This window comes from Lasiosphaeria miniovina, assembly GCF_030549165.1.
Source record: "Lasiosphaeria miniovina strain SMH2392-1A chromosome Unknown B0T26scaffold_3, whole genome shotgun sequence".
Taxonomy (NCBI): Eukaryota; Fungi; Ascomycota; class Sordariomycetes; order Sordariales; family Lasiosphaeriaceae; genus Lasiosphaeria; species Lasiosphaeria miniovina.
The window spans coordinates 6,046,466-6,155,764 of NW_026848222.1; the positions used below are offsets into that span (position 1 = coordinate 6,046,466).

The 109,299-nt window shown below is 53.8% G+C and overlaps 32 protein-coding genes across 32 annotated transcripts; 17 read left to right on the forward strand and 15 right to left on the reverse strand.

The window, feature by feature from the left end:
• Positions 1–1,514: 1,514 nt before the first annotated feature.
• B0T26DRAFT_643556 (uncharacterized protein) lies at positions 1,515–3,693 on the reverse strand (the record flags this gene model as incomplete). Its single annotated transcript, XM_060437545.1, has 3 exons — positions 1,515–2,783; positions 2,832–3,355; positions 3,444–3,693. 3 exons carry the CDS (start codon positions 3,691–3,693, stop codon positions 1,515–1,517), a joined length of 2,043 nt encoding a protein of 680 aa, XP_060299334.1.
• Positions 3,694–6,193: 2,500 nt separating this feature from the next.
• B0T26DRAFT_750685 (glycosyltransferase family 4 protein) lies at positions 6,194–7,792 on the forward strand (the record flags this gene model as incomplete). Its single annotated transcript, XM_060445260.1, has 1 exon — positions 6,194–7,792. One exon carries the CDS (start codon positions 6,194–6,196, stop codon positions 7,790–7,792), a length of 1,599 nt encoding a protein of 532 aa, XP_060299335.1.
• A 1,051-nt stretch (positions 7,793–8,843) lies between these two features.
• B0T26DRAFT_644225 (P-loop containing nucleoside triphosphate hydrolase protein) lies at positions 8,844–11,072 on the forward strand (the record flags this gene model as incomplete). The annotated part of the gene is made up of 2 exons (XM_060437612.1): positions 8,844–10,685; positions 10,821–11,072. 2 exons carry the CDS (start codon positions 8,844–8,846, stop codon positions 11,070–11,072), a joined length of 2,094 nt encoding a protein of 697 aa, XP_060299336.1.
• Positions 11,073–13,231: 2,159 nt separating this feature from the next.
• Positions 13,232–13,831, forward strand: B0T26DRAFT_599950 (uncharacterized protein; the record flags this gene model as incomplete). The annotated part of the gene is made up of 2 exons (XM_060435703.1): positions 13,232–13,462; positions 13,565–13,831. Coding segments are annotated over 2 exons (498 nt in total), but the record flags the coding sequence as incomplete, so codon positions are not given.
• A 2,474-nt stretch (positions 13,832–16,305) lies between these two features.
• On the reverse strand, positions 16,306–16,947 carry B0T26DRAFT_608209 (WSC domain-containing protein; the record flags this gene model as incomplete). The annotated part of the gene is made up of 1 exon (XM_060435854.1): positions 16,306–16,947. A coding segment is annotated over one exon (642 nt), but the record flags the coding sequence as incomplete, so codon positions are not given.
• A 3,007-nt stretch (positions 16,948–19,954) lies between these two features.
• B0T26DRAFT_623646 (uncharacterized protein) lies at positions 19,955–20,779 on the forward strand (the record flags this gene model as incomplete). The annotated part of the gene is made up of 1 exon (XM_060436123.1): positions 19,955–20,779. A coding segment is annotated over one exon (825 nt), but the record flags the coding sequence as incomplete, so codon positions are not given.
• Positions 20,780–23,665: 2,886 nt separating this feature from the next.
• On the reverse strand, positions 23,666–24,811 carry B0T26DRAFT_853047 (uncharacterized protein). The gene is made up of 2 exons (XM_060447661.1): positions 24,304–24,811; positions 23,666–24,241 (listed from the first exon to the last, which is right to left on the reverse strand). Exons 1-2 carry the CDS (start codon positions 24,441–24,443, stop codon positions 23,932–23,934), a joined length of 450 nt encoding a protein of 149 aa, XP_060299340.1. The 5' UTR covers positions 24,444–24,811; the 3' UTR covers positions 23,666–23,931.
• A 1,652-nt stretch (positions 24,812–26,463) lies between these two features.
• B0T26DRAFT_674990 (uncharacterized protein) lies at positions 26,464–28,109 on the forward strand (the record flags this gene model as incomplete). The annotated part of the gene is made up of 5 exons (XM_060439771.1): positions 26,464–26,514; positions 26,568–26,718; positions 26,835–27,331; positions 27,491–27,597; positions 27,665–28,109. 5 exons carry the CDS (start codon positions 26,464–26,466, stop codon positions 28,107–28,109), a joined length of 1,251 nt encoding a protein of 416 aa, XP_060299341.1.
• Positions 28,110–30,143: 2,034 nt separating this feature from the next.
• Positions 30,144–32,477, forward strand: B0T26DRAFT_674991 (uncharacterized protein; the record flags this gene model as incomplete). Its single annotated transcript, XM_060439772.1, has 4 exons — positions 30,144–30,202; positions 30,287–30,932; positions 31,005–31,118; positions 31,206–32,477. The coding sequence occupies 4 exons, from the start codon at positions 30,144–30,146 to the stop codon at positions 32,475–32,477; spliced, it is 2,091 nt and encodes a 696-aa protein (XP_060299342.1).
• A 1,602-nt stretch (positions 32,478–34,079) lies between these two features.
• On the reverse strand, positions 34,080–34,670 carry B0T26DRAFT_604997 (uncharacterized protein; the record flags this gene model as incomplete). The annotated part of the gene is made up of 1 exon (XM_060435805.1): positions 34,080–34,670. A coding segment is annotated over one exon (591 nt), but the record flags the coding sequence as incomplete, so codon positions are not given.
• A 1,606-nt stretch (positions 34,671–36,276) lies between these two features.
• Positions 36,277–36,970, reverse strand: B0T26DRAFT_706384 (uncharacterized protein). The gene has a single exon (XM_060441806.1). The coding sequence runs from the start codon at positions 36,631–36,633 to the stop codon at positions 36,370–36,372; it is 264 nt and encodes an 87-aa protein (XP_060299344.1). The 5' UTR covers positions 36,634–36,970; the 3' UTR covers positions 36,277–36,369.
• Positions 36,971–47,956: 10,986 nt separating this feature from the next.
• B0T26DRAFT_674994 (uncharacterized protein) lies at positions 47,957–49,140 on the forward strand (the record flags this gene model as incomplete). Its single annotated transcript, XM_060439773.1, has 4 exons — positions 47,957–48,341; positions 48,405–48,494; positions 48,900–48,959; positions 49,007–49,140. 4 exons carry the CDS (start codon positions 47,957–47,959, stop codon positions 49,138–49,140), a joined length of 669 nt encoding a protein of 222 aa, XP_060299345.1.
• Positions 49,141–50,223: 1,083 nt separating this feature from the next.
• On the reverse strand, positions 50,224–53,771 carry B0T26DRAFT_801956 (uncharacterized protein; the record flags this gene model as incomplete). The annotated part of the gene is made up of 4 exons (XM_060447039.1): positions 50,224–50,279; positions 50,484–51,243; positions 51,384–51,461; positions 51,630–53,771. 4 exons carry the CDS (start codon positions 53,769–53,771, stop codon positions 50,224–50,226), a joined length of 3,036 nt encoding a protein of 1,011 aa, XP_060299346.1.
• Positions 53,772–59,482: 5,711 nt separating this feature from the next.
• On the reverse strand, positions 59,483–60,337 carry B0T26DRAFT_750697 (nucleoside-diphosphate-sugar epimerase; the record flags this gene model as incomplete). The annotated part of the gene is made up of 2 exons (XM_060445261.1): positions 59,483–59,996; positions 60,078–60,337. The coding sequence occupies 2 exons, from the start codon at positions 60,335–60,337 to the stop codon at positions 59,483–59,485; spliced, it is 774 nt and encodes a 257-aa protein (XP_060299347.1).
• A 1,149-nt stretch (positions 60,338–61,486) lies between these two features.
• B0T26DRAFT_621015 (ankyrin repeat protein) lies at positions 61,487–61,831 on the reverse strand (the record flags this gene model as incomplete). Its single annotated transcript, XM_060436075.1, has 1 exon — positions 61,487–61,831. A coding segment is annotated over one exon (345 nt), but the record flags the coding sequence as incomplete, so codon positions are not given.
• Positions 61,832–63,268: 1,437 nt separating this feature from the next.
• B0T26DRAFT_260557 (uncharacterized protein) lies at positions 63,269–66,569 on the reverse strand. The gene is made up of 6 exons (XM_060434038.1): positions 66,012–66,569; positions 65,688–65,916; positions 65,243–65,590; positions 65,012–65,186; positions 63,641–64,942; positions 63,269–63,560 (listed from the first exon to the last, which is right to left on the reverse strand). Coding segments are annotated over exons 1-6 (2,301 nt in total). The 5' UTR covers positions 66,257–66,569; the 3' UTR covers positions 63,269–63,558.
• A 276-nt stretch (positions 66,570–66,845) lies between these two features.
• On the forward strand, positions 66,846–68,008 carry B0T26DRAFT_750699 (uncharacterized protein; the record flags this gene model as incomplete). Its single annotated transcript, XM_060445262.1, has 4 exons — positions 66,846–67,226; positions 67,363–67,490; positions 67,567–67,666; positions 67,904–68,008. 4 exons carry the CDS (start codon positions 66,846–66,848, stop codon positions 68,006–68,008), a joined length of 714 nt encoding a protein of 237 aa, XP_060299350.1.
• A 435-nt stretch (positions 68,009–68,443) lies between these two features.
• On the reverse strand, positions 68,444–70,234 carry B0T26DRAFT_750700 (uncharacterized protein; the record flags this gene model as incomplete). Its single annotated transcript, XM_060445263.1, has 2 exons — positions 68,444–69,015; positions 69,130–70,234. The coding sequence occupies 2 exons, from the start codon at positions 70,232–70,234 to the stop codon at positions 68,444–68,446; spliced, it is 1,677 nt and encodes a 558-aa protein (XP_060299351.1).
• Positions 70,235–70,606: 372 nt separating this feature from the next.
• Positions 70,607–71,784, forward strand: B0T26DRAFT_260757 (uncharacterized protein). Its single transcript, XM_060434040.1, has 2 exons — positions 70,607–71,431; positions 71,565–71,784. The coding sequence occupies exons 1-2, from the start codon at positions 70,978–70,980 to the stop codon at positions 71,684–71,686; spliced, it is 576 nt and encodes a 191-aa protein (XP_060299352.1). The 5' UTR covers positions 70,607–70,977; the 3' UTR covers positions 71,687–71,784.
• A 311-nt stretch (positions 71,785–72,095) lies between these two features.
• On the reverse strand, positions 72,096–72,430 carry B0T26DRAFT_750702 (uncharacterized protein; the record flags this gene model as incomplete). The annotated part of the gene is made up of 2 exons (XM_060445264.1): positions 72,096–72,274; positions 72,349–72,430. 2 exons carry the CDS (start codon positions 72,428–72,430, stop codon positions 72,096–72,098), a joined length of 261 nt encoding a protein of 86 aa, XP_060299353.1.
• A 2,497-nt stretch (positions 72,431–74,927) lies between these two features.
• On the forward strand, positions 74,928–76,377 carry B0T26DRAFT_260663 (uncharacterized protein). The gene is made up of 4 exons (XM_060434039.1): positions 74,928–75,146; positions 75,205–75,478; positions 75,557–75,587; positions 75,659–76,377. The coding sequence occupies exons 2-4, from the start codon at positions 75,321–75,323 to the stop codon at positions 76,088–76,090; spliced, it is 621 nt and encodes a 206-aa protein (XP_060299354.1). The 5' UTR covers positions 74,928–75,146; positions 75,205–75,320; the 3' UTR covers positions 76,091–76,377.
• Positions 76,378–76,845: 468 nt separating this feature from the next.
• Positions 76,846–77,465, forward strand: B0T26DRAFT_706410 (uncharacterized protein; the record flags this gene model as incomplete). The annotated part of the gene is made up of 2 exons (XM_060441807.1): positions 76,846–77,062; positions 77,122–77,465. Exons 1-2 carry the CDS (start codon positions 77,024–77,026, stop codon positions 77,461–77,463), a joined length of 381 nt encoding a protein of 126 aa, XP_060299355.1. The 5' UTR covers positions 76,846–77,023.
• Positions 77,466–78,502: 1,037 nt separating this feature from the next.
• Positions 78,503–80,536, forward strand: B0T26DRAFT_871278 (uncharacterized protein; the record flags this gene model as incomplete). The annotated part of the gene is made up of 5 exons (XM_060447920.1): positions 78,503–79,142; positions 79,206–79,336; positions 79,407–79,582; positions 79,763–79,871; positions 79,963–80,536. 5 exons carry the CDS (start codon positions 78,503–78,505, stop codon positions 80,410–80,412), a joined length of 1,506 nt encoding a protein of 501 aa, XP_060299356.1. The 3' UTR covers positions 80,413–80,536.
• On the reverse strand, positions 80,537–82,475 carry B0T26DRAFT_801964 (uncharacterized protein). Its single transcript, XM_060447040.1, has 2 exons — positions 81,526–82,475; positions 80,537–81,458 (listed from the first exon to the last, which is right to left on the reverse strand). The coding sequence occupies exons 1-2, from the start codon at positions 82,134–82,136 to the stop codon at positions 80,879–80,881; spliced, it is 1,191 nt and encodes a 396-aa protein (XP_060299357.1). The 5' UTR covers positions 82,137–82,475; the 3' UTR covers positions 80,537–80,878.
• A 1,421-nt stretch (positions 82,476–83,896) lies between these two features.
• Positions 83,897–84,299, reverse strand: B0T26DRAFT_675004 (uncharacterized protein; the record flags this gene model as incomplete). Its single annotated transcript, XM_060439774.1, has 2 exons — positions 83,897–84,074; positions 84,112–84,299. The coding sequence occupies 2 exons, from the start codon at positions 84,297–84,299 to the stop codon at positions 83,897–83,899; spliced, it is 366 nt and encodes a 121-aa protein (XP_060299358.1).
• A 387-nt stretch (positions 84,300–84,686) lies between these two features.
• B0T26DRAFT_811850 (uncharacterized protein) lies at positions 84,687–85,748 on the forward strand (the record flags this gene model as incomplete). The annotated part of the gene is made up of 7 exons (XM_060447291.1): positions 84,687–84,717; positions 84,762–84,853; positions 84,905–84,985; positions 85,031–85,168; positions 85,222–85,275; positions 85,336–85,584; positions 85,621–85,748. The coding sequence occupies 7 exons, from the start codon at positions 84,687–84,689 to the stop codon at positions 85,690–85,692; spliced, it is 717 nt and encodes a 238-aa protein (XP_060299359.1). The 3' UTR covers positions 85,693–85,748.
• Positions 85,749–86,453: 705 nt separating this feature from the next.
• Positions 86,454–87,744, forward strand: B0T26DRAFT_675006 (uncharacterized protein; the record flags this gene model as incomplete). The annotated part of the gene is made up of 5 exons (XM_060439775.1): positions 86,454–86,642; positions 86,673–86,941; positions 87,002–87,283; positions 87,384–87,407; positions 87,555–87,744. 5 exons carry the CDS (start codon positions 86,454–86,456, stop codon positions 87,742–87,744), a joined length of 954 nt encoding a protein of 317 aa, XP_060299360.1.
• Positions 87,745–88,369: 625 nt separating this feature from the next.
• On the forward strand, positions 88,370–88,949 carry B0T26DRAFT_675007 (retinal pigment epithelial membrane protein-domain-containing protein; the record flags this gene model as incomplete). The annotated part of the gene is made up of 2 exons (XM_060439776.1): positions 88,370–88,510; positions 88,632–88,949. The coding sequence occupies 2 exons, from the start codon at positions 88,370–88,372 to the stop codon at positions 88,947–88,949; spliced, it is 459 nt and encodes a 152-aa protein (XP_060299361.1).
• An 80-nt stretch (positions 88,950–89,029) lies between these two features.
• On the reverse strand, positions 89,030–90,550 carry B0T26DRAFT_750709 (uncharacterized protein; the record flags this gene model as incomplete). The annotated part of the gene is made up of 6 exons (XM_060445265.1): positions 89,030–89,183; positions 89,308–89,526; positions 89,616–89,715; positions 89,774–89,816; positions 89,851–90,260; positions 90,370–90,550. 6 exons carry the CDS (start codon positions 90,548–90,550, stop codon positions 89,030–89,032), a joined length of 1,107 nt encoding a protein of 368 aa, XP_060299362.1.
• A 5,209-nt stretch (positions 90,551–95,759) lies between these two features.
• On the forward strand, positions 95,760–96,898 carry B0T26DRAFT_675010 (uncharacterized protein; the record flags this gene model as incomplete). The annotated part of the gene is made up of 4 exons (XM_060439777.1): positions 95,760–95,824; positions 95,989–96,280; positions 96,374–96,482; positions 96,597–96,898. 4 exons carry the CDS (start codon positions 95,760–95,762, stop codon positions 96,896–96,898), a joined length of 768 nt encoding a protein of 255 aa, XP_060299363.1.
• Positions 96,899–102,227: 5,329 nt separating this feature from the next.
• On the reverse strand, positions 102,228–103,961 carry B0T26DRAFT_643530 (uncharacterized protein; the record flags this gene model as incomplete). Its single annotated transcript, XM_060437542.1, has 3 exons — positions 102,228–103,286; positions 103,371–103,733; positions 103,851–103,961. The coding sequence occupies 3 exons, from the start codon at positions 103,959–103,961 to the stop codon at positions 102,228–102,230; spliced, it is 1,533 nt and encodes a 510-aa protein (XP_060299364.1).
• A 2,713-nt stretch (positions 103,962–106,674) lies between these two features.
• B0T26DRAFT_750713 (uncharacterized protein) lies at positions 106,675–107,452 on the forward strand (the record flags this gene model as incomplete). The annotated part of the gene is made up of 2 exons (XM_060445266.1): positions 106,675–107,285; positions 107,329–107,452. The coding sequence occupies 2 exons, from the start codon at positions 106,675–106,677 to the stop codon at positions 107,450–107,452; spliced, it is 735 nt and encodes a 244-aa protein (XP_060299365.1).
• Positions 107,453–109,299: the final 1,847 nt, after the last annotated feature.

Genomic DNA, 109,299 nt, shown 5'->3' on the forward strand with positions numbered 1-109,299 from the left:
AAGTGGCTGAAACTGTGGAACAGCAGAGCGGAAAGTCCATCAGCGGGAAGAAGCAAGCTTTATATCCTGCTGAGTTGTCAGACTGTGCTTCAAGTGGTGACCAGGTCTACCCGGTCCCCCTACAGAATATCCCGAAACCAGAGACAGCAGATGCAGTTCGGATGACTGAAGGCTGGCGGCATTGGCTCCCATACCTCTTGTGATACAGCGGCCCTCCACCCTCGCTAGTGTCTGAAGTCATACGTTGCACAAGTCAATTTCGGCCCTATCCATTCACAGTCTTCTGCTATCCTGGGGGTTACCGGCTCAAGGTAGATGAGGTGCTCGGAAAATGGCTGAACATTATAGAACAAGGCTGTATTCCAATTTCCTGATCTGACTGTCTCCCATTCCATCAGCTCCATGGCTCAAGTCGGCCTACCCCATCCTCCTTACCAGGCGGTAATGCGTCCAGCAATAACTGCTTGCGAATATCGGCTCAACTAAATATCCAGACCACCTTCTGTTGTTGTGGCACCGCAAAGTGACTTCGACCCGGGGGGAATATGTCAAACAGCGGCTCTGGTGTCAAGTGCCAGATGACACCACGGCCAATTACACCACCAAAAGTATTTTGATCCTGTTCGTTGACAATTCTTTCCAACATCATAGGGGACCTCGACTCAGGCGTCTCCTTGCCTGCGACTTGGTCAGGGCGTTTTTGTAGCCCTGTCGAGTACTCCGTACTCCGCATAGGTTGCCCAAAACATAGCACGTGCGTCGAGTCAGGCTTGCAATGGCCAGCTATCGACACGCGCACTAATTAGTCCGCATCGGGAGGAGCTGAACAGCTAGGCTCTAGCCGAGCAGCCGAGCACAGGCACCGGAGAGGGCCCAGAACGGAAAATTCAGCGCAGTGGCAACCAAAGACAGTCAAATCTCTTTTTCAGCCGCATTTCTAGGGGCGGTCGAGTGGGCTCGGGCCACTGGGGGGGGGTTCTGCGTGCGATGACCCCGAGCTTTTTAGGGGCTTCCGCAGAGCTAATGCAGGGGAGAGGTGGGGCCCGGGTCTGGGTCCACGCGGGGACCAGAACGCGCGTCCGTCAGCCACGCCGCCCGAAAGATGAGACTCTCACACGGCCAGGGAAACGCCCTCTTTTCGGCCGTCGGAACATGGAACCAACGGCTGCCTCGCCCGAAGCCTCTCGATTAATCCGCTGAGCAAGTTGATGTCACGTGGATGGGCCATCCAACATGCGAAGAGACACAGGCTCGGCGGGGACGCCCTCGCGATCATCATGGCCTGAAGCCAATGTTGTGGAGAGAGGAAATATATGTCACCATCAAGTTTCGGAATGTCAAACGTCGATTAAACCCCCCCCAAAATAAATGATGAGAATGCCTCTTCTACCGCCCATCCTGTGAAACCGCCCCCAACGCCTTGTTGTGATGTGATGCTCGTCTCGAGCACTACTGCAATGCTTGCAAATCAGGTGTTCCAAGCCTATTAAGAAAGGTGCCCCGGTTCGCGGCGTTTAGAACCGGCTCTGGCGGCCGACGCTCTCGACGCGGAACCCCAGCCTCTCCATCTCCGTGATGTCGAGCACGCCGCGGCCGTCAAACACCCAGTGCGGCCTCCGCATGTGGCCGTAGATCTTCCTCCAGTCGAGCCGCGCCTTAGGCACATATGCCTCGTTTGCGCCGTAGCCCGTGGTGCCCGTGGCCTTCTCGAGGTGACAGTCGGGGCAGTCTCCGTCGCAGTCTGGCACGAGGTTGAAGCGGTTCAGGGGATCCGACAGGAAAGACTTTGGCGCACTCGCAGTGGCTGACCGCTGGAGGAACGTCTGGAGAGCGAGCAAATCGTTCTCCGAAGGCTCATCCTGCTCAAATGGCCGCGGGTCAACGGGCAAAGCCTTTGGTCGTGCGGGCGCTGATGCAGCTCCCGAGGCCGGCGAGGTCACCGTGTTCTTGAACTCGTCAAACTCGGTTGTGATCATCACGGCGTCAGAGCCCTCGCAGGCCGCATAGGCGTCTCCGTAGACAGAGACGGGCCCTCCGTTGACCTTCAGGAAGCCCGGGCCCACGAATCGGCTGATCTCGTCGGTCATTTGTGCGGGAATGCAGCACGGGTCGTAGATGGCAATCTCTCGGGGCCCTTCCTCAGACAGAGTCCTGATGATGTCGAGTGCGGGAGACTCGCGCGTATCGTTGGTGTCCTTCTTGAACGCATATCCGAACACAGTGACCTTCTTCCCGACGAGCGTGTTGTTGAGACACCTCACGACCCGCGAAACGAACCGGTTTCTGGCGTACTCGTTCATCATGATGACGGCCCGCCAGTACTCGGCAACTTCGGGCAGGATCAGAGTCTCGGCCAGATACACCAAGCTCAAGACATCCTTCTTGAAGCAGCTTCCGCCAAAGCCGATGCCGGCCTTAAGGAACTTGCTGCCGATACGCGGATCGGAGCCGATTGCCGATGCTACCTCGTCCACGTCGGCGCCCGTCGCATCGCACACTGCCGCAATGGAGTTGATGCTGCTGATGCGCTGCGCGAGCATCGAGTTTGCGACTAGCTTGGCTAGTTCGGAGCTGAAGACGTTGGTCGTGATGATGCGCGACTGGGGGATCCAGCTGGCATAGACGGACGCCAGGGCCGCGGCCGCCCGGTGGCCAGCCGGAGTTGAACTCGATCCAATCAGGATACGGTCGGGGCTGAGGAGGTCCTTGATGGCAGTGCCGGCGGCGAGGAACTCTGGGTTGCTGAGGACTTCAAAGTGGACATTCGGCCGGTGAAGCGCGAGCTAGAATATGTCAGATCTCCTCACAATGACAAATACCGTTCAACTCACAGTGTCCTGCACAAGTTGAGCAGTGCGGCAGGGCACAGTTGACTTCTCGACAATGATCGCGCCTGGACGGGCGTACTGGGCAACGACTGCTGTCACAGCCTCGAATGCCGTCATGTCTGTAGCGGAGCCGGCGCCGGCACCCCGAGTCTTGGTCGGAGTATTGACGGCAACAAGGACAACATCGGCTTCACCAATACACCTCGCAACATCCGTCGAGAAGAACAGGTTCGGTTGTCTGGTACCGACGGTGGTGGTCCCCCTAACATGGCCGTTTCTTTCGCTGTCGCCGTCCGATGACGAGTTCGGGGCGTCGTCGGAGTCGAGAGTATTCGTCTCCTCCGACTTGTTTAGGACGACGCATTCCTTTGCACCGTCTCGCGCCACGCGAAGGATGTCGTTGAGACCGGGCTCGTATATGGGCGGGTGCTGTGAGTTCCACCGCCTGATCCGCGTTTCGTCCCTGTCGACCACGGTGACTCGGATGTGCGGGTTTTGGAACGCGACGACGGCTGCCGTAGGCCCCCCTGTAACAAGCTAGTTAGAGGCGGAATGGAGACACGGGGGCAGTTTGAAGGCACAAGAAAGTTCAAGATCAGCAAAGAGAGCTCTTACCGACATAGCCAGCGCCGACACAGCAGATGTTGCGAACCGGCGGGGTACGGGTCGTGGTGTTGAACAGCGCCGATGTCAGCGATCTGCCATTGGACCGTACCTTGGCGGTCAGATTCGCCGAGCCGTCTTCGGCTGAGATGGGACTGAAGCACATGCTGCCGTCCGGAGTCGTGGGAGCGGAATAGCCGGAATATCCGTCGACAATGACGCCCTCCTCCGAGTCGACGACCGACGGCGTCAAAGGAACCATGATGGACATGTCCTTGGGGTGGCTGGGAGGGCGAGACGAGTGCCCGAGGCAGACGAAGTCAAGCAGCGGCGAGGATGGTATTAGAGGGAGAACCCGTATCCCCCGGAAAGAAGGGGCCAAGTTTGGGACCACGAGCGGGGGGGCGATGGAGAGCAGACAGAGACGGCGGCCCACGGAAGGGGACACGAAGAAATTTAAGAAGCCAGGGATTGGGAGGATCGCATGGCGCTTGGTGGAGCCTTCTGTCGCCAAATCCAGGATTGGGCTGCACAGGCGCGTCATGTCCAGCTCTGGACCCTGGTTCGCGAGGTGTGGGAACCGCTTGTGCCGTCTTCCGGCGGCGTAGGGACGACTCAGGGGTTCAATGCAGAGCCTCAGGAGGAACTGCTAAGCGCATGGCGGGCCTGCCGCTACCGACCGAACAGCGGAAGAATGCTGATTGTCGGCCACCCGAAGAAGCTGCTCGATCTTGGAAGCCTCATCGTGCAACCGCCTAGCCCCTAAGGCCCACAACAGGAACCATTGGAAATTTGAAGGCTACAAAGGTGGGTTCACAAATTACGCGCCAAAGGTCGTGGCCAAGGCCGCTCGCAGCTGCTGGCAGCAGCCCGCTGCACAGCGCAGTGGAGGCTGCAGACGCTGCAGGCAGGCGCTGCAGGCTGATCGTCCTCAGGGCCAATCGTTCTTGGACCAAGAAATCGCCAGGACGCGTCGACCGGCCACCCCTGTCGGTGCATCGCAAGAGCAAAGCAAGTCACTCTCCTGTTGGGGTACGCACGCTGCACCAAGGTTTTGCCGTGCGGCAGGTGACTTTGTGCCGCTCCCAAGCTGCACCCCTGATTTCCACCAAGTCAGCCCTCCACGTGGGGTAGATCTGCTGCAGTCTCACCATGACTTGATAAAAGGCCTGCAGGTTTCCCACCCAGGAGCCGGGCTGTTTTCCTGGTGCGCGCTTGATTGAACAGTCGAGGCAGAATTGCAGACATGTGAGCGATAACGACACCCCAGAATGAACCACCAGCCAAAGAGCGCCGACGATGCGACAGTGACCGCCTTCCGGGCAATAGGTGCAGCGACGACAGCGGCAGCAGACCACCCAAAGCGCCCAAGTTCACCGGCGACAGGGCAGGCGACTCGAAATGGGGCCCGAGGCGGACGGGTCGCTCGAAGTGCCGCCGACCACGAGGCCGATTGAAGCGCAACGATAAGAGATCGGGAGGATGAGGCACGGGCGGGTGGTGGGTGGTGGGTGCACATGACGGGAGCTAGACCCGACGCCGCTTGTCGCTGCGCGCGTTGAAGAAGGCTCGCGAGAAACGGCACCCAACCGGCCTAGGCACGTTGGGCCGATGGCGGGAGCCTATTCGCACATTCGTGAGGCGGGTTTGGCACGCCGCGTCGGGTGGGGCCCAGCTTAGGTGGAAGCTCGACCTGGAGCTTCACCCCGCCAAACCCCACCAAGGCCACCAAACTCCCGTTCGCTACCGTCCGTGGCAAGCACGACCAGCACTGCACCAGGTCTTAGCCGACAGCTGTTCTCGAGCCAAGCGAACCTTGGACACGGGTATCGATTTCGGTGGTCGTTTACCAGGGACTATGGATGGCTATTGGCCGACACGAGGGTGTGCGGGAGCAGACGATGCTGATTGGGCCCAGCTCAACCTGCCTCGTGCTGTGCGCTGTTCGTCTGGTGCATGCTCGTCTTGGATAAGATGCTGTCGAGATCTCGAGTCGACAGGTGTTGGTCTCTTGTTCCAAATCTGCAGCTGCATTGTTGTCTCCGCTGCGGTAGGGCATTCACTCAACACCAAAGACTCCAGGTTCTCGGCGCAGTCTGGTCCAGACCTACCACGACTTGTGGCTCTTTTTCCGTGTCTAGCTTTCGCCTTTCCTTCTCGGATTCTCGACTAAAGCGAGTCTGTCGCCTTTGCCGAACCCGCTGTAACGCTGTAACGGATAGCTGGACCCCCACTCCAGTCCACCCACGAGCCTGTCTCTGAGACATTCCCACCACTGGGTCTGGTCACGGCTTCTGCCGACCCACCGCACTGTCAGCCAGCCAGGCTTTGTGAACTCCGATGCTGATCACCGTGGCTCGACCGAAGCCCCTTTGTCGACACTGACAACAAGGTTTCTACGCCGTCGAGGAAGCCCATGCCTCCGCTACTGCCAAGTACCAAATCTGGCGCTATTTATAGCTTTCAGCTCGTCACACCTTCCTACCTATAACGCTTGCTCAAGGACACTAATACGAGACGATACATTCATATCCGCTTAGTTCAGCGGTTACTTGACGTCTGTGTCCCAATAGCAGCAGGCTTATTTCCCCCGTCAAAGAGCCAGACAGCGAGGAACAGCCACATGCAAACGGAGTTTGGCCGCCCTGGCTGTTACCTAACCTACCAACGACGTTCGCGGGTAATCTGCATTAGGGGGAGATCGTGCAGAGCTGCGCTCCACACTGGCAGCGACACTACACGGCTTACGCGGTTCTGATAAGATGGGGACGCTCTCCGCTCCCGCGGGGGTGCACGGTTCCGAGGAAGATCTCTCGGTATTTCCGGAGTCCCTGAGGGGCAAGCGGATCCTGCTGTGCTCCGAGTCGTTCGGGCCCGTCAACGGCGTGTCGCGCACGACGCTGATGCTGGTCAACCACCTGCGCGCCAACGGGGCCGTGGTCGCCGTGGTCGCGCCGCACAACCACACGCAGCACAACACGTTTGTGCCGAAACCCGACGACCCGCAAGAAGAAGCCGCGGCCAGCAGCAGCAGCAGCAGCGGGGTGCAGAACCTCGAAGTCCGCATCCACGGCTACCCGCTGCCCTACAACCCTGAGCTGTCCATCGTCTACCCCGTCAGGCTCTCCTCGCTCTACAGGCAGACGTTTGGTTCGCCCCCGGACCTCATCTACCTGGCCTCGCCGGCCTCGCTGGGGTTCCAGGTCATGCTGCAGCTGCGGCAGCAGCCGCGCGAGAGCCAGGTTCCCATCATCTGCAACTTCCAGACCGACCTAGCAGGGTACTGCGCGATCCTGTTTCCGCCGCCGTTTGGCGACCTGGCGGTCGCGGCCTTCTCGCGCGTGCAGTCGTTCCTGTTCCAGCACCCCAGCGTGCGCACGCTGTTCTACCCGAGCCGCTTCGTGCGGCGCTACCTGGAGAAGAGCGGCGTGGGGGCCGGCAAGCTGGAGCTCCTGCAGCGCGGCGTCGACACGGCGCTGTTCCATCCGGCGCGCCGCAGCGAGGCGCTGCGCAGGGCGCTCGCCCCGAGCGGCGAGATCATCCTCATCTGCGTGGCGCGGCTCGCGGGCGAGAAGGGCTTCGACTTCCTCGCTGCGGCGGCGCGCAGCCTCGACGCGCGCGGCCTGGCGTTCCGGCTGTACATTGTCGGCGGCAACCGCAACGCGGCCGTCGAGGCCGAGATCAAAGACTCGTTCGCGCCACTGGCCGCGCGGGGCAAGGTCGTGTTCGCGGGGTTCCAGGTCGGCGAGCTGCTGGCGGCGGCGTACGCGTCGGCCGACGTGTTCCTGCACGCGAGCACGACCGAGACGTTCGGGCTCGTCGTCCTCGAGTCCATGGCCAGCGGCGTGCCCGTCGTCGCCAGGGACGAGGGCGGGCCGAGCGATACCGTGCGCCACGGCGAGACTGGGTTTCTGACGCCGCCTGACGATCTGGCGGCCTTTGTGGATAAGGTCGTGCTCTTGGCGGCGGATCCCGCCCTGCGCGAGCGCCTCGGCCAGAATGCTCGCCGCCAGGCTGAGGGGGCGACGTGGGAGAGGATCAACAACAAGGTTGCGCGGCGCATGGCAGACGTTATCGAGGAGCGCGAGCGGGAGCGGGTTCTGACTGAGAGTGCACAAAGGCTCAGCAAGGTACAAGGACATGGGGCCAGCCCGAGCAGCGCGGATTTTGCAAATGTAACGTCGGTGTTCGGGTGGTTGTTACAGAATGATGCCACTCGTGCGAGAATTGTCGATGCGCGCCTTGCGGGCGGGATTGCCGTCATTTCCGTGTCCTGGGTTGTCGTGGGCGTGTACCTCGTCTTCATCAAGGCCGGCATATGGGTCAAGGCGCAAGTGTTGAGGTCGGGGATTAAGTTTTAGGCTCGTGTTCTGCATCACTCGACAGGTGTGTGGACGGAGGTGTGGGACGACGCATGCATTTCCCGGCGTTTGTGTGAGATACCATATTGCAGCTTAGCTTCATAGAATGCTATAGATTTGATCAACTACTTCACGCTCAAGCGAGATTTGCGGTCCTGGGTACGTACCTTCTTTGTGAATTTAAGCAGAAGACAGAATGCAAACGAAATGGCCGGGGAGAACGGGCCAGTTAAATGTCCAGAATCTGACTGTTGGTGAAGTGGCTGGCGCCGTGTCGTCTGCGCCTTCCCGCTCCAAACAGTCGAAACCATCTTGGCTCGCTGAAGCGGGTATTCGTCACTGCCTCGCGACTTCCTCACAGAAGTGAATCGTCCTCAACAGATTCTAATCGCCTTGCATTTGGGCTGCAAGATCACCGCCTTTTCCAGTCGTTTTGGGCATGCAAACGCCGTGATTCCTTGGTTGAACCTAGTAAAAGTCGGGCTATATGCAATGAGGCCGACAATGACGCTGTCCCTGCTCTTTGATTTGTTCATGAGAAGTTGATTTCTAGCTACTTTCAAAAATTTGCGCCAGTGCCCCTCCGCCGATTCTCTGTTCGGGTGCCTGTGTCTCGTATCGGTGTCTTCCACGCCAACTCAGTTCACATGGCTGCCTTCAGCGTTTGCATGCGGAGGCCCGTCCAAGCGGCCCGAAAGTCGCAAAGCGAAACAAACGTGCAAGAATCTGCCTCGAGTCTGCCTCTGGAGGCCCGACATGTGGCAATCACCCCAACTATTCGTGCATGGAGCCAATTGAACCCTCTTGTCTGCCCGCATATGTCGGTCGGCAGGTATGATTAGTCATCGGAAGAGGCTGCACCCATCCCTTGTCCAGGCCAAAGTTCTTGAAGAACTATTCCTACCAAGAATCTAGGGTGCATAAGTCCCCCCAGGTCATCTTCTCCAGAAAAAATCTTCGCCCCCCCACATCTTCCTTCCTTCAATCCTACAACCTTGTTCCATCCGCTCTATCATTTACAATCTCAATCAGGTCAGCTGCTCTCGTCACCATGGTGACCTTCGACAGCGATGCCGTGAACAAACTGTGTTCGGCAGATCAACTGGAGCTCTTGGACTCCATCGATCGCCTTCGGCTGCAGGGGATCAACAATTATGTCTCCCTGCCCCAGATCATCGTGTGCGGAGACCAGTCTTCCGGCAAGAGCTCGGTTCTAGAAGCCATCTCGGGCGTCTCATTCCCCGTCCAGAGCAACCTGTGCACGCGTTTCCCTACCGAACTGGTTCTCCGCAGGGCCCCTCACATCGGCGCTAGCGTTTCTATCGTGCCCCATGAATCTCGCAGCGACTCGGAACAAGTCGCACTCCGCAGCTTCTCTGAGCGGCTCCCTGGATTCGACAGCCTCCCAGCCGTGATCGAGGCAGCCAAGCTTGCGATGGGCATCTCGACCCACGGCAAGGCATTCTCAAAAGATATCCTCCGCGTCGAGATCACGGGTCCGGATCGGCCTCACCTTACAATTGTCGACCTTCCAGGGTTGATTCACGCGGAGACGAAGAACCAGACACTCTCTGATGTTGAACTCATCAAGGAGGTTGTCCAGGGTTATATGAAAGAGCAGAGATGCATCATCCTTGCTGTTGTCTCTGCGAAGAACGATTTCAGCAACCAGGTCGTCCTCCAACTTGCTCGGGCTGCAGACCCCACAGGCGATCGGACTTTAGGCGTCATAACGAAGCCGGACACCCTGACTGCGGGAGCTGCAAGCGAGGCTCTTTATGTATCACTCGCCAAGAACCAGGAAGTTGAATTTCGGTTGGGTTGGCACGTTCTGAGAAACACCGACTCCGAGAAAGGGACCTGGAGTCTTGCAGAGCGCGACAATGAGGAGGTTGTGTTCTTTCAAAGCGGCGTTTGGACCCAGTTGCCGCAGTTGTCTTTAGGAATCGACAAGCTACGCGGCCGACTCAGCAAAGTTCTCCTCAGGCAGATTGCCTCTGAACTCCCGGGCCTGGTTGAGGAGATTGATGGGAAATTCAGTGCTTGTGAGAGCAAGTTGATGAGGTTAGGCGCCCCTAGAGCTACCGGTCATGAACAACGCCTCTACCTCTTCCATCTCAGCCAGTCTTTCCTCACACTGCTCAAGGCTGCAACCGACGCAAGCTACACCGACCCCTTCTTCGGAATCTCGAAGGCGGAGCATGAATACCAGGGCCATTTCAGGGCCGTCGTCCAAAACCTGAACCAAGGTTTTGCGTCGACAATTTCCGTTCGCGGCCACTACTGGGCAATCGAGGAAGCTGGAGGCGGGCACGAGAGAATGTCCCGATCCAACTTCATCAGCCACATTGAAGAGCTGATGAAAAAGACCCGAGGACGAGAACTTCCTGGCACCTTCAACCCAATGATTGTTGCTGAACTATTCGTCGAACAATCTCGTCCATGGGAGTTCATCGTATCCCGTCACGTCAAAAGTGTGTGGGATGCAGCTTGCCGATTCTTGCACATGGTGGTCGATCATGTAGCGGATGGTTCTGCCTACAGGGCTCTCCAGGAAGAAATCTTCGACCCAAGCATGAAGGACATTTTAAAGTCCATGACAGAGAAGACCAAAGAGCTCCTAAACCAGCATCAAAACTTCCATCCGATCACCTACAACGACCACTACTTTCTTGACCTTGTCCAAAAGACTCGGCGTGAGCGGGAGTCGACAAAGGAGCCCAAAGATATCTTGAAGGAATTCTTCAATGTTGCGTCGCTTTCATCAACCAACAGGCTGAAAGAGTACTATGACCTAGCCGAACTTGCCGAGGAATTGACAAAGAATCGCAAGTTAGATATGAGCCATCACGCTGCGAACGAGGCCCTCGATTGCCTAGATGCGTACTATAAGGTATGTCTGAACGTTTCTCTCGTTGATATAACTAACACGCAACATCACCCTGATAGGGCTGGCGTTGGGTCGATTCTGCCGTTTTCTCCTCACTACATTTACAGTTTACGCTACTTTCTTGCTAACAAAGTGAAGGTTGCTTTGAAACGCTTCATCGACGACGTTGCTGTTCAGGTCGTCGAAGGAAAGCTTGTTTCGGCGTTGGAAAACATCCTATCGCCCGTCAACGTGTGGCGAATGTCTGATGATCTGGTGTCTCGCATTGCCGGGGAATCTGAGGAGAGTCGACTCACTCGAGAGCAGCTGGCTAAACAACTCGGAGTGCTGAAAAGCGGACTTGAGACGTGTAAGAAGTTTGCGAACTTGCGCATCCGTGGTGGTGAGTAACTACATTTCGACCAACAATTTGAAAGAAAGTGGCCTGATATTTCTATAGAATCTGTGTTCGCTCCCGCGACTAGCAAAATTGCTTCGAATGACCATCTTGGCTTTCACATCGACTCTGGCGTCGAGGATCCCGTTGAGTTTGGCTTGAAGTCTCGAACTCCTGCTACCCCGACAGCTGGCAAAGACAAATCCTTATTACCTGCAGCGTCGGAGCCTGAGCCGATGTTAGAGGAGTCTACCTTAGCGGTAGTGGACGAATTCGCATTCGGTGTGATATCTAAGAAGAAGGGGACGAAGAAAAGGGACAAAGCAGGACGGTCTATATTCGAAGTTGAACAGGCAGGGCCGATCGACCTACTAGAGCCGTATTAGACCATATCAGAAAGAAGGCCATTTCGGTGACCATCTACGGCCACCTCGGCGACCATTACGGCCACCTCGGTGACACTAAACAAGTATAAGAATAAGGTGTCTGGCATGCCACAAAAGACAGATAAATCAATCTACATCGTTTTCTCCCCATATCACATGCAGTGCAGTACTTCTGACAGACCACATCATTAATTACCACTTTGCGCTTAGCCTATGCGTAAAACTTCCTTTCCTCTCTCTTCCGTGTACGATAAAACCCCGTTCATTTGTTTTTTTAGTTGGAGCCGCGACAGGTAAACTCTGGTTTATGAAACTCTGGGCCAACCGACGTGATGGAAGAAATACTTGAAAATCTGTTTAGAGACGGTGCGATATCGTCCAAAGCTGACAGTGGTATTCACAGTCAGGGTCGCTTATTAATGGGAAACAAACCGATCGGCCATTCTTCTGTGACGCCGAAGAATGTCCGCCGGATGTGGCTATTTCCGGCTCTCACTCAGCATTTAAATAGCAAACACGGAGAGCCAACCCCAAGATGGCGATCACGTCGAAGAGTACGTGACGCGTCGTTATTTCAGATTGACGGCCCAGCAAGCACAAAGCGACGTCGGCAGGAGCGGCGATGATCCGAGCCCAGACAGAAGTGCCCCGCAGTAGCCTTTCTGCTAGACGGGCACTTTCGGGGTGTGGTTGTGCGCCAGGCTCAGACGTGATTGGCTCCATGCACTGCACAAAAGTTCTGGGCATCCAGCACTGCCTCACTCGCCCGCAAAGCAGCACTTCGGCTTTGGGCGCGCTGACCAATTGACTGTCCCGCTGGTTGCAACTCCTCACCAAAATGCAACTTATTCAGGGTCTTTCCAAGGAAATGGAATTGCACATTTCACTGTATCTCTAGCAGGTGTTGGATAACTGTGACTTCTTTGAGCCCCAAATAAACCTTTTCTGCCCTCAGGTACCAAAAGGGGTGGATGCAGAAAAGCGAATGCTCGGATCCAGCCGAGCCTGAACGCCGCGGTGCGCATCAATTGGACACGGAGTGGCTTAAAGTTGGGCATCGGTGGGTGACGCCGAGACGGAAAGTTCCCGTGCTGCAGCTGGAGGCGCCAAAAGTGTGCATACTGCGCTTGAACGGCGAGCGTTGAGAGGTCAGCCCAAAGCCTCGGGGATTTGTCAAGTATGACAAGTGGTGGCACAGGGCCCCACACGACCCAACAAAGGGAACTTTCAACTTTGTTGCTCGGGATATCACCCAACTCAGGCCAGGAGCCGCTGACTTTGGTCGGGGGGGCCTGTGGCTGCAGCGGAAATGGGACCCAGACTTTCGATCCGTGCCGTTCTCAGTCTGGCTCACGTAAACAACGCCTTCACTTGCCGCCCAATCCCCTCGCAGCCAGCTTCGACCTGGGCCCATCCCACTCCCGATGAACTGGGCTCCCGCCCAGCAGTGACGCGAGCCGAGCCTACAAGGCTGGCTGCGCGTGTCTCATACCCACGGTATATAAGAGCGTGCCGTGGTCTGCCAAGCAAGTGCGGCGCCTGAGGTTAGCCGTGACGGTTTGTGAAGACGACCTCGCTCTCTCCATTCAACTGCCGGGACCTGTGAAAAGATCAGCTTCACCCCCTTTCTTCCTAATCAGCCACCGACCACCAAAAACAGAAAAACAAAACACCCACGCACACACACACACACCCACACATACACACACACACCCACACACACACACACCCACACACACACACACACACCCACAAACAACATGCACGCCAGGATACTCACCCTTACGGCGGCGCTCGCGGCGTCGGCCAGCGCGGCCACGGTCCGCATCGACGTGGGCCAGAACGGCTTCACCTTCTCGCCCAGCTCGGTGACGGCCAGCAAGGGCGACACGCTCGAGTACCACTTCCACCAGCCGGCGCACAGCGTGGCGTCGAGCGACTTTGGCGGGCCGTGCACGCCGTCCAAGAGCGGCGGCTTCTACTCGGGCGTCATGACGACGTCGGGCGCGGCCGAGAACGTGAGTTTTTGTCTCTATCTGTCCGTCCCTTCCTTTGCCAGAGTCTGCCGGCAGTCGATAAAAGCAAGGGTGAATGACCTGCTGACACCTCCTTGGGTACAGGCCAACGTGTTCCGCGTCGTCGTCAACTCGACCGACCCCATCTTCTTCTACTGCACGGTGCCGGGACACTGCAACGGCGGCATGTCGGGCGTGGTCAACCCCAGCGGCAGCCAGACGCTGGCCGCGTACCAGAGCAGCGCCCAGACAGCGTCACTGGTCGTGCCGCCCAACGTGTTTGGCGGCCAGGTCGCGTCCGGCAGCAGCAGCAGCAGCAACGGTGGCAGCACCTCGTCGTCGTCGTCGACTACCGGCTCGGCTACCACCTCGCCCACCAACACGCCGACGGGCAGCAGCAGCGGGGGTGGAGGTGGGCTGTACGGCTCGACCCCTGGCAGTGGCGCTGCGTCGCTTACTGCGTCGGCTGCGGTCGTCCTCGGCGCGCTTGGCGCGGTTGTCTTCATGTATTAAGTAGATGGTGAAGAGCGGCTGGTGGCGGGCAAGAGACAGCTAGGGATAATGCGAAGGTTAGGGGTTGGTTAGGCATCGTTGCCGCCATTGGGTTGACGGGATGCCCGACCTGAAAAATGGAGGGGACAAGGCTAGGAATTTGGAGGCGGGAAGCTGGGAGCGCCCATGGGAGGCAATGATTCCACGGTAGAGTCGCTTGACAGGACCTGGGCTGCGAAACTGTCTTGGGTCGGCTGGGTTGGTGTTTGGCCAATGGAGGTAAAGTCGTTGCTGCCCTAGGGGGTAGTTTTGTGAATATACAGTTATACGCTTCTCTCGATGGTTGAATAATAAATTGTGTTTTTTGGTGTGTGTCTGATACAAGGGATCAGGCTCAGCAAATCCTTCCTTCGCTGTGCCGTGGCCCGTAGGTTCCCGGTAAAGTTCCACTCACGATGAGTTAGGATGAGTTCCTCTGATCCTTCTCGCCGGGTTTAGTGTATACGCATAGGAAAAAAAAATAAAAGCTGAGCATGGGACTGGAGCTTGATCGCTGAGGTTGAACGCGAGTTCCTAGGCTTGATTTAAACGCATCAAACGCTCTACAAGTCTCTGACCTGTTACTTCGCTATATGATGACTGGCTCTTTTGTCACAGGCCACGCCAGGCCTTCGATACGCAGATCCTAAACAGAAGCAACAGCAAAGATTCGTAGAGCTTGTAAGACCCCCACACCTAGTGTTTCGAGCCAGTCGAGCTCGACCGCCTCGGATGCGAACGCTTTTGCCGGCTGGAAGTACTAGTACAGAACCTCCGAGTACGAAGGCAACCAAGCTCTTGTCGCCTACATCGGCCAGCATATCCTGAATCCCGTCATGGGTGACTACGGAGACTTGCTTGTCCACGAGGTTGAGAAGAACATGAAGCACGAGAAGCCTGTTTCTCCGCCCGACAACCTCCAAGGCGAGGTGGCGGCGGATTACACTGTCAAGTCCTACTACACCAAGAACCCAACCTACGTCGAGTACGTCAACAAGATCGAGATCGAGACCGCCCACAGCGATGCTTGCAAGAGAACCGACAGTGCCAAGGGGAGGGGCACGCAGCTAGGAAACCTCGACGCTGCCCATTATCAAGGGATGGTGAAGTGCGAAACGTAGATCGGCTCGCGAAAGGGCAACAAGTAAGAATTCCTGTTCAACCAAAATCCTCGACCTGTCTTCTGGCAAGGTGGGCAACAGGGATCGGGGTCGTGGTGCTGGCCGCCACAACGCAGGCCGCTGCATATGGCGGGATCTAGAAATCATGAGGCTACACTACCCTAGGCGAGAGGAAACCATGTGTACCAAAAGCGGCTTTCTATAACTAGGTGTCATGTAGGTAGAAACAGATAACGATCTAGCCATAATTAACTAAAGGGGGCAGGACCCAAACTTCAATCAAGACACAATCACGCATGAACTCGCCTGCCAAGACTCTCTGTAATCAATTACGACACAAAAGATTCAGTCCTAATACCCTGATGAGGCAGTGGATTGCCCGTGAAACATTGAAAACTAGCGTGCAACTAGCGTGCACTGGTCCAGGGACCTCAATTCACACTAAAAAAATATGATTTGAAAGAAAACGCTTGAAAAAGGAATGCAAGGAGCGATGCCGACCTTTGATCAGAGGGGGGGCGGCCCAAGACAGAAAGGAAGAAATCGTACTAGATTACATTGGGTAAGGGTGTAACAAGCCCCCTTTTCCCGGCCCCTGAACCCCTGATCAACGCAAACCGCCTTTTTCTTCTTTTCTAGAAAACATCGATCTTCATGCCCTCATTTTGAGCCTACGGCTCGCCCTGATCCTACTGTTATTTTTGTTTTGTTGTGGTGCCTTTTCACCGCTTCAACACGTGGAAACCCGAAAAGCGGGAATTCTATTCGGCAGCGTGCCGCCTTCCAAGACGTACGTGGCGTTCATTCTTCTAGTCGATGACGTGTTAGACATCAGAACGAAAGACGTGGGGAGAAGCCATACCCATGATCGAGCCCACCAGGCGCACTGGGGCGGCGGAGAGGGTGGACAGATCCACGTGTTTCGACACATGCGTGCGAGAGCAATATGCGAACAAAGCTCAAGCGGCTAAAGGATCACAGAAACACGCAAGTCTCTAGAAACCCCGGTGGGAGCGCGCTGTGTGCCCGGTGGATTAATTAGATATTATGGGTTAGGAAATCACTATTACAGGCAAATACCGCATCTTCTCGACTATTTAATTCCGTGCACGCTCGGATCCTTTACAACATCCCCAGGCCTGCGCGCGCTCAATACCCACTGCCGCGATGCGCAGGGTGCCGCGCCTCGCCACACTCATACAAACTCAACCGGTCCGGGCCGCCGCACCACTGGCGCTTGTCGCCGTAGCACAGCTCGGCGCACTCGGCGCGGGGCACGGCGTGGCCGGCAGACAGGTGATTTCCACAGAAGCACTGGCTGCCGAACTCGAGGCCCATGTAGCGGTAGCCGCGGCAAAACTCGGCGCACAGCTCCGCCGTCATCGCATCATCGCGCAGCACGGGCCCGTAGTTGCCGCCCAGCGATCGCACTGTTGTGCTGTCGGTCCAGCACCCCTTGAACCGGTACCCGGCGACGCGGTCGCGGTTGCCGTTGACGTAGGCTTCCGGGTGCGACGGCGGCGATGGCGATGGCGATGGCGATGGCGATGGCGATGACGACGAGCCGGACGACAGGTGGTACACGCTCAGGCGGTCAGCGTCGCCGCACACGGCGCCGTAGTCGCCGCCGCACCGCTGTGCGCACTCGTGCTCCGGCCGCCGCTGCGCGCCCTGCACCAGCCCCGTCCCGCAGTAGCACTGCGTCCCGTACTCGAGCCCGAACAGCGCGTAGCCCGCGCACTCGGCCGCGCACCGCGCCACCGTCAGCGAGTCGTCGTACGTCACCTTGCCTGTCAGAGAGCGCATGTCGCGCGTGTCGCTGAAGCAGCCCGCGTAGCGCGCCGTGTAATACTGGTGGCGCTGCTGCGGCTGCTCGCCACCGCCGCCGCCACCCCCTGGGCGATACCGGTCGTGGTCGGGCGGGCACGCGTGGGAGTTTTCTGGGGGGTAGTCGTACTCGGCTGGGGAGTATTCGCCGCTAGTGAGGGCAACCACGGTGCTAGCAGATGCGAGGAGAGTGGCCATCCAGACGGCCGAGCGGACGAGGGGAGCCATTGCTGGGGTGGATTGATGTTTATTTTGACGCTGCGGCAATAATGGAGGCGGACAGAGATAGCGACATGAAGTATCAAAGAAACGGCGTCAAGCAGGGGGGAGAAAGAAATTTTGTAAATGAACGTGCCGGGGCTGCTATATGTGCAAGCACGTGGTAGTTGGCCTGCACATGTCGTCTTTGGCTTGCATGCATGTGTCCCACGCTACGCCAAAGTTTCTGACATCCCGAAGTGCCTTCAAGCCGGCAGTCTCGGCTCGGGTACGCGGCTGTCTTGTGGGACGGCGGCAAAAAGGGGGGGATGTCAACGTCAACATGCGAGGCTGTGGAGGCCGCCAATGGCCGCGGGCGTTGCTAGACCTGCATTAGATTACCGACTAACAACAGCACTATGCGCCTCCCGAATGTTGCCCTCAGTAATTACCATAGGCAGGCATGGCCCTGAGCCGCCGCTGCTTTACCCTGAGTTGTGGTGAGCGAGGTGTGTGTACTGCACAGCCCCTGTGCCGCGTTTATGGCCACCCCGGCTAAAGTTGCCATTTACCAAAATAAAAAAAAAGACTTCTTGTTTTCCTGTAGACCTAGATCTGGGTACACACGATCGGACCACCATTGCAGAGACTGTTCGCTGAAAACCTTTCAAAGGCTCTAGTATCGGTATAGTGGATGTTTATAAAGAGGCATTACCATTGTTTATAGGACTATATTCGTGTTTTAAGGATGTTGAAATAACTAGTTTAAATAAGCTAATAGAGCTCCGATGAAGATCTATGCCGTCGTACAATAGTTGAATCTAGAATACAGCCTCTTTACTCGACACTTCCAGAGCAAATGACAATTTCCTGCGTTGCCATTATAGTGTGAGCGCAGGGAATAGGTCATCGGTCTATAGCTTAGGAGTTTAAGGGAAGAAGATAGTCCGCACTAGCGGAGTCGTAGTCGTTTTTACCTGGATGTGTATGAGGCCGAAGGAACAGATAGGGTGGTCTCACACTTTGACACCGATCATAGAACCAGCTAGAAGATTCCACTAATATACGTTGCCTTGCCTAGGCAGGTGATCACCTTATTCATCCTTCATGGCACCGGCAGGTAAGGGTGACGATGAATAACCTAGTAAGCATGCAACGTGCATGAAGGCTGCCTCCTTTACGTTTTTGCACACTGTCCCTTGCTGAAGTTGCCTCTCAGTGGAGCCTCTCTCCTCCTCCGAATTACCCTAGCCATTCTTCCTTCCGCCACTTTCGCCTTCACCGAGGTCTGATGCCTAGTCTGCATTCCTGTGAGGGCCTGGTCCTCCAGGCCTCCCAGACGCTCTGACTAATCAGACGCCAGTTGGGTGGATCCACCCGACCAGCCAGAGCCCCACCTTGAGACGCCCTGGAAGAATCTCGCGAGGGGAGGCTTTTGAGCTTCTTTTCCCTTTTCCCTTTAGTTTAGAATCTTCGTCTATAGCGCCCAATAGAGGAGTTCCGCCCTCATTCCAAGCCGGCCGTGACAACTCCGACGGTTTCAGATCCCGGGGCGCCGGAGTATTCAGGCAGGGGTAAACCCTATCGAGCCAATCGACTTGCAGAACCTGGCAGCCTGGAGAGGTGAAGCTTTATTTGCGAAAAAAGGCGATCCTGATAGGGTTCAGCTCCCGTTCGTAGACCTTATAAGCGAAGATCTTCCTACTGGCTTCACCTTCGATCAATTCGGGCTTATGGTCCAGTCCCCGTCTCAATCTTTAGCGGGAATGGATCTTCTAAATTCGGATACTATTATTGGAAGAATTCTCAATACGACCTCGGCAGAGGAGGAAGCTAGCAGGCTATCCACCAATGAGGATGGTGGAGGTTCTAGCACTACGGAACCACTCAACCATCTCACCCTCAGCTCTCCTAGCCAACCCCGATTATCAATACCCTTAAGCTCCCCACTAGACTCTACTCTTGCAGAAATTCCGTCCAGGGGTTCTACACCCGAATTGACTGATATAACCGACACAAACACCATAGTAGCTACACGGCTCCGCCCGCGAAAGGAAAAACCAGACTACCACGAAGCACCGCAAAGAAACTCCAGGCCAACGATTCGCCAAACGTTACCCCAGGAGCGATGCTATCCGCCCCAGATACCACCACTACTCCTCGATACGCTAGACAAGTCAGATTTCTATACGACTAAGCGGCTACTCATATTCGCCTCACCTAACGTTCGCTTTCAGGACATGTGTCATAGCCATCTTAAAAAGTTCACGGAAGCAGCAACCCACCTAGACTCCTTTAAATGGCTACTGGATGTGAGTAAGGGATTCCAAATGGTCGGTTATAATAAAGGGTCCCCTCTCCGGCGGCGCCGCACTTCGCTTCCGGAGATTAGTAACCACAACCCCCTAAAAAAGCCTCGGCTTGACGACCTGGCGCCGACCTGTAGTGTCACGGCGCGCAATGGCCGTAGCAGTACTATATAGCTTACTACAGGCTGCAAGTTGTCAACTTGCAATTCTGGCATCCTTTTGGGGGTTCTAGCGCAGTGGTAGTGAGTGCTGCAGGCTGGCGCCGTCACATGTAGCTCTCGACCTACCGACTCGAAGCAAGAATGCCGCCTGAAACACGACACAATTCGCGACGAAGCCTACCGCCAACGGGTGCTGAAGGAATCCCAATCCGCAGAAAACAGACTCGACTCTTGGGGTAGGAGAACAAACGGTTTAGTCAAATTGTGCAAAAGTGCAAGCCACCAATGCGTGGGGAAGCATACTTTCTTAGCGGGGAGGAGGCATCTCAATAGGTAGAGCTTAGGCAAGTGGACGTACCTCTCTTCACACAAAGTCAACAGCTGTTTCAGTGGAGGGGGGTAGACCGCCTAATCTCACAGTTCTTTAGCCGCATAAGAGATCTCGGGCTTAATCGAACCGTATCTGTTCAGATACCCTCTCGGGCTCTACAAGAGGAATCTTGTGAAAGAAAAACCCTTCTAGATGTCCAAGACCGGTTTCTCATACAGCAGTCGACAAACAATCCCTGGAATCTACTCGACCTTCAAAGCCCGATACCTTCAGCCCTACCATCTTTCCTAGAAGGGGAGAATTGCCAACTCCTCCTCCGGATACGCGATGTAGCTCTGATAGGCAACAGTGTTGAACGGATAGCAGCGCCTGCGCAAGATTGGAACATGTGGCGTAATATTATTGACTGGGCGCTCCTGTCTGAAGGGGGGTATAATACGGCGCCACATATGGACAGCCACGGTTTCTCGACCTGGATTACGACTCAAGAGGGACGTATTGGTTTCGGGTGGATGTCCCAACCAAGTCAGCAGGAAGAAGAGACATGGATGTCTGATCCACACAACTTTACTGGAGGAAATTGGAGATACGTTGTCCTTTCACCAGGACAAACAGTATTTTTCCCGTCTGGCACTATCCACTTTGTCTTTCGGGTACAAGGGGAACAGACGTTCGCGCTAGGTGGCCATATCCTTCAGTGGTCTGGCGTCGATCGATGGCTTAAAGTGGTCATCGCTCAGATGGAAAACCCAGAAATTACGAACGAAGATATGGAACAAAGTGCTTTAAAGTACGTCTACATCGCCAAGGAGCTTCTGGAAAATCGGATCCGAGCAGGCAGGGAGAATGAAGGCGGTCGAGGCGCGATTATCAGGTTTTTCTCCTTATTGAAGGTAAGTTGACTATTATATATATGTTGGGCAGACTAACAACAGTCAGGAATTTGACGCTATCGTCAAGGAACGGCCATATAGACAGGGTGACCCACCTTTGCAATCGCCCCACTTTGCAATTTTTCCCCCACACCGCCAACTTCCTACTCTCTACCTTCCACCACCAACAACTTCCTCAATACTGGTCGGAATAGGCTCAAAATACGATGGTTCGACGCGTACGAGAGCGGCTAATAGCCGAGGCTATTGAGGCTGTTGATCAGGGCGCTCAGCAGAAGGAAGTAGCGCGCCTATATAGGATCCCTGAATCCACCCTCAGCAGACGACGCCGTGGACAACAGGATCCACGACAAGCCCAAAAAACACCCAGAAGTTAACTGACGACCAGGAAGCCTTCGTCGCCGAGTGGGCTCTTGAGGAGGAAGCTGCAGGGCGTGCCCCAAGTCGTGCACGGCTAAGACGATTCGCACAAGCGATCCTGAACGAAGCCGGGCTCCCTGGGCGAGTTGGTGAGCGCTGGGTAGATCGGTTTTTTACCCGCAACCCCAGGGTAAAGGCCAAGTTAGGTACCTTATTAGAACGGTCTCGAGTCAAAGGATCTACCCGTGAGAGATTCCAGCATTTTTTTGATCGTTTGGAAGCTGTAATTAAGGACAAGAAGCTGGTACCTGCGAATATCGCCAATATAGACGAACATGGCATGCAAGAGACGGAAACTACGGTTGGGAAGGTGATTGGCGATGCCCTCACATCTCGGGCAGTCCTGACTGGCCCTGATCCAACGACCTGGGTCAGTGTTATCGAGTGTGGTACCGCTGAGGGCAAGCGATTGACGCCCGTAGTGATCTTTACGGGTGAAAATCTACAAGGCCAACACTTCCCGGATAACTTCAAGGAACTACCAGTCCTCAAGACCTGGAAGTACGACTGTACGCCTATAGGCTGGAGCAATAGCAAAATAGCTCTTATGTGGCTCAAGGAAGTATATCTTCCTCAAACAAAGCCCCAAAGGAAGGACGATTGGCGCCTATTAATCCTCGACGAACACGCTACTCATATCGACGAAGACTTCATGCTTCTAGCTAAAAGAAACCGCGTACACCTACTATACTTGCCTTCACACACTTCTCACAAGACCCAGCCACTCGACCGGTCTGTCTTTTCGGCTTTGAAGTCCTATTTTCGCCAAAGAACCCTCGAATTGGCTTCCTTCACAGCCTCAGCACCTATCAACAAGCAACGCTTCCTTTTTTGCTACCGGGACGCCTCAGCGCAGGGTATGTCAGCCCGGAATATCATATCCGGCTTCCGGAAGACTGGAATCTGGCCTTTCCAACCCGCTCGTATACTTGACGACCCCGAGGCGGTCCGGGACGAAGCTGCAAAACCAGTCCCCCCATCCACACCACCCCGGAAGACCCGGGCAACCCGGAACGACCTCTTCAATACACCTCAAGGTAGTCACGACGTCCGCAGGCAACAGGGCTTAGCCAAGACGGCCACTAGTCCCCGAGGTAGGGTCGTCAGGACTATGTTGACGAAGGTAGGGAGGGCACTTGATCAGAAGAATACAGAAATCGCTGCTTTGAAGGCAAAAAACGACTTCTTAGCCAACGAGTTGGAATCCAAAAAACCCTATTCACGTAAAAGGGTCAAAATAGACGCCAACGACAGATTTGCTACTATTGACGAAATTGACGAGGCTCAAAAAGCTAGTCAAAAGCCTCCCAAGAAGAGATCCAAGAAGACCAAGTCCAGGCCTGCACACTTGGTCCAGGAAGCTGAAGAAATTATCGCCCGTGGGCTTGAGCAATATAGAGCGATTGACGAGGACTAGAATGTACTTTTTTCTATAGAATTTGGCCTACAATTGAGTATTTTGACGATTCTTGTGGTGGGCGGTGATGGTGGTGGGCGATTGCAAAGGGGGGCGATTGCATAAGTGGGTCGCCCTGTCTATGACGAAATGAGCAGATATGTATAGCTCGCGACCTGGCCACATAATTGTAGTGATATATAGGATCTGAAGCTTAGGCGTAGGTGATGAGGAAGCCTGAATGTTGGGAGGCTATGGCGGATTACACGATGGCCGTAAGCCTACAGGTCAACACTAAGGGCTAGGGAGTTAAATATGGAAAACGCAGGCCCTTCTATATTCAAGCTCGGCACCTGGTATCTATCAATGCGTTTTGTTTGCCCAGCCACTATTACGGTATAGAATGTGCACGTAGGGAGGTTGATTTCAGCGATGGGGCAGAACCGTACGAGCCACCCTGGGCTGTAATTCTGGAAGCTTTGGAGGGAGCCTCAACCCCTTACTGTCTCTGATTGCCTCGTGTTGTTGGTTGCTTAAGTTTACTTTCAAGTATTGTAGGATTACTGTATATATGTAGAAACGCTGGAGTGGAAGTTTGCTGACTGGAAACAGATGCGGTAGAAATGGGCGGTGAGGGAAAGGCTTGGATTGCTGACTAACTGCTATGCCTTGGTGATGGCGCCCACCAGGTTGGAGCGCCGTAACGCCATGCAGGCGCCTCGATTCTTCTCAGCCAATCGTACCTAAAATCATTCAGCCCTACGGATACAGTACTAGGGGCCGCACGGTAGCGACGAACAGTTGCTTTCCATTTAAACGTAATTCGACCTAGGTGCTTATGTAGAGATGGTGGTTTGCCAGGGCTAAAATTAGCAAAGAGGGGCACCTAGCGTCATGAGGACCGTGGTAAGCCGCTTGAGTCGGAGCGGCAGAATACGGGGCTGGTCATCTCGTGCATGGAAGGGTGCAGGGTGCGTATGAGCAGGTGTGCTGAGGGCTGATAGATGAGGAGAGTGAGTTGAAAAAGTGAAGGCCTCTAGGCTATTCCCGCCTTCTTGTTTGTTAAATTGCACATTAAGTTCACTTTTTTTGTTAAAGGCGTGTAATAGTCTAGATCATCACGAACAAACTCAAACGAAAGCAAACAAAATATCGCATTCCTTGTTTGGCTAGGTACCCTATTCTTTATGTTTCTTATCACTCGTAGCCCATCTCTTCTCGTTAAACCGCCGTCAGCTCAATAACCTAACAGCCGGGCTCAATGGACCTGCAAGCATCCAGCCAACTAAGCAATAACAAAACTACCAGCACCCGTATAGGTCTGGTGGAACGACGAGCCGTCATTAACGATCGGGAAGTCGGACGCGGGGAAGAACTTGGCAGCCGCAAGGCTCTGCTCGGCAGTGGCGAGGGCGAGCTCGTAGAAGGGGGCGGCGCCAGACCCGACGGGCACGGCGCGGAATGACCAAGCGACGGACGGGTCCGCGCACGCGGTGAAGCCGACGTCGGGCAGCGAGCCGACGCCCAGCGGCGCGCCCGTGAAGGTGCACGTCGTCGGGAACGGCGTCTCGTTGCTCGCGACCTGGAAGCTGATTCTGTAGGGGGTAGCCTGGTTAGTCTTCTGAGTGGGAGTGGAAGGGGGTTGGGTTAGACGTACGAGCACTGGGTGCCGTGCGGGACGCAGCCAGCGCTAAAACCGGTCACGTCGAATTCCTGCGCGACAACACGCGGCTCGACGGGGGCGGCAGACACGGTAGAGCCTAGAAGGGCGGCGGCGAGGATGGTAAATGACTTCATGTTGAAGGTGTTGGAAGAGTCTGAGGCAGGTGAGCGTGTGTAAGCGAGAATGTGGAAGGATTTGATGAGCTGTGATGATGATCAAATGATGCCGTGGTGAGGAAGTTCGGATACTTTCGACAACCAGAGACAATTGCCGCTTTATATATCAAAGTCTCAAGATTCTGCGCCACGTTGTCGATGCATCCAATTTGCAGCCAATACGGCCCGTCTCGTGCCCTTCGTATCCAGCCGTCGCTCTTCGCGTCTAGAGCGAGCTCGTAAGATCCCAATTGTGCCCATGGTCACGCAGCGCGCTGACAAGACAACTGAGATTCTTGGCAACTTGACGTCAGATGGCTTTTTAATATGAAGAATTTTCAAGGAACTCTCGGCTGCCGGAACCCGGAGCCGCGACGACAAGCAGCCGCTAGACCAGTGCATCTCTTGGCGCTGAGACGAGGGTGAATACGATGTTGCACTTGGAGAGGGTCTCGCCACGACGTATCTGCTTGTAGTAATCTTGCCGCATGCGTATAGACCACGGTCAACGATCTCGTTAAGTAATCGAAAAAAGCATATAGGTTTAGTGCAGTCAGCAAAACACGTGAGGTGACGAGGTATGGCTATACGAAGTTGCTTCCAGGCAACGTTAATTATCCGGAGCTGACTTAGGCCAGAGCTGGTTCGAGTGAGCCTGGGTCAGCAAAGTGGATGGTACCGTAAGCGCGAGAAGGGACGACAGCTCTGTAGGCTTTGTGGTTGTGTAATCGTGTGCACGACCGCGAAGAATATGTGCAGTGGCAGTATGAGGCACCTAGTTACAGTTCCCTGGCATCTCCCCCGATCAGTAGGTAGTTAAGATACCTAATTATAATCGTGGGTTGGATGGTAAGGAGTCCGAGCTCAGTCTCTTGCGTCGCGGGGTTACGAGACTCGCACCTCTAGTAGATGCGAGCGATTATTACTTTATATGCTTTAAATGGAGTTTTTGTTTCTGCTGCCTCAATCCGGATCCGATAGTTATCGCGCTATCCCGAAGTAATTATTCATATATGAAGGTGGAAACCGTTGCGACTAGGGACTAGACTAGTGCAAAACTTTGTGGAAATTGGCTACCTAGCTGACCCTCCGGTAGTTCTATTCCGACAAATTAAGTCTCATAACTCTGATTAATAACATGAATGCCTCTATCTTTTTAGTGTGCTCGATTCGAGGCTATTGGTAGGTTGCTGTACTTGACTAAATAGTGACTTTTGTAACTCGGCGTAGTTGACTACTGGAGCTCATAACTTTGGAAGGTGAAGATACGACGTTGTTGAAGGGCTCCATAGAGCGGGCAGAGAATACCTATTCAAGTAGAAGTAGCAGCGGGGAGTTCTGTCAGACCCAGTCACTCTGTCTTACCTGCCTGCCTGCAGGGCACACCGGCCAGGCCAGCCACAAGAATCAGGTGCCATTTCCTCTCACAGAAGCCATTTGCTGAACGCGTGAAACAACTTCGATATCAGAATAATACCACCCTAGCTATCTTCATTCCAAATCCCAATAAATTGTCTTTATATGGTAATGACCTGATTACGGTAAATAATGCCATTGCCCACCTACATTTAAGCACAACGCGACCTTACTACGAATAGAACCCTTAGGGCTATTATTGACTTTGGTGAGTTGGCGAAATGGTGAACTGCCTACGGGTACTCAACCCTGGATCTTTCGCTGGGATGGTAGGGACTATGCTCGTCTAACTCAATATGCAGGGGGTTTTGTCGTGATATATATATTTAGAGTCCGTCTTCCAAACGATCCAGCCATCGGGCCCCAGCTTGCATGGACATCGTTGCGGCGCATCTCTTACATGTATGATGGCGGATCAGGTTACTGCGGGCGGTTAACCAAACTCGACTGCCACACACTTCCTAAAGAAAAAAACCCCGCACGATCCTTGACGTGGCTCGTCCCAACCTGGGGAGTAGGCATTCGGATCTCCAGATGAAATGAGGATAGAGCGTCTGATAGTAGCGCAGCGGCAGCAATAACCATGGACGCCATAACAGCCATCAGTCTCGCGAGCAACATCTTCTCATTTATTGTATTTTCCCGCGAGCTCGTCTCATCGGCACACGGCCTGTACAAATCATCTAGTGGGACAAGTGGCGAAAATTCGAGTCTGAGCTGCTGGCCCAAAATGTCAAGCGACGAGCTGCCAAGTTCGCGATCCCGCCAGCCCCAGACAAGTCCACCCCACCTCAAAATGACCAAAATCCTCCGAGCTTCGAGCCGGCCATGTCAAGAGGTAGTTGATGAACTAGTTGCAGAGCTGCAGGGCATCAAGACCCATGGTCGGCACAAAGCATGGCAGAGCTTCCGTCAGGCCCTCAAGGGCAATAAAAGGAAGGATGCCATCGACAGACTGCAGCAGCGACTCGACTGGATGCCAAAGATCCGACGAAATTCGGGACCTTAGGATCCACCTCGGCGATCTCTTGCGGCAGCTATCGCAGCAAGGCACCAAGGTTGACATTGACGCCATCATGGCACAGCTGGCCATTGGCTCTGAAAAGGGTGCCAGATTCTCAGCCGAACAGGCCATCTTGAGCTGCCTGTGCTTTGATACAATGGACTACAGATACATCACAGTCACCAAGGCACACGAGGGAATATTCACCTGGATTCACGAGCCAGCTTCATTTAGTGCCTCGCCTGGATCTGGCTCGTTTTTCGAATGTCTCGAGTCCCCCGGCGCTGTGTACTGGGTTTCGGGGAAGCTTGGCTCCGGGAAGTCAACCCTGATGAAATGCCTCTGCGAGCTTCCTGCAGTCTGGGAACGGCTTATGCACTGGGTGCCGGCGACATGTCAGAAAGGCGAACAGCTTCAGTTGGTCTTTGCGAGTTTCTTCTTCTGGAATGTAGGGCGAAGCAATCTGCAAAAGTCATAGGCTGGCCTGCTACGGCAGCTCCTGTACGAGATCCTTCGACAGTGTCCCAATCTCATCTCGGTCGCATATCCCGACTAGTGGCAAGGGTACACCGCTAGCGGAGCTGTACTGACGGACGAGTCGACAAAGGTTGGCTTAGAAGTCGCGGAACTCGTCCAGGCCATCCAGAACATCTTCGACCACACAAAGACGCAACCGACAATCAAGCTTTGCTTCTTTATTGACGGTCTCGACGGGTATGAAGGAAAGCCAGACGACATCATTCAACTCGTGAGTCTGCTTGGTTCCTCACAACATGCCAAGATCTGCGTCCAGCCGGCCGTGGAACGAGTTTGAGAAGGCATTCGGCGGGAATGTCCTCCAGCAGCTGTGGGTGCAGGATTTAACCCGGGACGATATAAAGCTGTTTGTCCGAGATACTCTCGAAAAGGACAGGAACTTCCAGGAGCTGAAGGAAGACGATGAGTCATGTATCGACCTCATCCAAGAGATTTCCAACCGCGCCAATGGCGTTTTCTTGTGGGTTCGACTGATCGTCAACTCTCTGCTCCAGGGCGTCACCAACGCCGACAGCGTGGTCGACCTGCGCAGAAGGCTTGACACGTTTCCGACGGACTTGTACGAAGTTTTCGAGAGGGAGCTGTTTTCGGTCGACCCCTTCTACCGGCAGAGGACAGCACGGTTCTTCCAAGTCACCTTGACCTCGCTCGAATTGTTGCCGCTCGTGTGCTACTGGTTTGTTGACTAAGACGACTTGGACGCCTTCGTCACATCCTCGGCTGAGACGTGGTCGGTACAGAGGACCAACATTCGGATGAGACAAATGAAGAAGAGGCTGAACGCGTGCTGCAAGGGACTGCTCGAAACCCAAATGTACGACGCCAACAAGCCGAGCAGCTCGCTCCCGTCGAGTATCATGTTCGACTTGCGATTGGCCCGCCCAGTGGCTGATATTGAGACAAGCCACACTACTGCGCCACGACATGGGGGTCGGCCACCACTCACCCTATACGTCATTGTTGGCTTGGCATTCCTATCACCTATCACCAACAAATCGAGATCCAACGGGCCCCCTAGGCAAAACCGAAACCAGAGTCTCCAACAGCAAGCTAACAAAGATCCGATAATAATGTGAACACAATGTATGTCGACCTCCAAGACTTCCACAAGACGTATTTTAGCTCTGTGCCGAACCTAGACACCGCATCAAAGACGTTCTTGACGACTGTTTGGAAGGTGCCGATCCGCTCTTTGGGCTGGAGGGGTTGGCCGAAAGAAGCGAAGCGGGATGATGTGCTGAGCTGGTTCGCGGACTTCGCTGAGAATCTAGCAGCATTTGTAGAGAGCTATAACTCCGCTCCGGTATATGTACGTAGACTAGTAGCGAAGCCTGACGAGCCAATTGGCGGCTCCGTCGCGAAACGGAGGATGGATAAGCCCTCACCCTTTCCCACCTGCTCCGCAAAAGCCACGCACATATCACCCTTGTTGTGTCTGATGAGAGTGATGTAGTTGCTCGTCGTTAAAGACGAGCCTCGATTCGAGCCATTCATCTACCGACGACTTGTGGTAATATCAACTTGTGAAATTCCTGTAAGAACTTCTTGAACTAGGCTCGGAATGCTACTTTAAACCAAGGCAAGTATAACCGGGGTGACCCCGAAAGTGGCCTCTCGCTCAGCCTGGCCCAGCCTAGCTCAGCTCAAGGCGGCAACTGCTCAGCTCTGAAGGAGGAAATGGAAGCCTCGTTGTCGGTTTTGCGGTCATGCAATGGCTGTTTCTTGTGAGGTGGTTGGTTGTTGTCAATTACTGATCACGGCCGGGGGTTGGGACGAGTGATTGGCTTGAAACCAACACGCCATGGCCGTGATTATTTGTCGGCCGTCCGCTGCTGCAATTAGGTGGCTGTTCATTTTGACACCAATGACTTGATTAGATGCATGTACCCGACAAGAGTCTCTTGTCAGCTGACGTTTTCCCGCATCTGAGCAGCCGCGCCCGTCAATGTCTCATCATTTAGCCAACAACTAATTCCCCACATGTCTAAAACCGGCCAGACACTGCCTAAAATCTTATGCTTGCTGACCCTAGGCACCCAGCCCACCAGAACCACATACCATTATCTCAGATTCCATCTGACCAACAACTGAGTTAGGCTACCAACTGTTCAGCTAAAATCGAAGCCTTGGCAGAGGAATTGTGGTGGCCAGCCGTAGAGAACGAGACCTCCTTGAAACTAGCGTGTTTTATCCCGGGCGACGAGAGGCCGTGGTTCCCCGGTTTTCTTTTTGTTTTTGTTTTTCGTTTTGTAGTTAAAATGGGCGACTCTTAGTCCCTGTTCTCCATGTTTGAGTAGTTCTTATTTTCAAGCTGCACCATAGCCACAATTCCGGGCCGGATAAGACCCGCCTTTCAGACACACAACCGTTTCACATAAGGCCCTAACATCTTTGCATCCCCTCTTAACGTGTCTCGGAACCGAGGTGCTAGGCAGACCGTGTCTTCAGGTCCGACCATCTTTAACCTTCGTGGGTCAACTCGGACGAGGCCTGGTGTGCATAGGCACCTAGGTTTTACTGCATGGAATGAAAATCTTATTGCTCTCATTCCTATTTTTTTTTTAGTTAAACTGTATAGCTGCACTTGGGTTTGTCCCTTCTGATTTTTTGAGCCACCATTCTTCTCAGTTCCCGACTTCGCTAGAGCGTTTTTCTAGGTCGTTTTGACTCCGGATCCCAGTTCAGCAGCAAAATATCTACTCCTCTGCCTCAACGACGTCAACATGTCCGGTGCCAGCACATCATGGGCGGCTGATACCCCTCCACCGACCTGGGTCCCTATGTCTGTGCCAGAATATACTGTCTTTTACCTCACTCCACGAAATGCAGAGGCGAGAAATATTTGCATATTGAACTACAAAGCTAGAAACCGGATGGTTATCGCCTACGAGACTGCAGATAAGGCTTTCTCCGACCAAAACAGAACCAATCCGGCCATACTATCCAAATTACAATACATCATCAGCGTGAATGGTCCCGTGACCATGATTCCGGGAAGACCAGGGGCTTTTTTGACCTTTGGAGCAACTTCAGAAAACCATGTGCTTCTCTCGAGCCCAGTCAACACCGTGACGGAGAAAAGTTCCGGCGGTTCGGAATTTCAGAACACCACCCCCGCGGGTAGTGGGAAGTACCACAGACGCCAGTTGTCTTTCATGTTGACACGACCGACAGGAGAGCTCATGCTAGTCAACGAAACTGGGAAACCCGGCGAGGTCGACTATTACGTGCACGAAACTAATAACGGTGAGTCGATGGAACACGGGTTCGGAGAACGAAGCCATCATCTCATCCCCCGTCCCACACTAGCCAGCAATATGCGCGAGAGGCCTAGAGTTTCTGAGGAGCATGTCATCTGTATCGGGGACAATAATAGCGGAGCTTCGTTCACATTTACGTGGGGACCCAAGCACCAGAAAGATCCCGTCTCAGCCCGCATACAGCTGATGGGGCTCTCAAAACTCCTGGACCCCGAGGGAATAGTCAGCCCGAGGCCAGACGCGGAGTCCATGGTGAGTGGGTTTCACAAATACCCGCCATATTGTAGGAGCAGGTACGGCCAGGTCCTGAATTACGTCCACCAGCTCTCGGGGCGAGCCGTTGTTGTCCTGGAGCTAAGGACGGGAGGACCTGGCTTCTCTAAAGGCGAGCTGGATCAGCTGATTTGTGACGACGAGCATGCGAAGCGTATGAAGCATGTGGGTGATAACACTACCAGCCCCTTCCGCAATTATCTAATCATGTGAAACAAAGCCACGCGCGTTACTGACCAGTGTCGATCGTAGACTAATATCCTTGAGCGGCTGCCATTAAACGCGTTTGCTTTTCGTGCTTGTCCCGGCACTGTTGAGGACTTGATGTCCTCCAACTTCAAGAACGGCATCGAACCCTGGCATGGCGACTTGGTCCGCGATGTCTCCAGTGCGCTGGAGTATCTGTCGACCCAGAACATGGCCCACCGCAACATACAAGCCGCAAATGTCTTCTGGAATATCACCCCTGGCCGCGAGACAAGGCTAACCTTCTTCCTTGGCCCGGGAGGCTATTGTTTTCTTGTTCCACGCGAAACCGGCGCGACGGCTGGCAGCAGTTCGGTCCAAAAGAATATTGACCCATCGACTATGAAATACGACTTCCTCTTGACGCCGGATGAGATTGCCAGAAGAAAGTCGGATCCGAAGTCGGATATATGGCGGGCTGGTCTTCTCGTCGCTCAAGCCCGAGGTCATATCCCATTGTCCAGCGAGAAGCCCTGGGAGATGTCGTTGGAAAGGTTCAAGTCTCATTGTCACACCGTGGGGCTGGAAGTAGACTTCACCAGATATATCGACAAGGATAACAAGAGCACCTGCTGGTGGCGGCGGGTCAACCACCTCGCCAAGAGCGGCTGTCTGGGACCCATGGTTGGAGACATGCTGGCCACCGGGCCCGAAAACCGACCAACTGCCACAAAAGTATTCAATTTCGCGAAGAGATATGCTCGGGACCCCAAGGCCATGTTTGGGCCCAGTGCATGGCCGCTGGCCGCCGGACCACCTGCAAAGACAGCAACCGTCGGGGCCGGCGGACGAGCAGCACAGCAAGCAATACCAACCCAGCAGCCCGCAACACAGGCTCTCGATTTGCTTCCGGCGCCGCCAGCACACAGCAATGTAGCATCACGGCAACAAGACAGCCGCCAGATCGACCCGAGCAGCGGCAAGGCCCCTGCCAGCGCCGCCAGCGCTGCCACCAGGGAGAAGACGACATACAGCAGGCCGGCCGTACGCCCGACGACGGCAGCGGCTGGCGAAGGTTCAAGTTCGCAATCCACGGCCAATATGAAGAAATCGGTCGATAGCGGCCCGCCACTACCACTCACAGCGGCAACAGCAACACCAACAGCAGCAAGAACAGTGACACCAACGGCAGCAGCTCCTGCGGCACTCCTTCCTCCTCGCCAGCGAAAGTTGGAGGGAAGAAAATTAATCGTGGACGTGGACTCGAGACACGACGGCAAAGGGGACGGAGACGGGTCAGCGTTGAGTACCAAGAACGAAATGGCGGTAGACAAGTGATTAGTCGATTGGGCCTAGAATTTGATTAGTATAGTATAATAGTGTTGCTGGTAATGAGTAAGGTATGTAAGAAGAATGTCTGATGTGGACTGGAAATTATACAATAACCAAACGATTTGCTAATTATTACAAACTGGACGCGGAAAGAAAGTGGCTACTGACCTATTACCGGCTTCCCTTGCCTTTCTTGGTTGCGGCAAAGGCGTTGAAGACGGTAAAGGCTTCACGAGCCCCGTATTATTGATATCGGAAAAGGATTTAATACTTCCTAGATAACGGGACCCCTTTTATCTTTCCCGAAAATTGGCGTAACCGACGTATTCCGGGTCTACTTACTTGTGAGAAGCCCAGAGGGTATCAAGGCAGGATACCAAGACTGGGTGGTGAAAATTATTGTACGAAAAAAGAAATAAACGGCAGTGTCCCTGCGAGATCAACCCGGGCATTGAAAGCTGTGAATGGTGTGGGATTGCTATCTGTTGTCTAATAATATACAAAGGGGAAAGAAAATATGATCAAGGTAGTGAGGGCCGTACCCCTCCTCTGCAATGTTGTGTAATAGCGAAGTAATGATCCTTTTCCTTCTGTGAACCACTTCTCGCCTTGCCATGAATTAACTGACGCCTTGAAATGCAATGGGTATCTTGCTGTAAACGCCCGCAAACGCCATTCCAGTTCCGGGAAAAAAAACAGGAAAGAAAATTCTCGCCTTGCCCATGACGCCGTAAAATGTATGGGTACCTTGCTGTGTACGCCCGAAAACGCCGATCCAGATCTCGAAAGAAAGAGTAAAGGAAAAAAAGAAAGGGAGAAAGGAAAAATAAGAAGGAAAAGAAAAAGCGCGGCAACAAGCCGGGCAGGCAGTGACCGACGACAATCTGTCTGCCGCAAGTTGTCGATTCCAATCTAGTCAAGAGACATCCCAAGATCCAAACTCTACCGACCCTGGATTGTTGTAGTCCTCCGCTGACCTCAGTGTTTATCGACTGGCACCACCAGCTATGATCCACAACGTGTACCCCAGTGATCTAAGTAGCCGCAACGTCCCTCAAGTGTGGGCGAGGTTCCAGCAACAGGGGCTGTGAGCTGTTGTGGGTTTTGATGCGTGATGTCGTCGTCCAGAAGCGCTCCGCAGACACTTTGATAGCTGACGAGAATGAGTAATTAGCCGACGATGATGAGGATGAATATTTATTCAACGGCTATGTTTGCTGTCCGTCCTTGGCCAATCGCCCTCAAACAATTCCATCAGCTCAGCACACGCCGAGATGGCGTAGGGGCGGCGATCGCGTTGCCCTGGAAGAGATCTTGTACGTAGCGCTCCTGGAGGTGATTAGTGGCTTGTTCCGCCACCTCGGCCATCCATATCGGGCCGCCGGGCAAGCTCCAAATAATAGACACGCGGCTGATCCGCATCCAGGGGTGTATGGTCTGCACGTGGAGGGCTCGCAGGCCGCCGTCGTCGCCCTCGACCAACAGTCTGAGCGGGGTCAGGATGCACTCGTATCCGTCGAGAATCTTGTCGACCTCGGTATCGTCCAGGTTCTGGCGGCCCCGCCTTTGGTTGTTGGGATCGCCTAGGGCGATGCTGACGGTGAGCGCGGGCGCGTCGATCTTGGACCGGACCCAGGAGACGGTGGCACGCCAGTCCTGGAGCGCGGCGTGTTCCGAATGGGACCAGACGTCGGGGTCGTAGGGCGGGAAGATCAGCTCGAGGGCGCGGAGGTGGGGGAGGCAGTCTTCTGGCACCACGCTCCTGAGAAACGTTGATACAGCGAGCGAGCCATACGGGTAGAGGCACGTATCGCCTGGGGCCCGGGGAGGCCAGAACGACGTGGAGAATGAGAGCCGTCCCGTGGTAGTGATGGCGTCGTGGATGACGAAAGTGTTCATGGAGAAGAAGACGAACTCGGCGTCGCGGCGAAGGGCACGGGAGACGAGAAAGAGATTGGTCGGGGAAGCCCAGCAGCGACAAGTAGCAAACGAGGCGGCGTGCTGGCGGTGGGAGAAACTGCCGACAGTATGATTCATGCCATTGCCGGGGCTGTGGTGTAGGCAGCCGACTTCATGCGACGCGTGGCAGGCTCGGTACACGCGATCCTCTCTGCCGTATTCTACTTTGTTCCCGGGGGCGACCAAGTTGGTATACTCGAGAATCTTGACCCGCACCTCGGTAGGAAGACCTGCCAGGGTCGGTGAGGTGTCATCACAAAGGATGGGGCGGGGGAGCGGCGCGAGGTCGGGCGCCGCTTGATCCATCGCGAATGCCTGTTACCTAGGCAAGGTAATTATGTCTGGAATGAGTTTCAGTTTAGGGGGTGGTGCTTCAGAACATTCTTGTTGCTGAATGGCAAAAGGCCGGGGGGCAGGCTACCACAAGGCATTCAAGGTCGGCGGGGCAAAACCCTACCCTAGCCCTATCGTTACCGGGCACCAAAGCTCAGCCTTAATTAGGTGGCACGGTAGAGGTGGAGGAGTCGGGCCCGAGGTGGAAATGTTCTGCAACATCGGGCGGTAACTATCTGGTATGGTGGTTCCACCCCTGCCAAGCCCATCGATGGATACATGTCACGAAAAGGGGGCCACGGGAAAGTAAAGATAAGGCGGTAGGCCGAGAGAATAATGCCGAACACATAGCTCGGAAATAATTGGAGGGGAAGAAAAACAAAAACAAGCTTTTATTATTGGACGAAAGACACAACATGGCTAATTCTCTGAAATGCGGTTAAAGGGCAGGTGTCTGCCTAACTACACGTCAGTGGCTCCCAAACAATTTCTGTGGCGGCCATAAAAATAGATGTCGCAAATTTCTTACATAAGATAAGGTAAGGTAGTCAGCTAGGTTGGGTAAGGTAAGGTAAGCTGACTCGGTCCCCGTCACGATCCTTGCTTCAATCCCGCCTAGTGGCTGATTTATTGGCCTGGATGGTCTGTGTCTTGCCTCCCTCGCCGCATATCACCAGATGGACTAGGCAGGATAGCTGCTTCGGGAAACAAAACGTGAGGCCGATGATGGCCGCCGCTCGGCTGTCAGGCTGCCAAGCCCCAAGCTGCCAGGCTGTCACCGGGCTGCTGGGTTGCTGGACTGTTGGACTCACTGTCAGCTGACGCGCTGTTCCAGTCAAGGCCAAAACAACCTAATGAACACTCGGTTGGTTCGACCGAGCAGGACTAGCGCCGTCGCAACCCTCCACTTTATTTAGAAGCACACAGCAAGACCAAATACAAAACCTTCTCGAATTGGCCGTGGTCAGCGAATCAACCCTGCTGGTTTCAAAGGAGCTCGTAAACTTTCAGAGGCACCGGCCAGCTGCTTGAAGGGGCCGATTCGCGACGACTTTCTTCTCCTTCAATTCATAATTAATTACGCCTAGATCCCCGTAATTACCTTTCCATCCTCTTCTCCACCCATATGATCAATTAATGGATAAATGACGGAAGCTGCCTCCGCAGCCTCGTACCTCCTTGCGAGGTTCCAATCACAAAGGACTTCGACATGGCTCACTATAGACTACAGGCCCCGACTCACAGTTGGGCATCAGGCGCGTGTGTCTCGCGTATGAATCGTCTTCTCTGGTCGCTGTCAAACCCAGAATGAATTATGAAACTGCTTGATCTGATTCGGTGTCAGACCTGGCCGTCTTCAGCCCCCTGAGTCTGAGACAATGCCCCGATGAGGCAATTCCAATGCCAGATTTCCATGCAGACCTCAGATATTCCTGATCTCCCCTCACCAATTTTTGGGGGTTATTTAACAGGCCCCTCTTCCCTCTCCCTGATGCGATCCTTGTACGTCCCCGTTCTTCCACCATCTCACAAAGCTCAAGCCAACGTCGCTAATCAACATCTCCCCATCTCGTCAGATAATAGCACTAGACGCCACCTCCACGCTTCAACCCGCTGCTTCAACAGGTCTCAGTCCCAGCCAGTTAAAATGAGCGACACGCCGCTCATCACCGCCAAAGATCTCGCAAAAGACAGCACCTTGTTCATTCTCAGTCCACGGAATGAGCACGCGGTGAAGATCTGCAGGCTCAACAGGGAGAGGGGCCAGAACGTACCCATAGTGCGTTACCAAGTCAGTGAAGAAGAGAAAAGCCTTCTCGTCACGAGCCATAACCAAGAAGGGCGCAACGATCCAAAACCATATATCCATGTCATTGCCGTCAACAAGACCTTGTGCCCCAGAAGGAATGGGACCCTCTTGTCATTTGGGCTTGCCGAAGATAACGACGTCATCCTCGAACCCAGGCTCTTTGGGGAGTATGAGTACGAGGCCGAGATGGCGATGGCCAAGTCCGAGATGAAGAGGACGGAGATCAAGGAGAGGAGAGAGGGGGAAAGGCGTGATATAGGGTCGCTTTACCACCAGCACCAGTGCTTCTTCGGTATCCACCGTACCACTGATACCGACCCTACCACTGAAACACTCTTTCTTCAAGACGAAACCAAGACAACCCACCGCACAGGCTTCAACTTTGTGGACGCAAACCCCCCTGTGGAAGGGAAGAAGATAACCCCAATGTCTACATGGAACTCCGGGGACGGCAGGGCCGAGCGCAAATATATCACTCAGTCCGATACCGCCAACAAGTCCATCAATGTCATTTTCAAACTGGGATTCCGCGACACCTCTGCAGGCAAACACTGGAATTACACGGGCGCCTCGTTCAACTTGGTCTGGGCCCCGCAGGCCCGCGAACAAGCCAAGCATGCCGAAATCATCAGACACCTGACCGCCAAAATCCCCACCGCCGCCGACGCCGTCCCCGCAAGGGCGCCGAAGCGCTCCCTGTCCAGTTCTTCGGAAGCCTCCGCGGTCGCTCCCTCCCCATCATCCTCCACTGCGCCGACCACAGCCAGGACGGTGGCCCAGACTCGGGCCGGGCAAAAGAAATTAGATGCCGAGGCCGCCGCTGCTGCCGAAGCTCCCAAAGCAAAGGCGCCCAGAACAGGGGTTCTTACTCGAGCCCAGGAAGAAAAGCTCAAGAAGGATACTGAAGCTGCCGATGCTGCCAAGGCCAAAGGCGGAGCTGACGCCGCCCCGTCTACGAGTGACAAGAAGTGAACGATTCTTTTCTTTTTATTTACCAACGGGGAGTACACAAAAGTAGCGTTAGCTCATCTTTTCATCTCTATTTCCTACCTTTCAGTCTCCGTCTCCCTGACTGACTCAGTTGTTTTCGTGTTCAAGGCAATTTCTGTTTTTATTAACTTTTCCATGTCCTTGTTTTTACCCATTATTACAAAAAATGAATTTAAATAAAAACCATCGTTCTGCCTCGCTATAATATATCTAAATCTAATTACTACAGTGCCGCTGAGCCAGCCAACTACCTAATTACTTAGACAAAATAGATACCTGTTAACTAATTTGCACTCTAGGAAACAGCTGCCTTATGGTCGCAACCCCCCCCAGGGTGGGCGAAATATTATCGCTGGGGCAACGATAAATATCGCTTATCGCCGATAATCGTGCGATATCGTCGATAAATATCGATAACATTGATAATGCTTAGTCAGCTATCAATCTATCTCCGCCTCAACCTCCACAACTCGTTCTCGAATACATCCTGGCTCCCCCGTAAGCCTGACCTAATCCAATGCTTCAAGATTCAAGCATTTCCACTGTACTTTCTCCTAGTCGCATTCTTTCCCACGTTATCGTACGACGAGCCCCAGAAAAGACCCTTTCCGGCTCAGCACTCATTGCCGGGATTGATAGGATGTTGATTGCCAATTGAGATAGCTTCGGCCAGCGTCTTCGTTGCTCTATACGGAGCCACCAATAGAGAGATGATCCTTCGATTTGACGAGGTGGCTCTGACAAGTACTCTTCAAGTTCATCTTTGCTTGGTGGCCTTGGAAAGTTCTCAAGACCTCGCATTAAGGTATCCAAATCATCATTCGGATTCGGATTCTGATCTTGGCTCCTCTCCTTCTCAATCAGAAGAGCTGACTGTGGTTTATTTTCTGCTCCTTTGAAGTTGATCCAGAGCGTTTTGACCGCTTGGATTGCTGGCTTGACCCATTTTTTCTCCCAATTATACTTGAGATATTCAGTCTTCCTCGAAGGATGGAAAAGAATCGCAGCAGCATAATACGGAGTATCTTCCGTCTTGGCATAGTATTTGTCGAAAGTCTGCCAGCTCTTTTGGATTCGTTGAGAGATAAAGGGATTAGATTTGAAGGTTTCCTGGCTCCTCCTATAATGCTGAACCAACGCATCCATAACAAGAAGAACTCGGTCGATTGTTGCATGATCTCCCTCAGTAGTTTTTGTTGCTGAATAAAACGGCTTAAGGAAGGATTGGATAAATCGAAGAATCTCCCAATCTTGCGGAGAAAGAAAGTCAGACTTCAGCTCTTCGTACCAAGCTTTCGAATAGGTATCAAGGGCTGATTCCTTTTCCAGTGCAACTCTTAACATCTCGTACCAGCTATTCCACCTTGTGCTATTATCGAGAGGAATATTCCGGCCGGCAAGAGTTTTAAACTGATTCGTACGAGAGACTGAACCACGGATGTGGATGACGATATTATGAAGCTTTCCAAGGGGGCCGATATTGCGAAAGAAGCCCGATTCGAAATCTTCTTCTTCTTCATCCTTTTGGAAAAGAAACGCTTGGACTGCTAGGTTGATAATATGCCCCGTACATCTGATTCGATTCTCTGACGCCTTCCAATAGAGGCCTTCTTCTTCAAACTTCGAATCGAGAAGTAAACAAAGTTTGTCATTAGAGGTAGCATTATCGCCGATAAATGCCCCAATCTTGTGATAGATTCCGAAATCCTGAAGAGTTTGGAAGAGAATATCGTGCTGGACCTCAGAGTGGTGTGAAGGAATAGAAGGTAGAGCGATTAGGGCCTTGACTAATTCCTCGGTTTCGAAATCCACAAATTGAGCACAAATCCCTAGGAATAGCTTGTGATTTGGAGAAGTCCAAATATCCAGAGCAAGGTGGATTGTTGAGAGCGCTGATTGGAGCTTCTTCCGTAGAATATCTTTATGAAGATTGAACGAGCTGCTAATCCGTAGTTTAAGCGTCGAATGTGATGAGATAAGACTCTGAGCCTCAGGATTTAGCTCCTGACAAAAGGCACGAAAGAATGGGCTCTCGATAATCCGGAAGGGAAGATTTTGGGTGACAATCATAGCAACAAGGGCTTCATTGAGGGTTTTCTGGTTGAGAATCTTCCTCATAACTCGGGTATCCAATTCAGAAGTCTGATCGATTTCCGATGCCTTGTTGTATAAGGAATGAGGAGATTGAGATGCCGTACGAGATGGGGCTTCGAGGGTGATAGCATGCTTGCGAAGGTGAAGTCGTACATTCGTGGTGCTTTGCCCAAACCAAGGGCAGTATTGGCAATAGTAGAGACGATTTTTGCCTTTGTGTGAAGGCTCAGTCGATAGTGGCTGTCGAAGATGATCATGTAGACTTGACTGAATAGTTTCTTGAGATACCAGAGATTCCTCGGTATCTTGTGTCGAGGGAGTGGACATTTTGTAGTTGAGCCACTTTCGTAGCTATATTACAAGGCGTAGCCGATGAAGATGATGATATTGAGGGGAGAGGAGGGGTAAAAAATTATCTGCTTACTAAGCAACCGATATCGACGATATCGGTCGATATCGTCAATATCGGCGATAACAATTATTGATTCAATATCTCGGCGATAAGCTTATCGTCGCCCACCCTGACCCCCCCCCCCCCCCCTCCCTAAAAAACAATTCTTCCACCACTCTTTAAACCATTTATAGCGGTTGAGCCTAGTTGCTAATCGTGAAGAAAATAGAGTGGCTAATACTTGGGCAAATTCGGACTATGCCATATATATTTTCTCTCCTCTAAACTAGCATTACCAGCCACCGAGGTAGATAGGTGCCTTATCATGAGTTTGTACAAGACCCGTGTTCGCTACCTAGTTATATCCCCAACCACTCTCCTCCCCCTCCCCTCTTCCCTATCGAAGATTGACAACGGTGTTAATTAGAGCATGAAATAGAGGCTGATCAGAAATACCTTCGTACCACCATCTTGGCTCGCTCATAGCCACGTTCAATAGCTTGAAATGTGAAAGACGCCGCAATTATTAGCTAACCCACTCTTGGCAACGAACGACCTGGCGCCTCATGCTCGTCCAGCAGCAATCTTGCGGCAACGGCACGCAAAGTACCTGGCATCTGCGCGCCCAACGGGGCCCCCACAAACTTGTACTCGGACAACCGTCGAGCCTCGCCGCAAACACGCTGTAAACTGTAGGGCGAGGCAGAATCTCTGTAGTTTGTCCCCGCCCTCTGTACCCGAGACACGAGTCTTTCTTCGTTCATGTCACATGGACGAGGTGGCGAAGAGCCCCTACCCTTCTCTGGGCATCTACAGCTGGGACGAAATTACATTGTAGCTCTTCTGTGTATTAGCGTATTCCTGCCCTAATACAATGAGGCCTCTTGGTATCTATTTCGAAAAAATTGGAAAATAAAGAAAAAATGAAACAATCATTCAATCATGTTTCCCGGTTTGACCGGCAAAGCGATCCCACGGATAATAGTCTTCCAGTTGGTCGCCGAAATTCATCAAATCCTCCAAGTTTCCAGACCACGTGCCGCCCAGCTCCATGTCCTCGAACGAAGCAGGAATGTGAAACTCGGAAACTTGCATCCGACTGCGTATTGAATGGGTCGTTCTCGACACCCTGCTCCCCAAAAAGGGAGTCATGTCTGCAGTCGGCATATTGCCGTCCTGGGGCGCCAGGCGGAGCGAAGAAAGATCGGTTGAACTGGATAAGACAACGCCGCCATCTATCTGGGAACCGCCCAGCCGTCTCGCGGTCTGATGTTTCAGACCGGGGTTGGTCGTCCTGGATTCCGTTGCCACCGGAGGAGCGGTCGGGCGCCATGCGCACGCGGCGCCAGCCACTCTTCGATCAGCACGTCCAAGCCGCTAGAGACCAGCCCCTCAAGATGCGATGCCATAGCCTGCTGTGTTGTGGGGGCTGAGATCCCCTCTACCTGGAGTCGGGCAACCAGGGTCTGAGTGCCTTGCTGTTGCACGTACTCGCGGAAATTGCAGAAATTATCAGACAGCCCCTGGTCGGTATAAGGCGAGCTCGACCGCACATGTTCTGGGAATGGCAGGCTCCAAATTGCAAACCACTGCTACAGGTCCGCCCTAGACTTCTTGTGTAGCACAGCCTGCTGTTAGTGCGAGATTCCGTGCTAAAGATCCCATTCCTTGTGCACACATCCCGGACCGGGCTGCTCATGGTGCCTCCGGTAACCATCCCCGTCGGGAAGAATTAACTTGCAGGGTTCGTAGTATATGGGCGTGTGTTTCCGGGCCAGGTGCTGTTCAATCCGGCTTATCTGGACAAATTTTTCCCGTCTCAACTAGTTACGGTGCCTATTGGGATCGAGTTTCCAAAAAGGGCAGGTAAGAGACTTGCCGCTTGGTAGATCGTGGCTGCGCTTCGGTTTCTTTGGTGGTGGCATGCGATCTGTCTTCGTCATCGCCATCTTCTTCGTTGCCCCTATTTCGTCTTGTCCTTTTGAGATTCGAACGACCGGACTCCTGGCTTGAGCTGGTGGTGCTGTGTCCTGTCACGCTGGATCTTGTCAAATTCGAACCACCATTTTGATTCGATTCGCTACTAGACGCCCGCTGGGAACTCGTGCCATCGCTAGGTTCACCATCAGGTGTGGCGGAGGGAGTACCGTGATCGGATTTCGATGGGGCTCCCAACGTTCAGTCTTGTATTGACGGAGCAATTGACGGGCTGTTGCTCGAAATACAGTGGATAGAATACCACGTGGATCAAGAGGAAACTCTTCTGGCGGGTCTGGAATTGACATCAAATCCGGATCCATCGATGTGGCGGGAGATTCGCTGAGTGAGACTTGGCCTGGAGTGTTAAAACTACTCTTGCTGGCCATCGGTGACGCCACAAACCCTTCCCTAGAGTGACTCGGGACATTGGAGTCGGGAATTACTTGGAAGGGTCCAAGTCGGGACAAGCCACTTGACGCTTTCGGACAGTTGTCGATGATGTGGCGGTAATTGTGAATATCTGCAGAGGATCGGGGCTGTGAAATAGTCGAGCACCTGCATCTCTCGTCGTGAGAGGGAATAACGTACCATAGGTAGACGCCACCTGCCTTCTTCACAAGTTTCCATCTGCTGTCGGTGGCACAGAGAATCGAAACAAAATCTTTTGGGGATAATTCGACTCAAACGTTTCATCGGAGCTAACCAGGGGATGTGAAAGGCCGCCCTGAAGATACAAGGACTTTGCTTCCTGCTAATACTTCCGCTAAGTAGCGCATTCAAGATCTCGTTTCGGATGTCGTTCATCATCATTTTAGGTCTGGAGTTATCCCAGTGAAAAGAGGACTCCTTCAGAAGACTGTCGACCAGCCACGTGTATGTGTATGCCTTGCTGTTGAGGACGATTTGACTGTAGGTTGACAGCTCAGGGTGATTCGCATGATCGTCCATGTCATCTACGCCTTCGAAGTACTCTGAAACGACAGGCTCTTGGCGTCGTTCGAGAGATCTACTCTCCCACATGAGCATTTTTTCTTGAAGATACATCCCTTCAGGCTTCCTTGCGGCCATATCATATTCTTCGTCATTACAAAGTATGCGCTTCAACTGCGCAACTACCTCCCTGAAACAGCCATTGCATGACCCCAAAGCCGACGAAGAGAATTCCCATTTCCTCCTTCGGAGCTGAGCGGTTGCCGCCTCACGCTGAGCTAGGCTGAGCAAGAGGTCTTTTTTTGGGTTAACCCGGCTATACTTGCCGTAGTCTGAAATGGCAGTGGAGCTGTGAGGATGCTCTTCTGAGCCCAATTTCAGGACACCAGTGCCCCGCCACCTAGCCACCCCGTCTCTTTTCTTCCTACCAGAATGGATGAGCCTTTCTGTGTGATGACGGCAAGGCTTAGCGGCACGGGCTACCTAGCGCATGTCATGGAGTGTGGGTGGTTGGGGTAGGTTTTTCCTTAGGCGTTCGCCTTTTCCTAAAAATTTGAGTCCTCGCCATGAATGAAAAACACTACTTGCTGGTCTATGAACTTAACCCAACCAGCCCTATCTTCTACTACATATGTATGTAAGGTGCCTCTTAGGCCCGCTCTATATCTGCTGCGCGTGACAATGCATCACAGAAATGTAGGTAGGTGAATTGATCACGTTACCCGCGCTGTGGCACCTTCCTATGCTTCCCGAGGCGCAACGCGCTAATTAGCCACTGCCTGTAGACTATTCCGTATGTGCGGCGAGGGGAAATTATTGGGCGGAAGTGTTAATTATTAACCCATTCAGCCACCCCCAAAAATTGAGCGGCAAAACAACTTTTCCACTCTGCAACAGCAATATGCGCTTGGCGAATGTTCGTCTCAGCAATTTCCGTAGGCGTGCATGCCCCTGAGCTGGCGCTGCTTTAACCTGAGCTGCGGCGATCCTGGTATGGGTGTCTGCTGCACAGCCCCAAAGCCTCGTTACTGGCCACCCCGGCTAGATTTGCCATTTATCAAAACAAGGAAGGATCGACGGGAGTTTTGCTTCCACACAGGATCACGATCCCAGCGCACAGACGGTTCGTTCAGTGTCTTATTAGCATGTCAAGGACAGTGGATTTCGATAGTTTCTTGCTGTATGTGACAGTTCATGGGGAATCACGTACGTACCACGCCGGGTTACGGAGCCAGGAGACACTTTGTTATCTGTATGAAGCTGAACGAAAATGATGCGAAGATGCGTGGGACCTACAAAGCTGAGTCTTGGAATAGGCAACGATTTGCTAGCACCAGGGTATACGATCCCTGGGCTTACATCCTAGTGGCTGAGCCATGTGGTCCGACGATGACGAGGTAGATACGCAGGTCGCCACGACCTTGGTGGCTGCGATTTGAGAGCCTAAGCCTCGAAGGAACGGAAGTCCCAGTCAATCTGTCTACTTCTCGACTGCTAATCCACCCGCTGTTACAATGTAGGCTTGCGGAGAGTGATAACTTGCTCATCAGCGAAGGGAGAGAGCGTCTACTTAGCATCGGTAAAAGTACCCTTTAAGAAGATATGGATGCGTGATGTTATTGAGGTTAAAAAGGAAACAATTTACTTCAGTCTATGCTTTCAATATGGATGCCATCTAATAGAGGAAAAGCTGACAGATTGAGCTTGGGGGGATGCATTAACAATAACGCTCACCTCGTTCCATTACAGAGTACGTGCCTTTCTAACGTTACACAACGAACCGTTTTCTACCGTTGCTGGTACGTGCATTTTCCTACCGGCGCAGGTACGTACCTTTTTCTGCCAGTGCAGGATGCCTTTGTACCTTTTTTCTGCCGCTGCAGGTACGTAGTTTAGGCTTGTCCCCAATTTTGGTCACAACTGGAAAGGCCCGCTTTTCGGGACCATTTGTTCCTGTAGGCTTGGGCATTGGCGGTGTTTTCGGCCTCCAGCTGCCCAATATCTTCTGACCCCGATTTAGGGCCAAGGGACGCAAAAAGAGCCCAGACCTCATCGTTTATTACCCCAATACTGTACAGTACTCGCTCTTTATTCTCGTTTCAATGGTTATGCCAGGCGAATGGAGTCACTTCTGGAGGGCAGCTGGTTCACAACCGTCACCGCCCCAAGCGCTCTTCATAGATCGACTCACATGAGGGCGCAATTGCCCCGCCTACCGCTCCTTCCGAAAACTCTCGCGATTTTCGCTCGACTGGCAGGTTTCCTCGAAGTGGTAAAAGAGTTGTGACCAGGGCTTCGTAAGCTTGAGGCCGTTGGGATGGACCCCTGGCTGTGGACATCCCATGGCCTACTGCTATGTCTATGGTAGGTAGCTGCGTTGAGCCCCCAAACGATTGTAAACTTCTGACATCTGTCGTCAACGCTCTCAGAGCACCAGTCATCGTAGACGTTCGCTGGAGTGACGTAGCGGCCTCCTTGTCTCCCATCGGTTTTGGTGAATCTATTGCTGTATTCGGTCGAGTCCAAGACGCGAATCGTGAGACAGAGATGACCTGGGGTTGGGGCGATCGCGAGATCAAGGCGAGCGGAACAGCCGACGCGGGGTCAGGCCTGATCCGCCTCTTCTACGTAGGGGCACAATGCCAAGAGAATAATGCCAAACTTTTGCACTATTCTCTTGGCATTTATGCCCCGCGCTTCGCACTTTACCTTCTGGAGTCTGGTTCCTAACTGACCTAGCTTCATTTCGAAGCGAACATTACCTCTTCTTAGGCTTATGGGTTGAATCCTTGAAGGTACCTGTTTTGGAGCCGTTGGAAACGTCTGACCCCAAAAATAGGACACTTTCGAGGGCGAAAAGGGGAACTTAGCGGACCAAAGATTACCCGCAAGTGATCGAGTTTTCCTTTATTGGGACTACCCGCGAACTGCGAGTAAACCCCGTGGTCGAGTAGTCCTTTACTGGGATTAGTCACGAACTGCGAGTAAACCTCGTGATCGAGTAGTCCTTTATTGGGATAACTCGCGAACTGCGAGTAGACCCCCCAATCGAGCATTCCCATAATTGGTCTACTCGACAGTTTTGGTTGGCCGCCTTTTGGGTCTGCTCGAGAACTTTGAGTAGACCTTGCCACCGAGCATCCCCATTCTGGGTCTGGTCGAGAACTTTGAGCAGCCGTGGCAATCGAGCATCCCCATTCTGGGTCTGCTCGAGGACTTCGAATAGACCTTGCAACCGAGCATCCCCGTTCCACGTCCACTCGAGAGTTTCGGTTGGTCGCTTACAGCGAGCCAAGTTCTGGCCGATGGCACGACTTATAAAAAGGGCAAGAGTTTAATAGGGAACTGGTTTTGGCACATAACTGTACAACATGCATAACGTTAATTCCCATTATTTCAACTAGGGGAACTAATTCATTAACTTGTGGTGGATTTTTGAGAAACGGGTGCTGTAAGGTCAGCTTAATCCGCGATCATCAGGATAGCAACGTACCTCTGCTAGCTTGCTGGCGGAGGCAGTCATGGTTAGACTCAAGAAATCGATCGCCTCCGCTGACCAGTCCGTAGGGTTCTTCAACCGGAGTGTTGTCTCTGTTGATCCCATAGTAGCCATGCCTTCCTCTAAACATTCACCCATAATATTGCTCATGACCAGTCCTAAGGCTTTTGTATCAGCCAGCCGGTTCTCCGGAATAGCGACAGAGCAGTTTTCAGGATTAGCTATAAACCACCGTTAGCGAATAACCGCACAAGCCAACCTTACACTTACCAAGTTTGACAACTCCTGTAGTGGTCAAGAGTGCATGTTAGGCTCTTGGTCAGCCCAACACAAAACTGCCCTGTACCGAGTGAGCAGTTCCTTGGTAGTATTGCTTCAAGGGCAGCTGGAATTGTGGTAGCAATTGTACTAGCAGCGCTTTCAACCTTGCTTATTGCGCCTGGAACTGCGGTTGCAATCCGCCCGTTAGAATTAACCCCTCCAATCTGGGTTGAATGAAGGAAGTCTTGCTTCGTATAGCGGCGCTCTTGAGAGCCAGTGGGAACAAGAATTCCGGTAAAATCGAACTGCGGTGGGTACTTTGTTAATTTCCAAGCACAATATCGGTGGAGACACTTACTCGTAGTGTAGCTATACCTGCTTACGTGTTCTGCTCTTTAAACAACGCCAAGGTGACTAGAGTTGAGCAACATATGAGTGTAAGAAATGCAGTGACCGATGTATAGGTACTTGACCACTTATGTGAGTACATCATAAATCCCTTAATAGAGAAATTTATTTCTAATTAGTGTTTTCGGCAACTTTTTATATTTCAACGGTCACTACTTTACTTATAGCCTAAAGATCTCCCCTTGTGGTTTCAACGGGCTGAGGGCCCAAATATAGTCCGCAGCTCAAATCTATCCTATAGTTTGGCGAAACTCAGCCAAGTTTTGGGCTCCCGATGCTTTGGCCGCCGGGGCAAAGCTCTACACACTATGTGTCTCATGCTGCCTACACCCAGACGGTTCCCAAAAGTTGGCCAATCTGTACGGATCACGATGGACCTGGAACATGGAATCTAAGATGCCCAGGATTTGGGTTCATGGACCACTTTCGGGCTCTTTCATCGAGGACCTGGATAAGCCCAGTTTTGGGACCGTGTTGACACACACATATATATATATATATATTGTTATGACGCTCGTTGGTCAGGTCAATCGCCAATCAACTAAGCAGCTGTTAGAATAAAAGGGGGCCCAGGGGTCCAGGGCATCTAGTCAGCGGAGCTGACTGGATACCTGACACTGCCAGAGCGCCAGTGAGCCTGAGCCACCACAGTGACAAAGGCTGAAACCTGGAATAGGTCTATAAGAGAAAGGGGTTCTGGTTGCAAGCCAGAACCAACAGAAGCAATTCAATCAAGCAGTTGCAACCAAAAGATTCCAGAGTGCACCGTGTTTCTGACAGCAGCTATACATCCTCTCTTCAAGCCCAAATCCAGAGATACATCTTTCAAAATGGCGGCAGGTAACAGACCTACTGGGCAGAATCGCAGAAGGAAGATGGAGCACCGGCTTCGTGAGGCGGAAAAGAAGCAAAATGCAGAAATGATCGCGCTTTACCAAGAAGCTCTCAAGCAGAGAGATGAGCAGTTGGAATCTCTGAGTGCCGATCAGTTACAGAAGATGGATATCGATGACGAAGATGATCAGAAAGAGGAAGATGGTGATGACAAGAAGGAGGCAGAGAAGGAAGCAGAGAAGAGTGAGGCAGAGAAGAAGGAGGCAGAGAAGGAGGCAGAGAAGAAGGCCAAGAAGACGTCGAGGAAAGCCAGAAAGTCGCCATCTCCGAACATCATGCCATCCATCGAGAGGGATGAGAGCGATGGCAGCGAAGCTGGCAGTGATGTTGACTCTATTTTCTCTGATACTGACACTGATACTGACACTGACATTGACGATATAGTATATTCCAATGAGAAGCACGGCAGAGCATTATTCTCTTTTCCAGGAACCATGGCTATGAGAGATATCGAAACTGTTGGGTGGCTTGGTGGTAGGTTTAATGGATATATCAACAGGTACGGAAAGAAAGGAGCTGCCAGGTATCGCCTGGAAAGATCTGCCTTCCCGGCGGAGTAGGAGGATGACAAGCCGAAGGATCAAAGGGTTTCTAGCCGAAATAACAGATACGGAGACGAGAGACTTGACAGCGGCAAACCGAAGTACACGAAACGCCATATCCTTGGAATCTTCGGGGTAGCCTGGAAAGGTGGAAAAGGAGGCATTAGTCGTGACTATTTGGAGCTAATCGACCCTGACCTGGTAGACGACTGGAGAGACGCCCATACATATATTTTGATTCTCTGGAATATCGACGGGGTGAAGAAGTGTTGGGAGACACGGGCGACACTACGAAAGAGATGGGGGAAAGATGATGCCGATCATGGTATATATAAAGCCGCGATGGAGGCTGAGGATAGATACATCGAGGATAAGACCGGTGTTCGCCCTGCCAAGAGTAGGTCTCCTTCTGTCGGCCTCGCCGACAAATATGTTCGGAAGCAGCGCGAGAAGTCGCTTGGCACAAGCCGACCGTCGCCATCTCGATCAACCCCCGCAACAAAGTCCCCCGAGGCCACGCAGCCAAAGAATACAAGATTCTCAAATTCTTAGAAGCCGAGGGCTACAAGATCCTCTAGATCCTTGTCACCGGGGCCTAAGATATCCGATGAGCGGAGGGTGGATTTCCTCGCCGGTATGTTGGAATTGCTCGGTATCGGCAACTATGAGGACCTTGATAGTGACGGGAAACGGGAATGCGTGACGGCGGATTTCGAATCTCTTAATACAATTAACCAACGCAAGTGCCTAACAGCCTGGAAGGAGGAGAAGGTAGAACTTGTGGCTGCTATGTAGAAGAATTTTGTTCGTGGCACCGGTTTGATTCTTTCCTTGCCTTTTGGTTTCCGGGATGGAATTCTTTGTTAGAGAGAATGTTTGCGCTCGATTAGCTTACCAAGAGGCTCGCCTCAATAGATACTATGTTTCCAATGACTGCACTCTGTGATTTTGGATCGAAATTCCTTAGCGGAGCTTCGTCTTTGGCGCCGTTGCCTGTTGCGACTCGCGTTCGCTGTGTCCTCTGCCTAGGCGTTAGTTCTGTAAAGTCCTACCCCCGATCCGCTTCTGGAAACTCCGATGACGATATGGGTCTTCTAATATCTCAGGTAACGTCCGTCCCTGCGTGGCGAAAAACCCTCTGTGCCGAAAAAAATGACAGGTACTTCGACTTTGAACATGTCGAAAACTCCCCACATGTCGATGTTTCCCAAATACTCATATAAGTTGCATTCTCCAGCCACTCTTGAGCATTCTGAGCCCCTCTTATTACAAAATTACCTAGGGGGTGTCGTCCTCGCGCCTGATACATAGAATGTCTCCGTTAACAGCAAAAGAGAGTTCCGTCAACATGCTTCCGCCATCGAGCTCTTATCACCCCTAATACTGATAAAGAGGTCACATCCGAGCTTTACAGCCTCATTATTACGCCAGTAATCATCGCGAGCCTTATGGCTGTTATGGTGTCTAGATCTCTACTAAATCGCTGCGCAGATCAGTACCTTGGATCAAAGCGAGTGACGATTTAGGTTAGTGCGAAACAACTCTTGCACAGGCCACTCTCTGTGGCTAATTTGGAATGTGGCTGGCTTCGATCACGTGATCCTAGCGCTGGCTCATATGATAAACGGTTTGTTTTTTTTGTTTTTGGTTGGACCTGAGGCTCAGCCGAGTTGGCCCGCAAGTCGTGATGGCGTTAAATGGAAACTACTCGAATCATCTAGAATTATAACACAAAATACTATATATTTTCATGTTACTCTTGAACTCTCTTTTACAAAGTTATAAAAAAAATATTACTATAGTTGATGCGATACACTAAAGCCTACACAGCAGTTCACTGCTTCTGTGTTGAATCGTATGAAAATGACCCTTCCCGAATCGCAACCAATGACGACCGTGCATCCCGATACAGCCAACTTACCATGCAGGAACTCGGCCGGTAGCCATAGCAAGTTATATCCGTGCCATGTAATCCAGCTACGGTCTGGACTAAAGCCGTAGCCGAAGCGATAGCCTTTCCTTGACTCGGGCATGATGGGCGCTGTAGATACTTGGGTTACTGCAGTTTGGCCCACAAACGGCAGCTTGGGTATAGTAATGGCACCAAAACTAGTACGCAGCCGCGAACCATCAGGCTCAAATGAAAGATCGGTAACATGTGCGCCCATGTCCACCTGCTGCATGCACTCGCCCGTATCGCTGCGCCAGAGCCAGACCGTGTTATCGCCGGACGCCGAGGCCACGAGCGCCGAGTCAGGCGAGAACGCCACTGAGTTGACTTCCCATCTATGGCCCTTGAGTTCCTGCACGCACTCGCCTATATCGCTACGCCAAAGCCGTACCGTCCTGTCGCGGGAGCCCGAGGCCACGAGCGCCGAGTCAGGCGAGAACGCAACCGAGCTGACCGAGTCGCTATGGCCCTTGAGTTCCTGCACGCACTCGCCCGTATCGCTGCGCCAGAGCCGTACCGTCTGATCCCAGGAGCCCGAGGCCACGAGCGCCGAGTCAGGCGAGAACGCGACCGAGCTGACCGGGGCGCTATGGCCCTCAAGGATCTGTAGACAATAACTCCAGTTCGTCTCAGCCTCTGGCCGTAAGGAAATCCAATTAGGAATTATCTCCTCAAACATTCCCAGTGCTATACTCCTCTGCGGCGTAAAGCCAAGTACAGACGAGTATAGCTGGAGAGGTGAAGAGTTAATAATAAGAGTATTAGCAAGTACTAGGCGTAGAGCATCATTTAGAAAGTTAAATAGCTGTGTATTGACCTAGATATGAATTAAAGTTAGCTTATAATATGTAAATGACTAAGGCGACTTACCTTGACGAGGGATTGTAACGTCTTTATAATGGCGATACTTTCTGAAGCTCTTCCTATTATGCTTAATGCTTCTAGCCACTGGAGAAAGTAAGTTTTCAAGAACCCCTAAGCGCTTTCGAGGTCTTTGAGACAGAGCGATTCTTGTTCTGCAGTACGCCCTACGCTCGCTTGCCTACTTTTGCTCTTGTTCTGAATGGTATTTGCTTGTTTTATGTGGGCCACCCAGTAGCGGCACGCATACTAAACTTCAGGTGACAAGGCCATCTCAACGCGCCGAGGATCAATCTCAGAGCGAGCGGTTCCTGGCCACTTAATTCCGCAGATATCTGTCCTCAGGTGTCCGTTGAGGATTCGCAGGCAGTTTGCGGCCATTCGCCGGTGTGTGGCTTGCTCATTCACCCAGAATGGGTTTAGCTCGCCCTTTTTTGAGTCGATAGTAAGCTGCTTCGTTTTCGGATCGACAACGAAGTCGCGGAAGGAAAGGTGGTAGGTTGTGATAGGAGCATTGATGTCAGATGGAATGCTGAGAACGGAGTGGAGTAACTGTAGTGAGTCGTAGATTTTGCCGACATCTTCCTGGACGAATCTTGCAAGTGAATGAATCGATAGAGGGGTTTCAAGCAGAACGATGGTGCCGACAATATCTCGAAATGTTTCGACTACCTCATGCCTTTCGAGGTCACTGACATAGAGCAGCTGACTTAAGACCGGAAGGTATGTAGCGTCGAGCTGCGATATGTTGCGATACTGGAGAAATTTGCTGAGCTGTGCCTTTGGGGAGCTGTGGTCTGACTGGATGAATCGGCAGACAGTGGCGGCAAAGATGAATAGCGGGACGGCCATGTCGACGAGGATGTCGATGCTTGACTGGTCTGGCCAATCTGATTGCAGCTTCACTATGGCCGTGGCGTTATAGCTATTCCTGACTTCGGTGAGCTTAACCGTCAGGTATACCCTGATATCTTGTGTAACTATGTCTCGTAGAATCTCATGGAGAACAACGCCGTCATATTTCTCGCCAACAGTCTTGAAGCCGAAGCGAATCGGCAGCTTGGGCCGACTCGTAATAAAGATTTTAACGGGTGCCGACTGCAATGTTTTGATGCGGAACAGCAGGCCGATTAGGCGGCCAATCTCATCCTTACCTCCCTCGCACTCGTCGAGGGCATCGACCACAACGATAAGGCTCGACGGGCTCGCGGCGTCGTGAGAGATTGCCGAGAGCGGCCCCAGTATGAGCTTGTCCAGCTGTTCTTGCATGGTCTTGCTGAGCACGCCCGAGTCGATTGCACTTTGGAGATGTGCGGTCATTAACGGCTCTCTGAGGACCAGCTGAGCGGCGATTGTGGGGAAGAAGCGCGCGGTCGTGGCGCGGTCGCCGGCGCCTCTCTTGAAGAAGAAGCTGGCACCGAGCTGTCCCTTTTCGCACATGGTTTGCGCGACGGTGCGAGAGATGGTGGACTTTCCGGTGCCGGCCATGCCGTTGAGCCAGAAGATGGACTCGGCGGCCGGGTCGGCGGCCCATTCGTGTATGCGGGCGAGGAGGTCGACTGGGGTGCCGGTGTAGCACTTTGCACCATCGCCCTCGGCGGCGGAGTCGAATGCCGCACCGCCGACGGAGTGTTCTTGAAGTATGCGAAGCGCTCGTTGCAAATCAGGGTTGGCAATCTCTCTTTTCAGCCGACGGACCGCGTTTTCCTTCCCTTCTCCATATATAAGAGGCATGTGAATGCCAAAAATACCCAGGAGACAATAGGCCCAGTCCTCCTCTTGCGTGGTCTCCCGCGTGGCGGCCCATTGGAACCGCTCATCGACGCTGAAGTGTGCGAAGTCGGTTGCGTGCAGTGCGAGAATCGGGATTCCTGTTTTCTCGTGAATCTCTTGCTTAAGAGATCTCTTGTCACCGAGTCGCTGACCATCCTTCAAGAAGAACTCGAATAATTTTGGCGCTAGAAGTTCTTGGAGTGTCCAACCCCGCGTGAACCACCTGCTCTCCCGGAACGCCCGTTCGCATGGCTCAGATTGCTTCCTCTTCCGCTTACGTCTACAGCCAGCAACCGAGACGTCCGACAGATATACGTAGCATCGAGCTGCGTTTTGGTACCAGCGGAACATAGAATTGATTGCTGCAGACAGCTCGGTGCTATTAGTTTTGTCAATGCAGCATGTGTCAACCCAGAAGTAGTCGAGGCCGTCGCTGCTGGCCTGCTTCGCGCAGGACTCAATCTTCTGATAGCCGGCCTTGTCCTGCCCCGTGCCGGCGACCAAGTCATTGTAGGTAACCTCTTCGGAGCCCCATGTATGCGAGAGTATGGCATAGGGAGGCATATTGTGAAGGAGATCCTCCGTCGGCTTGAATATGCCGCCGGTGCGCTGCAGGAGCCGCATGCTTGCAGGTCTGGCTCGCGAGGTGGCGGCGGGAATCGAGAGGATCGGCTATCGAGCTCGACGTCGGAACCCGTGGTCGGTATCGGGGACGTCGGGAAGAGGTTGAAGAGGCAACACGTTCGGTACGAAGAGCGAGCTGTGACTTGAGCGGGAGCGTTGGACGCCACTCTGGAGAAAGCTGAGCGAAAGTCGAGCTTGCACATTGGGGATGAAAAGGTAAGATTATTGTAAGGCTGAAGGCAACCACGGCGAATTCTGAAGTTGGGCACCACGAAGACGATTCGGCGGCGGGGCAGACTCGGCTGAACCTCGGGTCCAATCAAAATGCCGGCCGGGAGAGCTGTATCATATCAGCCAGCGCCAAGGTCACGTAACTTCCGAGTTCCGCTACGAAACACCCTGTGCTAGAGTTGTTTCGCACCCACCCAAATTTGTAACAGGTTATGATCCGAAGTACGGACGTACTGATCAGCGTATCGATTTTATAATAATCTGGACACCACAACAGCCACAAGGCTCGAGACAACTGTTGCCGTAGTATTGAGGTCCTGGATATAATCGCTTTATAAAATTTCAGGCGATAAAAGCTTGATGGTGGAAGTATATTGACGGAACTCTCTTTTGTTGTTAATGGAGGCGTTTAACAGATCAGGTGCGAGGACGATAACTATAAGTAATTTTCAATTCAGAGGGCTTCAGAGTACTCAAAAATAGTTAGAAAATACGGTTTATATTGAATTTTGAGAGACATCGCGATATGTTGAACTGGTGCTGGCGAGGCACCGTGTGATAAGGGCACAAAGGAATAGGACCAACCCCCAGAAAAAGCCATTGGCGGCCAAGATGGCCGCCAATAGACTTGTACTCCTCCGACCGAAGGAGCAGGAGTGGAACTGACCTGGGGAATGGCAACGTACCTAGAGGAAGGTAGGAAACCTAGCATGAGACGAACCGAGTAGTGAACGAGCCTAGCATGTGACAACCGAGTAGCAAATAAGTACGAATTCTTCAAAGGTAGGATTCGCGGCGAAATCGATTCTCAGCACCTCTGGTCGGAGGTGGTTCGTTCAAAGAAGCACGCGACACGGCCCCCTTTTTAGGGACAGCTCGCGCCAAAGCTTCGCCAATTACAAGGTGGTTACAACAATATGTACAAAACCCAAAGAGAACAACAAGGGGCAACGAGAACAGTCGCCCCGAGTCAATGTGGAACTTTTTCCTGGTTCGAAGTTAAAGTACCTGTCATTTTTTTCGCCATAGAGGGTTTTTCGCCACTTAGGGACGAACGTTAAGTTAGTTTTTAGTTTTCGGTCTTAGCCATACCCTCAGATAATACCTTAATCAAGTTATGAAATGGTCCGACTTCCAAGACCAGGCGACTTCTAAGAGCTAGAGGTAGTAGCTTGTTATAGGCTTAAATAACTTGGACAAGCTGTTAACTACTATCTATATGCTATCTAGGTGCTAGAAGGACTGGCTCCACACGTAGCACGAGACCTATAGTTGGCGACCGCCGCCGTTTGTGGGTCTTGATCAGGGTGGGCGACAATATATTGTTTGCTGACGAATCAATTATCGCATATTCGTCAATATTTGCTGACAAATCTGCGATATTCGGGCTCCCAATAGGTGTACGGGTGAAGGGTGATCGTCACCTAGATCACGGAATGCGGTAGGCTATTCGTGAAAAGGTAGGTAAATTGATGATCGAGGGAGGAAGCTCGGGAGCACTGCCCTGCCGAGGACCTTAATGTGGTCCTTTGGTGGGGCAGACGCGGTCTAACCGCGTCAGGGTAAGCCCCGCTTCCCTATGTACCTATGTACTTAAATTACACGTGCCGGTCATATGACCTTGTCTTGGCGCTCCCTCGCTCAATCAGGCATCAACGGGATCCCGTGCATTTAATTTTGTACGGGATCCCGTGCAATTACGTAAGCCTTCCTTTTTGGGATGCCCGCGCCGTTGATCTATTCTAATTATTTGACAACGATACAATCTTCTGACCCTTGACCTGAAAATAAAGCCTCCTGTTCTTCAATATCCCTTTCTACCCTTCTCCAAATTTCATCCACCCCTCGTCTTCCAGTATCAAATGGTTGGTCTTCCATTTCCTGCGCGACTAAAGCATCAAACCTTTCATCCTCTGATTTACTCCAATTCAGGTAAGCCATCATCTCCTCCTTCGTCCAATCCCTTACACCTGTTGAAGTATAACAATGCTTTGTCATCTGCTTGTAATCTAGGCACCATTGGTAACTTGCCTTATTATATCGTGAGGGTAAGCCCATTGCCTTACGGTATTGCTGGTTGGTCTTAATGCTGCTGCGGGGCTGGTTATTATACCAGTTTTCTCTTGCTTTGGTATATCGCTGTTAGATAGCCCGTGGGTCATCAACCCTTAAAGCAGGGGGAGCAGCAGGGGGAGCAGCAGGGTCGGCAGCAAGGCCAGCAGCAGGGCCGGCAGCAGGGCCAGCAGCAGGGCCGGCAGCAAGGCCGGCAGCAGGGCCGGCAGCAGGGCCAGCTAGCCCTGCATACCGTAAGGGGCATGCCTTTGAGCTCATGCGATGCCCCACTGCGTGGCATGCACTACACGTAGGTAATGCCTTAGATTGTGTAGCTGCTTCAACTATCTCAAATCCACTTGGCTCTCGTTGAGTACTAGATCGTGGTATTGTTGAATTCGTAGTAATTGGGTCGATCCGTTGGCGAGGCTCTAGGAGTAGCTGGGGGGTGCCATTACGGTGTAAGTGCCAATGGAGGTGAAAGTGATCTAATTGAAGAGCATGATCCTGATCAAGTAGAGTCTTAAGCGTGTGTACACAAGGCAATCCGTAAGACCGAGAAAAAGAGCCCGTACAGGTTGGTAGTGGTATTTTGATGAGCAGCTTACGTTGCTCTTCAACTTTCCGAAGTGCTTCGTGTGATATCCAACCATGTACTGAGCTATAGAGTGACCCAGAGAGCTCAATTGGTATCCGGATCTGCTGTTTAGCTTGGTTGGATCGTAATTCTGCAACCTGGTTGACTAAGGCATGCTTAATTGCTCGCCATGCCTCAAAGAGATCAAGGGTAGACTTTTTGAGATACCCCTTCAATAGCGCATGGATGCCTTCTACCCGTGAGGTAACCACATTTCCAAAATGTAGGTGCTGATCAACCCAAGCCTTGACTAGCTTTTCCTTGTATAAATCGAGCCAAGTGGTTTTAATATATCCAACTTCTTCAATATGATTTGGAAGATACTGCTTTTCAAGCTCCTGTACTTGCTGATGAAATATTGCTTCATCTAGTGAGCTCACAATTGAGTGCCAGAATGCAAAGAACTGATTCCAAGCTTCAAGCCCGGGCTGCTGGCCTGGCTGACGGGTTGTGAAGGCTGGCTGACAGCGTCGGAGAACTGCTTTATTTGCGTGCCATAAACAGAGAAGTGAGGCAGCAGCTGGAAAACAGGTTGCTACAGCATTCATACATGCAATACAGCGATCTGTAAGAATGACCGAGGGAAGCCGTATATTATGCGTCTCGTAAAGGGATTGTAATTGGTTAAGGGCCCAGAGGTAATCCTGTTCTGATTCGCCGTTGAGGAATGCAAAAGCAATACAAAAAGATCGCTGGCAGGCATCAACTCCAATGATATCAAGAAGTGGCATGCCGTACTTGTTGGTCTTATAGGTGCAATCCAGAAGTAAGATATCTGGGTAAGTTTGAAGGTATATGATTGAGTCTGGGTGGGCAAAAAGAACAGCTATAACATGGCCATCTGGTGCAAATTGTATCCGGCTCCAAAAGCCGTCTTCGTCAAGTTGGTTGGCTAGTGCATGGATAGAACTTTGGCCTTGACGAGCCTCTCGCTTAGCTATTGCAATCCGGTTGTAAATATCTTGTTGAGTAGCTGAGGTGGTGTGATACTGATGTAGGTATGTTCTGATATCTTTTGGTGTAACCCCCGCATTCGTTAGATTGTCGATTACTGATTGGTCTTCTTTAGAAAGCTTCCGGTGGGCTGGATGTGCAGATGGGTGTTGACTTGGCTCGTGGTTGTGGAAGGAATGCTGCTGATCAGGTCGATGCTTCAAGGTCCAAGTGCTCTGATCCAAGGATTGCTTTGCTGTAACTGAGAACTTACAGTCGGTTCGCCGGGTAGTTGTTTTCCGTTGCCGTTCTTTCGATGTAGTTGGGGGTCGGCAAGCTCGATCACACATGTAGGTAATCGTCAATTTGCCTGATTTCTCCTTAGTGGATCGCCCCACAATAAAGGCATATCCCCGTGTTGCTGCCCAATTATTAATAGACTGGAATAGGGCCTCTCGTGACTCGTAATCACCCTCAGGTGGGAGACAGTCATCGGGAAACGAAGAGAGACTAGCCATTACAACTATACAGGATAAGAACTGAGTGCATCGCGAGAGTGCATCGCGACGCGGACGCGTTCGCGTTCGCGAGAATAGATAACGGCGCGGGCATCCCAAAAAGGAAGGCTTACGTAATTGCACGGGATCCCGTACAAAATTAAATGCACGGGATCCCGTACACCTATTGGGAGCCTGGTTAGTCATAAGATGGCACAGACCAACGGTTTTGCGTCCGCCGCCGCCGAGAAGGATCAGAAGGAGCTCATCTAAACTCATCGCAAGTGGAACTTTACGGGAACCCACGGCACAGCGAAGGAAAGATTTACTGAGCCTAATCTCTTCTATCAGACGCACACAAAAATACAATTGATTATTCAAGCTCCAGTCCCATGCTCAGCTATTATTTTTGTTCCTATGCGTATACACTAAACCCCAAGCTATGGCCGCGTTGTGGCCGTTGTCTCCAATCATTCCGGAAATAGCCTGGAAACGAAGGGATTCAAAGGCGGCGCGGCGTGGAAAAGCATTTCGACTAACCGAACCTTCGTATTAATTACAAGCCAGGCTTACCTTCGCGCCTCTGACCGAATGCGCATTTTACGCATTAGCAACCTGGTTTTACGCACTTCGGCCCCGCCCTGACCCCAGGCTAGGCTTGGAAGGAATGCAATCCCATCAACTCATGTCCACCAAGAGCCTTTGGCAATGGAAGAAAGAGAGATCCGCTTGCAGCCCCCGCCTGGGCCGCTCACTTCAAACCGACGTCCCTCGGCGTCTCCACCCACCACGCACTTCTGAGTCCAAGGATAGGTTTAGGCCCCCCTCTATCTGCATTCCCAGGTTCACTGTAACTAACAAACCAACAGGCTCCAAGTTATAGTGACGCTGCAATAATTCCTCTTCTACGTGCGCGTCGCACACCTTAATTATTAGGCGACATTGGCAGCACCAAAAATAAGTATAGCTCGAAGGAAAACTCAGCTATCTTTTAATATAACTTCAACCTTCTTTGCTGCCCGATTTCTATTTCCTGGGGAAGACGATCTAGTCATCAATCAACTACAACACACAAAAAAACGACGAAGCTCGGACGAGAACAACATCCCACTCTTCATATTATCTCAGACCGAGCCCCTGCTCGTCCACGATGTCTCGAGCATGGGCGTCGCCGACAAGCCGCCGAAGAGGGAGCCGACGAATGCCCTGAAAGACGGCGCGAAATCAAAACAAGGGTACCACTCAAAGTCTCAAAGTCTCAGAGCAGAGAGAGAAGAAGCCGGGTATATTCATTCTAACAAGCATAAACAGTTGTAACCAGAACCACGCGCGCCAAATCCAGTCCAGCACCCGACAAGACATCACCACTCCCCGAGCCTGCGCATGCCGGTATTCTCCAAGATCGGAAACCCACCAGGGAGCCTCTCGTAGCCCTTGCCGACAAACTCATCGCCGTCCCACCGGCCGAGGGCCATCTCCGTCAAGAACGGGCCAAGCTTCTCAGTAGGGCTGCAAGCCGCCTTGTAGACGCGCATGAACGGGGTGAGGGCCGTGCCGAGAGCGCTCCTGGCAAACCCGAGGGCAGGGATGTACGGCTGGATGGCGGGGTGGTTTGCGGCGTCGACGATGGCGGGGCGCGGGGAGCTGGAGCGGAAGTACGGGTTGGCGCGGCGCATCTCGGCCAGCCGCAGCTCCGTCTCGCCCTTGACGCGCCCGAAGATGGGCGTCAGCATGCCGGGCTTGTGCGTCGCGCCCTCGCCCGACACGTAGACGAAGTGGAAGGGCTTTTTGTCGGCCGGCGACGCAACTGCCGGGAGATTCTGGAACGCCTCGGCGGCCGCGAGCGCGTAGTCTTTCGTGATCTTGATGTACTCTCTGTGGGCGCGCGGGATTCGAGTTAGCCATGGTGTGGTTATGATGAGGGAGTCTGACCCGATGCAGGCAGATAGAACTGACTCTTTGCCCACTTGCGACTGGCTGATGCCCAACGCCCACACGCAGCCCTCGGCATCGGCAAGCTGGCCGAGGAGGCTGCCGTCGTATTTCATAAAGTCCTCGTGGATGATTAAGTTGACGCGCTTGTCCTTGGTAGCTTCCATCATCTTGACTGGCCGCCGGCTGAGGACTGAGATGCGCGTCACCTCGGGCATTTTGATCATGGCATCGAGAACCGCCGAGCCGACAAGACCCGTGGCTCCTGTGAGGATGAGATGCATCTTTGTTGGTGTTGGGGTGGAATAGTTTGATGTGCGCGTGTGAGTCGGAGGTTTCGAGTTCAACTCTCGAGGAGGTCTGGCAATGGACGTATTTATCTGGAATAGGAATGTTGAGAAAAGAATCTGAAGGATGAAGGAGCCGAGTGCGAGCGTATTTCGTGTCGGCTCGTATTCTATTTATCTCTTAGTGCTGACACTGAGGCTGGATTTGGGACGCGGCCGCATCCGCCGATTCCTTCCCAGCAAGCGGGTACGTTCGGTGTTAAGCCCTGTCAAAGTCGGTGATAGGCGGCTTACTGAGTACATTGGCGGAAATTGGGGCTCCGCATGCGTGGCTGTTGGTGGGTCGGCCTACCAGGTGTCCGCGGCCCCGTCGGGTTTCGTCAAACCCCCCAGAATTCATCCGGCCCCGCAGCCACTCAAAGGCAAATCGATCGACACCATCAAGCATGACTTGAGTAGCAAAGCCGAGTTTCTCACAATGATTGATTTCTCTTCACCAAGGCGGCAAGTTTTGGCGAGCAAGTTCGCGCCCTTGGACCGCATGGAATTCTCTGTACAAGGCCACTCGTCATGTCCTTTGCACTTGATGCCCAGGCGATGGTGAGAGAGGTTCGCAGAATTTAGACTCGGCCTTTCAAATTTATTCAAAAATCCCAAAAAATACTCAAAAAATACTCAAAAAAAATGGTTTCCGACTCCGCCTGATATGGCCATTCATTGCATATGAGGTGGCGGAGGTGGGTAGACATTGAAAGGATTTGGTGTCCGGGGCGGAGAAGGAGTCTTATGATAACCATGCTCATAGTAGCTTTGTTGAGGCTCGGGCCCAGGCGGCGGCGGAGGCGGCGAGCGCATCCCATCGGCGAAACCTTGGTAGCCGAAATAGTTGGGATAATCCGAATCGGGCGTGACCTGGTAATGAAACGGATTCGGAGGGCTGTAGGGGGCCAAAGGCCAGCGTTTGCTTGGCTTGGGCCCTTCCATGTACAGTCGCCTCACCTTTACGGTGCCGTTGAAGACAGCCCCGGCAGCCTTCAGATCTCCGGCGATATTCGAGAACTCTAGCTCGAGCGCCAATCGAAGGGCGTTGTCGAGAAGAGTCCTCCTTCCCTCGACGCTCACCCCGCAACCGTCAATCCATGACAGGACTGACTTGACAGCGTCTGCATGATGCCACTCAACGGCCAAGTCGACGGGCCGCCGAGCAAAATGATTCTTTGTTTTGAAACTTGCTCCTTTCTGAAGGAGCATCCAAACGTGCTGGACATTGCCTCGGCTGCACGCTCGGTGCAGAGGCGTCATGCCGAACCTGTCCACTGCCCGGATGTCAAGCCCCAACTCGAGGAACTCTGAGACGAGCACATCGCAGCCGTATCGGAGGCTCAGGTGCAGGCACGTCTGCTTGAAAGAGTCTGTCGTCATGTAGTCGGCACCATTATCGAGCAGCACGAGCGCTGACTCGACAGCGCCGCACCGGATAGCTTCGTGAAGCGGTGTCATCCCGCTCTCGTCTCGTGCATTGATAGACGCGCCTAGTTGCAGAAGCGCCGCCACCGTCTCATCGTTATTCGACATGGCTGCATAGTGCAGAGGCGTGCGCCGGTGATTATCAACCACATTGACTCTCGCTCGCTTGGTTCTGATAAACTTTTCGACAAGCTCGTGGTTAAACCATATCGCAATGAGGTGAAGCACCGAGGCTCCCTCGCGAGTCCGTCCATACTCTCGATCGGGGAGTTCAATGAGGTATTCGAGGCCCGCTCGATATCCCATGTCTGCCGCGAGGTGTGCTGCTGTCCTCCCGTGCCGGTCTTTGAGCATTGGGTCCGCCCCTGAAGTGACCAAGAGCTCCAGCGCAGCGAGATTCCTCGTCTCAATGGCCAGGTGGATTGGGGCCTGCCCATTTTGGTCCACTGCATTCAAGGCCGCCACGCTGAAGTCCGAAAAGTCAATTATGCCCATCTCCCAGTTGAAGTCCAGAGCCCTAGATAACGTCGTGTCAGTCAGTCTGAGATGTCACTTTCACCCTTTCAAGTTTTTGGCTCTCGCGGACTCACCAGTGGAGGAGGGACCTGCCAACGTGGTCGGACGCGAGATACTTGATTTTGTATCGTCGTTGGATGAGATGGACAACATCCTCCCAGTTTTGGTTGGCACAGAGCGCGAGAAAGTCGTACTGATCGGCACTCGACCGAAGCTTTGTAACATGGCGAGGAAGGCGATCCAGGATCCACAGGACCTTCTCCTTTCGCCCGTAGTAAGCGTAGAACGACAGCGCATTCATGTTGGTTTGGTAGTCGATCACGAAGATCTGGTCAGGGTCGTATTTGAGAATCCTCTCCTCCATGCCAACCCATCCGTGGACCCCCGCGACGATGAACTGACTGCCCCCGCTTATGACCTCGTCAAAGGGGCGATGTCCACGTCCGCCTTTATCAATCATTTTGCCCAGTGTAGATTCCCAGATTGGATTTCTAAACGCCAACGAATACGTCGTTACGCCATCCCTATTCTTTGCCCAAACATCGACATATTGGCAATCCAGGAGAATGTTTGCGCCTTCGATGTTTGGTGTAGAGATGGCCACATGCAGTGGCGTACCCGATCCCGACTGTGCATTGAGGTTTGTGCCGGGGTAGTCAATCAGCTTCCGAAGATAAAAGGAATCGTTGGTCAGACCGGCCGCATGATGAAGTGCTTTGGGTACCATGCCTTGGCCGAAGTTGACGTTGGTGTCCTCTTGCCGAAGCAGGACCCTAAACGACTCCTTTCTTTCGCAGAGAATGGTCCATGAAAGCAGCGATATCAAGTCTTTCTCGCTATTGGTTGAGTTTGGATTGATGCCGCGACGAAGAAAGGCCTTGACAATCTTGGGGCAATCGCCTCTAGCAATAACTCGAAAGAGAGCAGCGCCTTCGGAGTAATCCCGCGTCAAGTGCGTGTCTGGCAGCTTTTTCAGAACCACGGGTCCATCATCCACGTCCAGGTTGTCCCAAAGAACGTGGATGAAGTAACCGGTGCTCTTGGCCGCAAATTGGGTCACGGTTTTGTCCAAAGACGTGTTGCCATCGGAAGACCCGGAAATGTAGTGCTCGAGCCAGTGACGAATCCCATAGACGAAGCAGGGCGTCTTACCCATCGCAGTGATCAGTTTCTTCTTCCGGATTCTCAAGGCCCCGCTCGCATTCAGCTCATCGCGGGTGAAGGTCAAGCCTGGGTCCTGGAGAGTGTCTGTCAGTTTAGTGACTTGATCATCCCAGACGCTCACACTCCTGTCCTCGAGGGTAAATATCTTCATACAGAGGTCTAGCATTATGGCGTTGCCAGCCTGATCTGAGACGGAGAAATCGGTCAGTATCTTGCGGTTCTCTTTCGGCACGTCTTCTAGGTTGGCTGAAAAGACGTCCTTGACAGAGACATGGGTGAAGTTGACCATGCCATCCTTCGAAGCCCTGACTAGGTATCCACAAGCTTCCGAGAGGTACTGCCGGAGATCTGCTGCCTTCGCCCGAACCTCGGAAATTGTTGGAGTCCGTCTCGAGAAATCCTCGCCGTGCAGAGCTTCGAGGAAGGCGAGTTGTTCAAAGGTGAGACCCTCTCTGCAGAGCCGGAGCACAGTGAACGCAATCTTTGCCCTTTCCTTGTAGGTGGCGGGGATGGTCTTCAACAGGCGGCAATATACTTCAATCAGATCGTGGGACACCGTATCCAAGCGAGCGATGGCCTCCTTGACTCGTTGTCGTGACCAAGTTTTTACGCCGGCACTTGCTTGTTCCCAGGCAAGTCTGGCGTAAAGAAAATTCGACTGCGACACGTCCATGATCCTCTCTTCAAGGGGCTCCCCAGCGGAGTAGGCGACTTTTGACGCCTCGAGACTTTTGCGCACTTGTGCCTCGACCCATTCCTGAACGCTACTCTTCGTGTCGTCATTGTCGATGCTGATAGGTGCGACATCGGCAACGCGGGAGAATTCATAGGATGGAGGCCTCCTATCGGAAATCATGAGTCGCAATCTACCACTCGGGTCGAGAGCCAACAGCCGCTGGAGCCTGTCGATAATGTTGTCCGGAGACCCAGCACTATGACGCATGACCTCGTCTACTGCATCGATGACCAGTTGGAACATGATGCCCCGAGACTTTTCAACGATGGCGGAGAGACACTTCCAAAGCCCATTTTCATTTGTCGCGGTGGTTTTGAAATCGAATCCCTCCAAATACCTAAAGACGTGGCTTGTCCGGGTGTCTTCGAGGATTTGCTTCAGAACAGACCGAACGAAAGTGTCCGAGGTTCTGCGGGAGGGATCTTTGTCGTCAAAGAAGAAGTAAATGGGCTTGCAAATCACCGATGTTTCGCGGTCATCAGCACGCGCCGAAAGGGATGCAATGACACTTCGCAGAAGCACCGTCTTCCCTGACCCCGGCGGCCCGAATAACCAGATTGCCTGACGTCCTGCAGGCGTCGTCCAGGATTTGAACTCGGGGTGTTCCATGAACCAACGCGATGATTTCCCCCAGTGCACGGGAATCCGCTCCAGGATTGCGGTGGCGTCGACAGCTCGCAGGTAGAACCACAGGAAGTTGCGGACTGAGACATCGACGTCTATAAATTGTAGAAAAGCCTGATTAGAATAGCCCGCGTTAAGATACTCATTTTCCTTCAGAAACTCACAGGATTGCGTCGATGGGCCCGACGTCGCGTCAATAAGCTCCCCGATGCAGTTAGCGACAGTCAGATAGTTGCGATCCGAGCTGGTCAGATACCGGCACATGGACCGGTGGTCCGCGTCAATGGGAATTGGGGTCTCGTTGGGGAGATGTAGAATTGCAGAGAAGTCATCAACGACCTAGAGAGTTGTTAGAGTTCTAGTCGTCGAGCTCCGAGCGCCGAATGTATGCTTACCAGGGATCCTAAGCCGGGTAAGTTATGCCGTTCATAGAGGCTGAAGATCTGGAGCTTCATGCCACGCTCGACAAACTGCGCGCATATAGTCCCGAGCTCCTTGGACTTTGGCTCAAGACTGCCGAGAAGATCTTTCCGTATCCCACCCAGGAGAGGGACATTGGCAAACTTTGCTAGCAACTTGGTCCAGTATGCAATGTCGGCACCCCGGTGAGGCGTGCCCAGAAACACAACACCGGTCACAGAGTCTCCAATGGTACGATAGCGCATTTCCTTCTCGTGGGCGACGATTAGGGCCTGTTTGAAAACGATTCCACCTAGACTGTGGCAAATAAAAATGATTTTCCGCTGAAGTAAGATACTAGTGTTAGTGCCTGGTTAGGAAATCCTGTTTTCCTCTCTTTTGCTCGGGCATATTGTTCGGCTTTCTCGAGACGTGACGTACTTCAGACTCCTTATCACGGCGCCGGACCTGCTTGATGTCCTCCAGCAGCTGAATCGCAAAGTCGCGGATGGTTGACCTCGACCCGCTAAATGCGACGGCCGAATTGTACCCAAACGTCATGATGCGAGTTTTAGAGGCGCTGTAAGGCAAGAAGTCGCGCAACCAGAGCTTCTCTCCTTCGGACCAGGTCTTAAACGGGTGCCCGCCGAGGCCGTGGATCGCAATAACACTATATTACGAGAAAGCATCGTCAGCTTTTGCAATGGGTGGCTCGCGTTAGACGGGTCAATCGGCAGATGGAACCCGAGCAGCTGGGATTCTTACTCGACATCCGTCTCGACCTTGGAGATGCTCTCGATTGCAGGGTCGGGCCAAAGCTGTGTCAGACCCATCACGCCGCCTCTGCCGCCGCCGCTGCTGCTGCCAGCGCTGTCCGACGACCGCCCCTCGCCCATGTCTCTGGCTCGTCTGCTGTCGGAGTCTTCGGGCGGGGTCGCGCGATCATCGTCGTGGTGGGCGGACGATTTGGCAGCCTTCCTGCCTCCTAGCTTTGCTCGAACGCGATCCATAGTGACATCGATCGCGGAGCGCTAGTCGGGCGGAGGATGGCCTGGGGCCAACCGGTATGGCGGCGGGAAAGCACAGCATCACAGAGGAAAACTGAAAAGAAAACCAGGTGCAAATTGTTCAGCTGGATGAGGGGAAGGACGAGGCTCTCGGCCCAAGACTAAGCTTGTTGCCTGCATCTTCAGGCAGCGACAGCGTTCCGAGTGCTCCTTGCCCCGATTGACTGTCGGACGGACCCACTTCGAGCCTCGTGGAATTTTCCGGTGCATAACCGCTATGGGCACTGCCTCATTTGGCGCGGGGCATTGCTGCACAACACCCACAGATTATCCACTCATCGCCTTTCTATTCAAGCAGGGAGTAGAGTGGCCCGTTCCATGAAAGCAACCGGAATTTCTGGCTGCCCATCATATGCTCTTGTCCGTTACGGTAGGATCCGAACATGATACGAATGAGGTGGGATTACGAATCTTTGGGCAAGCTGTGTGGGATTCGGGTGGGATGACCCCGCGGCTTTCGGTGTCACCTGAAATTCTGTTCTTTCCACGACCAAAAGGCAACGAAGAATCCTAGCCTAAGGCGACCCACGAAATGCCGGTGAAAAAGCGCAAGACAAGTCCTGCCCCTGCGAAGAGCGTGCAGCCCGCTGAAGATTCCATCACGAATAGAAAGCCCCGCACTGACGCGGATGATGGCGAAGCAGTTGCAGCTGGACGCGTGCCGCTGCAGGACGTCACCGCGTCCAACACCGCGTCCAACACCGCACAGCACAACCCCAACCCCAATCCTCCCGCAGCACCATCAGATGATGCAACCCCACGCTGCTCGCTAGAGCCCGCTGCACCTGCACGGCGTTCCCACCCTAATCTCGACGCCGCCATCGCCGATCTCGCCGTCGACCAGGCAAAAGAGCTGCTCAAGCGATTCGCCCTGCAATACGAGCCGCTCGCAGGCGCCGTCGTCGGCCTCGGCGTGAGCGATTTGCACTAGAACGGCCATATCTGCAGCTGGGTATAGGCGATGTGCCCGATTTTGACCGGCATATCGAAGATGTCGAAAAAAGCTCTATTTGTTCCGCCTCAGCAATTCCTGCACGACGCCTTTGCAGTGGAGCCGTCGCATCCTGAAGCAGGCCCTCAGGAGCGCCGGCTTCATTAGAGGCGTGCTGCTAGGCAAGGACGGGCGATTGGACACTATTCTGAACGCGAGCTCTGCCCTTCTGGACATATTCGAGATGTTAGATGGCATCAAAATTATAACCCTTCGGCATTTATTTTTTGGGCGTCCTTCAGGAATCGACTCGTCTGGAAAGCCCCGAGCCTCTCGACGCCATATTTCAGTCCGTCTTCTACCTTCTCGGCGGCGCGGAACGGCAGCTGCTGTTCTCCCGTACTCGGCGCGATGGTGGGACGGTCGAGGAGCAAATCTATCGGTTTTCTGCTAGTTGGTGTGTTTCCATGCCACGTTTTAACCGCACTATCAACGAAATCGGCTTGAATGAAGCGTTTCTCCACAACAGACGGGACATGGAAAGGCTGCATGCGCCACTGCCGCCTCCAGAGCCAGTGTTAGAACCCAAGACCGACGACTCTGTATCATTTGGCGATGACGATATGCTCCCGCGCATTCAAAATGCCTTGTAAAAACAGAATTGCAACAAGGAGAAGGACGCGACTGATGTCAATGCATCCTACGAGGTCTCGGGGAGTATCATGAAGGACGTCAAGTCCATTGGCAAGGCGGCAACACCTTAATGCTTCCTTCGGTACCAAGCGAAACGCCCTCGACACTTTTTACGAAATCATGTTTGTCACCTACAGCACGCGTCGCCGCATGGGCTGCTGGAAGTTTCATGACGAGATTCATCGCCACTTCCGTTGTGAGACAGGTCAGCTGCTGGCCGAGCACCATCACCGCATAATCCGCAAAATGTCTGACGGCGATTGGACTCGGATGTGCAGCGAGAGTCATAACGGCCATTACGCGCGGCTCTTGATATCTGCTATTAAGTGTATACTTTCGGGCAGACTCTTTCCCGGGATCGAAGAGATTCTGACTTGACTGCACAACGAAAAGCTCCTCGAGCTAAGCCATCAGTTGCTAGCCGTTGAGGATGACCCTGCCTCGGATGGGGTTGACGACGATTTAGGAGACGCCCAAATCCGATTCTGGTCCCGGAGGTCTTAAAATTACAACTCCTTGAGTGTCTCGACTCCGTTGTGCCAGAGCGCTGCCGCGCCTCTTCTCCTCGGCTTCTCTCCCCTCAGCGTGACCCACGCGTTTTCCATAATTATTTTGTGCCAGACTACTGAGCCATTCTCGGTCTGCTCCGCGTCGAGCTTGGTCAGCGCCCCAAATGGAATACTTGCAATCTCCACCTTCTTCCCCTTCCCCTCCATATCGGCGACCTCAAACTCGTGAGACGCCATCCAGTCCGTCGCGCTCAGCTCGTTGGTCGCGGCATCCAAGGATCCTCCCCACTCGTCGGGGTTGGTGGCGGGGACTTCAATTTTCCACCGTCCGCCGGCCTTGCGCATCGCGAGTTTCAGCCCAAAAGCCCGCTCGCATAGCCGCGCTATATTCCGGTGAACCATGTCCTTGTCGAAAGTGATAGTGAATTGGAGTATCGGTGACAGGAATTCCCTAATCTCTCTGGCCACTGTCGGGACCACGACCTCGGTGGCTTTATTCTCGTTGTTTAGCGGGCCTGACACGTTGAGGATGGTGGTCGATACCCAGTCATCGATGCGATTCTCGTCGACTAGCCATTGCCGGCCCCCTTGTGTTAGCTTTTCGTCACACAACTAAGCAACACCCAAATCGAGAAGCGGATGCAGGCCTCTCGAAGTATTGGAGAGAGTGAGGTGGCACTTACCATTGCGCTTCCTCAGCTCTGCTTCGAGGTTGCGAAGCTGCCATTCCGGTGCCAGAATTGGGCCGTCCTTCTGTATGCCCAAGAAGCCTTCCAGGCCGAAGGTGTGGTAGCCGGGGCGCAGAATCCGGCGGAACAGGATCTGGAACATCTTGCCCATGACGCGGAACATGCGCTGCTTCTCCGTCAAGCTGTTCCAGACGCTCCGGTCGTGAAACGCCTGCGCCTCATTGGTCAGCGGGGCCTCGTCTTCTTCGAATCGCATGTTGGGCCGCCGGCCGACGTTGATGGCTTCGCTGCTGGCAAAAGCGAAGAGTGACTTGCGCAGCGTGTCGAACAGCGTCCGGATCGCGTCGACTCGTTTCTTGCCGTCTATCGACTTGACGCTTCGCCGGCCGTTGAACATCACGGCGGAGTAGTCGTCGTCCAGGGCCCTCCGCGCTTGGGCGACCTCCTCCCTGGCTGCCCGCAGCTTTTCGGACTCGGCCGCCAGTAGTTGCTCGAGCTCTGTCTTCTCGCGCAGGAGCTTTTCAATCTCGTCTCGGTACTCCTGCCGGATCTTGGCCTGGGCGGCGGTGTCGCGCTCCTTCTTGGCCTTGTCAAGCTCCTTCCCTAGCCCCCTGGTCTGCCTGTCAAGCATGCTGGACACGGTATCCTTCACGGCGCCAGGCACGCTCTTGACTGCATTCCAGAGTTCATCTAGGTGGTTTTCCATGGCGGCGAGGCTAGTGCGGAGGAAGCGGAAGTTCTGGTCCAGGTCCGATTCCTTTTGCTCGGCGGCAGCAACCGCCAGCGCCCAAGAACGGACATTAGGCGGGACCACCCCTGGGCTCTTGGGAATCTTGGAGCCTTTGGGGCTTTTCTTGGATACCCTCGGACTTTTGGGAGTCTCTAAAATCTTTGAAGTCTTTAAAGTCTTTTTCAAGGTCTTGGGACTCTTGGGACTCTTGGGACTCTTGGGACCCCTGGCATTCTTGGCGATCCTTAGATCCTTGGGAATCTCCGGACTCTTGGGATTCCCGGGAATCTCATGCTTAGGGGGTGGTGGATGTGGACCGAGGCCCAGCCTTGAGCTGTAACGTAGGCCTGATCTGTTCACCACTGACATGGCGTCGGTTTGTCAGGGGGGCAGCAAAAACACCACTTACTTGGCCTAGCAGGCAGCAGCTAGAGACGAAGCCGCGAGTCGATAATAAACAAGCAGGCGTCGAAAAATCCATGCCGAGCTCCACACTTGCGGCATTTGCTTTCCAACAAATACCATTGCGGGAGACAAAGAAGCTTACATGATGTCGAATTCCTGCTAATCTAGCCCTCAAAACTCCGGATTCGGCCTCCAGCTGCTGTCTTCGAGTCTGCTGCAACAAAGAACGGGATTTTTCTTTATTTCAGCGATTTGACGACGGTGCGTGGTTGGGGTGAATCTGGCGCTCAACGCACGTTGAAATTATTGTGGCGTCGCGATTTTTGTCGCCGCCATGCAACTTCAAATTGCAGCCCGGGCACTGAAGCCCGCAATTGCACTCTTTGGCGGTTAGACCCCTCTCCTATAACCATGGCTATTGGAACTCGTTTTCTTCAATCGCCCTTATTACACCACCCCGTTGGTAGCAAGCTTGGCGGCAGCATCACGTGCCCCTAATAACAGTTCGTTAGCACACGTCGTCTTGGCTCGTCAGCAAGCCGTGTCTGCCTGGCATGCCACGCGGCTCACCGAGTAGGCCGCAGCACCTCCCGAGGCAGCAATGTCAGTGAAAACGCCTATTTTTTCGACAATCTAAGTTGGTCCCGGCGCTTCCTTCTGCATCGATCTCCGTTTTTCGACATAATTATCTCCATTTCAATGACAATATGCCGGGCCGAATCCTCACCGAGATCGCTATGGAGGAGGGAAACCTCATTGCCGAGCGCATTGCCATCCACATTGACCTGGCGGGTCGCGATACCGCAGCCGAGAATAGCATTGCACCAGAATTTCAGGTCCGGGATCCGGCGACCGGCCACGGCCGTCTTCCGCAGACCGAAGCGACAGGCGGAAACGGGGTCTCGGTCGCATCCGACCAATCCGCAACGGCCCCAACGCCTGATCCAGCCCTAGCCATTGCCAATGCGGAGGAAAGCCACGCAGAACCAGCCCCTCCCGCCACGGCCGCCGCAGTCCCACCCACACCACCCATAACAGGTCATCGGAGCGAGCCGTGGCTGCGCTATGCGCGTGTTCTCTACGACTTCGACGCCACTTTCGAGAACGAGCTCAGCGTCGTGGCTAGCGAAATCGTCGCCATCGTGGAGAAGGAGATGAACGGTCCGTCCCACTTCGTTTCTCACAGCCACCTCCCTCCGTCCGGCCCTCTACCCAACCGTAGTACGAGCGACCTATGGCACACTCGTGACACATAGCTCTCACAATGGTCGCTAATCAATCTATTACGGTCCAGGCTGGTGGCTTGTTGAAAACACGGCGTTTAAATGCGCCTGGGTCCCCATGACCTATCTCGAGGAGCTGCCCGCCGAAGCTATTTCCCGCCCTTCCCATACCGCTCAAGCCCAGGTAGCATGAGAACAGACAGCATCCTTATCGGATTGGGAGCAGCACATGCGGGAAAGGACGGAACGTTGTCACAGAAAGAAAGAGAAGGACACTTGGAGCGGGCGGCACAGAACGAACTAAAGGCGATTTAGATCATATTTGATCTCAATTTTTAAGCCATCTCAAAGGAGTGATACAATCCGTTTTTTACTATTTGCATGCCTGATCAATCATCTGCCTTGTCACCGTGCCAAGTCATTGCTGCTTCACACACACACGTTGGCAGTGCGCCCCCGGCCGCCCTCTCGTCCTCACTCTGTCGGCCATCACGAGAGCGAGGAAGGAAGGGGACGTAGGAAGGGGACGTAGGTTTCAGCCACTTGTCACACACTTGCATCAGCCACTCCAGTCCAGTCGCGCCGGGGCCGCTTGATTTGATCTAGTCGCCGTCAGAGTCGCCGTCAGAGTCGCTGTCCGAGTCACTGTCCGAGTCGTCCGAGTCGTCGTCGCGCTTCTTGGCCTTCCTGACCTTCTTGGCCTTGGCCTTGGCCTTGGTCTTGGTCTTGGTCAGGTCGCGAGCCGCCACGTCGACCTTGTCCTCGCGCACGGCGAGGGCATCTGCGTTTTCTCCTGTCAGCACAGTACGGCGAGCGGCGAGTACACCGTCAGAGGCCAGGGGGGCAGGCACTCACCCGACTCGGGAGCCACTTTGACAGGGATGGCAGCGACGGCCATGATGGCGGCGAAGAAGGCGAGGACGGCCTTGAGCTTCATGTTGGCGAGAGTTGGGGGGGTTCAAGCTGGTTTCTGTGTGCGGCTAATGTGTCTGTGGTTCAGGTTCAGAGTGCTGGTCTGCCTTGTCTCTTTCGATATCTGTCTAGGGCAGCGGGTCGCGTGCGTCTTCTTTATACCCCAGAGAACGGGAGTGTGGAGAACCAACTCCCGGGGGGGTCTAGAGTCTTGGCCCGTACTCGTGTGCCAGCGTCCACTTTCAAACTATCGCTCTTGGCCTGCAAGAGAATGAAAATGTGATGAGCTTGTCATCGGCGATCACTCTTGAGGCACACTCTGCCCCTTCCCTGGCAGGCACAGCTCACCTCGTGTCAGCCTGGTGGCGTCTAACACGACCGCCTGATAGAGCCGTGAGAGGTGTGCCTTCCCCACAGTTTCTGTTGTTGCCCATGCCAAGGATGATTTAACTTGCTGATTCTCTGCTCAGGAACACCTCCTGAGGCATCGAGGTGTGTGCCCGAAGCTGGTCGAGTGGTTTGTTGACTTGCTCAGTGTTACTCTTGGCAAGCCCGCTTCCCAGGACGGTGCTTTCTTGCGAGCTTTCGAGATGGAGGCGGAACCCTGGCGATGGCGCAATATCGCGTGCAACTCTGCGGCGGCCGTTTGCAAGGGAAGCGCATGTATGCCGCGAGAAGAAGGCATCGTGTAGCTTCGGCCATAGACCGCCGAGGCTCGGTTCTCGCTGATGAGCAACTGCTTTGCGGTGATAAGACTGCACTTGGCATTATCAATGGTCTCGACTGCCGACTCGCACCGTGGTCTTGGCCGCCGATAGCTGAGCTCATGCATCTCGCATTCGTAAAGACAGACAGCCAACACACATTTGCTGATGTGTCTTGGTGCGCTGTGGAAGTCGACGCCGGTTTCCTTTCGCTCCAACAACCGCCGACTGACATCCCTCGGCAAGGCATCGATGTGAGCCTTCTCGTCGTGGGTTGCGTTGCCAAGCAGCTTGGCTCAGGCTTCTAGACGCGAGACCGACGTCAAGATATTTGAACAATACCCCGCAGCTTCCCCTGGCTTACTCGCATCCTGCGGTCCTCGTGGGGGGGAGGGCTCGGGTTGTCGGCACCGCCAGGTTCTGGCAGGCGGCTAGACCGTGGTCAGCCGGCGAGCGCCTCACTGCAACGTCGGGACGTCGGGTCGCGCCCTTATTGGCGAAGAGTGCAAACCCCGTCTCGACCGGTCCGTCTCGTCAGCCCCCTCACTCCCAAGAACTCTCTGTCTTGCTGATCTTGAGTAACCATGGACTCAAACACCCAACTGTCTGTCTAGGTATCAGAACCAAGTCTAGAACTAGCCGATCACTACTAGGTAAGTATGGTCTGGTGTTTCGTCTTCACTAGTTCGTGACGTGACCCCCCCACGGCAGCCGAAACAGATCGATGTTACTCTCTAGCTCTGGGCCTTTCGCAATCAATAACCCGAACCGAACTACTTGGAAAGCTTGACACTGGCATCCCGGATAGATCCCTTCGACGCCCAACGGCACCTCCTTGGGCCGTCTGCAGCGAGGAAGCACACCCTCATGGTTCCGCGGCTTGGCAATGCAACTGTTATTTTTATTCTGGCCAGCACCTCCGGTATCCGCGCATCTTGGCATGCAGCGCTGCGGGCCATTGTCACGAAAACCGAGACATAGACCGGTTTCTCCGCATTATCCGGCAGTCGACAACTGACTCGTGCAAGCGCCAAGCCAATACTGAGCTCGGCCTGCAGCTGCATTCCAGGCCTTGGCTCGCGCCCATCACGTCGTTCTTTCGCCACTACCATCGAAATAGCGCAAGATCTTGGCGTGCAGTCTCCAGTGTCGGTCATGATTAGCACAGGGATAAGCCGACGAGTGTCTTTGGCGTATAGCCTGCTTTCACGTGGTACCAACGCGGCGACCTCGACCAAAGCAGGCAACATGTCGCGCGACTGTTGTGATGACAGCCGACCCAGACCTCCATCTCCATCTCAAGAAGCACACCGTCGCTTCGCTTTTCCTCGCTCGGAATGGCCTGCATCAGTCATTGGGCCAGCCGTTCAATGGCAGACTGCATCGCGAGTTGTTTTCCGCTTCTGAGTTTACACATGGAATATCGAAAACATCGTGCGGGCGTGTCCTGCAACTTCGACTTATCTCGCAACCAGCACGTCTTCCGAGGTAACTTCGGCAGCATGGATTTCAGCCGAGTTTAGACTTGTAGCAAAACCGTAGCTCCTGATCCTCTCGTGTCATCAGATCCTATCGAGCCCCCCACCCCACACTCTCCCTCTGCCCAATACCGCTCTCTCTTTCCATCTCTCTCTCTCTCTCTCTCTCTCTCTCCCTCTTCAGAGACCGAGCGAGCGCCTCTCACTCCCTTCTAAATACCCTGACTCGCCAAGAATTTTGTCTTTTTCTTGCCAGTGCCCAACAAGCTCTGCATAGCTTCGAGCCACCCTTTCACCATGTCTCTGACCTCGCACAGCTCATACACCGCCGTCGACCCCGACTCAGAAAAGGGGGAGCATGAAAGCTTCCTCGGGCCAAGCAGCGATGTCCTCGCCGGCGACAAGACACGGCGGTGGCTGTCGCTGTCGCAGATACTCACCGTTGCTCCGTGGCTGTTGGGTATCTTCTTCGCAGTCACATCGCTGCTGCTCGTGCTTGAGCGGCAGAGCAGCGGAAGTCCTTATGGTACTTACGAAGATGGCTTCGATACCGACATCAGTAAGTTTCCCCCTTTGCGAGCCTAGCATGCGAATGTTAACACGTAAAACCCACCCAGTCCTGCCGTCCAAGATCCCATTGGAAAGGGTGAAGTTCACGCGCACCCCTCACTTCACTGCCAACGGCAGCGGATATCTCGATGTCGTGGACGAAACGGCGCCGTGGCCCGAGAACATGAAGCTGTTCGGCCCGCCGAGTCCCGAGATCGACGCCAACTGGAACCGCCTCATCCACGACCGCTACTTTGCCATCTCCGAGGAGGAGGCGACGCGGGCCTGGGGAGACAGGCGCTTCGAGTTTGTCGACCAGAAGCGCGGCGGCTACAGCGCCGGGTAAGTTTCTTTCTCACAGCCGCAGTTCATCCTCGATGTTTTGTGTGCAACATGCTGAGGAGTTCGTCTGGGCCGTAGACTCGAAGTGTTTCACACATTGCACTGCGTGGTTAGTTATCCAACGGACATACAGCTGGCCTCCTTCATTGCCACGACAAAATCTCTAACACCACCTCGCAGAACGCGCTCCGCATGATGATGCACCCAGACTACTATCCCGCGCGGCATTCTCACGGGCCGTTCCACACGGGTAAGCAACCACCGCCTCCCTTCCACCCCCTGCCACTAATCACACCAGATAACCAACACTTGACACACACTGCCACAGAACACTGCCTGGACGCGCTGCGGCAGACGATCCAGTGCTACGGCAGCACGACGCTGATCCCGACGCGGTACATGGACGGCGCGCGGCACAACTACATCGACGCCGACCAGACGCACGTGTGCCGGTCCTTCAGCTTCCTGCGCGACTTCACCACATCGCGCGCCCAGGGCAACGCCGCTGCCGCCGACCGCAACCCCTCGCTCATCGACCCCGTCAAGCACCGCGACTGGGCCCAGTGGAAGGCTGAGAAGGTCGCCGCCCACCGGCATCAGCACGGGCTGTGATGGGCTTGTGATTCCTGAAGGGGGGCGATGATTGCTGATCAATTGGGTTTGTGGGGGAGGTTTCTTTGTTGTGCTGTCCGGATGCAGGCGATATCAGGTTGTAGATTTCACCCTTTTTGAAAAGCTGTCGTTGAATTTCTCGTTGGCTTGTTGTGGTTTCAAGGCTGTTTCTTGTGTTGCAGTTTCTTGTAATTAGTTGACAAGTCGAAACCTAATAAATCTGCTCAGTGCTGCCATACATCCATTGTATGGCAGCAACTGCGTTTTTGCATTGTAACAATGAAAGATACATGTGCGTCTACCGACCTTGAATAGAAAATAATTACTCAAGGCTGGCTTCAATGCCCTCACCCCAGACAGGGAGCTAAGGAAACGAGACATACCGTTGGTTCCTGGGCCGTTCGAAAGGTTGTGCATAACGTGAAGCAGGCAGCACAAAGCGCAGCAGGCAGGGAGCACACCGGAATGCTCTGTGCTCGTGTTGCTTCTGCATTCGGTTAGCACATTTTGTCGTTTTGAACACTCAACCAGTCAAGTCAAGAACGCGCGAGATAAAACAGCTTTCCTAGAGTTTGTTCGAATTGTTTATGTGCGGTTTGAGTTGCCTGGGCAAAAGGGGCTTGGTGTATGCTAGAGTAATTATCAAATACGGATATTTCCGTCGGTCTGAATGACTTTGCTAGTACCGTTCAATTGTTTGACTTTTTGCTGTACCGCGGCAAATGTTTAACCATGGTTATTTGGCGAGTGCATGGTGACGGGTAATTGGGTATAAGCCATTTGTCTTTAGTGATAGATCTAACAGTAAAAGTCTCTCCTTGAGCACATGAAATAAAATATTTCCGCTAATCCTATCCAACTGTGGTCCCGTTGCTACACAAGGTGCCGTTTATACCAACATTTGTACTCTGATCCCCGGCCGATCCTGCGCTGATGGCAGTCCCAATGAACACAACCTCTATGGCCGCAAACCTGTACCACAAGTGTAAGACACTGCGCCCACTGAAGGAAAACCATGATGAGAGACTCACGTAGCTGTTGCGGCAATCATCTCGGCCCTGGTCGCGGAGCTAAAATACCAGCTTAAAATTGCTGCTGTATTCGGATGCCGGGGGCGATCGGCTGCTGTCGTCGGCGACGCATTCTATCCTGAACTCCTTTTCGAGTTGGACAATCTAGGCTTGGAGCGAAAGGAGACAGAGGATGTTGAGGTGTTCGAACCGGCGGAATATGGCAACGTTCTTCTCCTTGCGCATAAGGGCCGCCAGTCGAGGATAGCTACGTTGCGAATGGGCCATAGTTTGGGAAGACAAAGAGCAAGGTACCGTGCACAGACGCCCCAACACTTTTGGGGTTGTCGTTGTGGAGATTGACGCCATGTTGGAATTGGACAAGGCTCTTAGGTGGGGGGCAACGGGAACAGTCCCAGCCGCACGCAGCAAGCATAAAATTGTACACCATCCCTCTACACGCGGGAGACGCGGCTAACCCAAGTTGGACTGATTTGCAGGAAAACATGCATTTGGTGTTGCGCCGCACGACTAGACGCACTAGGCCACCACCAATAAGAGCTAGACGCGAGATGATCAGGCCTTAATCCTGCTTTCGGAAGCGCCGTGGCGGGGATTGGGATCAGAACCCCGACAGTCCTTATTGGAAGAGAAAGAGGTGCGATTTCCGCTTTTCTCACGTTAGGCCCCATGCATTTGAGGATCACATTAAAAGCCAGGCCATCTTTCCCTGTTAGGTACCTCACTCTCCTTTTCCTGGCTTCATCTCTATGTTGTTTCACGATTTCTCTGCCAGCAAAAACGAGAAAAAAGATGGCAGATCCAATTTCGGTAACGCTGCTGGTCTCGTCGGTTTTCTCATTGACTATATTAGTAGTATTCCCCGTCTCGGACCTGATCAGAGCTGCATCCGAGTTTCCATCGAAATCCCAGCTTCTGGACAACGAGATAGCGGTACTGCTGGGCGTGGTTGAAGAGTGCTATCAGACCAACCAGAGCGGCCCCGTACAAGCTCCTCGGCACGTAGAAGACTTACTTTACGCTACCTACCGCCAGGGACGAGATATCTCTATTCTCGCTTTCAAGGCTCAAGACGCCATTTACCGAAGTCGGTGGCGGATTTTCAATATACTGGCCTTCATATTGTTCCAAGAAAAACAGCTCAACAGCTCCGTCGCCGTTTTCCGCGACAAGGTCGGCTTGCTGCGCAATGCTTTTTCCGAGTAGGTTAACAAAGCGCCATAAACTCGACAACCTGTTAATTTACCTCCATCGATAGAATCCGACTCCGAGGGCAGCTGGTGGAACTAAGGCAAGTGTTTTGGTCACACAACCAACATCAAAGGCCCCAATCTGTCGGCTCACTCCGGTTGCTAATATTGAATGGCGCGCTAGTGCTACCATGGCGAAACTCACCGAACTTTCCGTATCTGCCACTGTTGATACCAGCCGACGCCCAGCCGATGGCTCCTCGGGCGCGGAAGGGAAGGTTGAGGCCGAAGCCGGCGGTGTTAGCTCTGGTTTCAGGTCCACGGATCAACACCAGATGCAGATCGTCAAAGCTGTGCAAAATCTAATCAGGCGGGACCTAGGCTCGTTGGAGGCCGACGACTACGTCATAAACGGAACCGTCCAGCTCGAAAACCACGAAAGGGGCATGATCCTAATGGAGGATCCGACGAGAACAGGCGGCGACCGGTTCGACTACCGTCCCGCCCGGATCAAGCTCGACACGGGCTCGCGGGCAGACTTTGTCACCCGCGAGTATCTTGCCCGGATAGGCTTCGACTTCGGCAGCCTGATAGAAATACCCGAGGTCCAGCAGGAGGACATCGAAGGCCTCGACAAGGCCATCTACAAGCCGACACACCGGGTGAACCTGCCTTGGTACAGACAAGGCGAGGCGCAGTCGAACCTCACACGCTTTCTTGTCGTAGACAGCGGCCCCTTCGATCTCCTCTTGTCTTCTCGGCGCTTTGCTGAGGAAGCAGAGCGGCGGCTGTTCTCCCTTCCGTTGGTAGGGCGACCACGAAAGACAAAAGGTATTTGTTACCATTATTTGTGCCAGTGGGTGATAAGTCTGGAACTAACATGACTGGTGCCAGAACAAATAGACAAGGAGATCACAGAGGCGAAAAGGAAGCTAAACGAGGCCAAGGAATTGGAAGCAAAGAATTTGCGCGCAGCAATCGCGATGAGGAACCAGGAAGTCGGGCTTGCGTTCACGGTTCAGACCGTAGCCGGGCAAGACGCCACCAGTACTGCTCAGGGCCCGGCTGATATAGAGCTTGGAACGGCTGGACCAGCCTCGACGACAGCCGCAAACGCCCAAGCTGCCGGTTCAGGCGGACAACGTCCACGGCGAGGGTTCTTCTGGTGGCGAAGTTAGCCAAAAACGCTGGCGGCACTGGTCTGGGCCACACCGCTGCCGCGAGCTGAGTCCTTCGTCCAAACATGGCCCGGCATTTCACAAGACCTGCAGGTAAGCGCCGAGACACGGGAAGACGGACTTTCCATCTTGAACGTCGTCTTCCTTGCCTGGACATGATATGATCTCCAACGAGTGCCCTTTTGCAAACGTACCCAACAAATCCAAATCTAACTCCAATCCAACGTCCCTCGCAACAGCCCCTCCCCCCCCCCCCAAAAAAATGGACACTAGCACCATCGCAACCGACCCCGACATCGACGCCTCGATCCTCTCACCATCTCGCAACAGCTTGCTCACACACCCCCTCGCCCCCACCGGACAACCCTACGACAAACTCGTCGTAGGCGCCGCCATATTCCGCCACACGACCGCCAACACTACCACCAACAGCGCCAGCCAGCCCATCAGCACCACACATCCTCCTCCTCCAGCGCGCGGCGCACGAGACGTATCTACCCAGCGTGTTCGAGATCCCCGGCGGCAAGGTCGACGAGAGCGACCCTAGCGTCGCGGCCGCGGTGGTGCGCGAGGAGCGCGAGGAGACGGGGCTGCGGCCGATGTGTTACACGACGACGTCTAAGGCGGTGGCTGGCGGGGGTGCGGGAGCCGTGTCGAAGCGGGCGATCCAGCTGAACTATGTTGTTGCGGTTGAGTGGGTGGGGGACGGCGAGGTGGTTGTGAGTGAGGATGAGCATGCTGGGTCTGTCTGGGCTGCGGAGGATGAGGTGCAGGGGCTGGATATGACGGATGAGGTGCGGGGGCTGGATACGACGGATGAGGTGCAGGGGCTGGATATGACGGGTGAGATGAGGGAGGTTGTACGAGAGGCTTTTGAAGTGGTTGGGCGTGTTTCTGGTGATGGGACTGGGGTTCTGATGTAGTTCAATCCTTGAATCTCGACCAGCGGGTGGCCTTTCAAGATCTGAAAGGTCACTGATATCATGTCAGGGGCTTGATATTCTGTCACGAGCGACAATCAAAATAGGAGAGCATGCAATCTAGATAGGGTCCAATGATGCGTCAGCTTTGTTCCTGGTAATTGTTACACAGGTAATTACCGTCTACTTGACAATGAGAGGAAACTTGCTTCTCAACCGGTGATTACCTTGTTAGAATGTCCAGTCCTTGGGCATTAAAATCGCATAGGTAGTCGAGACTTCGAGTGCCATACAACACGTATGGAGTCTATGGACCTCCTAGGTAGTAGCCAGTACAATAACAATACAAAAGTCACGTCCAACGTCCACGCCCAACCATCTGCTCGTACATATGCTATTTCATACAAAGAGCCCGCAAATCCTACCAGCCCCTCCAAGCCGGTATCCATCGACAACTAGGGAGTGTCGATCACGACGGCGTCAGGCTTCGCCGCAAGCGTACAACCCTGTCGCCTCGCTGCACATAGCGCCGCTGCTCGGCCTGGAAATTCACCGCCAGCTTGCCGCGCAGCTTCCAGATAGGAACGTCGTTAGACGGCCCCGCCTCGTCCTCGTCGTCTGAGCCCGACACCGAACGGGCTTCGTCTGCCGCCCTGGTCTTATCCTGGGAGGTAGTCCGCCGATGGTAGCCAAACCGCTTGAGGACCTGCGTGTGCGAGATGCGCCCGGCCATGGTCACGTCCAGGTCTCGGAGCTCGGGGGTCGCCGCCTGCACGCCCTGCAGAATGTCGGACCACAGCTTCTGGCCGTACACGACGCCGCCGTCGGCCGCGACCAGCATGTTGCCGGGCGGGTTCTCGCCGGGCACGCCGCTTCGCCGGATACGGCCCAGGAAGAGGTGGTCGTTGGGGTTGGCGAAGCCGAACTCAAGAAAGCGGAGATGGCCCAAAAACGGGTGGGGCTTCTGGACAAAGAAGCGGATGGCGTCCTCTGACGACGTGAAGATGAGCGTCACAGTCTCGAAAAACGAGACAATGGCCTCCCAGTATCTAAATTCGGCGAATTAGCTTTCTGGTTGATTGCTTGGTTGTTGGAACCACCTCGCGGCAAACTTACATTTTCTTGCATGTCAGAAACAGCGGCAGGAACGGGCTCTTCTCGGCGGGCGTGACGCTGCCTGAGAGGGGATTCCACCGCCGCATGTGGGCGTGCTGGCAGGGCCCATGCTTGCCCCAGTGCAAGCGCATGACGCAGGCAAACCAGAACCACTTGGGCGGCATTAGGGCCGGGGCCGGGTGTGCATCGAACGGCCAGGGGTCTGTGACGTCGGTGTCATCGCGCGGGCCGGCAGGTACGACACACTGGCTATGAGATAGGCTGTTAGGACGCGACCCGTCCGTGTAGATGTGCAGGCGGAGGCTGGAGCCCGGGGTGGAGGGCGACATGTGGTAGGTCTTGAGGTAGCTCTCCCAGACGGCGCGGTAGATTTGGCGCCGGATCTCGAGCGGGAGCTTGGCGAACAGGACGCAGGTGTCCTGGTTGTCGATAGCCTGCTGCATCTCGATTTTGGTGATGGTCTTCACGTCGGCTTCGTCGCTCGACGATGACTCGATGCCGTGGTGGATGATTAGCGGTGGCGTGACCACAGGAGCACCGCTCGCGGGTTCCTTTTCCTTGCTCGACTTCTTTCGACGGAACGCGCGACGGAGATATTCCCCGACCCCCATGGCTTCGGGGGGGGGCGTCGACGTCAGATTTACCACCAATGTGCAAATTGGCGTGAAGACGAGTAGCCAAACCCTCGTCGCAGCTGTTGATGCTGCGAAGAAAGGTCGACGCGTCGTGCAGCACCACGAGTGCTGAAATAGAACCTTGCGACGCGAGGAGGAAAGAGAGTGCGAGGTTGCCCAGGCCCCACAACCTGGTGCTGTCAGCGGCGGGGTTAACGAAAGTGCAGCAGCGACGGGCAGTGCCGCGCGCGGAATTCTGCCCTGCGGCTTCTGTTTCAGAGTTTGGGGTTGCTGCGGCGAGTAGCCAATCACGCTGGGGCCCTCTGGACCCCGAGTTTGGTGGCGTTTGGCTCTGGACGAGGCAGACAGCTGCCGAAATGGAATTTCGAACGGGAGGCCGCTGGCAGCACCCGCCAAACCACCAAAGAGCGAGGAAATGGAAGTGGGGTCAACTGTGTCGTATCCGTCGCAATGCAAATTCCAGCAGCGGAACTAGTGTTCTGCAGCAACTTGCAGAACAGCATCCTCCGAAGTTCCAACCGTTCGGGACCGACGCCGCACAAGTGGACGAATGATTGTCTTCTTGCAGCGACGGCGGCAGCCTGAGGTGCCATCCCGTTCGTCAGTCACCTGTCACCGTCTGCCACTGCAGGCTTCTATCGCTAGCTGCAGCAAGCGTGGCCTGAACGCGCCCTGCCCAGGCCCCAGCGCCGTTGTTGCCATCGATCGTTGCTGCCGTGGGGGTCCGAAATACCTTCAACGTGCCTTCCATTTGGACACCTCTGATGAAAAATCAGCCGAGTCGCCATTCGAAACTTGAGCAGAAGGCACGAAATGTCAAACTCACAGCCGTCAAGGTGCACTTTGCCAGATCTTCTCTGAATGCTCTCATTTGCTCTTAGGACTGCATCAACCTACCTCGGGTACCTGCAGCAGTGGGATCAACTCAACCCGTAATGCACTTCCTGCTGTCTGCACAAGCCGACCCGTTGAAATCTTAACTCTGCTATTCTTTATTGTATGGTGGTATCATGCGCGGTTTCATTCAAGATTCCAAGTGCCTCGACTATTCATCTGCCAATTTCTGGTCCCAGAAGCACCAAGTCCTCGCATTTCTGCTGGTCGCTTATCCGATGTTCTGGTACAGGGAGGAACTGTCGCCTCAGGGAAAGTATTCTCCCGCCTTCCCGAGGTTCGCTAATAGCTCCTCCCTGGGAAACTCGACAACTGTCTTTGCAAGAGTCCTCGAAAGCTTGGGTCCTGATATTACCATCCAGGGACCGAGGGTCTTCCAGAAGTGGCCCTGCACGCCGTCGAGATTGTCCTCTGGCTCGACCGAGTATTCGTGTCTTATCCACAATCCACAAGTCAGCTTAGACGTCTTCCACAACACCCCTGACAAGTTCTGTTTACCTCCAAAACCCAGACCCAGTGGGTCCAAACCTCCCGCTAACCTGTGGTCTCTTGTCGCCGTTACAAAAACTGAGCTTGACGTTAGCTCAAACTAGCATACCGTGAGTGCAATTCCATGTCTTACTGGAATCCTGTCAGCAAGGTGTCGTAGACCTGGTGTGGCGTGTAGCCAAGCTTCCACAGATGAAACTCGGGGTGCGACTCTGGCGTCGGCGTTGTGATCTTCAAGGGTGCAAGACAGGAAAGCGAACCTTTCCGGGTCTTTTCCAAAGTTGTGTTTTACCCGCCCTTGTGGATCTCGGTGGCTGTGTCGCCTTGACGGGAGCGGGCGGCTGCTCGGCACCCTAAACAACGCGCATCTTGGTGCCCGATGGCGACGCCAGGTCAACGAAGGAACCGCCGCCGCCCGTCGCGGGGTTCTGCCCCACGGCCGAACTCTCCTTGAGCGCTGCCGTGAGCTTAAAGTCGCGCTCTGTCTTGGTCAGGTACGCCGCACCGTCAAAGTGCCGCGCGCCGTCGCAGCTCCGCGTCGCCACGTAGCAGCATGCTTCGCCCGTACCCCCGGTAGTATATGGTCTCGTCGCCGTCCCGCGCCGCCTCGGTGAAGCCGAAGTCGTGCGCGAACACGTCGGACGCCTCCAGGTCTGGGTGCTGCACCAGCACGTAGCTCAGCCGCGCCAGCTGGATCTTGTCGGGCGAGTTCTTTGTTGTGCCGATGCGGCCGGGGAGGAACTTTAGGTCAGCCATGACTCGGGTCTCTGGTGGTGTGAAGATGTGCTACGGGGAACGAGATGGTTTGTATCAGAGTACGGTGATGCAATTTGAGATGTTCGTGCTGTTCGAAATTACGGGAATAGCGTCGTTTATCACCCCTCGGCACGTCTTACAGCGACGCCGTAAGCGGCCCGGTTGATGACATATAGTTTGCTCCGTAATCCGGTGGCGGCAATAGCTGAGATTCATGGTACCGACAAGCCTAGCGCTTGCGCCACCGGCCCTCGACGGGGTTTGTAGGGGACCTCCGCCCTCGACGGCATTGTTTCGGTATTTCGATGGCGGTATCAATCTTCATCATCGCTCAACTGACATTTCTGTTGTGGCTCCCCAGATCTACCTAGCTTCGATACAGAAAGGATGGCTGTCTGGGACAACTTGATCCGCTTTGGTGCGGCAGACGGGCGCGAATACTAGGCGGCTCTTCCGCTAGAGGCCGCCCCTGCCACCGGTCGTCCGTCAAGGGTTATGCGACCATTGACGATCTGGAGTCCGAGACTGGTGGTGTCGATGTGACGGTCGAGAAGGCAAGCTCCAAGTTTGGGTTGGTGACAAACAGACGCCAGGGCAACAAACAGCTTCTCGCTCCCGTCCCAACGACAGGCATCCCCATCATCTGCGTTGGCCTAAACTACTGGAACCACGCCAATGAGGCGTCGGTACGTTCCCCAACAGTTGCTTGCGAACCTGATTGTCTATTGGAGCTCACGTCGGCACTCGTCGCACGGCTCTCTATTCCCGCAACTCCGCCCATGTGGTACAAGCCTGCTGCATCTCTGGCTGACCTGGACACTGAAGTGCCGTTCCCAGTGCAGGCGCAGAAATTCTTCCCCGACTTTGAGGTACGTGACGCACACACTTTGTTGATTCGTGATGTGCGACTGATAGGCAATAGGGCGAGCTCACCATTGTGCTGCGCAAAAGCATGAAGAATGTAGCGGCTGCCGACGTGGCGTCGCACATCCTGGGGTACACGATCGGCAACGACCTGACGGCGCGCTTCTTCTAGCGGTCGTGCGGTGGGCAGTACACGTACGCCAAGGGTTTCGACAAGTTCGCGCCGCTGGGCCCGCGGCTGGTGAACCCGTCGCACATCACGCCCGACGCGCGCGGCAGCATCACGACGCGCGTCAACGGCTGCACAGTCCAGAACAGCCCTCTCGACTTCATCTTCGCCGTCGACCAGCTGCTGAGCTTTCTGTCGCAGACTACCACGCTCCCGGCTGGCACCGCCATCCTCACGGGCACCCCGGCGGGCGTCGGCTGGTTCTAAAACCCCAAAACGCCCCTGTAGCACGGCGACGTGGTCGAGGTCGAGGTCAAGCCTATTGGCGTGCTCAAGACGACGATTGTGTTTGAGAAGTAGACGGTGGCAAAGGCACGGCTGGCGTCAGGTGGAGATGTGTCACGATTATAGTAATGAATACCAATTACTGTTCACGATGCACACTTCTTGTCACGGCTGCGACTTGCCACGCCACAGACTGGCCTGTGGCGTGGCAACTCGCAGATGACAAAATGCCTTGCCCTGATGTCCAGTTTTCACTGCGTGTGCTATGGTACAAAGGATGGCCACTGCGATCTACAACATGCAGGGACATTGTTAGATCCATCACGTCTACATGCACATTGATCTTATTTTTCTAGTCCGTCAGTATCCCCCCTATTCTACAACAACGCCAAGAAGAAAGTGACAGTTCATGCAGAAATTAGAACTATCCCAGTTTTGCCTCCACGGATTGGCTGCCCAAGCGCTGTGGTACAGACACGCCCTGGAGGTCTGGAATCTTTGGTTCTTGTCACAACCCGACTTGCAGATCCCCTGAGACGTGTTTACCCTCCCCCGGCATTCGTACCGTCGGGTCTGCCGGATCGTTGCGTTGCGTGAAGGTTTCCCTGCGGAGAAGACGTCAACTCTCCAGGTCGCTCCCCGGATCGATGGGTCCGAGGCTGCAAGGCTAGGGGTCACATCCCGAGAGGGGTCGCCTTTTGCGAAGGAGGTCTCGAGATAGGCTAGGAGGCGGAGAGGGGGCGCCATTGCCGACGGCTCGGCTTCTTGGCTCCGCCGCACCACATAGGCTGCCGCATTCGCAACCCCAAGCCGAGCGAGCATCACGATAAGACGAAATGCGTCTATATTGCTTGTGCTTCAACATCGCGGGGCTGCAGTCGTTCGCCAGTACGCTAGCCCACACGGGCAACTATCCTCCCGGGCTGGACCTAGCCTGCAAGCGCGTGGCCGTCATCGGCGCCGGGTCGTCGGCCATCCAGGTAGTGCCGACGGTGCAGCCGGTCGTCAAGTCGCTGGTCAACTTCGTGCGGTCGCCGACGTAGATCGCGCCGCAGTTCGTCGGCCGCCTGGACCCCGGCGGCCGCGCCACCGTGTATACAGAGCAGCAGAAGCAGCAGTTCCGCGACGACCCCGCCGTGCTGCTCGCCTACCGCCGCGAGGTCGACCACGAGCTCAACTCGCGCTTCCCCAACTTCTACAAGGGATCGCCGCAGCAGCAGGCCAGCCGCGACATTGTCGAGAAGAGCATGCGCGAGCGCCTGTACAAGATGGCCCCGGTCCTGCGCGAGCAGCTGGTGCCCAAGCTCGACGTCGGCTGCAAGCGGTAATTCTCCCTTCTACACCATCACAGCCAAAATCCTTGCTAACCCTCAGTGTCTGCCAGAGTCACGCTCGGCGAGGGCTACCTCGAGGCGCTGCAGGAGGCCAACGTAGAGCTAGTGCGCGACGGCATCGCCGAGGTGACGGCCACGGGCGTCGTCACGGCTAGCGACAAGACGTACGAGGTCGACATCATCATCGCGGCCACGAGCTACGACACGTCGTACGTGCCCGCGTTCGCCGTCACGGGCCGCGCCGGCGTCGACCTCGGCCAGACGTGGGCCAAGACGGGCGCCGAGGCGTATTTCACGTGCGCCGTGCCCGACATGCCGAACTACTTTAATGCGTGTTTTCCCCGTTTGCCTTTCTGGTCTTTGCCGTACTGTGCACGGTTAACAGTGTCTGCGTGCAGTAGTGGTTGGCCTCAACACGCCCACCTCTAACAGGTTGCTAATGCCGTCCATCGAGGCGTAGGTCGACTTTGCGCTGGCGTTTGTCGACAAGATCCAGCGGCAAAACGTTAAGAGCGTGGTGGTCAGCCGCGCCGCCAGCACCGAGTTTAACGACTACAAGGACGCCGTCATGGAGCTGCTGGCGTTTTCCGGCAACTGAAACAGCTGGTGCAAGGGCGGCACCGTCACCGGCCGCATCGCCGGCCCCTGGCCCGGCTCCTTCAACCACTTCCTCGAGTCGGTCCGCTCCCCGCGCTTCCAGGACTTTGAGTTCACGTACCGCTCTAAGAACCACTTCGCGTATTTAGGTAATAGCCTGACGTTGAGAGATATTAAGAAGGAGGACCTAGGATAGTATATCAGGGTGTGAGGTGTGTGAGGGGATAATGGTAATGAATGTGTGTAAATAAGAACAAGTTAGAATGCAATATGGTCAACGCAAAGCTGTGTTGCATGTTGTTACAATCGACTTCTTTCATCCTGAAAACTATTAAAAGCCATTCTGGTGTACCTTTGCTTCTTTTCGTTCATTGTTCTGCTCATCAATGCGGGCGCCCATGCACGGCTCCAAACTTTGACCTATTCCACACAAAACCGTTCGGAGGTCTAATTAAGTGAACCAAGTCCTTCCAAGCGGTTGTTTACAGACAACTGCAAAATTCCCCCGGTTCAATAAAAAGCCTACACTCATATTCCAAACTCCCAATGCCACAGAAATACTGCGCGGCTGTGTTTAGTTAATGTTGCAAAGCCGGGGGTCGCTTCACTAAATTAACGAAGTCCTTGCTTGCCAGACTAATTACCGGTCAATAATTGCCCCCAAACATGATGCAGGAACCGTCAACGGTGTTAATGTGGATGCTTGCGACAAGAAAATAAACACCCACACCTCCGCCACTACTTAACTATTGACTTCACTTCGAAGTGTCACATTCCCACAAACCTCGCAGTCAAATCGCTTGACGGAAACCCCAGGAGCCATGACCGCCTTACTCCGGTATTTCCGCCTGCTGCAGCAAGGAGCAAGCCAGCCTGGCCAATGGCGTTGCAACAGACGTCCCAAAGCGGGAAGATGCACTTTACCGAGGCTCGGCATATTCTCCGGCAGCGTCGTCGGCTTGGTGCATCCGACAAATTTGCCCCCTTGCTAGCCCCGGCGGCCTATTCAACACGCTAGGCCACTTTACATAGGACAAGTCCGTGTCCGAGACGCTGTAGGCCGGCCCGCGCGCCACGCTCTAGGAGCCCGCATTTATCCCGCGCGCCGGTAGCACCGAGGAGGGCGATGGGTACTTGGTGGTGCTGGTCAGCCAGCTCCATGAGCTGCGTAATGATGTGTGCATTCTCGACGCGCGTAATATTGCCAAGGGCCCGCTGGCTGTTGTGCACCTGCCATTCAAGCTGCGCCTCGGCCTGCACAGCAACTTTGTCGAGCAGGCCGAGATCGACGCATGGAAGGGGCGGCACGAGGCCAAGCTGGGGCCCGTCAAGCCGCTGTCGTGGCAGAAGAAGGCGGGACGGACGGGCAGTCAAGGAACGGGGACGGAGTCCGCAGTGTGAACGGAACACTGCAAGGAAATAAATTAAATCAACTCTTAAATAAAATAAATGGATATACATGTGTATGTCAGAAATGGCCGCTACGGTTGGTACGCGCCGTCGAGATTGTCGTGCAGAAACTGCGACCCCGAAAAGGACGCGTCCATGATCATATCCGTGTCCATCAGGCCAATGCGCGAGCTGGTCAAGTCGAGCGTTTCGAAGACGTCAAACTGCAGCGTGTCGTCCATGGTCCTAGAGCATGTCGGCATTTCTATATTTCAAATGGGTCATCTCTTCGCCGAGCAGGAACAAGCAGGGTAGAATAAGACGGGTGTGGAATAAAGACTCGCGGACAAGGGCAAAAGACAGTCCTTACAGGCTAGCAGAATAGTCCCACGGCGACAGGACAGGCGCTCCACTAATGACGTTGCTGGTGTGGGCGACGGTGAATAGCAGGAACGGGCGCGTCAGCACGATGACGGACGCCCAGTACCGTAGGTGCAGCAGGCCAACGGCGCGGCGGTGCTGCGGGTGCAGCGAGGCTCTGTGTGTGCTGTCTGTCGGTGGTGTGCTGCCCGGCTGGCTGGCAATCTCACTAGGGAACAAAGGTGCGAGAGACGAGTGTGATTAGTCAAGAAATGGAGGGAAAAGAAGAGCCCACCAGCAGCCCAAACGCCCTAATACTATCGGCTTCCGCCTCGTCGGCCGGCGCGCGCAGTAGATGTCTCGCACACCATGCGCGCCGCGTGATTCCACCGGATCGACGAGTCGGCGCCGATGTAGCCTACAGGGGTTGGGTTAGGTGAGGGGTGAGACTGGTTCAGGGGCGGGCGGCTACGCACGCCACTTCTCCATAGAGTCGAGCAGCAGGCAGCTGAGCTCCTCCTGCAGCAGCGGGTGTCTCGTCGGGCTCCATCACCTGGTTGGTGGTGGCGGGGACAGTGGCCGTTGCGCGGACACCCGCGGGGTCGGGGTCGGGGTCGGGGTCGGGGTCGGGACCAGCACTGGGCAGCAGCGCCGGTTCGACATTGTCCAGCGCCGGGCCAGAGCTATCAGATGCTGCGGCGGCCGTCCCAGCAGCCGCAGCCGCAGACGCTGACCCTGACTCCCACACAGTCGCAGCCGGCGCGCTCTCGAGCTTGCGCAGCAGGGCCTGGATGTTGTCCACGGTCAGCTCGGGCAGCTCGGCCTCGGGCACGAAGCGGCGCAGCAGCTTGATAGAGTACTCGAAGACGTCGCCCGACACACGGTAGAAGGGCCGCTTGTGGCTGCGTAGGTCCATCTCGCACGGGATGTCGGCCGCGCCGCAGTGCTGGCACGTTCCGTTTTCTGTTACCTCCCCAAAAGGAAAAGGAGTGTCAGTCAGTCACCCTGGCAACGACCCTCGGCTTCAAAACATTGATTTGGGGTTTGGGGGGACGCACCTATCCCGACGCACTGTCCCGGAAAAATCGGTTAGTTGAGGCCGGCGGATGTGTAAGACGGAAACTTGCCTTGGTCTTGCGCGCGTTGCAGCCGTTGTAGCTCAGGCGCGTCCGCTTTCTCCTCTCGACAACTCCTCCAAGTGTGTCGTGCGCGGGAGACGACGTCAGCCCGGATTCGAATCGGGGTCTAGGCATGCAAGGATTATTCAAATTGTCGCATACTTTGTCGTTAATACCGTAAGCAACCTTGCATCGTTTCAGTTCATCGTCTCAAGCCGTATCCGCCGCGGTTGTTGTCTGAGCAGATGCCCAATTGCCGACCACCATACACCCTAGAAATTACGTTTTACGGTAATTACCAAGGTGCAGGATCAAGAGGGTGCGACTCTAAGCCGGCCCCTGAGCACATTTGCACACTCCTGCATGTTACCCCTACAACACAGAGCCATTTGTGAACTATTCATTCTGTCCGGTTCAGTGTTAGTGCTCGTGCACGTAAAATAGCTTCATAACCCCAGCCGCCCGCGTAATGTCACGTGTTAGCTGTTAATTACGCTGCGTCCTGCTTGGGCCTTCCATGGCTGCAGCGGCTCCCCAGGCTCCCCAGGTTCCCCATCTTGTACTCGCCGGCAGAAGAAATACCGCGATGCCTTATCTCTCATGCCCTCATTCCTTCCAGACGTCACATCCGGCATAGACGCCGGCACTGGACAGAAACAGCCGCTCACCTGCAAAACAGAGTTCTTCCGCTGGGTTGTCAACTGTTTTGGGTTCTTGGTGACATCAAGACCTACGTCGTTGTCCACTGTCCTGTTGGCCAAGCGTCTTGGTAATGCCTGGCGCGGGTATTCCACATGCGATAGTTTTCCAGAAGCCGTCGTGGTCTGGACTTGAGGCATCCGTGACCTGTAAGGGAAGACAGCCTACAACCCGAGGGACGTAATTAATCATGTCCGAGAGGACAGTGTATGATGAGCGTAAATAAACGGGCCAACAACATGGAGGCATGGGGAGCAGCATCTTGAACGTACAGTGCACACTGCACGGCCTCGAAGTCTGACATCGCCATCGCCGAGTTTACATTGATTGTACGACAACCCGCCAGCATTTACGAGAGGAAACCTTCACTAGGCTGTGATAATTTCGCTCGTTAAACAGGAGAATATTGCAACACAACGAGCTGCAAGAAGTCGAAGCGTGGAAGAAGATGAAAAAAGACGGCGGTACATAATTCCGTGCCGTGCAATGAATGTCCGTTGGCAAAGTTTCTTCCTCCCCTGCAAAACATATGGCTGAATACCTAGGAGCACGGAATTGTTACAACATCTAACATAACTTGCCCTGCTTCCAGACCCCAAGATCTTCTTATCTTATCTTTAGGCCAGGCATCCATCATTCCATCCATGTTCGCGTTTGTTTTGCATGTCGACCCCACAGTCGCGCTTTTTGCTGCCGCGTCTGTGTGGCATTTATTAACCCGCGACGTATTCGTACCGCCCTCTGAATATTGAACGTACCGCGAACAACAGGAGCAGCGACAGCAGAAGCAGCAGCAGAAGCAGCAGCAGAAGCAGCAGCAGAAGCAGCAGCAGAAGCAGCAGCAGAAGCAACAGCAGAAGCAGCAGCAGAAGCAGCAGCAGAAGTAGCAGCAGACGTAAAAGCAGCAGACGAGGGCGTTGCCCCAAAAGCTGCCGCAGGGTAAGCAGATTTATTACACTACGATCGCCAACCACATGGTTGCATGACACGAGACTTTGATGCTGACGTGGATTCACAGCAATTACCACAGGACAACAACCAAGTAGCTATGCACATGATTAATTACCTAACCACCCAAGTCACTTCACTTATCCACCATACGTACCCGAATCGTCTCCATGCATCCGTAACCTGTCCATATGGGTGGAATGTGCTGGAGTGTGAAAGATATGTCTCGAAGCAAGATGCCAGCGAATTGAGGCAGTCGAGGGACCTAGCCACGCCTACCTGATTACCCGAAACATTTCACCTACATAGTTACTGATCTGGTTTTACAAGTTAGAAGCTCATGCTTCGGGCATGCGGTCCTTCTACGTCCGGCCCTACTTTACCGCTCTCGTGGTCTCTCGTCGCCTGCGCTGGGAACATCTAACTACCCCTTGAGCTAATCCTGCACGAGTGGTTTGATTCAACCCCTCTAGAGCAGAGAAGAGAGAACATTATCTGACTAATAAATGTTTATCTAGCACCCAGTTGCCCGCTCGCCCAGCTGCCGCCCCTCCTGCCTCTCCCGCCTCGTCCCTCGCTCGCCTCGCCCACTCCACCAGCCCCGGCCTCGTTCCCCGTCTCACCCGCCCGGCCTCAATCGGCTGTGCTGTCCAACCCAGCCGCTCCGCCCGGCCCGCCCGGCGCCCCCCCTGCTCGTCGACATGCAAAGCTCTAGTATGGCGAGCGTCGTTCCTTCCCGGGGGGGATCCATATTTGGCGGCGCGAGGACGCGCTGCAAGCGGCCCAGAGCCGGCGCAATATCCGAGTCGACCAGAAAGGGCGGCAGCAGTGTGTTTTCTTTGCCGACGCGTCGAGAAGCGTGTCACCTCGCCTCCCGCGCCCCCTGGAGCCGGGCCAGACGGCCGGCCCGCACCTCGCGCGCGCCTGGGACGTGCCGCGGCTGCCGCACATCGACCGCGGGGAGATGCTGGGCATCGCCGAGGGGCTTAATATCGCCCTCGAGTACGAGGAGCGCGGGGCGCTCCGGGACCCCACGATGTTGGTCTTCACCGACTCCAAGTTTAGCCTGGGAGCGATTGCGGCTTTGCCCCGGCACGCCGATGCCGAGCTGCAAGATATTGTCGAGTTTGTCGTGTGGGCGGCCTGCCGGCTCCGGCTGTGGGGCTGCAGCGTCGAGCTCCGGTGGATGCCGGGCCACGACCACGGCGTGGTGTTAATGCGCATCGACTACCTGTCGCAATAGTTGCCAAAGGTATGTTGGCATGATCCTTCTCAGTAGCGAAGGCCAAGATGATAATATGCAGCCAAAGTGATGGAGCTTCGGATAAAGCCATGAATCAGCCATTGGAGCAGCAAGGCCCTTTGTAAACCTTACCATTCTAGATTTGCCAGAGTCAGACAGGTGAACCCAATATTCCTTTTGCACAATCGCCACGAACACAGCAAATCTCACCACGGCGACCACTACAATAGCTCAAATAGAAGCTACAGCCTCAGCAGCTAGAAGCCGCAGCCTCAGACGGGAGTGTCCTCAAGACGCCGCCAGGTAAGCAAAATTATTAATGCGATCCGTGCTAACATATTACTTTCCGCTTGGGCTTGCATTATCCACTTTTGCACACATTATCTTACATTTAACCGGGCGTTTATTTCTTTGTCGAATACGCCTAATTTTCTAAAGATGTCTTAAAAGGAACCGAGGTAATTAGTAGCTGGCGAAGTGTAACTTCCATAGCACCCGGATCACCCCCGCCACCTCTTTAAACCTCATTCCTCGCCAGTATGGGGAGCAGCTTTTCTCTTTCTGGGGAAGAGTTTCATGTCGGCTGCCAACAGGCGGCGCAAGAAGCGCAACCTTGAAGGGGCTAGGCTGTGCTGCTTGTGGATGTGTCGGCGCTCCCTTCCTCGTCTCGCTTCGTATCGAGAACAGCCGTCGAAAACAGAGAAAGGCTACCCTATGTTGAACACGGGGAGATGCTAGCTAATATTTGACGAGGCTCTCGGCGTCTCTCTGGAAAATGCTGAGTACATGGCTGAAAACGAAGGGGGAAAAAAAACGTTTAGGATTTCAGCTAATTTTGCCTCAGCCCGGATTCGAACCGGGGTCTCCGAGGGCATGCAAACAAGTTTGTCATGCGGTTGTCGTTTCGGTTTGGTATCTTACGTCGTATTTGGCGAGTACCGTCTGGGCGGGGGCCCAATTGGCGTGCATTATACCCCCGAGTAATTACGTTTTACGGTGATTACTCGGTGCAGAATCAAAGGAGGTGCGGCCCTAAAACCGGCTCCTGAATACGTTCGCACACCCCGCGTGTTACCACCATACCACAGAGCCATTTATCTGAGCTACCCATTCGACTAGGTTGTTACTGCAGTTGCACCTAAAACTGCCTGATAGACCCAGCCGCTCGTGTGAAGTCACGTGTCTAACTGCTTGGTTGGTTGCAACATTTCGACCTCTCTTGCGAGTTGCGACCCATCACCCATTAGTGCGTGTATTCATCCGCCCATCACATCCGTCGCCATGCCACCAAATAGCAGAAAAAAGCACATCGCGATGCCATGTCCGTCACACCCTAGCATCCTAATTACGACACCCAGAGGTGAGCACAGACGCTGCCGCTCGACAGAAATATCGATTCACTTCCAAAAAACAGAGGCTGTCGTGAGACAGCTGTCAATAACCGAGCATGGTAATGGATAGATATGCCACTCTAACCCAGCGCTCCGTTCCCGCGCTGTGGCCATTGTAAAAAATTCTCCATGGCTCGTTAACGGCGGCGAGGGCCGCATCACTGCGCACAACCAAGTAGCCAAAATAATAAGATGCACTTCCCAAAGATTGCAGCTAGGTGGCTTGGCAACATCCCGCAATCTGCAATTAAATACCTAGCGAGCACTCTCTGCAAAGGGGATATGAACTGAAATTTAACATTGCAAACTATACAGTCGCATCCCTTTTGCTTAGCTTGGGCCGGGACACTCGCTAATTAGCCATGGCACTCTGTCCGCCCACGAGGTTACAGCTCGATGCTGGTCTCCGGAAGGGTCATTTAGGTTCACTTATTCAGCCATCGTTCTCTAATTAGCAGCTTAAGGGACTCTTAATTCAACTGCGTCACTGTTAACAACCGTGTTGATGAGGTGCAGGAGAAAGAGAGGGTGTTGGCATTCGCATGCCCGGGAGACTTACTTCCCGTATACCGGCTCTCAAAAGAGGTATTCACGTCCTCGTGGTTAAATCGAAGCATCGACCGGGTCGTAATTACAGACGGCTCGGCTCGAGCCGTAGATATGGTAATTAATGCAGTTCTTGGACCAGATGCGCATTTGCCGGGCATGACCTCAATGCATCACTTGCAAGCGCTTCCCATAGGTCAATTCATTCCAAGATATTTGATCACTATAAACCTTGTGCCAGCTCAGTTCGTTGCAGTAATTACCAGTCTGCAAAGCTACCTTCTATGCCCCACCACGGACACCCACCACCAACTCCCGCGATTTACCGATGTTCAGCCGAACTTCACGGGCGTGGCGGTTGTTGGCGCTACCCCACCTCGACTCAGCCCCGAGCACCGCGATATTATCTTACCTTATCTCACGCAGCTTTAGTTCCAGGTGCCATCAAACCATAATCCTCCGTCGACTTAGCCAAGAGATCGCTCAGACTTAGACAAGACAAGCCAAGACGGTCGCCATGTCGGGAGGCGAAGATCTCCCCGAAGAGGAACGCTCGCGGCGGGGCCGCATGAGAGCAATCTGGTAAATGCGCCCGGCCCGACCGCGGCATCGCATGGAAAGCTTGCTTGCGCCTTGGCGTGCTCCGAACCCTGCCCCGCGCCAAGCTCAAGCGCCCAATCTTATCACTTATTCAATGACAATCAACCCTCTGTCGGCTAGCGGCTAACATGGACGTCGCGCCCCAGGAACACGGGTCTCGCGCGCGGAAAAGAAGAGCTGCTCAAGGGCAAGATCAAGCTGCAGCAGACGGTCGGGCTGGGCAAGAAGCCCAACGTGATCCCCCCGGCCCAGCCCGAAATCCACTGCGAGCCGCGCACCGTCGACATTGGCTGGCACCCCGTCGCGGGCTTCGCCGGCAGCTGGTTTGCAGAGAAGACGGGGCTCGGCAAGATGATCACGGAGAAGATCCACCGCTACCCTGACCCGACTCAACACTGGGCCGTGCTCGTTGGCGACTACTGCCACGAGCTGTGGATGGTAATTAATCAATTACTCACACTGTTCCCTGCCCCAAGCGGCAAGCCACGAACTACAATGCAGGCACCTACTGATGCTGTGCGGAATACTTAGGACGAGCACCTGGACGTCATCTACATCAACGAGAAGATCAACCGGGACGAGTGGCACACGTTCGAGGTGGGCAAGACGTGCTTCAACGACGAGGCGCTGCGACAGGCCGGTGAGGCTCTCTCTTCCCTTGTCCCTTCCGTTCCTCGACGCCGCGCCCATGAGAAACCCACCCCACAATCCTGAAAAGGGGAATCTGACAAGACCTGACATGCACGCGCCCCAGGCGAGATGGTCATATACAACATGCGGGAGAAGCGGCCGGCGTACAACTTGCTCAGCAACAACTGCCAGAACTTTGCCATCCTGATGCTCGACGCCATCCAGGCGGGCGCGCGCCGGCAGTTCGCCACCAGCTACGCCGTCTTCCAGCGCGCCACGGGCGCCGGCAGAATCGCCGACCTGTTTGCCGACGACCTGCCCGAGGACGACGGGCCCGAGGTCGTCCAGCACGCCCAGCAGGTCATGGACGAGCACACTACCAAGCTCGACAACCACAGGCACTCGTCTCTTCCCCATGTGTGCTGAGATTTCTCGCCGGGCTCGCGTGCTTGCTCGCGTGGATCATATAGCGTGTTGGCGATCTTGATTGTGTGATGAATCATTTAATTGTGCTTGAATCTAATCTCATTTCAATTACAGCGCAGCCAGCGATTCTGATAAATAGCGTAACGAGACCTGACACGACATGTTGAGTTGCACGGACGCAGCAATGACCAAAACCGCAATACCCCAGTAGGTCGCGGTGGATGTGAACGCCGTAATCAGTGAGAGGAAGTCCTGGCTGATGATCGACGCTGTCGCCGATAGCCCTGTCTCGGACGGATTCGGTATTCCTTGCGAGGTAACGACGAGGGAATTAGCAGGAATTACTATTCTGGCCGATCCTACCGTTGACAAGTAGACTATTTGCAAGATGTTGGTGGCTGACTACAAGTTCTCGTGTCTCCTAGGCGGCAAACGATATCTACGATGGTAATGATTTTTATCACATCTAGATCGTATAAGCTCAAGACCAACAGAGGCACCTACTGTGTGAATGTGGCATGACGCTTATGTGGCGCTGCGCTTGTCCTGGTAGCTGGCTAGGGTGTGCGCGGGGTATATAAGGCAGCTTTGCGGACCGAAACTGCAACGAACAAATGAGCTGAACCTGGGCTGACGTGAGGGTGGTAATTTGGGGCTGTGGTGTAACTGCTGAACGATGCTGTTAAGAAATTGCAAACACAACAAGTAAAGGTCTTGGATCGATTCCGGCTGAGTGGTACGGTTTTTCATAAACTGGTAAAATAAATTGGATCGCCATCGACAAGGGCGGGGGATATCACGTGCAGCGCTTCTCGGAGTCGAAAATGCCCAATCACACCACTCGCCAATCATCATACTAATAAAACCAGAAGCGGCTGCACATGGGCCCCCAGCCGCCTCCCCCATTTAGAATCGGTTTAAAGCTCCGCGAATTAGTCAATTGCAATGATTGACTTTCTCAAAGGAGCCGGGGGTAAAACCTATTACTAGGGAAAGAGCGCATCTGGTTCAATTCCAGACAGCCCCATCAAGCTTGTTCTACAAAGGCCCGGGTATACGATCAGCTCACTGATCAACTGTTGTCGCACACAACGGTGCAAGAAAACGTCGTCAAAAGAGTCCTTCTATTAGGAAGAAGAAGAGCGGCCTGTATAGCTTAGGTGCGCTACTACTTAGATGAAAATGAAGCCTTTGTTCCAAAATGTAGATCAGGCCACATTTTGGCCGGAAATAGTCAATTACGTCACGTGGCGCACCTTCTTCCGACAACTGTCAGATTACTTGTACAGATTCTTTTTTTTGTCACTTCTTACAGCGTCGCTCAATAACCCTGGCCGGCGACAATTTCGCCGGCCTCGCAAGACAGCTGTATACCGACCTAGTCGCCTACTTCAATTACAGGCAACAGCCGTTTCTAATAAAGACTGGTGGACCAGCCGGACCGCACTGCCCCACGCCGCAGAAGTAATATTTAGCAGCAACCTAGAGAAAGGATTTAACATAGGGAGATGGCTGCTTTGGGGAAGTGGGCGAGGGCTGAAAGCTAGGATATGTATGGTACGACTGCGAGACGAGAGAAGCGATGACTTGCGAACAATAACGGAACGAAGAATTCAAAAGAAATGTATAGAAGAGCAAGAGGAGTTAAATTCCTCCTTATCCTAATTATGGATGGGGACTACCGGAAATGCGCATTTGGTCTTCATTCGTACCGGTCTGGGGCCAGGGTAATTAGCATTGCGACGGCTCTTGCAGAGCCCGAGAGTTGCTGGCATACTTGAACGCTTGATTGGCGCGTTAGTTGATGTGGTGCTTAGGTCGCGCGAGCTGACTGAAGCGTGGATTGATGGGTGTGTGCTGGATCAGTGAGACGGCGTGAAAGAGCGATGGAGCTTATTCGTGAAGAATGGTCCTGAGCGATCCTGTGTAGTCAGATATTTGGCCCGCTTTATGTTACCTAGGCGAAAACTTCGATCTTACATAGCGGTGGTAAAATTAGTGCCGTTCAGTTGCTTGAATTTTTGCGGTAAATGTCGCTTTCAACCTGTTAATGTGTGCGTGGCTGTGGATATGAGCCATTCACTTTTGTGGCAAACCTAACTGTGAAAGTCCCTCCTTGAGTAGAGCCTCATTGAGCAGACGAAATAAAGAAACATACAAAGCAAAACGAAGGCAAATGCAGATCACGACCTGGATTAAATAAGCAGGACAGGGGACAAGGGTGGTAAAACGCAATCTCCACAGGCGGCCTCAGTCCCCGAGCGTTGTCTTGCCTCGTTAGGAACCCAGTTCCTAAGCTAGCCGGCGTGCGCGGCTTCGGCAGTCTCAACGAAACCGGCGCAGACCGCTCAGCGGAATCCGAGATCCTGACAACAGGCTTGAAACAAATTGGCTCGTTCCATCATTGGCCGCCATTGATCGTGGTAACTTGTTCTTCTTTGTACTGGCTGCTTTCTTTGGCAGCCAGTGGACGTGCCGTGTTCCGTAAAAGAGAGCGGACGCCTGGACCATAATATCCCCCGAGTAACCACGACCAACGCCAAAGCCCAGAAAATTGTTCAGATATTAGCTCCCCTGCTATCTCCCAATCTCCCCGTTCGATTCGCGTGTCCTCGAGTTTGGGTGCTCGAGGCGCGGTTTGGCCGCTCGGATCGAATGGGTTCCATGGTATTTCTGTGGGACCTTTCAACTCTGCCCAGGCCACACACCACGAGACGCCAGACAGGAGAACCCTGCTTCCAGTGCTTTCGTCTCCCAGGCTCGTTGTCGCGGTCTAGATGACAGGGCATGTGGGCTGTCGCGCAGACCATTATTTCTTCCTTGTTACGTATTTGATGTGAGCGGTGCTCAAGGAGGGTATATCGCCTCCCTTCACTTCGGGAGACCGGTCTGTAAATTTTTTTTTTGGAAACCTGAGATCACTCCCACTTGCGTGTTCAAATTCTGCTTTGAGCCGAGGGTGTTCGTGGCGCTCTAGCCACGATTGTGCCTAGGCGTTTTGTTGCGATGCAACCTTAGGGGGTGATGAATAGTACGTTGATTCATGTTCAGTGCTACCGTATTCTAGCTGAGGGGCCCTAACTAAGTGGGTGCGGGCCGATGTCTGTGCAGCACGTTCCTCCGTCACGTGCCTACGCACCCGACCCTCTTCATCCTTTGTCGTACGGTCCAAAGTGTCGCGATTCCAACAGAGGGTCTAATTTGTTCAGCGCTGAACATAGAGAGACCGTCACCATCCATCCCCCGACTGACTCGGGTTAAGCCCCAAACCTTGGCGCTAGTATCGTTTGTAACTCGGCCCTTTTGAAGTTCGAGGAAAAGAGATATTGTTGCCAAGGAGCAGTTTCCCGCTGAGCAGAGACAGGTTTGGCGTCAGGGCGGAGACATTTTTCAGTCGCGCCCCCGGTCTCCCTACGCCCGCTCGATTGTGATAGGAAGAGGATTATTGCCCGTTTTTTTATCCTCAGGCACTTGAAGGAAGTTGCCAAAGATGCATGCGATCTCTCGATTAACTCGGTGAGCCCCGAGCCTTGGCAGTAGTTCTGCATTTTTCTAGACAAATGTCTCGAATAATATACTAGTGTCTACCAAGGAGCGGTTTCCCGCCGGGAATGGACACACCGCCTGATTGTCGTACTTCGATCGCGTGCTCTCGGATGCTAGAGGTAGCCGCGTCAAGTTTCCAGGACGGGCAGCCCTAGGACAAACGAAAAGTGTGATGACCCTCCACACCGCCTTCTCTTCTAGGCCCAAGCCTCATGGTTAATAGCCCAGGGACTAGAGCATGGCGATAATTGGATACCTCAACTCACTCGGTGCGGTTTTGTAGGTCTTTCGCCTCGTTCTCTTCCATTCCACCTTCCTTTGGAGATACTGATCAACTCGTGACACGGAAAGGCTACCAATTCGAAGCATCTAAAGGTTGCCGTGCTGTGCTGCTCGCCGTGGACCCGGAGCGGGTGTTGCCTCCGAATGTGGGAGTGAAAGCAGAGATTAGGTTAGGGAAACTACGAAACCATGACCTCACTAGGGGAGAAAGTCAAGATCTATTCGTCGTCTGAGGTGCAAGCGTGTCGTGTCTCTCGCTGGCCAGCCCATCAGCCATTAGTGTGTGTTTTGTCTGGCCCAGGCGCCGACTTCCAGGATCCAGTTCCAGCAGCGAACATTGTTCCCGACCCCCGTTGTTGGAAGCGTGGCTGTGGTCGAGCGCGACTTCGAAGTTGGATTAGATAGGAAACGAGCAGAAGACGGAAATCTGCCAGGCACGCAGACTTTATACCTCGAACTGGCTGGAGAGCAAGAGGTTCGGGAAGTGAGTCATTCTTTGAGTTCAGAAGTTCAGCCATGGTTAAGTTGTCAACCGACAAGCTTTCGGCATGGGGCCAATTATGCCCTGCCCTGCGCCCCACAACAGCCAAAAGTTGGCCAACCCTCATTATTCCTTCTCTAAAAAGGCCATCCACCAAAGCGTATTTGTATTGCTCTCTGCTCGGCACATGCCACGAGTATGTACATGTCCCCGTGTTCGGTCGTGGCATACGGAGGTCCATAGTGAAATATGTCCTTCACCGAGAGAGCCAAGAAACCCAAACGAAAAATAAGAATAAAATAAAGCCATCGCCCATCAACACCGGTCCAGAATGCAGCCACCTGGTATCTCATCCGTAGCAAGAATTGCATTCAGCCAAGATGACGACCACTCTCTCCCAGGGTCAAGGATGTGATAGATCTTATGTGTGAAGAGAAGACGAAAAATGCAACCGTGTCCTGGTCAAGGTATCTCGAAAAGCTGACAGATCCCCCCTTGCCCAGCCAAAAAAAACGTTCCCGAAGAGCAAACCTTGTCATAAGCACATTGCCGCTTAGCCCCACATACATCGAAGCGGGTGAGAGGCTCGTCGACATGTCGAAAGCGTATTATCAGAAACACAAGTAATGCAAACGAGTAAGGAAAATAATAATGTGGAGCGGCCATGAAGCGTGGCATGTACTGACTCTTACGTACGCGTGTAGGGAATGAGAGCTTGCCCATTTTGCAGAGCTTTGGCGGCTTCCCTTATCGATCAAAAACAATGATCGAGCCCCCACTGGGTCCAAAGCAATCATGTGTGTTCCTATGTTGGGGCATGTGATCCATTGCGGAAGGTCTCAAGCATGGCCAAAGTGTATCCACAGTCGAACCAGTGGAGTTAACCACGTGGTTTCCTAAAACCTCTCCCCCCAAGCCCCTTCGAGGCCATCGAGTATGATCCCATTAGCATAGTGTTCGGGCTCTCTGGGGGCGGGCATCGCAAAGTGCATGCGACATTTCCCAGCGCTGCGGTGTATTCTAGGCGCCGATGACATTAGCGCCTTCCCGGCGCGCCCTTCCTATCGGAATGCGAATTTCTCCTTCCGAGTCCGAGTCCTCAGCAGCGGCACGGTCGAGCATCCGATCTATGTCCTCGTCTCGCAGAGCAGGACGCGGTTTGAATGGCACAGTGAGGCCAGAAGAGACAGGAATTTGCTTGAGCCGGGATGCGGTCGCTTCGATATGGCCATTGGCAAATCCCCCATTAATCTTACGCCTTGGCGTGGCCCGGGAATTGGGCGTCCCAAAAGGCTCGTCAATCTCCATCTCGCGAGGGGATTTCTCAAACCCAACGCGCTTCTGTGTGTGAGACTGGGAACGAACATGGTTCGTTGGTCTCCCACTCGGTAGGCTTTTCCGGGGCCCGGTAGGAAGAGCTGTCCGCAATGTTCCGGGTTGACTTGACGGCATTGTTTGAGAAGGAAACGCGTGCTTGAGATTTGCCGAGTTTCCTGGGCTGCTCATGAAAAGAAGAGACTCGACCGCATCTTGCTCTCTTACGCTCTGGTTGGGAGAAAACAACATGGGATCAGCGCTGGGCGTTCTTTGGAAGTGGATTCCGAGATATGGACTGGGCTGGCCTGGTGTGTGAGGCCCAGTGTTTGGTGAAGACTGGTGTGAGCTTGAGAGATAAGCAGGCGGCTGCCTCGGATTCGAGTTTCTGCGGGGGTTGCTAAGGTGTCGAGATGGCTGGATCGACACAGGAGGCGCGAGCGTATGGGTGGGCTTGACGGGCGAAGTTGAACTTCCACGGGAGCCGGAGAGCGGAGACTCTCGCCAGAGAGAATCGGCTGTGCGGCTGGGGAACTGGTGCTGCGACCCTGTCGCAGGGGTTGTGCTGTTGCTGCCCCTATGCGAGACATTGGACAGTTGGGGGCTAGCCGAGGAACCGTTTCTCAGCTGTACGGTGGACGTGCTAGAGGTAGGAGATGCGGCCTGAGAAGCCAGTGTCTCTACCTGGTCAATTGAGTGAGACTGCCACCCGTGGCTGACTTTGACCATTGCGTATGACAGGCGTACTTTGAGCTCGGCAGAAACCTAGGAGGAGAGTCAGTAAGGTTGACGAAGACCGATAGCCATCGATTGGCAACAAAGTCCCGAACGACACCTCCAGACGCGTACCTCTCCAAGACGGCTGCTGGCAGTTGAAGCGATACTCAGCGCGCTAGTGTTTCGAGAATGGCCAGGCACGCGGACCGGCGACACGCTCGACTGATTGCGCGTGTGTTTCACAAGACCGTCTGCCATTCTCTTCCTCGACAAGGCCCCATTTCCATCGGCATCCATGGCACTAGTGTCTGGTATCCTTGCCTGGGCTGCAGCAATCTGCGAGAGCCGCAAGAGTTGTGACTCCTGGCTCGAGTCGTGCCCGCTGCCGTTCCCGGGGCTCATGCCACCCTCGCTTCCGGGAGGGGTGAAGATGAGATCGCCGTCGTTTGTCGAGCTGTCCTGCGAGTTGCTGCTCGAGGGAGGGGCGCGCTGTCGCTGGGCCGACGCAGTATTGACGCGGCTTCTCTGGTGGGCGAGAGGAGCAGGCTTGGGGGGGAACGACGGCGAGTATAGGATCGAGTGGGAATAGGAGTCGGCGGAAACGTCGCCCACGGGCCGGTCGCGTTCGGGTGGATTGCTGCCGCTGCTCGGGGGGCTGGCGCGGAACGAAGTCGCGTGGCCTGCAGCAGCGGGTCGTGTTTCCTGGCCGTGTCCACCCAACATAGCGTCCGGTTCGCGCTGCACTTTCGCGGGGAGCGAGTCGATGGCTTGATTGATTGCCGAAGGCGGGATTGACGTGGCGTCTTTGTCCCCGACACGTCGAGGGTCGAGCCGAGGCGGAAGCAAAGGTGCGTCGATGTCCATGATTGCAACGCAGCGGGCAGAGCAAGCCGCCGATGAGAATGGGGGCAGAGCGAAATGGCGACGATGGGCCCGACGCGAGGCGTAGTGGTGGGAGAGCCAGACGAGGGGGAAGGGGAGCGACGCGAGGTCGAGTTCGGCAAGGCACTGCAGGGTTTGCGAGATTTGGCGATTTGGGCCGACTGGGACTGCAGTGGTGGACGGGACAGGCGGCGGGTGCCCCAGGGCCAAGGTATTCAGTTGGCTATTACGCGGTTTCGCGACGCCGCGGCGGCACCAGCCAACTTGGTTAGCGGGCGTGCCGCGCCCTGGCAGAATTGGAGACACGCCTGGCCAGTGCTCAGTCGCTGCGCTTTGCGCACTGGCACGGTTCTGATTGACAACGGAGCCACGCGGCCAGGGCAAGCTCCACAGTCACACCCGGAGCCAAGCCAGTGCAGCCACGTACTGCACTGTGCAGCACAGTTCGAGCCCAAATCCGCGAAGATACAGTGGCGGTACGACCAATTGGCCCAAACCCTTCCAAGTCTCGACGGCGAGGATGTCGCTGCGAACCACAACCCGAGCGTTCATCAATAGTGTGCGCGTGAAGGACGAGTGGTTAACATGGGGTTTCCCTGGTTTCAACAGAAGCAGAAGCTGGGGCAGTATACGTCACGGGAGCGAAACCGTGGCGGTATCGCACGATGCACGCACGGGTCACCCCAACGATCCTGCCCGCAAAAACCCTCGGATGACTGGATTGGGCGGGGTCGCCCAATTTTTCGCGAGTGACCAAAAATGGCGCTCCACAGCGACCTCTGCCAAATCGGAACGCACTGACCACTGCGACAGGCATTGGGGAAAGCGAAATTGGACGCGAAGTCACGTGCTTTCCTTTTTCATCAAGGCCGCCTGCTCGGGCTGGCCCCTGCCCACCACTGCACACAATTTTTGCCCATGCGGAGTGGGTTCCATCTGTTAGCCGTCCGAACCAGGAAGGAAGCCAGAATTTTCTTCAGGCGGTGTGCAGCAGCGTCAAATAGGTCCTGCTGCCATGGAAAAACATGACTGGTCTCGATTGTGGAAGTTGGACCTTCTCTTGCAGGAGCGCGCCCCGCCTCTCTTGGACGACACTCCAATATGTGTCGATAACGTCGTACCTAAAAATCAATCGCCTCATCCATTCATTGGGTCTTTCTATCCTGGGGAAGACAGGAAGGTATAACCTGGATGCAATGGCTCTCTTCCCTGACAGTGTGGCTAGAAACAGCCTGGCCAAGGGCACGAAAGAAGAGGGGTAATTGCTCCCCCATTCAGCTCTCTGGGTTCTCTAAAACACCACTGTAATGCGTCGTCACCTAGAGAATGGGCAGAGTAGTCAAGATCCTAGTCTGGGGCAATTATTCGCCCAGCGTTGACTACAGGCGTATGATTGTACCACCTACTCTCAAAAACAGCATCGCTTTACACAAGTCTCAAGACCCCAGATGAGAGAAACCACACTGTTAAGCCCGTTTAGGACTTTCCCCTTCTTGGTAATTAATTAGCAGGCAGTATTTGGAGATCCACTGCAGCGTCGACAAGCAGTTGAGATATAAACCGCCTGCTCCGTGCTCATCGTTTCGGGTCGTTGGTTCTAATTTCTGAGTAGCAGACATTTTCTATCGCCAAGTTCCAACACCTGGCTTAAGTCAGGGGCTTCTTTCTGGGGACTCGTATTTGCTAACTTTTCGAATGATGGCTTCTGAAGCCCTTTTTGTACGCCTACTACCTACTACCTATCTACACCTTTCTCCATTTGAACCTTCATGTTTCCAAGTCAGCGAGGCTGTCTGTCGCCTGGGCTCTCTTTATGTCTCGGTTATGAGGGTCTTTCGTTTTTAGGCAGTTTGCAAGCACCTCGCATAACCCTGATTCGAATTCGTCGCATATAACCCTATCCAAAGCCCCTCGGCGAACTGCGACCCGGTCGCCAAGAGGCGCAGCCAGGAGGAGGCTTAGCTCTCTGACGAATGCCTGTGGCGCCCCTCCTGGATGCCCCTCAGTCAGGCCTCTCCATCAGAGGGGTAGGCACATGATTCCGCCAAATCCCGGCTGCGCCACCAACTCGGATTGCCGGAAAGACCGCGTCAGTGAGGCAAAAAGAAGGTTTGCTCATGTCCAGGGCAATTTATTAAAACCTGCCCCTAGCTTGTTGGCCATGCAACATTTCTACCTAGGATTTTTCAACAAACACTCTTCGTGCCACTTTCAAGCTGCTAATTTGCATTCACGACACAGCAACCACTGATCGCTTTATCCTCGCCGATTTTTTAGTCGTCGCCTCGGAACTTGTCAATCGCATCAAGGGAAAAAATAGAAGAAAATAATGTCGGCCCAGGAATATTACGCTGCGTCGGGGCAGCCAGCGCAGGCGAGCCCATACCCGCCACAGGGAAGTCCAAATCCCCAAGCCAGCCCATACGCACCCCAAGGACACCAATATCCAGGCCAACAAAGCCCATACCCTTCTCAAAGCCCATATGGGCAGCCACCAAGCCCGTACCCCCAGCAGCCGCAATACGCTCCCAGTCCAGCACCAAGCCCAAATGCTATGACATATCCTCAGCAGCAATACCCGCCACCGCCTTATCAACAGCAGGGTCAGCCATACCCGCCACAGACGCAGCCTGACTACTCCCAGCAACATCTGCAGCCATACATGAACCCGCAGGATCAAAACTCACGCCCCACTTCGGCCCAGTCCGGCAATGCCGCCTACTCGGCCCCATCACCATACGACCGTCCCCCTTCGTCCCAGTCGGGGGCAGGCTACCGACCGCAGCCAACGTACGCCGACCCCCAGCAACAGCAGTACAAGGACTCGTCTACCAGCACGTACCCAGGCGCTACACAACAAGGTTCAGCTGTCCCTGCTGGAACGCTTGGTCCTGATGGCCCCGATGGCGAGAAGGGTTTCCTATCCACCGTTGCCGGCGGTGCTGGTGGCGCCTTCCTCGGTAGCAAGATCGGCCACGGCGGCACCATGAGCAAGATTATGGGAGGCGCGGCAGGCGCGATCGCGGCCAACTTCATCGAGAGCAAGCTCAAGGACAAGAAGCACAACAAGCACAGCAATCAGAATGGCGGCGCCAGCCAGGGTGGAATTGGCGGGATGTTGGGTGGCTTGATGGGCGGCAGCAGCCAGCAGCAGCAGCCCCAGCAGTATTATCAGGGCCAGCCAGGCTACTACCCGCAGCAGCCACAGTACGCCCAACACGGCCAAGGAATTGGGCACGGCAACGGACGCGGTCACGGTCACGGACATGGGCACGGCGGCCGTGGGCATGGACACCATTGACACGAGCTCTAAGCTCTTTTGGAAATGCTAGTCATGCCACTTTTTTGCGCAGTAAAATTTTCTTTTGGGCTTCCCGGGGCTAGCATTCCATGCAGCGTTAGTTTTCTAGATTTCATTTATGTTTGGTTACTCTGGTTTGGCGGTTCGCCGTTGTCGCAGTTCGGTGCCAAATCCTCGGATTATTTCCTCTCTGCAGTAGGAAGCGTTAGATATCTCCCGTCACTGCTAATTATGTCTTTGGTCGGACAATAAACGAATTCAAACAAAGAGCCCGATTTCTCTCATAACTAGTTATCCCACCGTAAGGCATGTTGTTCGCGTTGTAGTAATATCGGCGATAGCTAAGGCTCTAGATGTACACATGAGAGGTGAATTAGGTTGTCGGTTTAGATTCCAATCATATTACTAACGCTTAGCGGCAGACTACCTCTAGGCCCCGTGAATGACGTGCAACAACTCCTACACGAAATTACTTTAAGCGCAAAACGAATAAAGAATGAAAAATAAGCCAGCTTGTCTTTTTTCGCCGAATTCTGAAAGGAAGTAGAGGTTGATATGGTAAAACCGATCCATAAATTTTAGTCCTCAGGAAATGCAAGCCATTCTTGTCTTCACCAAACCACAATGTGAGCACCATGAGGCCGCTCTTAAGGCTCATGGTGGCAATAGCCGTCTGTCTCCTACAGCGGTAGAAGCTCTGCTCTCCACAAAACGAATGAAAGCAGACACAAGGCGACCCGCAAGGGAAGTAATAGTAACATCCTAGGGACACAGTACAGTCATATTCGCGATTAAGTAAAGAGTAGGCTCACGTGTAGACCGGCGAGCTTTATATAATAGAGTGAGATTTTTGATAAAAGCAAGGGAAGGGCAAAAGATACGACCCCCTAGGTTTTCGATCAAAAAGGGCGGTGACAAAATAATTACATTGAAGAGGTAAAAAGATATCACAACATGAAAAAAGACAAAACCAACAGCAAGGTGAGCGTGCGGCTCACCTTATAAATTACAGGTCCGGTTAGCTACAGCTAGGTAGTCAGATACGGTAAAGAAGGTGTTGGAATAACATACTGGAATGACGCGCTGATCCAAGGAATGCGGCTCCGCATTCCTGGCCACAGCAACATCTGTGGAGGAGCGGGCCTGACAGATGCATATATATTGGCCTACGCCCACCTGTTCAGATAGAGAAGGAGAAGACAGACACAAACGAATCCATCACTTGAACCACCACCTTACGGCGCGCAGCGCGCCATGCTGTTTCCAGTACCGGTACCCTGGTGATTCCTACAGAAGGGCACTGGTCCAGGGATCTTAATTCCTGGTAAAAAAGGACATAAGTTTTTAAGCAAAGCTGGAAGAGAAGGTAAGGGGCATGCCAGTCCCTAATAGGAGGGAGGATCGGTAACATGCATAAAAAGTGAGCGGGCCAAGAAACGCCGCACTAGAATACTACATTTAGTAAGGGTGTACATAAGCCCCTGGTTTTCGAGGCTCCTAAACCCCTAAACCCCTAATCACCACATTTTCGCTTTTTCTAAGGCGCTTGAAGCCATTACGCCGCTCAACTAACTAGTTACCCAAACGGAGCCGGACTTCCTGTCCAAGTCGTTAATCCTTCTAAAATTGCTCGCGTCGCTTCGTTCGTCAGTCGCGTGTCCCTTCGCTACGCTACGGGACGCTTCCTTCCTCTCTCTCGCTCCTGGCAATTTAGGGCGCGACAGTTGGCTTATTTGGATAACGTGGAGAGCAAGCGAAGCGACAATATCCTATTCGGAGGCCAATAACTCCGATGCTCAAGAGATCTTTTCTTGCAACGATGGCTAAACCTACACAACTAAATCTTACATCTATATAATAGAGCTATTAGTTATATAC

Coding starts and splice junctions, on each gene's coding strand:
- B0T26DRAFT_801964 (XM_060447040.1), bottom strand. CDS start 82,136: ATGGGGGTCGGGGAATATCTCCGTCGCGCGTTCCGTCGAAAGAAGTCG. Junction 81,459..81,525: donor TTTCTGACATGCAAGAAAAT/GTAAGTTTGCCG, acceptor CGCCGAATTTAG/ATACTGGGAGGCCATTGTCT.
- B0T26DRAFT_260757 (XM_060434040.1), top strand. CDS start 70,978: ATGCCGGGCCGAATCCTCACCGAGATCGCTATGGAGGAGGGAAACCTC. Junction 71,432..71,564: donor CGTGGAGAAGGAGATGAACG/GTCCGTCCCACT, acceptor ATTACGGTCCAG/GCTGGTGGCTTGTTGAAAAC.
- B0T26DRAFT_853047 (XM_060447661.1), bottom strand. CDS start 24,443: ATGAAGTCATTTACCATCCTCGCCGCCGCCCTTCTAGGCTCTACCGTG. Junction 24,242..24,303: donor CCGCACGGCACCCAGTGCTC/GTACGTCTAACC, acceptor TACCCCCTACAG/AATCAGCTTCCAGGTCGCGA.
- B0T26DRAFT_260663 (XM_060434039.1), top strand. CDS start 75,321: ATGAAGCTGTTCGGCCCGCCGAGTCCCGAGATCGACGCCAACTGGAAC. Junction 75,479..75,556: donor CGCGGCGGCTACAGCGCCGG/GTAAGTTTCTTT, acceptor TCTGGGCCGTAG/ACTCGAAGTGTTTCACACAT. Junction 75,588..75,658: donor TTCACACATTGCACTGCGTG/GTTAGTTATCCA, acceptor ACCACCTCGCAG/AACGCGCTCCGCATGATGAT.
- B0T26DRAFT_260557 (XM_060434038.1), bottom strand. CDS start 66,256: ATGGATCGCGTTCGAGCAAAGCTAGGAGGCAGGAAGGCTGCCAAATCG. Junction 65,591..65,687: donor GCCGTGATAAGGAGTCTGAA/GTACGTCACGTC, acceptor ATCTTACTTCAG/CGGAAAATCATTTTTATTTG. Junction 65,187..65,242: donor TACCCGGCTTAGGATCCCTG/GTAAGCATACAT, acceptor ACAACTCTCTAG/GTCGTTGATGACTTCTCTGC.
- B0T26DRAFT_706384 (XM_060441806.1), bottom strand. CDS start 36,633: ATGGATATATGGTTTTGGATCGTTGCGCCCTTCTTGGTTATGGCTCGT.